Source organism: Phallusia mammillata, chromosome 1, assembly GCF_965637545.1.
Source record: "Phallusia mammillata chromosome 1, kaPhaMamm4.hap1.1, whole genome shotgun sequence".
NCBI classification, from domain to species: Eukaryota; Metazoa; Chordata; class Ascidiacea; order Phlebobranchia; family Ascidiidae; genus Phallusia; species Phallusia mammillata.
The window spans coordinates 20,856,479-21,000,657 of record NC_137252.1 but is presented as its reverse complement, the minus strand read 5'-3'; the positions used below and the strand labels follow the sequence as shown (position 1 = coordinate 21,000,657).

The 144,179-nt window shown below is 37.1% G+C and overlaps 5 protein-coding genes and 1 long non-coding RNA gene across 18 annotated transcripts; 2 read left to right on the top strand and 4 right to left on the bottom strand.

The window, feature by feature from the left end:
* The first annotated feature begins 11,317 nt into the window (after positions 1-11,317).
* On the top strand, positions 11,318-51,277 carry LOC145228579 (nuclear pore complex protein Nup93-like). Of its 4 annotated transcripts, XM_080093976.1 has the most exons (19): positions 11,318-11,542; positions 14,794-14,923; positions 23,408-23,502; positions 24,873-25,058; positions 27,124-27,240; positions 35,005-35,123; positions 35,468-35,570; positions 36,968-37,108; positions 38,268-38,388; positions 38,454-38,530; positions 42,549-42,674; positions 43,379-43,548; positions 43,605-43,761; positions 43,866-43,979; positions 44,045-44,142; positions 49,024-49,123; positions 50,484-50,630; positions 50,815-50,921; positions 50,982-51,277. In XM_080093976.1, the coding sequence occupies exons 1-19, from the start codon at positions 11,378-11,380 to the stop codon at positions 51,112-51,114; spliced, it is 2,406 nt and encodes an 801-aa protein (XP_079950102.1). In that variant the 5' UTR covers positions 11,318-11,377; the 3' UTR covers positions 51,115-51,277. The 4 variants fall into 4 exon arrangements, with proteins under 4 accessions (XP_079950102.1, XP_079950833.1, XP_079951498.1 ...); XM_080094707.1 differs by lacking the exon at positions 36,968-37,108; XM_080095372.1 differs by lacking the exons at positions 50,484-50,630; positions 50,815-50,921; positions 50,982-51,277 and adding an exon at positions 47,381-47,424 and having other exon boundaries at positions 49,024-49,088.
* A 3,494-nt stretch (positions 51,278-54,771) lies between these two features.
* Positions 54,772-56,786, bottom strand: LOC145208976 (uncharacterized). Its single transcript, XM_080079226.1, has 3 exons — positions 56,586-56,786; positions 55,304-56,437; positions 54,772-55,251 (listed from the first exon to the last, which is right to left on the bottom strand). Exons 1-3 carry the CDS (start codon positions 56,784-56,786, stop codon positions 54,772-54,774), a joined length of 1,815 nt encoding a protein of 604 aa, XP_079935352.1.
* A 22,943-nt stretch (positions 56,787-79,729) lies between these two features.
* On the top strand, positions 79,730-123,897 carry LOC145212807 (cytoplasmic aconitate hydratase-like). Of its 10 annotated transcripts, XR_013856789.1 has the most exons (22): positions 79,730-79,821; positions 80,417-80,509; positions 86,206-86,374; positions 88,150-88,287; positions 89,483-89,552; positions 91,930-92,113; positions 93,445-93,584; positions 93,769-93,940; positions 94,011-94,111; positions 94,386-94,502; positions 95,188-95,347; positions 95,704-95,839; positions 95,911-95,995; positions 100,461-100,617; positions 100,690-100,814; positions 104,771-104,875; positions 109,977-110,116; positions 118,219-118,366; positions 118,849-118,971; positions 122,038-122,093; positions 122,481-122,633; positions 123,070-123,134. XR_013856789.1 is itself a non-coding variant. In XM_080081065.1 (21 exons), the coding sequence occupies exons 1-21, from the start codon at positions 79,782-79,784 to the stop codon at positions 123,630-123,632; spliced, it is 2,709 nt and encodes a 902-aa protein (XP_079937191.1). In that variant the 5' UTR covers positions 79,730-79,781; the 3' UTR covers positions 123,633-123,897. The 10 variants fall into 10 exon arrangements, 6 of the variants coding, with proteins under 6 accessions (XP_079937191.1, XP_079937201.1, XP_079937208.1 ...); XR_013856794.1 differs by lacking the exon at positions 122,038-122,093; XM_080081065.1 differs by lacking the exons at positions 122,038-122,093; positions 122,481-122,633 and adding an exon at positions 123,513-123,897 and having other exon boundaries at positions 123,070-123,255.
* Positions 123,898-126,070: 2,173 nt separating this feature from the next.
* On the bottom strand, positions 126,071-129,703 carry LOC145208958 (uncharacterized). The gene is made up of 3 exons (XM_080079209.1): positions 129,649-129,703; positions 127,708-127,814; positions 126,071-126,617 (listed from the first exon to the last, which is right to left on the bottom strand). Exons 1-3 carry the CDS (start codon positions 129,701-129,703, stop codon positions 126,396-126,398), a joined length of 384 nt encoding a protein of 127 aa, XP_079935335.1. The 3' UTR covers positions 126,071-126,395.
* A 2,387-nt stretch (positions 129,704-132,090) lies between these two features.
* On the bottom strand, positions 132,091-137,679 carry LOC145233105 (uncharacterized). The gene is made up of 2 exons (XM_080097768.1): positions 132,520-137,679; positions 132,091-132,290 (listed from the first exon to the last, which is right to left on the bottom strand). Exon 1 carries the CDS (start codon positions 137,291-137,293, stop codon positions 132,998-133,000), a length of 4,296 nt encoding a protein of 1,431 aa, XP_079953894.1. The 5' UTR covers positions 137,294-137,679; the 3' UTR covers positions 132,091-132,290; positions 132,520-132,997.
* A 1,961-nt stretch (positions 137,680-139,640) lies between these two features.
* On the bottom strand, positions 139,641-140,627 carry LOC145233115 (uncharacterized). The gene is made up of 2 exons (XR_013861025.1): positions 140,359-140,627; positions 139,641-140,247 (listed from the first exon to the last, which is right to left on the bottom strand). It is a non-coding gene; the product is annotated as an uncharacterized LOC145233115 (long non-coding RNA).
* Between the last annotated feature and the right edge of the window lie 3,552 nt (positions 140,628-144,179).

Genomic DNA, 144,179 nt, shown 5'->3' with positions numbered 1-144,179 from the left:
CCCAAACCCTCAAGCTTTATGACACTGCCAGATTACAATCCAGCCTTTTTCGACAACAAATACACTACAGAGGGATTGGAATCAGATTAAATATTTTTTGTGTGTATACTGTTCTACTTCCACTGTGTATGTTTTGTAATCATTTCTGACACTGCCTGTAACATGATATGCTGCACATTTTAAACTTAAACAACTTTGAGGTTGTTGTTTTTTTATTTTGTGAATGCACCATCTGTTATAATGGTGATCATCTGACAAAAAATACAGGATATCTGTATAAACTTGGCTGGTGTATTTGTTGCCTTCAGTCCTGTTTCGCAAGAATTTAAGTGATAACTGGTGTACAGGTGTGTTTTTGCAGAAAATTGCTTATTAAGTAGAATAAAAACAATATTTCATGATTCTGACTGAAATAGTACATAAATAGGCAACTCATTTGGGTAGTTAAACTTATCCACCCTAACTGCTATGATGTCTTAAATGCATTTATATGCACATGTATCTCTTTGAGATATGAGATTTTTATTAAGAGTTTTAGTTTGAGAATTCACAACATTAGAAAAAAATTATTCAACACATGTTGGTTGCAAACAGAAAAAGGGTAGATTAAATGAGCTAATTGTGAGCTTACTAGATTTATGGTTTGTAACATAGAAGGAAAATAATGTTGAACCTACTACAAAAAAACTTTTAAACAGCCATATTTTAGCTCCAAGACTTTGCTGACAATCAAAAACAGCAGTTTGGATCAGCACAAGATGATGCTAAATAAAGTATCACATCGTCTTGTGTGAAGAAAATAGCCATTCTTGTTGGATTTGTGTCTTAAATATTAATAAATGCATGTAAACTACTTATATTGCACAATAAAACATTTAGTACCACTTAATAATGATTTATTTCAACATTAACTGAATAATGTATTCCCAGCACACCTACACTAATACACATCACAATCAATCTACGCATATTTATTGGTTATTACACACTGTAATACATGCGTCCTATTAATCTACAAATCATATCTGCAAAAATCGCTACACAAATGCCTAAAATAAAAATTATCGTCATTTTTCCACTCTCTCCCCATTGCCCGCAATGCATTTTTGGGGCTTCCTTTTGCAGCCGCCATTACGCTTCAATTTGCATGGTGTTAGTAGCTCTACCTCAATTTGCTTCAAAAATCACCCAACCGTTCAACGGAGTAGCGCAATCCAGTGTTTATAGAGATCAGTGGTTATTACACACTGGAAGACATGCGTCCTATTAAACTACTGATCATATCTGAAAACATCGCTATAAAAATGACTAAAACAAAATTTATCGACATTTTTCCACTCTCTCCCCATTGCCCGCAATGCATTTTTGGGGCTTCCTTTTGCAGCCGCCATTACGCTTCAATTTGCTTCAACCGTGACGGCCAATAGCGCAATCAAGGGTTTATAGCAGGGGTCTCCAACTCAACGGTTGTCCCGGGCCAATTTTCAAATTTTCTATAGGCCGCGGGCCACGTGCAGTCACCAAACACCAATCATAGAAAAATATGTGGTTACACTACTGTGGAATTAACACTCCACGCCAGATGTTTCCAAACTAGATAGTTCATGGTTCCTTAGTGGCTAACGGCGTTATTTTCGTTGACCTCCAAGATCTCATGATTTCACAATTTTACTTGCGTGTTCATCTAGGCCAGGGGTTCCCAACCTTTTTACGATCCCGTACCACCTGGACGCTCTGCACTGCCACGCGTACCACCATAGAGCACTAATGTGCTCTACAGTGCTCTATGGTACCACTTCTTGCAGAACAACTAATTTGTTTGAATCATATTTCATTCAACGCTATCTTAAGCACCAAAACAGTAGATATATCTATCAAGAGCAATCATTTGACATAATTAACGCCCACTGTGCCGCAGCGTTGTTCGGCTTTTCATAGCAAGTAGCAACTATGCTTTTTGTTGAGAATTGACATGACCTGTATTTTGAAGATCGTAATGATACGAAACAACAGGAATAGTTACGTAACAATGACAATAGGCTTGGGGACTGTTTTTTTTGCAAACAAAACCAGACAAACAAAATATAAAGTTGCAAATTGAGGTTTTTGTGTACAAAACAGAAGCTACTCGCGTACCACCTGAAAACCCTTCGCGTACCACTAGTGGTACGCGTACCACCGGTTGGGAACCCCTGATCTAGGCTCTTTTATTTCATAAAAATCAACAAAGAAAGCAATTGTTTGCGCATAACTCAATATCTTAATTTTGTCTGGGATGTCCCAACCCGCTCTTAGATCATTGATATGCGTAACCCATTGATACTATTTAGGTAAAATAAATCCTAAAGCTGTATTGGTAAAAGTTTAAATTACTTTTTAGCAGCTTAAGCTGTCTTATTGGTTTTAGCATTGAATTCATCGTGGACCGCGGAAAATTACGAAACGTCTGTTATGTAAATGAAATGGTTTGGAAACCACTGGCCTATAGGCATCTGAAAAAATCAATGCGGCCAACATAAGTGTCAACAAAATGTTGGTTGGCCTTCACGAACTTAAAAGTTCCTTATCTCTAAGCTAAACAAAAATGGTGGACACAAAAAACTTAACGGATTTTAACTTCACGCTTTGATGATTAGAATAAGATTGCATTATTTCATCACAATAATAATACTGTATCCAGGGAGTCGAACCGGAACTGAACCCGAACCCGCGAACCGGTTTGAGCGGTTAATTTCATTAAACCCGAACCGAACCCGAACCGCTAATTACGATTTTCTAAAAACCCGAACCGGAGTTGAACCCTATATTTTGTTTGGCGTTGGACCCGAACCGGAACTGAACCAGTAAAAAATGCAGTATGTTTTATATTTTGTGATTTTTTTCAAAACAGCGCACTTGAAGATACGCGAGATAGCACTTATTGGGCGTGTCAAAAATAACAGTGCACGATCAAAAATCTTGTGGGGTTTGGTAAGGCCAGGAAGATGATTGGTAGAATTAAATTGAAACGAATGAAAATTTGAACCGGTTTAAAAACCGCAAACCGGTTCGGACCGGACAATTTGCCCAAACCGGAACCAAACCCGAACCCGAAAATACACATTTTTAAAAACCGGAACCGAACCCGAACCCTTAAAAACAAAACGAAGTGAACCCGAACCGAACCTGAACCCGTATGACAAGCGGTTCGACTCCCTGACTGTATCACATAGGTTAAATTTGGTATTTTTAACTTAGTAATATATAATTTTGAATTGTGAAATACTTGAAGGGTGAATAAAAACACATCCTTTAAATTTTACAAGATATTAATTTATTTTTTCATCTGCTAATAACGCCGCGGGCCACGGAAAATTGCCTGGCGGGCCATATGTGGCCCGCGGGTCGCGTGTTGGAGACCCCTGGTTTATAGAGATCAGTGATAGCGACGCGTTTTAGCGTTCGACGGCAAGCGACGGGGTATTCACACCAGACAGCGACTTGCCGTGACGGCGTGATTCTACCGGAGTCGAACCGCTTGTCATATGGGTTCAGGTTCGGTTCGGATTCACTTGGTTTTGTTTTTTAAGGGTTCGGGTTCGGTTCCGGTTTTTAAAAATGTATATTTTCGGGTTCGGGTTTTGTTCCGGTTTTGGCAAATTATCCGGTCCGAACCGGTTTTCGGTTTTTAAACCGGTTCAAATTTTATTCGTTTCAATGTAATTCTACCCAACATCAACCTGGCCTTATCAAACTCCAAAAAAATTTTGCCCGTGCACTGTTATTTTTGACACGCCCTATAAGTTAAAAAATCACAAAAATATAAACAGACTGCATTATTTACTGGTTCGGTTCCGGTTCGGATCCAACGCCAAACAAAATATGGGGTTCAACTCCGGTTCGGGTTTTTATAAAATCGTAATTAGCGATTTGGGTTCGGTTCGGGTTTAATGAAATTAACCGCTCAAACCGGTTCGCGGATTCGGTTCCGGTTCGACTCCCTGGTTACAACACAGCCAACGCGGTGCTTTGGCACTTGCATTGAACTATTTTCTGTATAGTGACGTCATAAAGCATTTGTTTTGTATTGTAATGGTAATAATGGAACACAAAATAAGTTTAAATTAAATGGTTTAACTGTTTTATTACTTTCAGGTGTTTCAATTTTGTACCATCATCATTTCGCCGAAATCCAAAATGAAAAAACAAAATAAAATTTTACGCATGACCGCGTGCTGTTTCAGAAACATTTTTATTTTACTTTATACATAATTTTTTTCAATTTTGAGCAAATCGCTATTACAGACGTTCACCTGATATATTGGTCCCAAATATAGTTGTGACGTCATTAGCGTGATTGTAGCACATAATGGTTGGGTGGAAATCAATGCAAGCTTGCTGCAATGTTCAAAATTTCGAATCAAATAAAAAAACATTCCGCGCATAATATTTTTCTATAAATTGGCACAGAGGTAGGCTACCTTAGAGCAAGCAGTTTAAAGGTATAGCGCGATCTTTTTGGTTTCAATCACTATTTGCCAACGAAATGACTTTAACCGACACCAGTTTACAAACGGCAACCCAAACATAAATGCGTATATGTACAGGATTGTTTAAACAAAAGCTACTATGACGCCATTGGCATTATTGTAGGACATAATAGCAAGGTAAAAATCAATGCATTCTTACAGTTATGTTCAAAATTCCGAATCTATAATAAAAATACATTTAACAAAAATGTCGTTCAACTGGTGTTAATGTTAAACAAAAATACTAGTTGTTTCTATCCATAACTTGTATTTTCGCTGACGTTTCGTCCACCAGAACGGTAGGACTTCTTCAGAGCAATGAATGACGAATGCAAGCAACAAGCTAAAGGCGCAAGAACAGCGTGATACCATGAAAAATAATTATATTATAACAAAGGCCATCCGAAAAGAGTAGCGTCCGTTGCAAAACGATGAAGCGGCACTAATGTCCGAAATTTGATGGATTGGTCGGGCGTCTTGGGTGGATTCCTTTTCAAACCGTTGGTACATCGAGCTGTCCCCTAGGAGCGATTGAGCCTAAGTTCGTAATGTAGGCTAGTCTATCCAAATCTGATGTGGCCATATTCTTTTTTGATGGTACCGATATCGACTGCCTTGACATACCTTCTGACCGCTGTTAGACTCGCTTCATTATAATCTCTTCTGATAATAGAAAATGCTGTACAGGCGTTTTCGTCCACCAGGTTGCATATTTAACAAAAATGTCGTTCAACTGGTGTTGATGTTAAACAAAAATACTAGTTGTTTCTATCCATAACTTGTATTTTCGCTGATGTTTCGTCCACCAGAACGGTAGGACTTCTTCAGAGCAATGAATGACGAATGCAAGCAACAAGCTAAAGGCGCAAGAACAGCGTGATACCATGAAAAATAATTATATTATAACAAAGGCCATCCGAAAGGTTTGAAAAGGAATCCACCCAAGACGCCCGACCAATCCATCAAATTTCGGACATCAGTGCCGCTTCATCGTTTTGCAACGGACGCTACTCTTTCCGGATGGCCTTTGTTATAATATAATTATTTTTTGTTATAATATAATTCATGCGTAAAATTTTATTTTGTTTTTTCATTTTGGATTTCGGCGAAATGATGATGGTAATTTTGTTATGGCTAATAAACAATTATTTTTTAATGTTTATCGAGGGCCCTCGCGACCCCCAGTAAAGTGGCATACGACCCATCGCATGAAAACCACCGCGCCACAGCGTTTATACAGCAAAGTAAGGGCTTAAAAACAAAAACTTGGTCTTGAAATGTACTGCATTCGTCAGCGAAAGAAAGTTTTGTATGTAGCAGCGACTTCGTTACGTGAAATTTAAGCAAAAATAACACAGTAAAGTGCTGCTGATGTTTGGTCGAAGCCAACTGAACAGGTTATCTGCTAAAAAATCCTTTTTGTTAACGATATATTTATATAGTGAGTCAAGTCGAGTCTTTTCACAGCTGAGACTTAAGTCAAGTCAAGCTATTGCAAACGGGACGTTTACAAGACGGTTTATCTGCATTGACGGTAATTTTTACATAGCATAAGCGTATAGACCGATTGACAAAATGCTTATACGAAGGCAGAACAGCAAAGTAAACTTCTTTACACACACACAACTGTCGCTTTTTGAACTTTAGATATGGACCAAAGAAGTACCTCAGTTAGTACCAATCAAATTAAATACGTGTAACAAATTCCATCATAACGTCCAGGAAACTCACCAGCACTATGCAGTTAGCACAAATGTCAGCTTAACACATACTACGTTTCCATGCGAGTTTGGGCCAAGTATTTGGGCTATGTCACCATATTTGGAAGTGAAAAACATGACGCAGCAAAATTACTAGGCCCAAATCGAAATTTTTTGGGCCATCTAATTCAGGTGGTTTAAACTCAGATTAGGCCATGTATGTTTTTGTGGTGAATCGTTTCGGAGGTTGAAGTAAAACAATGTAGCAGAGCTTATTTTGGAACAAAGAAGTACTTTCGCCAACAGAAGTACCGTATTTGCTCGATTGTAAGCCGCGGCTTATATTGTTTTTTTAGCTGCCGTTTGTGCGGCTTATAATCGAGGGCGTCTTATATTTTAATTTTATACCGAAATCATTTCTACACTCCAACATTTTAAATTATTTGGGGTTCAAAACATGTATGCGTGTACAGATTATACTTCGATATACGTTCTGTCGGGTACAGTTATCAACGTAACTAACAGATATGGGCAAATAGTCATACCATATAACTACAGAAAGATGTATTAGGAAACAATCGTATCTAAAATTCCAGCGTGCGGCTTACATTATTTTTTTAACACCTCAACATGCGGCTTAAAATCGAGGGCGGCTTACAATCGAGCAAATACGGTATATGGCTAGCATTCAGTATAGTGAATTGATAGGTATTACAGTAGATATATGCATATAAATATGCAGAGAATTGAATAATACGTTGTGTAACCTGTACGCCATGAATTATCTAAGGACAAGATTCAGCACTACAGAATCAAATTTCGTTTCTGCTGGCAATGCCAGGAAAAGCTGACCATACTTAATTTTATAAGATACAGGTGAGTTAAAATACTCAAAACATTTTATGAACTACACTTTAAATCTTGGTTACTGAGTGATATAAGTTCCAGCGCTTTTGCTAGTTTAACATACGTAGTTTGCATAAAATGCCCTAGCAGGAAACATGAAACAGCTGCATAATGCAAATCTGAAGCAGCCTAATCTGAAACAGTCAATTGGTTTTGTTGCAATACCTGATTGTTATTGTGTGTTTTTTTTTGTATAGGGTCATGTTTTGACTAAAGGAACAGCCATTTCTCCAATGATTTGGGTGATGCCGACTCAGTCTACTCAATGCGTCCTTTACAAGACCATACTCAGAATCAATAACAGAGTAGTACTTATAATTATCATGGAAAATACTTCTGCAAGGTTGTGATGATATGAATTTTGCAAATTGTGTTTTTGTGGCATGTACATCATCTGTCTATTTTACTTGTCCTGGTGCATCAACTATTGCTGACTACTTTATTGAAAACTTTTTTTAGAGGTTCAACTGCATTCTGTGCATTGACTGTGTAAGAAAATCAGGAATAGTAGTTTAAAAATTGTACACATTTTTGTATTTCATATTAAAAACAAACAAGATAGAGTCACATTATTAAAACAATCACCCCATCTGCGTACATAAACAGAATCATTAACTGGTTTGCTGAAAAAAGCTGGAGTTCTTGCAAGTGATTGAGTAGTTCTTGGTTGCCAAACCTAAAAGCAACAATTAATTTAGCAAATATCTGTTAAATGCAACAGCAGTTAGATTGTTGCCTTTGTTGAACAAGAAAAGAATGTGTAGAAGCACACACAAATGATCAAACACAACTAAAACATTATAACTCTGTCAGGTTAAAAAAATCTCCTAATACATCAAGCTAATTTCTTAGTTGTAGCGGCCGTAATTTATTCAAAAATCTGTGCAGCCTGGATCTGCACCGACCGCCGCACTAGAGGGTTTCCTAATTTGTCTTGAACGCAACACTGTCTGCCTGATGGTACAAATTTCTCCTTGTTGCACAACAGCATTGGTTCTCTGTTAAACGAACAGAAACGTGTCACAATCGGCAATAATACGCACATTCAATATGGCCGATAAACTTACACAAAGAAATATGTTACGTTAAGAAAGTCAATACTTCTCAAATTATACACAAACAGTATTACGACATTTAACTAACACAAGTTACACATTCAAATTACGTACCAACTTGTTAGGAATCCAGGACTGAATTATAGGCACTTTGACGAACTAAGACGTTTCAGCATTTTAATAACTTTAGCTTTCATGTTTTTATAGCTTATTCAAATAGACACTAATGTTAGAACAAAACATTTCCAAAACCTAATTGGATCAACTATAAACTGCGACAACTAAAACTGCTGCTTACAGCACAGAAAGAAACTGTAAAACGTGGTCAGCACAAGATTGTAAGTTACGTTTGGAGATCTCTAACCAATCATGGCAGGTGCCTTGTTACGTCATAGTCAATGAAGTCAGATCACTGACATGAACTAAAAACAGGGAAAGAAAGCACATACAAGTAATTTCTCGCTGTAACATTAGTGTTAGACCTACTCATCTTAAATAACAGTGTCAACTGTCTATCTGTAACAGCTAATTTTCGTAACTTTTTTCATATCCTACTTCACTCAAGTCAGCTTTAGATGTAGAAGTTAATTTGCATCACAGTTTTGTAGTTTTTATTACTTTCCAATCCAAGGCTAGTTTACAGTGTTTTGTTTTGGCCTTGAACCGTGCGAGCCAGGCAACAGATCGTTGTAACACGTTACGCTTGACTGCGTTGGCGACACGGAAACACGACCAAGTTTTGGCGCTAAATTCAAAACATGGACAAAAAGTCAAAACATGGACAAAAAATCAAAAAAACAAAAAGCCCAAACGCGACATGGAAACATAGCAACAATGTCCGATGCTTGTCCCAATTGCAAGTTGAACAATTCACACAATAACTGTTGCCACTAACATTACAAATACAAAAAAGAGCTGTAACTAGGAACAGCAACAATTATGAAACTTGTTTCATAGCCATAGTGAGTTGCATTACTAACAAATTAAACTTTACATTTGGCAATCAGCATCAACATGTTTTTGTTTAAAACAATACTATTAGCACATACACATTTGACCCAGTAATTTCAACCTAATAACTATGTGCCCCCTGGACTCTCATGGGCCCCGGTGCAGCGCACCGGCTGCACCCTCCTCTTGTGGGGCCTGTCGGTACGTGTTTTAAAAAATGTTGCGGTGTAGGCCTACACATGCTCAAAACATCCCGGTAAATTATGGTACCTAAATTTAGGTTTTCAAATGAACAAAAAGAAAAAAAACAGTCGAGTAAGGTTATAATTGGTGGGTAAACTTCGAAACATATCGGTTAATTTTTGCGGAATGCCTTTTGGGGTTTCAGTGCTGAGCTTGGGATCTTGGGAAAAACTTTTTAAACCTTGGGATTTTTTGAAATTATCCGTTTAAGATACAATTAATACTATTGTTGCGAACAAAAATTATCCTTTTGCAAAAATCATCTTTTTATGTGTGTAACAGTGCTTCGTCAATTTTGTGTTCGAAGCCGTGTAAGTTGATTGAAATTCCCTGTCAAAACTAGTGAGTCAGGCCAGTATTACAGGCTTTTCGATGTATCATGTGCCAGTAAAAAATGTACAAAAAAATATTTTTTCGTTTGTATTGTTCTGGTATTGCTTGGCGTCTTTTCAAAGGTACGTGATGGCTGGGACCGGAGTAACTATAAAGATTATGTTGCCTGTGTATATTTGCCATTTTTTGGTTATCTTGGGATTTTTGGACAAACCTTGGGATTTTTGGTTAGGGAAACTTGGGATATCTTAAAATTCTCAGTGGCAGCTTTGACGCAGTCGTGTTAAAACCTCGCTTGTTAGGGAATTACCATCCTTTCCCGCCGTTCTGCTTGAGTTTCAGTTCAGTGACTTCAGTCTCAAGGAGATTTCATTTCGGCAATTCTGAATCTCTGATTTCTGCGGGACCCTAAGCTGATGGTCTTTCCACAATATTATAATATGTCGCAATATACAGTTAAATTTATTTTATGTTTTTTATTAACATATTTCCTATTCTGAAAAAACGTCACCATTCACCAATTTCCGCAAGCAATATTGGGGGCTAATTTGTTTGCTACTTTGCTGTTTGCAAAAACAATCTTGTTGGTAAATGTCAGATAAAGATTAGTTGGTAACAATTATATAATCTTAATATGTGTTTACTGTTTGTTGTTAAAAAAATTGTGACCCATTACTTGCAGCTTTTAACCTTTAAACAGTTTTGTAGCATTTATTTTAGGTAAGATTTGTACCATTATACCTTATTAAAATAGATTGTACGGTATTTCTGTTGGGTGCTACAAGGACAAACTTTGTGTGCATTCCTAATAAACTGGCAAAAAAGTGACTGTGGGTCGTGTATAATAGATATAACACAACCAAACATGACTACTGGCTGGAAAAGTGGTTTTGCGACAACGCATTTTAAAAATCGTTCTTTCGGGAGAAAAGCAAGAAACTAAGTGACCAGTGCACTTTATGGGCAAATTTAAATAGAAAGTAAACTTGGTCAGAGGTGTCGCATGTACTTTTAGATTTTGAAACATGATGTAATTTTCACAAAACATATTATTTATTTCCAGAGAATTTAGACTTGATCATTTTCATACATTTTATTATCCTATTCTAAAAGTTGTTAGAGCAACTCTTTCTGAAGTAGTAAGAACAAAATCTTTTAATTTCATATTTTGTTTTTAACAATTCTTCCAGAATATAACTTATAATTGGCCTGCACAACAAAACAAACAATATTTGTATTCAACTTAAAACATCACAAACCTAAAATAGTTTATCTTTGATGTCAACTTGTGCCAAACACAAAATTTTACTGTACTAATATATACTGTACTATATTGAGTGATTGAAACCAATGACAAAATAAATCCAAAATTAAAACTAGTGCCTTTCTTAGAAATAAGGACAATTCAATTTTCTGAGGTGCCTTTCATTAAATCAGGGAGGGCACTATGGTACTGTGCATAATTGGGTAATTTTAGTCTTAATCAAGGTGTAAATCTAATCAGACGCTGATTGTAAAACAGGACTGACTATGGTATGTTTTTCGGTTTGGCACCCTGATCTATGATACTCATTAAAGTACAAGAGTGGTTGTGGCAATTTATGTGCATTATGTGTGTGTTTCATAAAACATGTTGTTGCATTAGGTACAAGCTCAGCATTTTTATCTAGCGGTATGCAGTATGGCACAAGTAGGATTTAGTGATTTGCTGCAGCGAGCTGAAGAATTATCATCTGGATTAGAGACAAATTTAGAACTTCCTCATGTGCAAAGAAGTTTTCAGCAATTATTAGATGCTGGACAAAAACTGTGTTCGAAAACAACACAACAACAAGATGATATGCAGGTTGGTGTGCATGAAAACATCTTATTTTCCAAAACTTTGGTCATCACTAGTTTAAACCAAACATTTAATAATATCTGTCTTATAAATCAAAGTTTGTGGGTCTAGTTTTAGATGTACAGTGGGTGTCTGTATCATAATGTCATTTAATAGGGATGTTCCAAGTAGAATATCGAATCCTTTGGGTTCAAATCCATTTTTGCTGTTTAAATCGGGTAATTGGAACCGATATAAATGTGTGCTGTCGCCGTTGGTAAAAATGTAAACACATGCGTTACGTTTTAACGTCGATGCCCAGTCATTGTACCGGTTGCAAAAGACGGCAAGTGACTCGTCGACGGTTGTGCATTGGAGGCAGAATTAACGATTAGCGCACTTGTTACGCATCTGATCACGTCATAACGTTTATGCCATTAAACGGCATACCGGCGACTTTTTGCGACGTCTTTCCAGCATCTAATTGTTTTCCGACTTTGACAACAACGAACGTTTAACGCAGGGGTGCAAAATTTTTTTCGGAATCTGGTAGCGTGCAAAAAATTTTAGTAGCGCATACAGTTTTGTGTATGTGTCTTTTTCCACCTAATGCACGACCATTTCGCCACTAATAGCTGTATCGCAGGTTCCTATTTTACAAACGCCCACCAAATGTCTCAAATTGTTTATAATCTAGTGATTTAAAGAATTTTGATTTATTTCACATTATCCCATTTGCTTGGATCTGAAATGTCCAATCTATAGATTGAACTGAACAGCTTAATGATTTGTTTTAATTGTTAATGACGCCATTATCTAAATTGTGAAGTTGTTTGTTGCCTGACATTTGGCATTGTTTGCACACAATAGCGTACAAACTGTGCTTTGATAACATCACGGCATAACCTATTGACATAGGTTTTGGAATTGGGTCTTGCCCGTTATCCAGTTTTTAACCCGACGCCTGACGAATCATCGTTAAAATTGCTGATTCGGCAAATCGGTCTTTTGGCTCGTCTTACATGTTCTCAGATACAAACAGCAAACGTCCAAACCTGACGAAGAGATTGCGTTACAATGGCAACTGAGTCAAAAGTCCGTGTGAAGTGACTGTTTGCAAACTTAGTTGCCCAAATAGCAGACTAAAGCACGTTTTACTCGTTTATAAATGTATCGTTATTTGTTCCGATGCCACACATAGCATCAGGTAATACTGTATTAACGGGCCAACCCTAAATACAACAACATGTATTGATTTACGTTATACGACGCATCAAACGAAGATTTGAAGAATTAATTAAAAAAATATAGACCACCTTTAATTGTGACTACAAACTGTGGTCACGCACAGAAGTTTATTGCCACCATACAAATCAAATTACCTCAGCATGCTTACAGCATAGTTACTTCTACTGAAGGCAATAAAAATCAGTGAATAAAATTGTTATGATTATTTTTTTAACCTTATGCTAATTTTTCTGGCTTTGTGGATTTTAGGGCATTTAGTTTCAATGCAGTTGTGCAAAGCTTTTCCCAGTGTTTTTCTTTGTTTTGGTTGGTTCTTTTTTTTACATTATGAATGAAGAATATGTTTTATAATGTATTAAACTAGTCTACTTTAGTTGTTGTCAAGATTAATGATTGTACAGCCAAAAATAACATAAGAATTGGATTCGATATTCTAGATTAGAAACAATTATTCTAGAATACCTAGCTATTCTACTTTGAACATCCCTACATGTTAATTTGCATAAATTTACCAAAAAATTGAAATAAACAGGCAAAATTGCCATTTGTTACTTACGGGTCACCTTCCCTCAAGGAGACCCATATTGTTTCTAACTTTTTTCTGTCTAATTTGTTCCAACCATTTAGCCAAGAAAAAGTACTTCAAAGTTTATCCCTGGGGACTCAGCAGTTTACCAACAGGCCTTTGAAACATTAAACTTTGAAAACCACTATACTTAAAGTACAGGATTTAGGAGTTTCTTAAAAGATAAAAGATTGTGCTGACATTTTAAATGGTTGTTTTATAGGGTGTTCCTTTTACCTGTGTTTTTTTTCTTTTGTCTGTCTAGCGCTGGTTTGTTATACGCATTTGGTCAAGAAAGAGTGCTTCAAATTTATTCACATTTGGACAGATGTTAGTTTTTAATCCAAATTTTATTCTCCTTTAAGTTTGACCCGGAATGACCCAGCGGTTCACCCACAAGCCCCCCAAGTGTAAAATTTTTAAAATTTGTACTGACTAAAGTACATCATCTAACTTTCGTAGACCGTGGCCCCCTAAAAGTAACTTTTGGGCCTTGTGGCCCCCTTCAAGTAACCTTGTAGGACCTGTGGCCCCCTTAAAAATGTAAATGGCAATCTCATTTTGGAATTCGGCACTAATTTCGGCTTTAAACAAGTTGAATAGAGTAAATGAGAATCCTCATTCGTGATAAACCTCGACAAGTAGTGTTTGAAATAGTCGATTAATTAGGCATGCGAGTGCGACTTAATGACTTTTTAAATTATAGTGTTTGCAAAACAAGTATAAGGGCTTTTTGGGAAATTTTGGGTTTAAAAACTGACCTTGGACGACAATTTTAAGGTAAATTAAACAGGATAAAATTAAAAGTATTTTTTCCGTTTTTACTGTTTTTGTAATTACATGACAATAATGATGCAAAAAAGAATACAGACGAAACTTTTTTAAAGTTGGGTTAATGCATTCTAATAATTTGTTCTTAAGAATCTAAAAATAACCACAACATTTGTTTACTGTAAATCCGCACAAACACGGGGGGGGGGGGAACCCATTCATTTTTTTTTTACAAAAACAATGATATGTGTAGATCAAATGAGGTGTATAGTAAATTGGTAAACAGGATATGGAAGTATATTAGAAATCCACCTTTCTAGTTTAAAATTTAGCCTGATCACCATGGTTAATTGTTTGCTTTTACAGCACATAGTACGTGCACTGGGTTGCAGGCATGTTGGTTTATTGCAGAGCAGGAGGTTCTTTTGTTGAGTTATGCACTCGTTAAGCGATAGTTAGGTTGTTGATGAAGAATAAAGAATAAAATGTAAAGTACATGTTCCCGAAAACCCTCACTAAGTGGTCAATAATTGGACATTGACAGCTTGGCCATTGCATGACAACAGGGTATTGTTGTTAAATTAGATAGAGGCTATATGTATATATAATGGAAATGTATAGAAAAGCCACCTTTCTAGTTTACACCTTCCGCCACTAAAATAAAACATTGTTTTTGTTTTCACACTGTTTTTAGATTAAAGCTTCCCTTCTACTCTGCACAGAAGGCAAAGATGTTCCAAGAATTTCAGACAAGTTAAAATCTCTTGCCTCAACGACTAACAACTTGGACCAGTTGCAAACTCGATATGAAACTGACATTGAAGGTAATAATTATTTGTACCCTTTCCCAGGCCTAGAAAAAATGCAAATTTTTCAGGAAACCACCAAAATTTCCCACCATTTTTCGGTAAATCCCCCAAGCTGTAATACGCAACAGGAATACTAAAGTAACGCAGCTTATTTCATTATTTCACTAATGCAGCTTATCGCGCCATTGCTATACTTGTGAAACAAATGCGTATTGTTGTGCTCGTGCACACACACACACACACGCAATGCGAACAAAGACACTCAACACCTTGTGTGTTGACCTATGTGTCGCAGCGTTTTAGTTGCGTCACATTTCGTTGCATCGCCGGATGTAACCAGTAGTAAAAACTGGCGCTGTTGCGTTATTCCACCGCAAAACTTATTTTCGACTTTTGTGTTTGCTTTTACAGAAAGAGCTAAAAATTACCCGTGAGTGTGACCGATTTCCCGGGATGGAGCATCCCCATTTCCCCACTTTTTCCCGCCATGCCCTTTCCTGAAAAAGCATAATTATTATTTTTTGTCTGTCTAAAAGGTTTGTTAGACATCCAATTGACAATTTGATTTTAGCAAAAGCTTTGAAATTTTCAGATTATGCCCTGCTAGCTAGCTTACACCACAAAACTGCATAACCATAAACATCTTTTTTTTTTGCCATTGGTTTATGTAAATACAGTTTGGTACTTTGAATTGATGGCACTAAGCAAGAAATTGCAACCGGCGATGTTGGTTAATGTTTTTGGGTATGCCACATTAGTGACACCTGAAAATAGTCAATATCTTTCATGTCGCTATATATGATAAGACTATGTTATAGATGTAGTTTATGAGCTTCACACAATGTGTGTCTATAGCAAAGCCCTTATTCCTAATGTTGCTGATAAATTGGATCCTGTGCAACAGCTTTATCATGCTTTTTACCTTGCTTTAAATCAGGGTTGCATAAACCAGTAGCTGCACTAAAATACATGGACTGGCGGTCTTAACATAAATCCGCCATTTGAGTAGCCCTCTCCTAGACAGTTACGACTGAATGCCTGTCTGTTCTGCCCATTCTTTGGATCAAATTAGAAATTAATCTTGGCTCTTTATGCACCATTATACATGAGACAAACCTATTTCTTTACATTACTAATTTACAATTAAATACAAGAACGCATTTGGCGGCCAATGATGAAATAAGGATATGCAATATGGTTGTCTTAGCAAAAAAGGTTGTGCACCCCTGCTATAAATGTTTAAAAACAAAAGCTGCTCCAGTATTATTATGGGTTTTACTCAAATTGTTTTTCTTTTTTTTTCTTTTCTTTTTTTTCTTCCCAAAGTTTGTCCGACTCATTTTTCCATCAAATGTTTGATGGATTTGGATGAAATTCACACAGATGGTAGATACAGTTATGTACAGTGTTTTTTTAAGGTGTTTTCAAATTTCTCCAGCGGTTTTCCAAAATTTTGGAAAAAGCAAATATGGCTATTTTTTGGTATTTAAATGAAACACTTGCGGTCTCTTAAAACTACTTAGCGGTCACCCAAATCAAACCTTAAAAAACCCTGGTTATGTAGATGTGCAACCCACTTTGTTTTTGTTGATAACCCCAGTATTTACCACGCTAACCCCCTAAAATGGGTTATTTTCTTCCCAAAGTTTGTCCGACTTGTTTTTCCATCAAATGTTTGATGGATTTGGTTGAAATTTACACAGATGGTAGATATAGTTATGTAGACGTGCATTCCACTTTGTTTGTCCTTATAACCCCAGTATTTACTCCGCTAGCCCCCTAAAATGGGTGAGTTTGTAAACAGTGTCGGAATTGACTGAAATTTGGATAGCTTGTAGAGTATGCCATTTATAGGTGTCGATTGTTGTGTTCAACCCTGTAGCTCCAACATTTACCCCCATACTAGCCGCCAAAATGTAAAACGTATTTGTATGTTACTGGGCACCACAAACGAAAGATTTATGTGGTGCAATAATCTTACAACCAGCTGTATGTTACTCATGTTTGTAGGTTGCTTGGTGGACATGTTTGCACCATGGCAGTTAGGGGTTTGTTAAGAGCCTTATGACGCAACGGTTGTTGCTAGAAACACCTCTAGTGCAGGGGTGCAAAAATGCGGTCGCACGGTTGCGCCGCATGACCAATAAACTTGCGTGCGCGACCGCAGTTTGTAGTCACAATTAAAGGTGGTCTATATTTTTTTAATTAATTCTCAGAAAAAGTACTGATGAAGTGGCACAATTAGCAGAAAAATAGAGAGTAGGCAACGATCTACCAATATTGTTTTCGCGAAAAACACACTTGAGAATTACGTGAGTCGCTTATTTTATGAGGCACTATCGCGATGCTACGGTAACTGTGTAAAAGGTGCAATCACTAAATGACATGACGTGAATGTCATCAGTTGAAGTAGTGATTTCCGCACACGTTTTTACAACCTAAAAAGAACATTTACTTTTCACTCTAATAATAAGCATTCTTACACATTGGGGGCGAATGTGATGCTAATCGTCGTAGGTATGGTGCAATCGCACACGTGTCTCAAAAAGAATTTGCAAAGCACATGCACTCAACAACACGTCACTCACGCTGCACAAACATTTTCAACGGATTGTAGCTATTAGATTTGAAGCGACGCAATATTTTGGCAAAAAAAGTTTGCAACAAAAATAAGCTGAGGTCATAATTTCAAATCTTCGTATGATGCGTCGTATAACACAAATCAATACATGTTGTTGTATTTAGGGTTAGCCCGATAATACAGTATTACCTGATGCTATTTGTGGCATCGCTACTCATCCGATACTTAGGTGGCATCAGAACAAATACCGATACATTTATAAACGAGTAAAACATGCTTTAGTCTGCCAATTCTGCATATAATTTTGCAAAGTCACTTCACACGAACTTTTGACTCAGTTGCCATTGTAACGCAATTTCTGCGTCAGGTTTAAAAATTTGCTGTTTGTATCTGAGAACATGTAAGACGAGCCGAAAAAACGATTTGCCGAATCAGCAATTTTAACGACGATTCGTCAGGCGTCGGGTTAAAAACTGGATATCGGGCAAACCCCAATTCCAAAACTTATGCCAATAGGCTATGCCACGATGTTATCGAAGCACAGTGCCCCACAACCTGCCGCCGTATGCGTACTCAGATACGAATTAGTGTGGCCGCGAAACTGTATATGGAAGTATATGTGTTGGCAGTAATGCGTTGATTTAAACTTAATTTTAGGCTATAAAACTGGTATAAATAGATTTTTCGGGGCTACTAGGGAGATCTCGGTAGCAATACGCGACAGACTTTTTGTACGCTATTGTGTGCCAACAATGCCAAATGCCAGGCAACAAACAACTTAACAATTTAGATTGTGGCATCATTAACTATTGAAACAAATCATTAAGCTTTTCAGTTCAATCTATGGATTAGGCATAAACTTTCAGGTGCAAGCAAATGGGATATTGTGAAATAAAACAAAATTCTTTAAATCACTAGATTATAAACAATTTGAGACATTTGGTGGGCGTTTGTAAAATAGGAACCTGCGATACGGATATTAGTGGCGAAATGGTTGTGCATTAGGTGGAAAAAGTCACATACACAAAAAGATATGCGCTACTAAAATTTTTTGCGCGCTACCAGATTCCGAAAAAAATTTTGCACCCCTGCTCTAGTGGTCAAAATTTTAAACATTGGCTAATTGGCCTCAAAATTTGCAGTACTATTGATTGAGTCATTGTGGTTTCATATTTTTGAAATTTGTGTGTTGAACCCCATTATTGACCCTACTAGCCCCGTAAAATGGGTCAGTTTTTTTAACAGTGTCGGAATTGGCTGAAATTTGGACAGCTTGTAGAATTTACCATTCATAGGAGCTGATTGTTGTGTTTAACCTTGTAGCCCCCTAAAATGGGTGAGTTTATTAAACAGTGTCGGAATTGGCTAAAATTTGTATGATATGCCATTTGTATGTTTCGATTAATGTGTTTTACCTTATAGCCCAAACGTTTACTCCACTAGCCCACTAAAATGGGTTAATTTTCTTAATAACGTTTAATTGAATGAAGTTTGGAGAGCTTGTAGAATTTGCCATTTATGAATGTTGATTGTTGTGTTTTACCCTATAGCTCCAACCTTTACACCACCAGCCCACTAAAATAAGTGAATTTTTAAAAAACGTCGGAATTAACCGAAATTTGCAAAGTTTATTGAACATACTATTTTTTAAGTTCTGAATTGTTGTGTTTTGTCCTGTAGCACCACAGTTTAACCAACTGGCCCCTAAAATGGGTGACTCTTTTAACAATGTTCAAATTGAATGAAAATTGGACAGCTTGTAGAATTTTCTATTCATAGGTGTCTGTTTTACCCCATTATGCCACTATCTAATCCTTCTTTTCCTGTAAAAAGAACATTAAATAGGACATACTTCAAACAATATCCGCATTAAATAGGACATACTTCAAACAATATCTGGGGTGAATCTGATTTGTATAGTTTTTACTCTACATAGTATTATTATTTATGCCCAGTGCTGATCGCTGTGTTTTACCTTACAACACCCAACTTTCTCATGGTTATCTCTTGAAATGCATTATTTTCTACTTTGCATGTGTGGGGACCCATGAGTTTCTGCCTGCAGAATCGACTAATGTTATAAAAGATGGCAGCTAATATGGGCCCCAATATAAAACATGCATAGGAAATATATTAATGTTTTAAAATAGGTTATAGTGTTATTGGTTTACAATACTGGTTTACAATACTGGTTTACAATCAAGGTAGCTCACAGGAGGTTTTTGCGCCAAAATGTACCATGTCAAATATACTTTTGATATAGAGTACTGATTACTTAGGTATGTCAACACACGCCTGTACGCACCTCGCAGCACGCACAAGCTACTGTGGAGTTGTTTTTGCCTTTTATATTCATTTTTGTTGGTTGCCACAATAATCCACATATTTTGGACGCATAACTGATCTGATTATCCGGATATTGGGGTTGACCTGATAGCATGGAACCGGTATCTTAAAACTAGGTGCAACATGTGGATCACTTTTTCAGAAAGCCACTTTGATCTTTTGTGGTTTACACTGTTCTCATTAAAAACTAACAATCAAGTTTGGTCACATAAAACCTTTGTGAAAAATATTGTTGGCAACAACTTGTCAATTTTGTATTCTCAAAAAGAAAAAAAATTGAAGCCAGGAAACAAAACCATTTCCAGATTTAATGCGATTTTCAGGATGCTATGGAAACAGTGCGTTGTTTACTATTTGTTTTAATGGCAGTAACTTTGAGTTTGCCGGGGGTAGAAAATTTTTAATTAGTTTTCCAGACAACAATAAGCATAAAAATGATTTGCTAGTTTATAATTTTTAGTGTAATGCAGAGCGGGAGGTCTCTGCTTCAGGCATGAACAGATATTTTACTAGGCAGTCTTCTTGGTGAAAGGTGAAAAACTAGACTTATTCCAAATGCCGCAATAAATGGTCAGTATTTGGCCGCTTGGCTGCCATATGATGAGACGGTCAACTACGTATTGCAAAATACGGATAGAAATAATTTGTCACAGCATGGATTCTTTATTTTTGACAGTTAAACTCGAGAAACAATACAGACGAATCCAGTTAATCGCATCATCCGTTTAATTGCATCACAACTAAAAATCCCAAACCATCGCCCATCGTTTGTTAAAGAAATCGTCCGGTTAATCACATACAGGTTTATCGCATAAACTGGTTAATCACATCAGTTTTGAACGAACTATGTGATTAACCAGATTGATGATCTCTATGTGAAAGTCACACAGACCAAGTTTTTCAAATGGAAAACTGCGATTTGATAGTGAAATCAACTGATCTGTGCGCAACCTTAATTGGGCCATCCTTTTTCCACTTTCAGTGCGGTTGACGTAAATCTACGTCAAAAGACGTTTTGCGCGGAGTGCGGCTTGACGTTAATTAACGTCAAAAAATTTTGATCAAAAATGCGGCTGCCCGTTAATGTACGTCAAGACCAAACAGCCCACGCTTTAAATGCGTGATCGGCGCGTGTTTAGGGCGACGCTTGTTAAACTTGATTATGTGAATGGAGTGTTGTTTCATAACAATGTAACAAAGCCGACTTTTCTAACGAATGCTTGAGAGAGTTATATTGTATAATCAGTGGCAAAAGTTTAAAGTAATTATTGTCCATAAGTTTTAGCAGTAAATTATAGTACATAAGACTTTATTGTGCAAGTTGTAACGTTACTTTGATTGTAATTCGTTTTGATGGTGTTGAGGCCTTGCAGCATACAAAGACAATGCAATTGTGCGCAATAATTAAACAAAAACCCGCACTGAACGCATATTTGGGTGATTGCTAGCCACACTGAAAGTGTTAATATTGTGCATGTCTAATTGCCTGCCCTGAAGCAACAGTTTGATAGTCAAATTGACTTTTGTTGGTCTGTCAATTAAAGAAATGCCAATCTTAACTATGCATTATTATTTTTAGATAACTATCAGAATAAAGCCGCTCTTGAATAAATTACATGCAAATATTCCCGGAACCCCACCCATTTTGAAAAGTTATTAGGAGATTAAATAGTCGTTCTCTTTACCGCCACGTGCAATAATCTTTTTTGTTGCCTTATCTAATCGCCAATGGTGATATAACAAGCGTTTCAATGAAGAGTTTAATGTGTTAGGCATTTATTCCTCTAGTAGTTGTTGCTTGTTTCAGTTATTGAAGCAACGATAGAACGTTGATCATGTGACAATCACGCTAATCTTGCAGTTGCAGTTTTGCTGAATAATCTATTTAACCTGCGGCCTGTGGGCCAAATGCGGCCCTTGATTGAAGGTTGTGCGGCCCTTGATTGAAGGTTGTGCAGCCCACAGAGATGCTTGAATTTGAAATGTACTGACAAACGAGTCCAATTATTACATATTTTTAAACAGATTAATGCGACAGATGCTATTTTTTTGCGACCAGGCAATATGTGGCTAGAATCGAATGCAAATGTTGCTTGTAGTTAAGTATATCTGGTAAGCAACGAAGTAAAATCACCTTTTGGTATACACAGGTGCGGCCCGCAATGTAATTTTGACTATAGTATTTGGCCCCACAGTAACAAAGGTTGCCCACCCCTGCTTTAAAGGTTTTGCTAAAATCAATTAATTATTCTTTTTGTCAATTGGATTGTAGTTTTGTAGTAAGTTTGACCAGGTTTCGGTCTTGTACTTTCAGGTTTGGGTATGCTTTCATACTTGCCGCTTAATGTGGCGTTTGTTTTGAACCAGAAACCAAAATGGGCAAGAAACAACAGGCCATTTGATGTGTATATTAAGCGAGAGGCCTAGCAATTTATAAGGGAAACTTTCAAAAGAAGAACTAAAACGTCATCGACAGTCGTTCAGGAAGTTCCCAAATTTAAATGTTTGGGCCCCCTTCCAAAATTTCAGGATACCCCTCATGGCTACGATGCGATGTCACACATCTTTCAAAATAGATTTGGTTGCAAGAGGAAGCACAAATCAAGCGAACTGGTGGCATGTGTGCCAATTAAAGAGTGTGTTTGTTGCTACTGTTTCTTCAACACACTGTGGCAATTGCACCATAGCCATGACGAGATAATCTAGTTTTGACAGAAGAGTACTTTTTTCTTTTCTGGGCAATAAAATACTGCTCCGTAGCCGTAGTTAGGCGTCACTGCAACTTTGTTTTAGCTGGGGAAGTTATAATGAGCACTTATGCTAAAGACATGTATATATTGTTTACATAGCAACCGGATTATCACATAATCCAGTTAATCGCATCAAATGTCTTGGCACACCAATGATGCGATTAACCGGATTTGTCTGTACTTGGATTATGTATGAGTTAGGTAATATATTGTTGTTGAACAATAAAAGTGCTACCGAAAAACTGGGTTAAAATGTACATAAATGGTCATCAGCTTTCCTGCGGGAGAGGCTACTGCATGTTAACGCTATACATTTGCTAAACAAAGTTGTATGAAGAACAAGTTGTTATGGTCCCCTTCTTTCTTTGAAGTTGGATTAATGCTTTTTATTAATTTGTCCTCAAGAATCTAAAAAAACGCAACATTTGTTTACTGTAAATCTGCACAAACACGCGTGTGGGGACCCATTTGTTTTTGCTTGCAAAAACAATCATGTGTGTGCATCAAATGATGTGTATAGTAAATTGGTAAATGGGATATAGAATGTATATAAAATGGAAGTATATCTGAAAGCCACCCTCTAATTGTAAATACCTTTGCTACAAAATGGCTTATTTATTTGTCAGTGTGTTTGAGGAGCTTAGATAACAAATAGATTTGCATACACATGTCTACATGGACGCATTTATTCCTGCTGGATTACATTGTTAAACACTGGTTAAAGATAGAGACCAGATTCAGTATGTAGACATTAATTACATGGGATGTAGTATGTGCCATTAAACAAGGAAGCCATCTTTCTAGTTATTTTTATGTTGGAAGGTTTTCTTCAAGCAGAACATGAGAGTGCTATTCTGGGTGCTGTTGAGCAGGAAAAGTCAAACTGTTTAAAAGATATGGATCAGCGTCATTGGAAGGTAAGATTAAATAGGCGACAGTTGCTATTGTACATATTCATTCACTGTTTCTTCTTGCATATTTATTCATGCATTTTTGCAGCTGGGTTGTAATTATGGGTCTCCTTCCCCGAAGTGTTGCACATCGCATTGCACAAAGGTAGTCACAGACAGTGGTATATCCAAGGAGGGGTTCAGACCAAGTCATTACAAGAGGATGAAGCTACACGGCTTTAAGATAACAACCCCCTCCCCGCCCCTTCTCCTTTTAAAAGTTGTCTGTAGATTAAATATGTCCAAAATGGTACATTTACTGCTGCATGATCACAGGGAGTTGTTATCTCAAAGCCGTGCAGCTTCATCCTCTTGAATTGACTTGTTATCTAATCGCCATTTGTGTCCTAATAAAGAATTTTATGCGCTAAAAATTGGAAAGTTTGTTTTCTGTTAGGACGCTGATTGCAATTTCTTGCAGAATTTGTAACTTACATGGGCCAATTTATGCCTTCTACAGTTACCAACTTCATTGCATTCTTGACATTTCCCAACTTAATAGTAGGATTGCTGTTTCAGAAAGGTGTTCAGTCCTTTAGATGTTGTTCCCCATTTTTTTTAATCGATGATAGTGATTACCTGACAGTCACGCTTATCTTGCAGCTGCAGTTTTTCTGAGAAAGCTAGATAGCAACGGCAAAATCAGGAAAATACAAAGCTGTGGCTAAAACCAATTATTCTTTCTGTCAATTGGGTAAAAGTAGAAGCTAGTGCCCTCGCCTTAGCAGCCCTGAACTGGAGAAATTGCCAAAGTTTAAGTTGGACTTGTTGAGATCATGTACTGTTTATACAGTTTCCATAGTTGGTCGTTATATTGGGTATTTGGAACCGATTTAAATGTGTGCTTTGACCGTTTGTAAATATAAAAACGCACACATTTTTATTTGCATCAATGCCTGGTCTTTTTACACATCGTATAATACGGCACAGAGCATGTTGGTTTTAAGTCAGTAGGCACTATAGCAATACCAAAATGGTGGCGCTGCATTGGAATCATGCTTAACGATTAGCATGTGACCCTTGTTTGGAGCTTTGACGCTTAACATGCATTCTTATCATCTGCAGTTTGAAACATGCTGCTGTCGTTTAATTGTTTTTTGACTTTGACAATGATAAAACAATCAACGGTGTTGCATTAGGCAGCAATTATAAGCTTTTCCAAACTGTTGATTGTCTGTAAATATCCTCCAAAAAATGTAAAGCCAAGTGCAAAAACATGTGACTATTAGGACATTTCTATACGCCAGACAAACATGACTAAACTTTTAAATGGTCATGGTATTTGTATTGGTAACAAAGTAAAAAGCCACTTGTTTAAATTCAGATTTACCTTGCAGGGAATTGTGACCTCTTGGGAAAAAGAAAAAGAAAACATACTCAAAAGTCTGATAGGTAGTGATGGAAATCTACAGTTCATTCGTGACACACCTGTAAGCAAAGGATCAGAAATGTTTGGAAATATTGCCAACAAAAAAGGCCTGCCTTCCTCAATGAAACCATGGGAACTTGCATATTCAGAAAAGGTAGTTAAAGAGGTTATTGCCTCTAATTGCACACAGTATTTGCCAGTAAATCATACTTTAACTGCTTTTTGCCCGATTCATAATATTTATGGTTCCTCACTGATGAAGACACATTTTGATTTCATTTTAATTTACTTTTCTGCAGGTCATCTTCCCTCTTTTGCCATAATTGTATTATAGATCACAATACACTTTAACAGCTGGTAGATATAGTCAGGTAGATGTATATTCCTGATTATAAATACATGAGAACTTTAATTAAAATTATGTTTCATTTTTAACTGAACTAATTATAAATATGAATGCTTGACTTGCTTCTTTTGAATAATGCGCTGCTACTATTTTCCTCTCATGATTACAAATACCGATTTAAATGGTATTCCAATTGTTTGCATCTACGGATGTTCAAAGTAGAATATCGAATCCTTTGCGGTTTATATCGGGCAATTGGAACGGATATAAATGTGTGCTCTCATCATTGGTAAAAACGTAAACCGGTGCATCCGATTGGGGCATTGTACATTGTGCAAATCATGGCAAAGGACTCATGTGTGTCATGTCACTAGGCGCTATAACAAAAAAAAATATATGTGTACACTGTCAGTCAGACAGAAGTCTCAACTCTCAAGGGAGTAATTCACTGGTTTACAATTAAGGCGGGTGAATGCAGAGAGAGTGCTCAGCTTGACGTTCGGACAGACGTTTTTGAGACAGTCATTTGGTGATTAGAAATCAGCCGTTTTTGTGCAGCTATGTCGTTTTGTTCAGTTATCACACACATTTTCAGATTTGGAAAATTGTGTTTAAAAACTGACGTTGAACGACAAAACTTTTAAAGTTGGGTTAATGCTTTATGAAAGTATTTCCTTAAGAATCTAAAAATAACCAGGACGTTTGTTTTCCGTAAATCCGCGCAAACGCGCGTGTGGGGACCCATTCGTTTTTGCTTGCAAAAACAATCTTATGTGTAGATCAAATGATGTGCATAGTAAATTGATAACTATCATAGAGTATATAAAATGGAAGTATATTAGAAAGCCACCTTTCTAGTTCTACTTTAACATCCCCACTTGCATCTTCCATCAAACGAAAAAGTTGCACATACACAACTGAATATAACTGAAACTATAAATTGGAATTGTTGAATCTCAAAAACCAGTAGGGTAGATAAGATTACAAAGACATGTCTTTTGTACTGGTCGTGGTATATTTGGAACTTGTTTTGAATATGAATACCTAATTCACTTTATTGGATTACAACAGTGGTTCTCAACCTTTTTTACTTTGCGACCCCCTTTTGAGATTTTCTAACACAACGCGACCCCCTTACAAACATACAGAAAAGTTTGTGCGCCGAGTTTGCAAAATGCAAGGTGGCAAATGTAAAATATGACATCATTGGTTTAGCAAGATATAAAAAATATTTCGTCAAATTGTTGCTGCTTTATATCACCTTAGATAACCATTTATTACAACAATGGCCAAACATTCACTGGCAGACAATTGTGTGTTTGGCGTCATAAACAAAAGCACTAAGCAAAACAGGTTGCAGTTTTAAGTCACGTTTAGTGGTTAGTTTGCCAGTAAGCTTGTTTAAAAGCAAAGTCAATCCTAATTTTTTTTCAGATTTGACGATATTATCGCTACAAACAAACCAAAATAACCACGGTGGCCCCCACCGTGCTTTAGAAACCCAAGGTGGCGGCGCCGCCCTGCCACCGCCTACTCGGCGCCTATGAGCTGTGATCATCATAAATTTGCTATTAATAGCACTGTAACAGTTCGACTTTTTGCTCTGCAGCAAAATACACTATTTCGTGTATATTCCATAAAACAAATTTATAAAAGTATTTAATCGCAAATGCTGTTTTGCCAATTCTTAACTTATTCTTTTTGTACTTATTTTCTTTTGTAATTGCACAATGAATCTTGACTATCACATTATACAGTAGCTAAATGTTAGTTCAAAAAGAAAACAGAATAACATGACTGAGTACACAAAATGTTTGAAACGATTAAGTAGGCATCTGCACTAAGTAGTTTTTTTTTAACATATTTTTTCTAGGTAATGGCATACATTGATGAACTATTATCTTCCAAATCAACACTACCATTGGGAAAACATTGCGAAAATGGTGCTGTGAAGATGAAAACAACGGAAATCACTTCAATGTGGAAAATGGTAAGATAAAAAGAAGTTTTGGTTGCAATAAATTTTAAAAAGATAACTTGCATTAACAGTATAGAACCTGTTATAGTTTGGTGCATTACTTTTCTCCAGAATTTATTCATCTGCTTTTTTACAACCAGTTTCTTTTGTGTAGCCCCACTTTACCACACTGTATGTATCTGTGGGTTCCTGTTTCAAATGCCATTACTTTTTCTATAATGCATTTTTCCCATTTGGATAATAATGAATGTATTAAACTTTTTAAGTCTCTATACCAGCAAGTGATTATCCTTACAACAATATATGCAGGGTTGCCATACTGTCCTTATTTCTAAGATTTGTCCTTATTTTGAAGGACAATGTCTTAGAAAAATGTATTGTCCTTATTTCTAAGAAATGTCCTTCTTTTTGACTTACGTCCTTATTTTGTCTTATTTTTTAACAAACACAAGTCAAATCCCTGCTACAAGTAAAAGTAAACCTAGACCTATGCTGTTGTGAGATGCACGAAGTATTTTTAACAAACAAGGAGTTGGTGGAACAGGTTGTTTCTGGTAAAAATTCGCATGTGATATGTCATGGTTCGTATCAATGCAAAGATTTGTCCAAAAATGTTTGTTTCGTTTGGTAAGAAAATCTAATTTTTTAGGCTGTCCTTATTTAATGGTTCACGTCGATAGCAACCCTGAATATATGTTTAAACATGTAGTCTGAATGCGTAATACACTATACCAGTAGTTCTCGAACTGTGCGTCGCGACGCCCTGGTGCATCGTTTCAATTTTCCAAGGGCGTCACAGAATAGTTCAGTTTCGGGGCTTTTGTTGTTGTATCAATAAACACAACTTTAATAATTAATAAGTTTCCTCGTTTACTTTTATTTGCTGGAAGTCCAGAAAACTTTTCCAGAGGCGTCGCAATAAAAAAGTTTGAGGACCACTGCACTATACCATCTGATGATTAACTAGTTTCTCACTTTATGCAGAGCAGGTGGCAAAAAGAGTTTCGTGCATTAATCTGTATTTTACTGGTCAGTCTTTACTGGGTTTTGTTCTGTTGTTATTACTTTGTGTCAGTAATTATGGGTCCCCTTCCCTGAAGGGGACGCATCTTGATTTCACTCTGTTTTTTTTCTGTTTTTTTTTCTCCGGTGAAGTTTGTCCATGCACTTTTGTCCTGAAATCTTTGGTGGATTTGGATGAAATTTTCACAGATGGTAGATATGGTTATGTAGATGTGCCATTTGTTTTGTTTGACTCGATAGCCCCAGTATTTACCCCGTTAGCCCCCTAAAATGGGTGAAATTTTAACCAATGTCCGAATTTGATGAAATTTGGACAGTTTGTTCATTTTGCCATTTCAAGGCGTAGATTGTTGTGTTTCACCCTGTAGCCCCAATATTTACCCCACTAGCCCCCTAAAATGGTGACTTTTTTAAATAATGTCCGAATTAGATGAAATTTGGACAGTTTGTTCCTTTTGCCATAGTTAGCTGTCTATAGTTGTGTTTCACCCTGCTGCCCCAATATTTACCCCACTAGCCCCCTATAATGGGTAAATTTTTTAAATAATGTCCGAATTAGATGAAATTTGGACAATTTGTTCATTTTGCCATAAAAAGCTGTCGATAATTGTGTTTCACCCTGTAGCCCCAATATTTACCCCACTAGCCCCCTAAAATGGGTGATGTTTTTTAAACAATGCCCGACTTGGATGAAATGTGGACAGTGTTCATTTTGCCATTTATGGGTGTTGATTATTGAGTTCCATCATGTAGCCCCAATAACCCCTAAAATTGGCAAATTTGGCAAACAATTGCCGAATTAAATGTAACTTGTGCCTCATACAGCATGATTATTTTTGCACTTTTTTGGCCCTGTTTAAACTCATAGCACCAAAATTTATTATAGTTATTTCATGAAGTGCATTATTTACAACTTTGCATGTGTGGGGGACCCATGAGTTTCTGCTTGCAGAAACAACTAAGCTTATAAAATACAGTGGCTGATATGGGACCCATTACAAAATAATTGAAGGATATATATACCTGTTAAGAAATAGGTCACAGTGTATGTGCAATGGCAATATGTGCTAAGCCACCCTTCTAGTTCAGTTGTTGTTTTTGTTCTTATTTTTTTACTTTTTCATGTCCAACGCTGGTTTGTTCCAAGCGTTTGGTCAGGAATAGTGCATTATATTAAAATTTATACACATGTTAGTTGGTTATCCAAAGGTAATCCTCCTAAGGTTTGAACCCAGACAACCCAGTGGTTTACCAACAGATCATTAAAATGTTAAATTTAAAAACGGCTTACTTACTAAAGTACATGACCAAGGAATTTTATACTTTGTGGGTTGATGCATTGTAAAGTGTTTCAATAAAAGAACTTTTAGTTGGACTTACCCATTTTGACTTACTCATTATGTATCCCCTTCCCTGAAGGGGACACATCTTGATTTCACTTTTTTTTATTTCTTTATTTTATTTTATTTATTTCTTTTTTTTTCTCCGGTGAAGTTTGTCCATGCACTTTTGGCATGAAATCTTTGATAGATTTGGATGAAACTTTTACAGGTGATAGATATGGTCATGTAGATGTGCCCTTTTGTTCGTGCGACTCGATAGCCCCAGTGGTTACCCCGCTAGCCCCAAAAATCTAAAACGGTTTGTGTGTTGCTGCACACCACAAACGAAAGATTTCTGTGGTGGAATAGTGTGATAAAGGCAACTGAACATATGGTGCTTGTGCATGGCTTAGTGGACGTTTTTGCAGATGCCAGTTGTAGGGGTGTTAACAGCCTTGTGATGTCAGAAGCCTTAACGAATGTTCCTAATAGCACCTCTAGTGGTCCGAATTTTAAACATTAGCCGATTTAGATAAAATTTTACATTAATGTTGAGTGGGTCATTGTGGTTTCATATTTTATACTTCTGGGTGTAAAACCCCATCAGATGCCCCACTAACCCCCTAAACCGGGTGAATTTTTTTAAACAAGTGCAGAATAAACTAGATGTAGAAATTGTCATTTATAGTTGTCAATTGTTGTGTTTAACCCTGTACACCCAATATTCACCCTCTAGCCCCCTAAAATGGGTGAGTTATTTAAACAGTGTCGGATTTGGCTGAAATTTGTATAGCTTTTGATTACGTGTGGTTGGACGTGAATAAATGTAAAAGGAAGGGTTTGCTGCCAATCAGAGTACACAAGCGTTAGTTGTTAAAGGAACTTCCATAGTCAGTCCCAAACTTTTGCGTACCCGTGAAAACGGGAACGTGACAACTATGTGACTCTAAGTTTGTACTGTCCACAGAAGCAATATGTCATGGCAAAATGTATGAAAAAGGGCACTTACTTTGTTCAGCAAAACACAAAATATCCACATGAGTCCAGCGGGTCTGTTTATTGCCAACCAACAGCCATACCTTGCTGCAACACCAGTGGAAGCTGGTTTGGTTGAGATTAAATGTCCAAACTATGGCTGCCGTATGTAGCAAAAAAAATTGTGAATGGGTCATTGGTTTAAGTAATAAAATACTATATGTTTTGTTGATAACATGAAAATACATTATCATGTACTTTTAGGGCTCTTGATTTCTGTAAAATCTTTTTTGCCCACCTTTATTGTTTTGTTGCCATTTGGTAAAATGATGTAAGAAACAAACCACAAAAATGGTTTGTTGGTAATCATAATTACCGTCAAAAATACACACACCTAAATGAAATAAAAACATGGATCTTTTAATGCAACAGCAAGATAGTCCTATAGACCAGTGATTTTCAACCGTTGTTCCGTGAAAGACCGTCAGGTGTTCAGCGAAACTTTTGTTGGTTTGAATATGGGATTCTTATGTTTTAGACTTCTGTGGTTTGACTAGTGTTTCATGTCGAACATCGGTCTAAAATCACTGGTTTAACACAATGGGCGGAAATGGTATTTCTTTTATGAAAGTATTTATCCGCCACCACCAGTTTAAATGTGCTATAGTGATTGGCTTCATTTATTGTTGTGTAATAATAAGACTCGTGGTCTAATAGCTGAATCGAGGGTAAATTGCTGACGGTTAATGCAATTTAGCTTTGGGTGACCTTTAAGAATAATATAACATTAAACCTTTCTCAGCCGAAACAAGATCCAAAATTGTTTGCGCGGAAAACGGAACAGCCAGTGCTAGGGAGTATTGTAGTTAGGTACAAATACTAGTTTTAATGTTACGTTTTCATAAAACCTTTCCCCAACTTTAATAGCGCTATATGATCGTTTTCATCGGTATCGGTGATTACGTGATGTGCGATTTAGCGGTTTCCGCGATTTAGCAATTTAGTGTCAGAGCCTAGTTGTTTCATTGCATCAAAATTTCGTTTGGTGTTCCGCAAAATTATTTTAATGCATAAAGTGTTCCGTGACTCAAAAAAGGTTGAAAAACACTGCTATAGACAACCCACAAACAAAACACTGCCAAAACCTAACTGACACACACACAAAAATGTAACACTTATCTCTAACAATACATTGCCTAAAATTTGTCAACATAAAACAAACAAAAATAATTTTATTTGACAGGCACAGCATGATGAGGCATATATTGCTTTAATATCTTGTATGTTTTAGCAGGTCCTATGACTATATCTCAACATGGATCCTTATCAAAGGATGCAAACAAATCTTGCACTCTGATTCCTCTATCTGCCATTATGCTGTCTTTGGGTTAAAAAAACTCTGAGGCATTTTAGTATAGTACAGAATCTTCGGTAATTTGCCAATCACTTGCACATCCTTCATAACAATTACTTAGAAAAGTCATTAGCCCTTTTAGGGAAATTCCAACCAAAATGTATGTTGAAAATGTGGCATTTTGAGCCTCCACATTTGTTGGTTTTTCGATTTCTGTGGCATCTAAAAAAACTCTGGTAGTAGGAAACCCCTGTTTAAGTTTACCAGGCATTGATTGATCAACGTGCTGGCCATGTATTGATAAATTTCAGCTCTATTTCACCCTCCATTTCTCATACGGTAGACTATTAAGTGGAAATTTATGGCCACCTTTATTTTCCAGGCAATTTGGCACACAACAGCATTGTGGCATTGTATCAGCAATATGATTAATTTCTTAAACTTTTCTTTCAAATGTTCGACTTCATCAGACAACAGAAGCGCTGCAATACAAATCCACCGCTTACAATAACTGTTGCTTGGTGACATCGTGTGGTCATTTAATATTTTATTTAACTACCCCATTGTTGTGTTTTGCCCTGTAGCACCACAATTTAGCCAACTGGCCCCGAAAATGAGTGACTCTTAACAATGTACAAATTGAATGAAAATTGGACATCATGTAGAATTTGCTATTCACAGGTGTCTATTTTTGTTTTATACCATTATTTACTCCTTTTTTTCAAAAAAGAACATTAAAAATAGTACATACTTTAGACCAGTGGTTCTTAACCTTTTTTCCTTGCTGCACCCCTTTCAAATCACCAACCAATTTTCGCACCCCCTTGCAAATCACTAACCAATTTTCGCTCCCCCTTCTGTAATTGCTTAAATAGAATAGACCTAACCAACCTTAATGATTCAGCATCCCCACACCCCCTAGGAACAGTTCTCGCACCCCTTGGGGGTGCGTGCACCCCAGGTTAAGAACCCCTGCTTTAGACAATATTCGGGGTGAATATGAAGGACGTTTACATTCATGCAGGCCAACCAACATTTTATTGACACTCATGTAGGCGGCATAGACTGTTTCAGATGCCTTGTTTGCTAACCGTTTCATTTAATATTTCGAGTAGTACTCATGGTTCAAGATGAATACAATACTAAAGCCAGTTAAACAGTTCAGGAAAATAACCTTAAGCTGCTAAATAGTATTTTCACTTTTCCCACTGCAGCTTTTATGATTCATTTCAACTAAACGTTATTTAAGTGTTTACACATATCAATGATCTAAGAGTGGTTTGTGACATCACAGACAAAACTAAGATATGCCACCGGGCTATTTATGGGTCCCCTTCCCTGAAGGGGGCACATAATGTTTTTATATAAGCTATTGCTGCCAGGCATGGTATCAAGTTTAAAGAGCTCTTCTGGCAAATGTGATTTTATTCCGACGTTTCGACGTCCTATACAGGTCGTCTTCATCAGGGTAAATAACACTGAATGCGACTAGTACAGTACACGATAAACAAAGGAAAAAAGAATCGAACGCAAGCACGTCACAACGCAACGAAAACACCGCGTGATAACAAATGATTGGCCCTCTAATCTTTAAGCAGGTGCCTGTAGCACGCTGGAAGCATCACGTCTGTTTTGATGTTCATTGTGTTGCCAGAAGAGCTCTTTAAACTTAAAATATTGTTTTTGTCAAGATTCTTTTTTTCCATCTAACGCGGATTTGTTCCCACGTTTTGGTCAAGATATATGTTTTTACATGCCGTCTTTTGTCAAATTTGTGCTCGCTCAGTGCACAGCTGACTCAATGGGAGTGATTGATGATAGTGGCGCATGGAAAAAAAAGTCTCTGCTTCATGCATGAACGCAGTCGTCACTTGAATATTTTCTCACTGGTTGGAATTAAGATGTTACGATGTTAGTTATATTGCGCTGTAAACGTTAATGTAGGTCAACTTATTTGTGTATGCTATGTGCGGATTAAAAATCATAATTCAACAAACAAAGGACTAATAAGGAAAAAAATGTTGAAATTTTGTTAAAAGTTGAAATAGTGGGACTTATCCATTTTCCATCTCGTGAAAACAACGCGCAACACCATGTCGAAAAAAGCCCAATTGGGCGTGAAAAGCGCAAACCTGCCCACTGAAAAGCGAATATCTCGGCCTCGCGCATAACTGGATGTGCTATCAGGCAGTCTTTTTGCACTGTGCAATTAAGATATGTTTGTAGATCATTTAAAAACGTTAGTTATGGAATTGTTGTATCACACAGTTTTGCGTCTTATGGCGGTTAACGACAGGCCCCTCCTGCAGTGATCGGCGCCATATCTTTATCTAACAACATTCGCATGCCATGAGACAATGATCGCTGACGGAAATAAAACCGTGAAAAATCGACTCTAACCTCTGTTGTGTGGAGCTTTGCATTGACTGCAGCCACGGGAAAGAATGTTGCCCCTATATAACATTTGATGAAATAATGAATGGTGCGCAAATATGGCACAGTTTCTGTAAAATGGAATATATAGAAAAACCACTATTCCAGTTTAACAATGATTGTGCCCTATTTTTACTGTTACCAAATCGCATATGCACATGTGTGGGGACCCATTAGATTATGCTTGGAGAAACAATTATGTTATAAAGTGCCAGGAAAAAGATAGGGACCCAATGAAATGTAGGTGCCAAATATATATCCATTATAAATATAGTAAATGGTATATGTGATACATCGTTAAATATGATGTAGTATAAATCAACTGGCAATATATAGGAAAACCACTATTCTAGTTTCTTCCTTGAATAGACCTGTAATGTTAGTTCTTTGTATCACACTGACTGAGGTTACATGTAGGCCCTGTAGGGGGTGGCGGACGTTACATATAATTTGCGCCATACAGTTATTCAATTGCATATACATGTCTTTGGGGACCTCTTCACTTTTGCAAGGCAAAATCAATAACATAAGTAGGTCAGATGGTGTATAGAGTAAATTGTTCCCTAGGAAATAGAATATATAAGTTGGCAATAAAAAGGAAAATCACCTTTCTAGGTTTATTTCAAAATCTATTTTGACCAATATGACATATATATATATCTTGTTTAGGTCAACCACATAATCGTTTCCCAAAATCAAAATTTATTCAGTGGTCAACGGGATCCCAAGCTTCTGTTGCAACATGCACAACAATACCTTGAGCAAACCTACAGAGAATACATGCTAAGGTAAAGGTAGTTATGGGACCCTGGAAAGTAAAAAATATGGTGTTAGGCAAAACGAGTGATTGTTTTTGTGGTAACTTTTAATTTTGACACATAACAAACTTGTCAAATAATTACTTACAGGAATTTGGTGTATTTGTTTTTCTTTACTACTTAACTTAAACATGGCCGTGATGTTAAAGAAGCGTGGCCGAAAAACACTTTTTGCTCTTCAGTTATAAGTCTAAAAATGAAATGCAATTGTCAAAATCAAAGGGAATTTGAAAAATGTGGACATAACAATATTAATGTAAGTCGCACATGGTATTCATAGCTTCGAATGAAAACATATGGTTATTGTTTTTTAGTTCAGTGTACTCCCTGGCCCAATCAGCAGAGCTTGGTGGTGCACCAAGTACATTGAACTTGGTCAAAAGCTTTTTGAAGATTTCACCTGTGTCTACTAATCAGGTATTTAACAATTTAATATTTAACATTTGATTTTAAAGCCAACAAATTAATTTTTATGACTGCTTATCTTTGACACTACCGGAACAGATACCATGTACTCCTGGCTGTTGTCTTATAGTCATGGTGTTTCTCTGTATTTGTTTCCTATTTTGGGCAAATTAAAAAAAACACATTTTTGGTCATTTTAGGCACCAAGCAAGCATTATAGTAGCTGGTAAAATGCAACAACTTGTTAAGCTTGTAAGCTTGTCAGTCTTAGACAAGAACTTAGATAACATACTAGTGTATTGTGTCAAAGCAAACCAATGCAATGAAAATAGTTAGTAATTGGCAGGTAAGCATTTTGCATGTTTTATATGGATGAAAAGAGGTACAATAAATGCCACCTGGCATACTACTAATTGCCTTTGTATTTCAAATCACCATCCAGTGATCTTAAGTAGATTAATTTTGTTTCTTGGATCAGTTTCAGTAGTATATTTGTTTAGTTGATCTTCTTGGAACATGTGACAATGTGTATTGCAACTGCACCAAAAAAGTTTGATAAATTGGTTATGCCAGTGTCACTCAACCAGCATGTTGAACATCAGGCACAAGAATAGAAAGTATATGCCATAAGCATTTTTTTTAGTAGATATTTTATTGAAACATTATTTTCTTGAATTACATGGACAATGGTGCCAAGTATGCAGCGATGAACTGGCTGTTTTGGGGTGCCGTAATACTGTCATGGTTAAATCACAAAATGCATAATTGATTTGGTATCTATGGGAACCATTAAGTTTTGGCATGCAGAAACAAAAGAAAAATGTTAATACATTTTTATTATGAATGATCCATGTAAAATACAAATATTGATTACATAAACTTTTCAAAATAGGACAAAAACATGTTGGAAAAATAAAAATGTGAGAAAGCATCTCTATTAATGCAGATGGTCATCATACCTATATTATTTTGACTATTAAAGGCCAAAAAAATTACTTGAAAATTTTTTTTTCCAAATAATTTTTTGAAAAATTTTCTTGTTTAAATCAGTTTCAATCATCCCATATTTTAATTGATTAAAATAATAAAAATAGCAACTTGATCTATTTGGTTGAGCAAAACTTTTCGTATGTTGTATTAGGTCAAGAAAATAATGAGGAGTCAAGTTTATTGTTTGTTTTTGATTGTGAATGTATCTGGTGTATTTATTGGCGAATGTGAAAAAGCATTGGCGAATGTGAAAATTATTTCCTGGGGCCTTGTGCATGAAAAATAACAAATGAAAAAAATACAAATGCAATGAGTACATTGAATGTATATTTGTAGTACTAGTTGCAGGTGGAATACATGCGAAAAATACTTGTAGGTCATGGTTGTGACAGGATTAGAGCTACACTTTTATTTTTTAGATTTGTGATGGTGAGCAAATCAATGGATCATCAGTTTGGGCAATTATATTTTACTGCTTGCGTTGTGGAGATTTGAACACAGCAGGAAAAGTTGCTAAAACTTTTGAATATATTTGTCCTGACTTTAATATATGGATTAATGTGAGTTGTCAAACATTAAAAAACTTTTACGAACCAAATTAAGTACAATGCTGTTTCTTGAAGAAATTGGAATTAGCATCCCAGAAATGGGCTACAAGCAACCTGTTTTACCATGTTTTAACTGGTTTAATTATGGGACCCCTTCCCTGAAGGGGACACATATTGTTTTTGTCTGTATTTTTTTTACTTTTTTCTGTCTAACGCTGGTTTGTTATACACGTTTGGATGATTAGAAATCAGCTGTTTTTTGTGCAGCAATGCTGTGTCGTTTAATTAGGTTATCATGCGCATTTTCAGTTTTTGCGAAGGTTTCACACCTAAGACCTAATTTCAACTCGACAACGTTATTTGGTTTCATTTATGTCGGGCAAAACGTTGTTGATCAACATAAAGGGGGAAAATGAACTTCACTTTTTCGAACGCCGCGATAAATGGTCTTTAAATTCTCGTTGTCAGCTTGGCTGCCGCATAACCACGGGTCACTAAAGGTCAACTTGTAGGCATTACAACACAGTTAACAATTTTTTATCATAACCTAGCTGTATTTTTGACAAATCAATTTAAATAAAATACTTAATAAATTAGGCAAAACGGTATTGTTGAACACTAAGGACTGCATGGCATGCTGTTAAAAACAGTGTCAAAAGGTCATTAAACGGTCGTTTTTGCGAAACAAAGTAAAATGAAAGACAAGTTGTTATGTATACCTTTGTAGCAAACGACTTTTTAATTTATAGTGTCTAATATAACAGTTAAGGCTTTCTAGGAAAATTAGTGTTTAAAAACTGACCTTGAACGACAATATCAAGGTCAAAGCAAGAGATTAAATTCAAAGTATTTTTCCCGTTCTTTTTTCACCGATTTTTTGTAATTGTATGACAATAATGACGCAAAAAGAATACAGACAAAAATTTTTAAAGTTGAGTTAATGCTTTGTGAAAAATTTGTCCTTAAGAATCTAAAAATAACTGCAACATTTGATTACCGTAAATCCACACAAACATGCGTGTGGGGACCCATTCGTTTTTGCTTGCAAAAACAATCATATGTGTAGATTAAATGCTGTGTATAGTGGTAAACTTGGTAAATAGGATATAGAATATATAAAATGGAAGTATATCAAAAAGTCACTTTTCTAGTTTTTTATTGGTGTTTTTAGGAATATATTGTAGGTGGTCAAAAACTTTCTTTATCTACACGGACTACAATGAAACTTCATTTTAAAAGAACTGTACGGACAAGTTCAGACATATACAAGATAGCTGTATACTGCATTATTGGTGAGCTGTTTTGTAACAAAGTATTTATTTTAAATATTTAATTTCACTTACAACAAAATATTTAGGTAAGTTTAGTTTCATGGATGAACACAAAGAGATTGTCAAGAAAACAGAAGATTACTTGTGGTTTAAACTTTGTCAGGTATGATGTATTTACTGTTGATCAGGACCTTCTAATCGTTTTACCTAGTGAACCTATGAGTCCCCTTTCTAAAACTTTTTGAAGTTTTAAAGGGGATTATTAGCATTTTCGAATGTGACATATATAAACGTGCAAGAGAAAGTTGGAGCTGGGTAAATAAAGTTAAAAGTTTAAGACACATTTGATTGGTCGGTAAAAAATATAGTCTAACTTTTTTGCCTAGGTCTTATGGCCCACTTGCAAACAGCTCTATGACCCAGTAGGCTATTGCCAATAGGTAGAAAAACATTGCCTCAGACCCAAATACTGTACAGCCTGGAGATATGTTCCAAAACTATTAGTTGTGCAGTAGAAGACATGGCTGGGGTAGACTGGAAGCAAAGCTTTCTACATCAAGCAGAAGCCCATGTTATATTTATATTGGTGCATAGTCAGTCATACTGCTGAAAGTGATATATGAGATAGCTGTATTTGCAGTTTGTTGCCACGCTTGTAACTGGAGGGTTGGTGGCAAACAAATGAAGCTCGAAAAAATTATTGTTCTACTGTTAAATGTGTATATTCTTAGGAGATTTTCTTTGATGCCCAAAGCATGTGCTTAATTTACCTTTGGTCAATGGAAAACTGTGATTTTGCACATAAAACTAAACAAATACTGCTGGGTCACAACTGTTTGTGTTCATTTGCTAATTCTTGTGTGTAGACTTCTTACATATTGATTTTACTCGATTTTTTCCCCCAAAAGTTTGGCCGACTTGTTTTGCCATGAAATGTTTAATGAATTGGGCTGAAACAGAAGAATTTTGTAACAATGTTTAAATTAAATTAAATTTGGACAGCTTGTAGAGTTTGCTATTCATAGGTGTTGATTGTTGTATTTATGGGTCCCCTTTCCTGAAAGGGACACATATTGTTTTGTCTATATATATTTTTTTTAATATTTTGTCTATATTAATTTGTTCCCATGTTTTGGTCAAGAAAGAATGTTTCAAACTTTTTCAAATTTACACACATTACAGATATTGGTCTAAAGATGGTCCATGTGAATTTTGACCCTGTTAGATCCCTCGGTTCACCCACAGCCCCCCAAAACATGAAATTTTTAAAACGGCTATCCTTACTAAAGCAGATAATTGTGGAGTTTCATACTTTTTTTATTGGTACATTGCAGCGTAATTTAAAGTATTTTGTAACTTGAAGTTGTATCCATCCATTTTTACCCCTTTACCCCCAAATATTTGTTTGTTTGTTCACATGTTAATGAGGTCAGAAATACAAGACCTGCTGACATTTTAAACAGCTGTGGATAGGGTGCTCCTTGTTGTCTGTTAAAAATTTCAGTGCAACAGCAATTACTCTTACAGCCCCAAATGTGTTTTTACATGCTGTCTTTTGTCAAAAAGCGCATGGAAAAAATGCCTCTGCTTCACGCATGAACGCAGTCGTCACTTGACCATTTTCTCACTGGTTGGAATTAAGATGTTACGATGTTAGTTATATTGCGCTGTAAACGTTAATGTAGGTCAACTTATTCGTGCTTCGAAACGCACAGCGACAACGCAGCACGATTTAATACACCTATGTAATGTGACTTCTCAAACTGAAAGCGTTAATAAAACTGTTTCAGAACAGGTTTTGGACATAAAAAGCCCAGCTAAGCAATCGTATTGATGATATGTAGAAACTTAACAGCGCCAGGGAATGCTATGTGCGGATTAAAAATCATAATTATGGGCCCCCTTCCCTGAAGGGGACACATATTGATTTTACTCAAATTGTTTTTGTTTTTTTTCTTTGTTTTTCTTCTTTTTTTTTCTTCCCAAAGTTTGTCCGACTCGTTTTTCCATCAAATGTTTGATGGATTTGGCTGAAATTTACACAGATGGTAGATATAGTTATGTAGATGTGCATCCCACTTTGTTTTTTGTTTATAACCCCAGTATTTACCCCGCTAGCCCCCTAAAATGGGTTATTTTCTTCCCAAAGTTTGTCGGACTCGTTTTTCCATCAAATGTTTGATGGATTTGGATGAAATTTACACAGATGGTAGATATAGTTATGTAGATGTGCATCCCACTTTGTTTTTGTTGATAACCCCAGTATTTACTCCGCTCGCCCCCTAAAATGGGTATTTTTTCCCCAAAGTTTGTCCGACTCGTTTTTCTATCAAATGTTTGATGGATGTCGCTGAAACTTATACAGATGGTAGATAAAGTTATGTAGATGTGCATCCCACTTTGTTTGTCTAAATAACCCTAGTATTTACCCCGCTAGCCCCCTAAAATGGGTGAGTATGTAAACAGTGTCAGAGTTGGCTGAAATTTGGATAGCTTGTAGAGTATGCCATTTATAGTTGTCGATTGTTGTGTTCAACCCTGTAGCCCTAACATTTACCCCACAAGCCCCCAAAGTGTAAAACGTATTTGCATTTTACTGGACACCACAAATGAAAGATTTCTGTTGCTGAATAGTGTTACAAGGGCAAGCAGTTTTATGTTACTCGTTTGTGACTTTGTGGATTGCTTGGTGAACGCTTTTGCGCCATGGCAGTTAGGGGGTTGTTGCCCTATGATGGCCCTATGACGTCAGAAACATTAATGGTTGTTGCTCAAAACACCTCTAGTGGTCGACATTTTAAACATTGGCGGATTTGGTTGAAATTTTGCAGTACTATTGATTGAGTCATTGAGGTTTCCTATTTTTTTAGTTTGTGTGTCGGACCCCATTAGAAACCCTACTAGCCCCCTAAAATGTGTCAGTTTTTTAAACAGTGTCGGGATTGGATAAAATTTGGGTAGTATGTGGACTATGCTATTTGTAGGTTTCAATTGATGTGTTTTACCTTGTAGTCCAACATTTACTCAACTAGCCCCCTAAAATAAATAAACTTTTAAAAAACGTCCTAATTATATAAAATTTTGCAAAGTTTATCAAACATACTAAGTCCTCAAATGTTATGTTTTGCCCTGTAGCACCACAACTTAACCAACTAATTCCTAAAATGGGTGACCCTTTTCACAATGTTCGGACAGCTTGTAGAATTTGCTATTTATTTTTTGTTTTACCCCATTTTGCCACTACTTACTCCTTCGTTTCTTTGAAAAGGAACGTTAAATAGGACATACTTCAAACAATATCTGTGGTGAATCTAAATTTCTATAGTTTGTCCTCTACATAGTATTATTATTTAAGCCCAGTGCCGATCACTGCGTTTTACCTTACAACACTAAACGTTAACATGGTTATCTCTTGAAATGCATTATCTACAACTTTGCATGTGTGGGGACCCATGAGTTTCTGCTTGCAGAAACAACTAAGGTTATAAAAGACAGTAGATGGTATGGAACCCAATATAAAATAAGCATAGGAAATATATCAATGTTTTAAAATAGGTTATAGTGTATATGCAAGGGCAATATATGCTAAGCCACCCTTCTAGTTCTATTCCAGTTTAACAATGATTGTGCCCTATTTTTACTGTTACCAAATCGCATATGCATATGTGTGGGGACCCATTAGATAATGCTTGCAGAAACAATTATGTTATAAAGTGCCACGAAAAAGATAGGGACCCAATGAAATGTAGTTGTCAAATATATATCCATTATAAATATAGTAAATGGTATATGTGATACATCGTTAAATATGATGTAGAATATAAAAACTGGCAATATATAGGAAAACCACTATTCTAGTTTGCTCTGTTTTGCCACTGTTTACCCTTTTTGTTCTTACATAGGACAAACTTCTAAACATAGGACAAACTTCAAACAGTGTGTGAATTGAACCAGATTTGCCACCCTTCTAGTTACAAATTTGTGTTGCGAGATTGACATTTTAGTAATGAAAGTAAGAAAAACTGCAACCAATGCCTTTGAAGTTGTGAATACATTAACCTGTTAATGGAATTTGCTCAAAAAGTCCCCGTAAGCATAACTTTACTTTCACCCATAAAAGAATTAAAATGACTATTTTATTTTAGTATTAAGTATATCTAATTTATTCTTTTTATTTCAAGGTTAATATTGAAATTACATCTGAATCATCGGATGATCTTTCATTAAAACAACTACAGAATTTAGTATCTGTCGTTTATGGAGAAGGTCATTTCCATGCAAACGACAATCCATTGCTGTACTTTCAAGTAAATAGTTAATTGTTAAGTCAGTGGTTCTCAAACTTTTTTTTGTTGCGGCACATTTGGAAAAGTTTTCTGGACTTGCGACGCACCAGAAAATAAAAGTTAAGGAGGAATTTAAAACCAAGTTTAATGTCTGCCAAGCGTCGCCCCAGACACACACCGATCACTCACTAGCTGCATGGGCTGTTTAGTTTTTACATACATTAACAGGCAAATACTTTTGACATAAATTACGTCAATCTGCACTCTACGCAAAACATCTTTGGACGTAGATATACGTCAACCGCACTGAAAGTGTTACTGAGTTCAGCCACCAAACGGAACTATTCTGCGTCACAACGCACAGTTTGGAAACTACTGTGTTAAGTGATAAACGCTACAGATAGCTGATTTTTAAACAGATACACATTGAAAAGTACCAAAAATCAAACTAATGTTGTATTTGATTGGTGAGTGGACGATGATGCTTATTGGGGACTGTTGTGTATGTTGTAAACATTGACTACGAGTTTTTGAATTTTTGGAAAAAGAATTCAAGAGTCTGAAGCCTTTGGAAAATACCATTAAAAAATATCACTTTTCATAAAAATAGTTTGTTATGAAACCATTGGGCATAAAAGCATATTTGTTCTCATGCATGTTTTAAAAGTTCTTGTCCAGGACAAAAGGATTTGATAACAGTTATTAAATGAATGTTATTTTTTTAGGTTTTGTTTCTTACATGTCAGTTTGAAGCAGCAATAGAATTTCTTTCAAGGTTTGATTCCCTACTTCCTCATGCTGTACATATTGCTCTAGTATTGCATGAAAACAATCAACTTTATACTTCTGGTGCCCAAGCCACACTACTCACAGAAATCAATGATGCAAATTCTTTGTAAGTACAGGTTAAAAATAATTCTTGCAAAAATTAAATACCAAAATATTTTTTAGATCATCCATATGCATATTGAACATTGCTCAACTTGTCATGCTTTACACACAACGATTTGAATTGTCCAATCCATCAATTGCTATGAATTACTTTTATTTCTTGCGAGATGTCCAACATGAAGGCCAATCATTGTTTGAAAAATGTCTTTGTGAGCTTGTGAGTTGTGGGGTTTTAGTATGTTTATTACTGAATAGTGGTTAAACTAAACATTTGTTAAATATAAAATACAAGTGTCACCTTTCTCTATGAATAATTTGTAGATACAGGAGACAGGCGAGTATGAAATGCTACTTGGACGACTCAATTCGGATGGAAGTCGAAAGTATGGGTTAGTTGACAAATACTGTTCTGACCCAAAAGAGCTTATCACCAAGGTTTTTTTTAGCTGTAACTGGCAGTCACAGGCAGTGTTGCAATGTTAAAAACCTCTGCTATTTAGGTTGCAACAGTTACAGAAAAAAAGGGTCTTTATGAAGATGCTGTGTTACTTTATGATCTTTCGGGAAATTCAGACAAGGTTTTGCAACTTCTCAACAGGTTTTAACTCACACTTTTTATGTTTTCAATTTTTGCTTTTTGAGGTGAATCGCATCCAGGGTCAAACTGGAAGATCAATTTGGCATAACTAACTAACATTTGTGTAAATTTTAAGTTTCCAAAATCTGCAAGAAAATGCTTGTGCACTAGTTTACCTTACAAAGTTCAATAGTAGTAATTGATAGGTACTGGGTGCTTTATGAAAGATCGCTGCACTACACATAAACACACCTGTAAATTGAAAATCATATTACTGTTTGAAATCAATTATGTTGTAGGTTGCTGTGAAAAGGGGAACTGACAGCTTTGTTTTGTAGTTGGTTTTGATGCTGTAGCGACATCATCAGGGCTATGGTCTGGTTGCCCAACAAGTCAAAAACTGTGGCATGCCGTAAAAATTAAAGCTCCCAGTAAAGTTAGAACATATGACCTGTGACACACCCCAAAGTTGAAACACATGCTTAGAAGTCAGGACACAAAAACCGTAGCACTGCTTATTTTGACCATTGAACTGAGTGCCACACAGACATAGCCTTACTTGTCTTTTTGACAGTATTAAAGCAAAAACTGCCTTTGTGATTTACAATACATTCCAAAAAACTATTTTTGAGCAATGTTTCGGATAAAGTAGTCCATACTTGAAAATAGGGCAGTGGTGCAAAATTGAATTATTTTTGAGGAAGTAGTCAATTCTTGATAATAAGTTGGGTAATGATCAAGAATTAAAGAAGAAGATTAATGACCTGTCTTTGTGCAAGCCATTACAATCAAGTGAAGAGCAGTTTCGGCAATATTGTAATCATTATGGGTCCCCTTCCCTGAAGGGGACACATATTGTTTTTGTCCGTATTTTTTTTTTCTTTTTTTCCGTCTAACGCGGATTTGTTCCCACGTTTTGGTCAAGAAAGAATGGTTCGAACTTTTTTAAATTTACACACATTACAGATATTGGTCAAAAGATGGTCTATGTGAATTTTGACCCCGTTTGATCCCCCGGTTCACCCACAGGCCCCCGAAACGTAAAATTTTTAACGCTGGTTTGTAATGCTCGTTTGGTAAAGAAAAGGTGCTTTAAAGTTATTTAAATTTGGGCATATGTTAGTTATTAATCCAAACTTGATCCTCCAGAAGTTTAACCACAAATCACCCAGCGATTAACCCACAGGCCCCCGAAACGTAAAATTTTTAACGCTGGTTTTTATCGCTCGTGTGGTAAAGAAGGAGTGCTACAAATTTATTCAAATTTGGACATATGTTAGTTATCAATCTGAACTTGATCCTCTAGAAGTTTGACCCCGAATTACCCAGCGGTTCACCCACAGGCCCCCGAAACGTAAATGTGTCTAACGCTCGTTTGGTCAAGAAAGACACTGTAGGCAGAAGTACCAAGAGAGTAACTCACTGGTTTACGATAGCGGGAGGGCTCAGCTTGACGTCGGACAGACGTTTTACGAGACGTCGTTTCAGTGATTAGAAATCAGCTGTTTTGCACAGCAATGCTATGTCGTTTTATTAAGTTATCACTCACATTTTTGGTTTTGGCGAAGGTTGACGTGATTTAAACCTAATAACCGTGCTTCGGTTTTGTATATGTCAAGCAAAACTTTGTTAATCAAAGTAAACATGAAAAAATGAACTTGACTTTTTTGCAAAATAAATGTTTTTTTAAATGCTCGTTGTCAGGTTGGCCGCCGCATGATCACGGGTTACTTAAGGTCAACTAGTAGGTATTACAAACACTGTTCAGAACTTTCTTTCGTCATAAGTTAGCGTTTTTTTTTTACAATCAATTTAGGAGTCAATGCTCAAGACATGTAAAAATTAGGCTTAACGGTATTGTTGAACACTCAGGACGGCGTGCTATTGAAAACGGTGTCAAAAGGTCAAACAGTCGTTTGGCGTGTGCACCCTGAGAGGTTACTACAGGTCAATGGTACTTGTTTTGCGAAACAAAGTTAAACGAAAAACAATTTGTTATGTATACACTTGTAGCAAATTGCTTTTTAATTTAAAGTGTCTGTAACACAACTGTTACAGCTTTCTAAAAAAATTGTGTTCAAAACCCGACCTTGGACGACAATATCTGAGTCAAAGCAAGAGATTAAATTAAAGTATTTGTTACGTTTTTTTTATGTTTTTGTAATAAAATGACAATAATAGTGCAAAAAGGATATGAACAATTTTTTTATTGTTGGGTTAAGGCTTTCTAAAAATTTGTCCTTAAGAATCTAAAAATCACCGCAACATTTGTTTACTGTCAATCCGCACAAACACGTGTGTGGGGACCCATTTGTTTTTGTGTACAAAAACAATCATATGTGTAGATCAAATGATGTGTATAGTAAATTGGTAAATATCACATAGAATATATAAAATGGAAGTATATCAGAAAGCCAGTCTTCTAGTTTTTTTTAATGCTGCACACTTGCTACTTTGCTGATGATCCATAACAGTAAATATTACGATGATTTTCCAGTTGGGCACTGGCATCACCAGTATGAATTCAACCTACATATAGTGAGCAAAGGTTTAAATTATGAATCAATTAAAAGATGTTTGTAATTTAAACGCTGATTAACAAGTGTTTTAAGTTGTAGGACATTGGAAAGAAATTCATATAAGCATACTCATCTTCACTGACTTTTTATGAGTCCCCTTTCATGAAGGGGACACATAATGTTTTTGTCTGTATTCTTTTTTCTGCCTAACGCTGGTTTGTGATGCTTGTTTGGTTAAGAAAAAATGCTTGAAATTTATTCAAATTTACACAGATGTTAGTTGTTTATCCATACTTGATCCTCCTGAAGTTTGACCCTGCATGTCACAAGGGTTCACCCACAGGCCCCCTAAATGTTTGAAACTGCTGTATTGACTAAAGTACATTATCAAGGAGTTTCATGGTTTGTTGTTTGGTGCAATGTAAGGTATTCTAAATAATTTTATACCCTTAAAATGGTTTTACCCATTTTCACCTATTTAACCCCGAAATATTTGTTTCTGTCTAACGCTGGTTTGAGATCACTGCTTGATGCAAGGACAGGCGTTTTTCAGTTTTGTTGCAAATGTTGTTGATTAACAGGAAGGTAAAAAACTAGACATTTTCCAAAGACAAGTTAGCCGCCTTATGACAACTGAACAGCCATTTTCCAATGCAAATACTTTGAATTTGGGTTGATGCTTTCTACTTGTTTGTCGTTATAAAAAGAAATCATAAAATTGAAACGTTTTTTTTAAACAGCTGTACTGACGATCTAGGAGTTTCATGCCTTGTTGCAATATAAGGTATTCTAAAGAATTTTGTAACTTTAAATTTGATTCACCATTTTTTTACCCATAAAGATTGAAATATTTCGGACTTAAAATATTAAGATAAATTTGCTGCAAAATATCGTCCTAATTTTTCAGTGTCTGTAATACTGTCTAGGTCAGGGGTGGCCAAACTGCGGCTCTTTGAGCCTTTGGTTGCGGCTCTTTAATGTTGCACAAATATTCTGCATATTGCCCAGTTGTTTAATCTGATTATAAAACAATGCATTCTATCACGTATTAACAATAGACTGACTGTTTGTAATAATCATGGTAGGTCCCGAAAAAAATATTATTGTACAAAAGCGTGTTGGCTTGTGCATTGTAGTCAAAAATATTTAGACTCACAGTATCACCACACAACTATAATCATTGTTTTATAGAGCGTACACTTCATTGTGAGTGAATAAATTCGTTTTTGATTTTTTGTGTTGCAGCTCTTTTCAAAAATAAGTTTTGTGATATGCGGCTCAAGCATGAAGCAGGTCTGGCCACCCCTGGTCTAGGTTTTCTAGAAATTTTTTTAAATGTTTCAAAACTGGCCTTGCACAGCTATATCAAGGGCAAACCTAGACATTAAATTCTCAGATTGAGAGAGTTTTTTGTGTTCTTATTTTACTATGTTGTTGTAAATATATGACAATACAATGTAAACAGAATATGAACAAAACCTTTTCAAGTTTAGGTTGATGCTTCTATTATTTTGTTGTTCTAAAAAGTATCTAAAAGTAAAGAATTTGCACAAACACATGTGTGGGGACCCATTTCTTTTTGCTTGCAAAAACAATCATGTGTGTAGATCAAATGGTGTTTATATTAAATCGATAAATAGGGTACACAATATATAAATTGGAAATATATGGGAAAGCCACCTTTTTAGTTCAACTTAAAACTGTTCTTACCAATTAGCATCAACAACTGTTTTTGTTTCCCTATTCTTTCTGCTTGCAAAAACAATTATGTTGTTAAAATTGTAATTGTAGATTATTAGCAAATGGGAAAGCCACCTTCATAGTTATGGTGAATCAATGTCCGAATTGGAAAAAATTTAGACAGATTACAGAATACACCATTTTGAGGTGTCGAATAATGTGTTTTACCCTGTAGCCCCACCATTTACTCTACTAAGCCATAAACAGGTAAAGTTTGTAAAACGATAAAATTTGGAGTTTTTAGAACATGCTATTTTTTGGTGTCAGTTGTTAAGTTTTACCCTCTAGACCTGCTTTTATCCCACTAACCCCTAAAACAGGTGACTTTTTAAACAATAGCTGAATTGAATAATATTTGGATAGCAAAATATTGATTGCCATGTTTCAAGCATTGCTCCAAACATAATGATGGCTATCTCAGAAGATACATTATTTACACTTTTGAAACCTATGATTTTTTGCTTGAAGAAACAAACAAAGGCAATGAAAACATTGGCTACGATAGGGCCCATTATAAAATGAGTACAGCGTATATATACATGTTTTAAAATATATACCAGTGTATGTGCAGTGGCAGTATGTGTCAAGCCACCCTTCTAGTTTTATTGAACAGTATGTAATTAAACCTTTTTATCATTTTTAGACTGCTTTGTGTTGCTGTCAGCAAAACTGATGAATTTCACCCTGAACGAGCAAGAGTGAAAAAACTTTCTCTAGACATTGCTGAAAGATATCGCATGCAGGCAATATATAACTCTTAATGCCTTCTCAAACTTTTTGTTGGATTAGTTACATATTTGTTTAAAGCTTGTCTTTGAGAATTGGTTGTTATTATGGATCACATTTTTATTTTACTCGATTTGTGTTTTTTTTCTTCACTGAAGATCACCTGACCCCTTTTGTCATGAAATGTTTGGTGGATATGGAAGAAACTTTCAAAGTAGAACTGGTCATGTAGACTTGCCATTTGTTTTGTCCGACTTAATAGCCCCAACACTTATTACACCAGCCCCTTTGAATGGGTGGATCATTTAAACAATATTCGAATTGAATGAAATTTAAACAGTTTATAGTACATGCTGTTTTTAATCGTCAGTTGTTGTGTTTTAACCTGGTGCTCAAACATTTACCCCACCAGTCCTTTAAATTGCGTAAATGTTTAAAACAATGTCTAAATTGAATGAATTTTGGAAAGTTCAGAGAACATCCTTTTTTTGGTGTTGTTGTGTTTGAACCTGTAGCTCCTTTATTTACCCCACTGGCTCCTAAAATGGGTAATTTTTTTTAACTATGTCCGAATTATATGAATTTGGAATTTAAAATACCCTATAGTCAGTGGTGGGATTCAGCCGGTTCGCACCGGTTCTATAGAAACGTCTAACGAAATTTTATGAGATCAGCGAATCGGTTAGCATTACTGGTTACTGTCAATGGACTTTTTGTAACAGAACCGGCTGAAAACTATGACTTTGTTTTGTGATAGAATTGGCTGACAAAAAATCTGAATCCCACCACTGCCTATAGTCACAATCTTTTTCATTTAAAATAGAACAGGAAACAATACAAACTTTCAACAAATCACAGAACGCCGCGACCATTATAGGCGTTATCCCAATTCAGCATTCACCACCATATGACAAGACGTAGGGTAGAAAATGGTGGGATTCGAACCCACGACAGGAGTCTTTCCGGGACTCGCTTGCCTTATATGCTGCACATGTCACATGCCAAATGTGGCACGCAGAGCATTTAAAAGTGGCACACGGGCTTTTGTAAACATTACAAATTAGGTCATGCAATTATTTTTTCCTTTGGTTGTTCATGGCCTGTATTCCCACTTAAGTAAAGATCAATTATCGTGCAGTAATAAAGTTACACAACCCACTAATAGAATTAAAAAATAAGCCCCGTTGCAAATTATTTGTATTTTTGTCGCATAAACAGAATAGATAGTTTCTGGAGTACCATAAACAGGTTTACTCACATTTGACGATATTTTTTTTCCTAAACATTTAATAGGGTTCTACATATTGGTCAAATATTCAGATTAAGCCCGGGAACCCTGTTGATATATCTGCTTTAACTTGCCATTACATTTTACAGAACACAGTAACTGCTGCTTCACTTCAATCAACTTTTCATTTGCTGTTGGATTTAATAGCATTTTTTGATCTGTACCATGCTGACCAACACGAGCAAGCATTCGATGTTTTGTCCCAGTTACAACTTCTTCCTACAGATACCGAACAAGTAAAGACAATTATTTTACCCAATTTTGAATTTTGTTAAATATTTAGATTGATCTAAATCAGGTTGACTTTAAAACAAATAAAAATATGACAAATCCACTGTGGGCATCTAACATGATAGACATTAATATTGGTTTTACCCAGTGAGGTGAAAATAAATAAATAACGGTATGTTCCTATTCTAGGTTTCTGAATTTGCACAGGCGTTTAAAATGCATTCGGATGAAATTCGACAAAATGTGGCTCCACTTCTTTTGGCCTCTATGAATCTGTTGACCAAGAAATCTACAAAGTATGTTTTACTAAAGTTGTGTGTAGCAGCAAATTTTGTACTGTATTTTTGTGTTTAAAGGTCCTCTAAAACTGAAAGAACCCAGTTGAAGAAAACAGCTCGTGCTTTAATTATTTTTGCTGGAATGCTGCCATATCATTTGCCGGCTGACACAACTTCATTGTTAGTGAAACTAGAAGTACAATTAAAATAGTTTTCTCTTCAAGATATGTATATACTTGCAGTTCGTATCATTGTCCAAGGTTAACTTTTCAAATCCAAACAAAAAGTGTTCTTATTGTGCTCTGTAAATTGGTTTTTTCATGTTCCTGTGCATAAGTATAACAGTATCAAAATAAAAAAATCACAGTAGATCAGTTATGTATGATTTATCCATTGGGAAATGTATTTTTTTTATAAAATATGATATTAGCTCGGCTGTGTACAACCTGCATCTGTAAGTAGGGGGGCACAAGCTGTGTTCCTGGGGGAGGGCACTGGTGTAGGTTCACAAGAAACACCCAGTAAAAGTAATTTTCTTTTTACCTTTATTCCCAAATTTAATCGACTATTTCACACACTATTTGTCTATATTGAGGTTTATCACGATTGCGGATTCTTGTTTCTTCAACCTGTTTAAAACCGAAATTAGTGCCGAATTCCAACATGAGATTGCCATTTACATTTTTAATGGGGCTACAGGGTTACTTGAAGGGGGGCACGAGGCCAAAAAGTTACTTTTAGGGGTCCACGGTCCACGAAAGGTTGAAATCCACTGGTCTAAAATAAGGTCACCAGGCGTATGAAATTTCCCGGACGTGTCCGGAATTTGGGCGTGAAATATGTGTCCGGAATTAATTTTCACATGCAGATGCCTGATATTTTACTGTCTAGTGGCCTAACCTACAGTAGTTTTCAATTCTTTTTATGGGGACTTGAAGGTTTATATTGTAACTGCTGATTGTGATTCACGATCCAGCCTACCTTCGTTCATGCGAAATAACGCATCTCAACTACTAAAATGACTGGATCTTGTAAGTGTAAGTAATGATATCTTATTTAAAATGGCGCTGTTTGGGTTGGTAACGTGTAATAACATGCCATATGACGTATAAATGGAAAACCTAGTTCAAAATTTACAAAAATATGAAAGTGGATAGTTTGAATCATAATCATAAATTCTCTTAAGTTTGTGAATGTGTAAGTTTAAACGGAAGCAAACGGTAAAAATTGACGCGATTGTTGTTGAGGTACTTGGACAGTCAGATTGTATAGCTTTAGCCTACCTACAACGAAGTCGATAACACAGCCGCGTACAGCAGACTGGAAAAATAGCTTCCGGTCAGCGCTGCCAAAGAGAATTTCAACAAAACCCAAGAATTTAAATAAAAACCCAAGATTGAAAAATGTGGTTAGAAATGCAATGATTAGGAAATTTAATCGTTTCATTGATAAACTTTTGAGTTTTATCACTTTACTGTCCGGAAATGCAACTTTACAAACTGGTAGGAAATGGTCAATGCAAGCAAAGGGAATATTATAAAAAATGAAATATGCAGCAATCGCCAGTTCACTCTTGGCTGTTTAATGATTGTCATCTGTTTTCCTTTTCATAAAATTAGTAATGTCTACAGAAGAAGCAGCTTTAAAACTTCTTCGATGGTTAGCAGAGTTTTTATGTTTAACGAGCATTATTGATTTATTTGCAGTTTAATATGGGGTATCAGTTTTTTTTATAATAAAATGTTAACTTTATGCAACGATTGCTTTCACTGTATACTTATCTAGAAAGAATTAAGGTCTGGATAGGAGAGAAAATTAAGGAGATGATAAAATGGCCTAAACAGTGCAACTACCCGGAAAACTTTTATCGTTAAAATAGTTAAATATATTTATTTCATCAATAGGACTGAAAACCCAAGAATTGCTATAATTTTCAAAATAAAACCCAAGACGTCTAGTAAAAACCCACGCTTTGGCAGCCCTGCTTCCGGTACGTCAAAGAAAATACGCCGCTCTCGCGAAATTAGGGCCAAGTTCATCCTGACCAATCATTACGGGGATTACGCCCTTCTATGGGAGTTCCCCTCAGGCACTGGTATATATACCGTGAGGTCGGTAAAACAAGTAATTCTTAAGATAACTGTAACGATCGCTAGGTGCGCAGCCTGGCCCTGCGCCGTTCGTCACACTAGGTAACCCTTTTTGTAAAACGCGCCCGTCCTACAGCCTGTCCTCCAAGACGACCCACTCTTGCACATGCAACGAATGTTCTTGTTATAAAGGCAACGCTGACGACAACGTCAATAGCAACGGCAACGGTTTTTCTGTAACCACAAATAACATACATAAGCCAGACGTACACATTATGACGTCATAGTGATAATGCCTTTACAACAAATTAAGCAGTTTTAACAGTACACACAGGTTTCAAATTAAATCTACATCAATCGATCATATTTTACATTAAAATTACTTCCAAATTACATGTAATAAGTACAGTTACGGTTAGAATACACATTAACACAAGTTAACAACAAATCAAATAAGAACATAAAACATACCAACTGTTGGGTAACCAGGGCTTTACTAGCACGCGGCTAGAGGTTCCACAACTGACAATTCAGCATTTTAGCTATTGCTCTTAACATTTACAGTTTCACTACAAACAAAATAGAACACAAGAAATTAGGATAAATTCACTTAAATTGACTGCAAACCTAGCAACTAGCGCCGTTCACAAAAACGTGGCGTTCAAAGCACATGCTCTCTCGCGGATGAATATTTCAATACGTCACGAACAAAGGAGAACTTAAATCACCCAAGCGGAACAATTAATTCTCGCTGTAACATACCCCTTTGTCTTCCTTCACAAATACTCCGGGTGGCAAGATATCATGTCGCCCAATCAAAAGCAGGTGGTTCGGTGTCAGAGGCTCTCTGTCGGCAGGATCAAGACTGATGGGAGTCAAGGGCCTCGAGTTTAGGATGAACTCGACCTCAACAAGCAGCGTACTCAGCGTCTCGTCAGAAGGCACTTGCTGTCCCAACAATACATTCAAAATCTTGCGCACCGAACGAATTAGACGTTCCCAGACCAGAGTTGCAAGTCGGGCCGGGTTTTTCGGGCCGGGTTCGGGCCGGGTTCGGGCCGGGTTCGGGCCGGGTTCGGGCTTAGGTATTTGTCAGAAAACGGGCTCAAAACGGGCCTGACTTTACCTTCCGTTTCCGCCATTTTTTAGCAACAATTCTCTGGCTTTGACCTAATGCCCACCCTACTCTAAAACGTATTGTTTACCCCATTGTCTACTATTGTTCATTGTGTTTGTTATCTTTTCTCTGTTTTTCTTTCTCATACTTTGTCGCAAGGCTTTCGTGGATAAGCCTGTCAATCCAAATTTCGGGCCTAAACGGGCTTTTCAAAAACGTTTCGGGTTCGGGCCGGGCAGGGCTTCGGGCTTATACTTTCGGGTTCGGGCCGGGTTCGGGCTCAGATTTCGGGCCCGCTTGCAACTCTGTCCCAGACGCCACCCATGTGACTGGCAGCAGGTGGGTTAAATGACCAGTCGACGCCCCACTGGCGAAGACGTTCTTCGTAATCCACACCCACAGACGAAAACGGTGGCTCACCCGGAGTCGTGCGCTCAACAGGTAAGTCGGCCATCATTTGTTTCGAGACTGAAGCATTTCTTTTTCGACAAAACACACAGTTTCCAAGGATTCTTCTTACCGCTACACCACCTCGCACAATCCAATATCTTTGACGAACAATTGCCCAAGTGTGCGACATTCCGGAATGGCAAACATTAGCGTGTGTGTCGCGAATGATCAAAGTAGTAATGTGATGTGCTTTTGGGAGAATCATCGGGTGTTAAATTTCAAAGGGAATCGGTGCCCTTTCCAGAGGGCCACCCACTCGCAACACACCATCATTCAAAACAGGATTGAGTCTATGAAGAGCCTTTGATGGCAGTTTCTTCATGACTTTCTTCTTCCCGATGCGATCTAAGTCTTCACACTTACACAAGGCGTCTATTTCTTCAGAAAACTGTCTTCCTTGAACATATTTGACAATCGCTAGCTCAGTCCTTTCAAGATCAGCGACAGTCAGTCTTTTGGATAGCTGTGGGTTCTTCTGAGAACGCAGATAGTCAACGAATCGCTGGAGCCAGGCAACTGCCTTCTTTAATTTCTTCCATGAAGAATAGCGACAAATTAAATCATCAAACAAACACTGCTCCTCTGTAACATGTACAACCAACATTTGCTTCGGTTTCATGTTTAAATATTCCACGGGAACATCTTTGGTATTCACGGGATTCGTAGGTAGGTCAGTGACGTTCATCGCTGCCTAAAAACGAAGGTCCGGTGAACCAACGCTTGTTTTGGAGAAAATACTTTACAGTACACCCACGAGATGCGTCATCAGCTGGGTTCAGTGCAGTAGGAACATGCTTCCACTGCGACGCGTCGGATCCTTCCTCAACTTTCGCCAGTCGGTTGGCAAAAAAGGTACAAAAACGCTTATTTACGTTGTAGATGGATTGCAGAACTGCAGTTGAATCGGTCCAAAACACGGATCGTCCGATATCCAAGTCAAGTTCCTGCCTTAAAACTTGGTCCATCTTGACAGCAAGAGTAGCTGCGGTCAATTCCAATCTGGGAATGGACACCATTTTCAAAGGCGCTAGACGGGCCTTTCCAGTAACAAAGGAACAATGCACATTGCCTCGTTCATCCACTGTTCGCAAGTATGCGACAGTTCCGTATCCACAGGAAGACGCATCTGCAAAGTGATGCAGCTCGTGCGTCTTAACTTCGCGTCCAGTAGTCTGAAAACACCTTTTAATCTTAATTACCGATAGATCTGGAAGCTCAGAAGTCCTTGCGTTCCATCTCTTTTCTATGTCAGGTGGTACTTCCTGATCCCAGTCATACTTTTCTTTGCAAAGCTCTTGCAACAGCTTTCGCGCATGCAGTATTACAGGTGCAACGAAACCCAAAGGATCGAACAAGGAGCTGACCACGGAAAGTATTCCTCTCCTCGTTACAGGCTTCTTTTTGACTTTTACGTCAAATTCAAACAAGTCGGAGCGAAAATTCCACAACACTCCCAGCACACGTTCCATGTTCTTCGCATCAACATTTAATACAATCGACTGTACGGATCTATTTTCTGTTGAGACTGACGACAACACACGCTCGCTGTTGCTCACCCATTTTCTGAGCCGAAATCCTCCGAGCTGCAACAATTCACGCAACTCGCCAGCCAATTTGATTGCAGCGTCTTCGTTCCTTACCGACTTCAAACAATCATCCACGTAGAAGTTTTGTTTCACGGTCAAAACCGCTTCAGAACTGAATTTCTCCTGGTTATCTTCGGCAGTTTTTTGCAAACAGTGCCCAGCACAGCAAGGAGTGGAGGCTGCACCAAATATGTGTACCAGCATCTGGTAATCAACGGGTTCACGTGACAATTCGCCTTCAGGCCACCAAACGAATCTTAGTGCGGATGTATCGATCGGATCAACCTTTACCTAGTGAAACATCGCTTCTACATCGGCGACAAACGCAACTGGTTCCTGGCGAAATCGGACAAGCGTCCCAAAAAGACTGTTGAGTAAATCTGGGCCTGTCAAAAGCTGGTCATTCATATCTGGCGGCGCAGTCAAAGACGACCCTCACCTTTCCTGGTTTCTGCGGGTGTACAACCGGGTGATGCGGCAGGTACCAAACAGCGCCATCTTCCGGCTCCTTGTCGTCGCCCTTTAAACGTCTGGCATACCCTTCGTTTAAGTAGGTATCCAACGTTTGTTTGTACTTCTCATACAGCTGCGAATCAGTTTCCAATCGCCGTTTCAAGCATGACAAACGCTTTATTGCCATAGCACGGTTATTTGGCAATTTGAAGCACCTGGTCTCCATGGCAATCGCAGTTTCCGTGTCCGTCATGACACTTCACCGAGCTTTCCATCTGTTTCAATGCGTATCTGTCTTCTTTCGACAGTGTCGTACCGGGTGACAACGCGGTTTGGCCAAAGTCGCTTTCCCACATGCATTTTATCTGTTGGTGCAACGTTTCGTCCTGCGAGGTTACAAAATTCACCCGTATCTGTGAACTTCTTGAACCATTACCATCACAAGGACCTACAAGCGACCAACCGAGCATAGAACGCACGGCACTTGGCTCCTTTCTTCCGCCTCTTCGTTCATTATTTATCCAGAACACCTCGGGAACGTTCGCTCCAATCAGCAACATGACTTCCCCATTGGGCAAGACAGGAAACTCTAAATTACGCAAGTGAGGCCATCGCCAAAGCGACCCTTCCGGTATTCTGTTCGGGGAGACTGGCAAACTGTCCACGCTCAAAACGTCGTTTAATCGTACGGATTGCTTCCCGTCGAGCGACGCCACCGTTAAATCGACGGCCAAACCCTCTCTTCTCTGTAACCTATCACTGACAGTGGTCAAGGAGTACGTTGTCTTTCTCCCCCCCGACGTCCAGCTGCTCGACCAGTCGTTTGTCACACAAGGTTGTAGTCGATCCTTGGTCCAAAAAGGCGTAAGTTTCCAGCTTTCTACCATTACTGGCCGTAACCTTTACCGGCACTATGTTAAGGTACACACTCTCTGCATGAGTGCTCATGCAAGTTCAGGTGACAGTTGCATTTGATGATGTGAGTTTCTCTTCTGAGGCCTGCGTAGACACTTCGCGTACGGGTGCAGTTGAAGAAGTCTTCCATTCTGTCCAGTGCGGAAGGTTGTGATGCTTTCCACGGCATCCGCCGATGGTGCAAGAGCTTGGTAAACTACATGTTCTTGCTATATGACCCTTTACGAAACAATTGTCACACAGTCGAACGTGACGCAGAAACCTTCTTCGCTCGACAAAGGTTTTCCGTTTGAACACGTCGCAATTCCCAAGGTCGTGCGATTTCATACACAAGGGACATCGCTGCTTCTGGGGACCTCTCGGTTCAGACTTGCGCTCGTTTCCCGCAGCAACCGATGTAGCATGAGCGGATGCTCTTGTCCTCGTCGTAGGAGATTTGCTTTGGTTTTCTGCGTATCTCTGTCCTTCCGAGGACCCAACACTCGACCAAACATAGTGGTTCCAATGTACGCCTCCTTCTTAACGAATTCAACAAGGTGACAGAAACGAGGCTCCTCCCCATTCCTTTCAATTTTAGCTGCATGTCTTCTCCATTAACTTTGCAGTGCAAACGGCAACCGCTTTATTATATTCAGCATATTAACAATAACTTTTGGATAGGTTGGAGCCAAAGAAAACCTGCGTCAGTTTAAACTACGCTCGAAATATGACAAAAGTGTTTGTACTGATCGCCCTAGGGCCTAGGCTAAGGGTTTACGGTAGTGATGTACCGAATCGGCGAAATTTCGATTCGGCCGAAACCGAATATTCGGCAGTTTTGCCGAATAAATTCGGCCGAATCAGCCGAATCTGTTGTGACGTCACGCGAAGTCGTACTCAACGCGTTTGACATGAAAACATAAGTTCATCTACCAGTCTATTAGTGCAGAATGGTTGTGTTTCGTACTTATTTTAGTTCTGTGGGGTTTGACATTGCTTCAAGCATGATTGCCAACCTGCCAATGAATTACGGATTTTTTGTCTGCAGTGGAAAAAAACGATAATGTGGTACAGTCAAACTTCGATACTATGCCACCTTGCTTATTTGAGGTGATGGTGTTCACCTGGACGTAGTGGTGGTGGAAATTTTACCTGGATATGGTGGTGGAGGCTTTTTCGCAATAAAATGGGTAGAGTTGATCGGGATTTTTTATTTCATACAGACGTCGGCCTGGGTTTTTATGCATTTCTGCTGTGGTGCAAGTATATCCTTGTGATTTGCTGGTAAAAAACCTGTGTTGTAAAGGTGACGTAGCGGGCGTTGGAGAAATGTTGATGCGTGTGAAAGTGAACGATTGCTGGTACTTTCCCTTGTAACCGTGGGCGGCTAGTTAGTTTACATGCGTTGCTGCTGTTTTGAAATCTTGTCAAACACAGTCTTTGACAGATAAGCTGATAAAGCAGCAGCTTTCTGCTGTGGTGAAAACCTATCAAACACAGTCTCTTGGGGAAAGCTTAGTAGCAGCTTAGTAGAGAAGAGTTTCTCGGTGTTGATGGTAAACTATGACTATACGTCAAAATTGAATGACTGCGGTTATGCGCCGCGCTTAGAGTTAAAACGAGAAGCGTTGAAAGCGCCGTCAACCTTGAAGCGAAAAAAGACGCATGAATAAGCGCCGTTATCTGCAAAGGAAACGGTAAATAGAAAACACAAGCTTTGTAGACTACTCCCACAAATATTACAACTTAATTTCAGTCACCCTTTAAAAGACATTTTTTAACACACCTTCTAAAATTGACTAATAATTTTTTTGAAGAAAAAGCATGTTTTCCAAACTCTTTAAAAAAGTAAACAAAGAATGAAGCAATGGTTTAAAACATCAATCCTCTGAAATATTAACACAAACTATAAAATCTCTTTCTAAGAAATAGTAGTTACTGCCACCTTTTAAAAAACATAGCCTACACGCTGGAAGTGCTTGAAAATTTATTGGTTTAAAATCAGGTCATTAAACATGTTCTTATTTTAAGCATCCTTGACTAAAATAAAAAATGAAATGACTTAAATGACTAAAAAAATGACTAAAATAGAATTTTTCTTTAAACGCCAAACCAAATTGGCCTAAACTTTATTTTGTAAGAAATAGCATATCTTGAAAACAACTAAAGGGAAAAGTTTAAAAAGCTACAATATGCCTTTAAAAAACAACCTCACAACTTAAAATTTTCTACTCTTGAAAAGCACCGTTAGCCTTGAAGCGAAAAAGGAGGTGTGAATAAGCACCGTTATCTGTAGAAGCTCTGTAAACACTTTTATTTTAAGTTACCTTTAAAAAATATTTGTAAACGCCGAACCTTCTACAATTAAGTGAGCAATAAAATCTTTTTTGAAGGAATAGCATCTTCTACAAAGTAGGCTACCCAAAAAATTAAAACAGACAAAAGAAATGGTTTCAAAACACAAATCCGCTCATATAATAATACCAAACTATAAAATTTCTTCCTAAGAAAAACTATTTTCTACAACCTTTTCAGAAAAAATACAAAATACACATTGGAAGTGATCTGAAATTATTGGCTTAAAATCAGTTAAATCATTAATAAAGTCCTTATATTAAGCAGCGACTTAAATAGAGCTTTCTTTTAAACGTCAAACTAACAACATGCTTTTAAAATCTCCAACCTTACGAAAATAAAATATAAAATCCTTATCTAAGAAACAGCATTTTGTACAAATTACTCAGACATAAAAATACGTTTTGATGACTGGTGCTTCAAAATAAATTCTTACCGAACTAAGAAATTTAAAATCTCCTTATTTTATAAACAAGCTGGATAAGAAACATTAAAATGGCCGTTTTGCAATAGCCCACTACAAGAACTGGGTAAAGTTTTATGCTTCCAAACAGCACCATAAAAGCATTGTCTATAGTTCCTCTGCAAAACGTTCAAGCCCATTACGCAGGGGTTAACTGGTAACTTGTTTTGACTTGTTTTTTGTGCTGCTAAGTAGAAAATAGTAGCCAATGATTTGGTTCTCACAAAGACCGCCATACCATACATTTGCTTTTTGTCTGGTTGACCTAATCTAAGAAAAATGAACTTGCTGGTTTTTATGGACAGGTGTGGGAAACACAACAGCTTTGTTTGTCCAAAAAGTATCAACCAAAAGTCGTAACAATAACTTTATTACTGTACAAAAATTTGTCGTTAACAAAAAAAAATCAATCAATTACCGACAAGACATATACTACCAGTTACCAATAAAAGGACCCGACAGGGGTTAGGATTTTGCTGCCCTGTGTTTAGTAGCCTATACCTTAAGAAACCCCGAAAAAAAATCTTGTTCTTGCGAAAACAACTCAACGTTGTTGAGATGAATGTGAATCAAACATAGTTAAGGATAAAGTCAAAACTAAGGCATAGATTTAATTTCTTACGTGATTTGGTCACTTCACAATCGTTTTATACCTCTTCATGCAAATTCTTTGAAAGACAGTTTGATATGACCATTAACTTGTTTGATATGACGGGGGAAAATCAACAAACTTTAAGTCAATTGTCAATTGGCGAAGTGTTCGCATGTCAAAAATGAAAAAAATATATGTGTCTTTTTGCGCGAGAAACATTTTGCTTTGTGAAAAAAAAAGGTTTTCTTCGCTTGTCGTTCATGTCAAAGCTTTTCTTCCCACTATCGGTATTCGATTGTCACGCATAAGTCGGTGTAACTGTAGCTGATTTATTGAAGTTTTCCCAATTCGAATCGCCCTTTGATTTTAAATCCTATTTTGGTCATGTAAACCTTTCGCCCAATGCGGTGAAAACCACAATGAAAGCTGAACATATTCCGTGAGTGTATCTCTCTGTTGTAACCTGCCAAATCATTGTTCTCCAAAGTGTCGGTCATAACGGGAGATCCTATTTGATTAAATTGTTTAATTTCTGCTCTTTACCAATATGCAGAACCCTCTGTCATTGTCCATGAACGCTTATTTTGCGATGTAATCGAAAGCTTTTGGCACGCTACTGGACGCTTCATGCCAACACTAGGAGTGTAGAGACATCGCAAAGCATCCCGCTTCATTGCTCCAATGCGACGTTGTCAAGTATTTGGCGGTTTTGCCTTTGCTCAGGGTTAGCGGTGGCAAGTACGACATCAACATGTCCAAACGGTGGTTGATACCTGTTTTATTGACGAAGGGGAAAATTGACTTTGTTGTGATAAAAGATATAATGATCTGTGCATCAAAACAGCTTTGCGCGCAATATCTCATTCGCCACGTTTTCGCACGCCTTCAACTGTTCGACCGAAAAGGCGTTGGTTTTGATCTATCTACACTATATGAAACGCTTCTTTCACCTATGACTGTCTTTCACAGTTCGTTTACTCCAGTGGTCCCCAAACTCTTTTATTTTTTGTCATAACGGCTTCTTCGCAATTTTCTCGAGCACTCGCGGTCCTAACTAAAAATGTTTATGAAACTACATACAGCGAAAACAAACAAAACTTAGCAAAAAAAAAAACTTGTAGTTGACACCTTCAAGTTTGTTCATTTTTTGTAAAAGCATTTCCACAACAACTTGCTGTCACCTCTGTTGTTACTTGAAGATCTGATATTACATAAGATTTCCCGAAATTTATCTAGCGGGTGGAAGAAAATGTTCTGAACAATTAACCAAAGAAAATATGTGATGTTTTATGTTTATATTTTAGACACTTTCAGGTAGATCTCATATTCGTTTAGTTGCTTGTTTTACAATCCGTCGGCCGCTGAACTTACTCAACTCGCAACATGTCAGCTTTCGCTGCGCAATTGTTTCTTAGATTTGTAAAAATAATAGTGAGAAGAACTGTTATTTTGCTGTAGTTTTGTGGGAAAACTTGTGATTTTTCCCTGTGTTGTTTACGAAGTCACCTTCTTAATCCATTCTATTTCTTTACTTACCAACACGAACGTTAAAAAGCCTCGTCAGAAGATACCCGCATACTTTGAAAGCTTGTTCATAACGTCCACAAGATAAATTGGCAAATTGTAAAGGAAAAATTTGAAACAAGGAGAATATTGGTTAAACTTTATCGAAAGGGCATTATGGCTAGATTGAACGTTAGCTGTTTGTGTGGGCCATACGGTTAAATCATAGCGATTGTTTGTTTCTTAGTTTGAGATATATTTCCCTGTTACACCTCCTTGCAACTTAAATCTTTGTTTGCCACTTTGCTTTTTTGAGGGTAAGATTGGTTGTCAATTTCTTTTTGTAAAAATAATTTTTGTGTGTAAAAACACCATACACGGACTTGAGTAATTTAATCAAAATCATATCTCCCAGAGAACTTGTGTATAAAGAATAGCTTGATTCACATCCCGCACTGATCATGTCACCAGTGATTGTTGAAAGGTCTGCTTCATGTATTCTTTAAACACAAGTTCTCTGGCAGTTATGTTTTCGATTAAGTTTTGTACTTGGTATGACAAAATTCGTTGCATAAGCACCCCGCCTCCGTTATTCACCTAGCCTAAACCCACATATTTTTTGTCGTGTACAATCAAAGCTTATAAAATCCACGTCGACAAACATAAAGTAGGCTAAACAAACAAAAAATGACTCAACAACCAAACGTGCAACTCTAAAGTCTTTCCTGTGAGACCGGAAGACAAAAATAACTGAAAGAACGGAAGTATTTTATCAAATTTGTCGCAAACGCATTACGCTCAACACCCAAAGCCGAATGCCTTGGAAATGTATCGGTTAAATTCGGTCTGGTGTCATTTTGGCAAAATGAAGATCTGTGTAAGCTTGCGTTTGTTGTTTTTCCTAAATACGCGTATGTCTTAGCTAAAACATACCAAAAACTAGTTTATCTAAAACCCGAGAAGTACGGTCACTGCAGAGTGGAGATTGTGTACAAGGCCACCTTCGTCGTGTTATTACCGTTCGCATCAAATTCATGACAAAAGACGTTGCAGCGGATGGGATCGTGCTAAAGTTGAAATGCTAAACCGTATTCGCACCCGAAGCTTACCTACGTCAGGGTATCCAACGTCTACACGATTTATAATCCCGGAGAGAGCTTCATTAATCAGAGTTGTAAGTCGTGTCGGGATTTTCCAGCCGGTTCGCGCTTGGGTTTCTTCAAAATACGGGCTTGATTCGGGCCTGACTTTATCTTTTGTGCCAGCGTTTTTGTTGAAAAAAAAAAATTAGCTAAGTTGCTAGTTGCTGGACCTGACCTAATGTCAAACAGATCTTAACGCCGTTTTCAAGACCAAATTACTACTTTGTTTGTTATCTTAGTCTTTCCTGAAGCTTAGATGTATAGGCCAGCCAATTAAACTTTCGGATCTAAATGGATAAAATCGTAAACGCAAGACGTTGTAAAGGTTTGGTGCTAAAGTACGATCAAAGGACCAAGCGGAACTGAAACAACTGAACACCACTGAAGACAAATTCAAAAATTGACCTCAAACGTTTCATAGCCGAAATTTTTTATTTTCTTTCACTTTTTATTTTTCTCTAATTTTCTCCATGTTTCTGTCCGTTCCTGATTGTGTACGACGTTGTGGTTGTTGCCTCTGTTGTCGCTGTGGATTATTACACGTGATTCGGGAAGTGTGATTTATGTGGGAAAGAGGGGCGTGTCTCCATGTGACAAACCCTTTTGTGAGGCTCAGCCTTGCAGGTCGGCCGTTCAGAGTTTACAGTGTTTTTACACACAAAAATTATTTTTACAAAAAGAAATTGACAACCAATCTTACCCTCAAAAAAGCAAAGCGGCAAACAAAGATTTAAGTTGCAAGGAGGTGCAACAGGGAAATATATCTCAAACTAAGAAACAAACAATCGCTATTATTTAACCGTGTGGCCCACACAAACAGTTAACGTTCAATCTAGCCATAATGCCCTTTCGATAAAGTTTAACCAATATTCTCCTTGTTTCAAATTTTTCCTTTACAATTTGCCAATTTATCTTGTGGACGTTATGAACAAGCTTTCAAAGTATGCGGGTATCTTCTGACGAGGCTTTTTAACGTTCGTGTTGGTAAGTGAAGAAATAAAATGGATTAAGTAGGTGACTTCGTAAACAACACAGGGAAAAATCACAAGTTTTCCCACAAAACTACAGCAAAATAACAGTTCTTCTCACTATTATTATTACAAATCTAAGAAACAATTGCGCAGCGAAAGCTGACATGTTGCGATTTGAGTAAGTTCAGCGGCCGACGGATTGTAAAACAAGCAACTAAACGAATATGAGATCTACCTGAAAGTGTCTAAAATATAAACATAAAACATCACATATTTTCTTTGGTTAATTGTTCAGAACACTTTCTTCCACCCGCTAGATAAATTTCGGAAATTCTTATGTAATATCAGATCTTCAAGTAACAACAGAGGTGATTGTTTGCGCACGATTTTATTATTGTTTTAGTTTTGTCTTTGACTAAAAACCAGTGATGTACCGAATCGGCTGAATTTCGATTCGGCCGAAACCGAATATTCGGCGGTTTTGCCGAATAAATTCGGCCGAATCAACCGAATCATTTATGACGTCACGCGAAGTCGTAGGCTACGCTTTTGACATGAAAACATAAGTTTAGCTACCAGGCAATTAGTGCAGAATAGTTTGTTTCGTCCTCATTTTAGTTCTGTGTGGTTTAACATTGCCTCAAGCATAATTTGCAGCCCGACAATGAATGACTGATTAGTTGCCTGCAGTGGAAAAAGCGATAATGTGTCAAAAAATACAATAATTTACAGGATTTTCGTTGGTACAAAGCAGAAAAGACACGCTTAACGCCTTAAATGAGTGTTCGTAAAAGATTCGGTTTCGGCCGAATCGCAACAAATTATTCGGCCGAAACCGAATCTTTGCAAAAGCGGCCGATTCGGCCGAATAAATTCGGCACACCGAATTTTCGGTACATCTCTACTAAAAACTACGAAGTAATCTAATAAAAGTAAACGCAATTCATCCTGCATGTTGTTGTGGAAATACTTTTACAAGAAATGAACAAACTTGAAGGTGTCAACTACAAGTTTTTTTTTGCTAAGTTTTGTTTGTTTTCGCTGTATGTAGTTTCATAAACATTTTTAGTTGGGACCGCGAGTGCTCGAGAAAATTGCGAAGAAACCGTTATGACAAAAAATAAAAGAGTTTGGGGACCACTGGAGTAAACGAACTGTGAAAGACAGTCATAGGCGAAAGACGCGTTTCATTCAGTGTAGATAGATCAGTCACACACTTTTAAGAAAAAAACAACGCTTTTTCGTTCGAACAGTTGAAGGCGTGCGAAAACGCGGCGAATGAGATATTGCGCGCAAAGCTGTTTTGATGCACAGATCATTATATCTTTATCACAACAAAGTCAATTTTCCCCTTCGTCAATAAAACAGGTATCAACCACCGTTTGGACATGTTGATGTCGTACTTGCCACCGTTAACCCTGAGCAAAGGCAAAACCGCCAAATACTTGACAACGTCGCAATGGAGCAATGAAGCGGGATGCTTTGCGATGTCTCTACACTCCTAGTGTTGGCATGAAGCGTCCAGTAGCGTGCCAAAAGCTTTCGACTACATCGCAAAATAAGCGTTCATGAACAATGACAGAGGGTTCTGCATATTGGTAAAGAGCAGAAATTAAACAATTTAATCAAATAGGATCTCCCGTTATGACCGACACTTTGGAGAACAATGATTTGGCAGGTTACAACAGAGAGATACACTCACGGAATTATGTTCAGCTTTTATTGTGGTTTTCACCGCATTGGGCGAAAGGTTTACATGACCAAAATAGGATTTAAAATCAAAGGGCGATTCGAATTGGGAAAACTTCAATAAATCAGCTACAGTTACACCGACTTATGCGTGACAATCGAATACCGATAGTGGGAAGAAAAGCTTTGACATGAACGACAAGCGAAGAAAACCTTTTTTTCACAAAGCAAAATGTTTCTCGCGCAAAAAGACACATATATTTTTTTCATTTTTGACATGCGAACACTTCGCCAATGGACAATTGACTTAAAGTTTGTTGATTTTCCCCCGTCATATCAAACAAGTTAATCGTCATATCAATCATATCAAATCAAGAATTTGCATGAAGAGGTATAAAACGATTGTGAAGTGACCAAATCACGTAAGAAATTAAATCTATGCCTTAGTTTTGACTTTATCCTTAAACTTTAACGTAACGATCCTAGTTGATGTGTGGTGCATTGAAAAGGACAATAAAAGATGCAGGGTACATGTTTCGGTTGTATGTCGGTGCGAAAAACACACCCGTGCATGGATTGCTTGCTTGTGGAACCAAATAACTATGTTTGATTCACATTCATCTCAACAACGTTGAGTTGTTTTCGCAAGAACAAGATTTTTTTCGCGGTTTCTCAAGGTATACTAAACACAGGGCAGCAAAATCCTAACACCTGTCGGGTCCTTTTATTGGTAACTGGTAAGATAGTATATGTCTTGTCGGTAATTGATTGATTTTTTTTTGTTAACGACAAAATTTTTGCACAATAATAAAGTTATTGTTACGACTTTTGGTTGATACTTTTTGAACAAACAAAGCTGTTGTGTTTCCCACACCTGTCCATAAAAACCAGCAAGTTCATTTTTCTTAGATTAGGTCAACCAGACAAAAAGCAAATGTATGGTATGGCGGTCTTTGTGAGAACCAAATCATTGGCTACTATTTTCTACTTAGCAGCACAAAAAACAAGTCAAAACAAGTTACCAGTTAACCCCTGCGTAATGGGCTTGAACGTTTTGCAGAGGAACTATAGACAATGCTTTTATGGTGCTGTTTGGAAGCATAAAACGTTACCCAGTTCTTGTAGTGGGCTATTGCAAAACGGCCATTTTAATGTTTCTTATCCAGCTTGTTTATAAAATAAGGAGATTTTTAATTTCTTAGTTCGGTAAGAATTTATTTTGAAGCACCAGTCACCAAAACGTATTTTTATGTCTGAGTAATTTGTACAAAATGCTGTTTCTTAGATAAGGATTTTATATTTTATTTTCGTAAGGTTGGAGATTTTAAAAGTATGTTTGACGTTTAAAAGAAAGCTCTATTTAAGTCGCTGCTTAATATAAGGACTTTATTAATGATTTACCTGATTTTAAGTCAATCATTTCAGAGCACTTCCAATGTGGAAGTTTTTGTATTTTTTCTGAAAAGGTTGTAGAAAATAGTTTTTCTTAGGAAGAAATTTTATAGTTTGGTATAATAATACCAAATATATGAGCGGATTTGTGTTTTGAAACCATTTCTTTTGTCTGTTTTAATTTTTTGGGTACTTTGTAGAAGATGCTATTCCTTAAAAAAGAAGATTTTATTGCTCACTTGTAGAAGGTTCGGCGTTTACAAATATTTTTAAAAGGTAACTTAAAGTAAAAGTGTTTACAGAGCTTCTACAGATAACGGTGCTTATTCACACCTCCTTTTCCGCTTCAAGGCTAACGGTGCTTTTCAAGAGAAGACAATTTTAAGTTGTGAGGTTGTTTTTTAAAGGCATATTGTAGCTTTTTAAACTTTTCCCTTTAGTTGTTTTCAAGATATGCTATTTCTTACAAAATAAAGTTTAGGCCAATTTGGTTTGGCGTTTAAAAGAAAATTCTATTTTAGTCATTTTTTTAAAAGGATGCTTAAAATAAGAACATGTTTAATGACCTGATTTTAAACCAATAAATTTCAAAGCACTTCCAGCGTGTATTTTTTCTAAAAGGTGGCAGTAACTACTATTTCTTAGAAAGAGATTTTATAGGTTGTTGTTATTATTTCAGAGGATTGATGTTTTTGAACCATTGCTTCATTCTTTGTTTACTTTTTTAAGTAGTATGGAAAACATGCTTTTTGTTGAAAAAAAAATTATTAATCAATTTTAGAAGGTGTGTTAAAAAATGTCTTTTAAAGGGTAACTGAAATTAAGTTGTAATATTTGTGGGAGTAGTCTACAAAGCTTGTGTTTTCTATTTACCGTTTTCTTTGCAGATAACGGCGCTTGTTCATGCGTCTTTTTTCGCTTCAAGGTTGACGGCGCTTTCAACGCTTCTCGTTTTAACTCTAAGCGCGGCGCATAACCGCAGCCATTCAATTTTGACGCATAGTCATAGTTTACCATCAACACCGAGAAACTCTTCTCTACTAAGCTGCTACTAAGCTTTCCCCAAGAGACTGTGTTTGGTAGGTTTTCACCACAGCAGAAAGCTGTTGCTTTATCAGCTTATCTGTCAAAGACTGTGTTTGACAAGATTTCAAAACAGCAGCAACGCATGTAAACTAACGAGCCGCCCACGGTTACAAGGGAAAGTACCAGCAATCGTTCACTTTCACACGCATCAACATTTCTCCAACGCCCGCTACGTCACCTTTACAACACAGGTTTTTTACCAGCAAATCACAAGGATATACTTGCACCACAGCAGAAATGCATAAAAACCCAGGCCGACGTCTGTATGAAATAAAAAATCCCGATCAACTCTACCCATTTTATTGCGAAAAAGCCTCCACCACCATATCCAGGTAAAATTTCCACAACCACTACGTCCAGGTAAACACCATCACCTCAACCAGGTGAACTTCCCCCCTCGTCCGCCACCACGTCCTTTCACTGTGCGTACAAAATCGCTTTGTTTCACACGCAAAATGATGTGACCTAATTCTCATGCGACGATATCTCGACGTTCACTGTCCTTCCCAATCTTTTGATACGCTTCACCAACTTAGTGCCTGTAGAGTTTGCATACCAAAAAAAACGCCATTCCTTTAAGATATAATACGCCGCTGCACCACCCGTAAACATCTGACACGCCTCTGCTCCACCCGTAAACATCTGACACGCCGCTCCACCCGTAAAAGCCGACGCACCCCAGCAACATTATATTACTACTCACTTTATTAGCCAAACTGTATTAATTTGGTAGGTAGAATATTTGAATGGCTGTGCGGGACCGTTAGTTCGTGTACCGTAACAAATAACTGGAAACTTCATTTCCCGTCCAGTTATTGGAGAAAAGAAGTAAGTTTCAAAAACAACATTACCTGACTGTAAAATGATGTGTTGTATAATTTCATTAACAAATATTTACAAAAGTATTATATGGTGCTCCATGAAATCAAAACAAACTACTGGCGATTGTGATGTTTGCCGTAACCATAGGCACCTATTGCCTATTCAGGGTTTTCTATTTTTACTCGAACATTTACTTGGCGAATAAAAATCCACTTAGTTACTGAACAGGGCCTGTTTTGCCACAAACTAACAGAATTTGACATTGTCCAGATTTTTCATAACGTAGTCATTAGGGTTTCAAGATCGGGATTATACAATTAGTTAAAAGTAAAGTCCTTCAACATTATTGGCGATGCAATTTACCAGACAGCATTAGTTTGACTTGGATTCTTACAATAGCTTAGAAGTGTTTTTCCACTTTCATGCACTTTCCCTCACTGTCGTAAGCTGGTTTCCACTTTTTAAATAACAATATTAAACATTTAAAACTATTTAACTTCAATGGTACACTCGCTGTATGTCACTCCTGACACAAACATTCGGATTCCCTTCTTATTTTTTAATGTCTAGTTGTCAAAGAGTATAGAGACTGCTATTGTATTGGTTGGCTGAGCAGGGGCATTCATGACGTAAGCCAGGGGCGGGCAACTTCTCCAGTCGGCGGGCCTGATATGGGAAAATGAAGTACTTGGCGGGCCGGATTCCTGAATCGATACGTTAATCGCGTATTTATCCAGTGATTTAAAACGGATTTTTGACCACCTCTTAAACCAAATACAATTAAGAACGTCACAATTACAATACAGTCCAAACAATCTAACTGAAAGGTGGGCAACCTTTTTGCTTGCGCGGGCCAAAATGTTGTGATATATTGTGGAGCCGGGCCGCAGCGATAGTCATGCATTAACATAGCAGTGCTAGGCAAAGTCAAATACACAATGATTTTGTCTTTGTACGCAACAAACATATTCTTCGTAACAAACTAAAAACTGTCAACGTTTAATGTAACAACTCTTTGGTACAAAAATGGCATATAACACACACATTCCGTCCGGCCGTTGAAACTAAAATACCAGTCACGGGCCGCTCAAAAGTTGCTAAAGCATTTTCGTTGAAATATGCTCTGGAAAAGTCTGGAGTTACTTACGCCGTGTGTTTGATTGGGCGATTTTCGGCACTCATTGAACCGTTGGCGCGGAAACTTCAGGCTGTCGGAGTATGTGTGTCAGATGTGAAAAACTTGATCACTTCTCTTCAGAACGTTCTATCGCAAAACCGCATAAACTCGGACACTGCGTTGGATATTTACAAAGAAGCTTGCGAAGTATTAAATGTACAACAGCTGACTACACCCAGAATAGCTTTGAAACAAGTTTATCGCGACAACGTCAACGCAGAATCTGGACCGCAGTATTTTCATCGTGCAGTGTATATTCCTTACATCGAAGGTCTGAGTAATTCGCTTCACGAACGATTTAGTGACAATTCCTCATTTTTTAATTTGCTATCGATCATTCCACCCAACAAACCAACCAAGTTAGATGAGATTGAGCGCTTGTATTGTTTAGATAACCTTGAGAGCGAAGTTATTCTGTGAAGATCTTCTCTAAGCTCTAAAAACTCAAACCCGAATGTTTTCATGAACTTCTTCTGAGCGCAAACGACTATCCAAGCGTTCGCAACTTAGTCCAGATCATAATGGCGTTGCCGGCAACAACTGTTGAAGCTGAACGTTCTTTTTCGTGTATGAAGCGGGTCAAGACATGGTTGCGCTCAACGATGACTTCCGATCGCCTTTCAGATATATGTGTGCTACATTGTCATCATGAAAGAATCAGCGAGGAGAAGATCAGATCACGAAAGCTGTGCTAAATTGCGCGGACAACATTTTTTTGCGCGGATTACAAGGGGAAATCCAAAATATTGCGCGGAGGATAAATCCTCCGCGCAGGCCATTCTTTCCAATCTGGATGTCATATGGTGTGCTAGTGCTATGTTTTGTGAATGTGGTATTTTTTAAAACAAAAATGATGGAAAGGTAGTGTTGAGAACTGTTGAGTATCTGTGTTACATATGGCAAAATACAAAACATAAAGATTAAATACTATAGATAACAAGGTTGCAGCAAAATAAATAAAGTGTATCTCAAAGCATTATTTTAACATATATTTACGTACAGGCAGGCATTTTGATACATAAAGTTATCATATCAACGCCATGCACAAGCTAATGAAACACTTCCGATCGCCTTTCAGATATATGTGAGTTACATTGTCATCATGAAAGAATCAGCGAGGAGAAGATCAATCAGATTGTGACAAATATGGCTGGTATAGTAGGCGAAGAATGGACTTTTAATCATAACGTTGTGTGCAGCTAAAGCAATGATGATAACTTTTTTTGTGTAATTTGCCTCAAAAACATTGCTGGGTGAATTGTTCGCTATCATGTTTGTGGGCACAACTATGTCGCTTTTTGTTCTCGTTGGATGTTCTTTAACTTGTTAAAAGTCACAAAATATTTGCCCCCCCCCAAATTTTCCGCTGCCTACGCCACTGGGTGTGTGTCATGGTTTTTGTGTTCTGCTATTCCAAATATGTCATGCAGGAATAAGCAACAACAAGAAATACTCAGTTTTAGTTTTGACTGCTACTAAAGAAAATCAGCTTTGTTACTGTGGAGTCAAATGCCTCACTGAAATTCAGGTAATATCAAATGCCAAACAAACAATTACAGAAGCAACAGGAATTTTAAAATACCTCAGTGATGACAATTTCATCTTGTGTATAGATATAATGGACATGTAGATGTACTGTGTTTCTCTAAACCAGGGGTCACCAAACTTTTTTCACTGCGGGCAGGATGCGTGCTAATAGTGTTTCACGCGGGCCGCATGGTTTACATGCCCTGGCGCCGTCTTTCCAAACTTAGCCCGCAAGGCGTTTTTAGGTGCGCCAAGATATGGTCGTTCTACAATCCCATTCAAAAAGTAGTCATGCGACTGTTGAACTGTGTAATTAGTCTCATCTTACGAGCAATGCATGTATATTACGCCACAAGTGACAAAAGAAGGCACTTGTTTGGGCACAATTAACACTTGTAGTCTTCTCTGTGACGTAACAAACTGGCTTTGAATCAATCCTGGGCGTTATAATCCTATGAAACTCGGTAATATCAATTCTGAATATCCCCACAGAAAAAAATTTGTAAGGAGTAGATTAACGTTTAATGTTACAAAGGTAATAATGCAATTTGGCAACCTAAAAAATGTGGTCGAGCGCCGGATGAAATGACCTCGCGGGCCGTAGTTTGGTGACCCCCTGCTCTGAACAGTAGCTGCTAAAGTGCTTCACAGGAAATGGTTCTTAAAAATGAACATTCTACAGAGGAGATAGTAGTGACCACATTTCCTATTGATACAAAAGTTACTGAAACTTTTAAAAAGAAAAGCCACTTAGCCAGCAATTTCTATAAGTCCCTCAAAGGCAAAACAGTTCTTTTCAACACTGAAAAGGATGCAAACTTTTCTAAGGAACACCATTATTACCAAAAGACTTGCACTTGCAGTGCTAGCACTAAATAAAAAAAAAGCAGTTTCTTAATTGTCATTTGGAAATCAAGGAAGAAGCTATTAATTATTTTGCCCAAACTATAACTTTATGATCCATTCTGGTCGTCAAAAGGAAGCACAAGGTTTAATGATATGTTTTAAACTTAAGTGAGAGTGTTGTAAATTTCAAAGCTTTTGAAGAGTTTTGCACTTCAAAAAAAGGAATTATTAGCTATTTGCCACCAAATAAAGCAGCAAGTATAGCATTTAAAAAAGTTAAAAACAATTAATAGTCTGTACACAAAAATTAAGAAAAGATGTTTAAATAAACAAGTTCTGACACAAATGTAATATGGTTGTTAAATTTGTCAGTTATGATACCAATAAAAAGCTTTATGGCTAGTTTGTTTGTGTGGCAATAATCTGTGGAGTGTCACAGAATATGTTGAAAACGCTGACTGTGACTATAAGTTACTTAAATTGAAACATGGCCATAGCAAGTGTGTTAGTTAAGCCTCTTTACATGGAGCGTTTAAGCGTATTCGATACGCATTTCTCTCGTTTTCGAAAAAGAAAAAAGGCAAAGCGTATTAGACTTCTCCAATTCTCGATGCGCTCGGCACAGGTGGTTTGAATTACGTCAACTTGAAACCATATGTTGTTTGTTTAATTTGGTGCCGAAAATAATGGGGAAATTTGTAGCTAATACTGAACGAACGTTCCATACACCAAGTTACATATTTAATCGAGTTTTTCGTCCAACTGGTGCAAATTTATACAAATTAGTCGTTTTTTTACACATATAACCCACAACACACTCTAATGAAACAAATTTATTAGATTTGTACAGTCACATAAAGAATTTTTTTAATGTGCTACATGGCCTGGAAATGTAATACAGTTGTAGTACGTACAACTTAGAAATCAGAACCTTTTACTATTGGACAATGAAGTCAGAGTGATCTATACACTTTGAATATTTCTTCCAACTATTCCTGAGGGTTTAACTGTTCACAATGTGATAGACGTTACATGGTGTCAGAAGATTCGTATACTTTAGGATGGATCAGTTCAGGCCACCCACTTTGATGCGCTTTACATCAGGAAATACAGCTGATAACTGGCGAAAATGGGAAATGTGCTTTCGAACATATTATACCGCCGCGGAATTAAGTTCCAAACCGGGCAAGACGCAGGTTGCAATTCTTCTACATTGTGCAGGGCAGGAGGCTCAAGATATATTTTCTAATTTTGTTTTCACCAATGAAGATGATGACAAAGATGATAACTATGAGAATGTATTACGGAAGTTCCGTCAGTACTGTTGACCTCGAAGAAACTGTGTATTTGAGACATACAAGTTTTGGCAAAGAGACCAACATGACGGTGAGTCTTTTGATCAATGGGTCACTGATCTCAGAATTTTGTTGAATGGTTGTGAATATGGTGAACACAAAGACAGACACCTAAGGGACAAGATTGTGTTTGGTATCCATGATGGTAGTGTTAGAGAAAGATTGCTGCGAGAAGCTGATCTGACACTGGCCAAAGCTTTACACATTTGTCAAGCTGCAGAAGCCAGCAAGGCACAAATAAAGCTGATGAAGGACAAGTCCAAACCGGAAGTCAACACCATTCACACTAAGAAGACTCACAATAGGTTCACCAGAAAGCCACAGAAACCAGTACAATACAATGCTCCAATGTGCAAGTATTGTGGAAAGCGTCACCAAGAAGGAAAATGTCCAGCATATGGTAAAACCTGTCATAATTGTGGTGTACGTAATCATTTTGCAATTGTATGCAAGAAAGTGTCCACAAGTACTGTGCATGACATTGCTGCAAGCTCTGCTGATGAGCAAGTGAACAGATTCTTGTCAATTTCAGCAATCGAACATTTTGAGGGCAAGCAAACAAAGATGAAAGTAACTTTATCTGTTGTAAATCAGAAGTCCCAACATTCTACAGTGCAGTTCAAACTGGACACAGGTTCTCAAGCCAATGTGTTGCCATTGCATGTTTTCAAGAAAGTAGGTCAAGCACCACTTGGAAAATGCGCCACTGTTCTTCGTCCGTTTGCAAGTAGAGCCATAAAACCGCTTGGCACTACCGAGCTTGTAGTCCATAACAAAGGTCGTTCATCGAGTCTTTTGTTCTATGTGACAGATGCTGCTGAAATGCCAATTTTAGGAGAGACTGCCTGTGATGAACTGAATTTGGTAAAACGATTTTTTTCCACATCTCAGCCATTGACACTGGCAACAGTAAAGTCTGAGTATCATGATGTATTTAATGGCACAGGTGCATACAAGAAAGAATACCATATTCAAATAAAGCCAGATGCTGGTGGAGTTATACAACATCCTCGCAAAATTCCATATGCAGTAAGAGACAAATTGAAAGACTGTCTAGACAAGCTGTCTGAGCAGGGGATTGTTGCTGATGTGGATGAACCAACAGATTGGGTTAGCAATCTAGTAATTGTTGAAAAGAAAAATGGTGATTTACGTATTTGCCTTGATCCAAAACCACTGAATGCAGTAATCCTGCGCGAACGCTCCACGATTCCCACTCCAGCTGATTGTCTCTTCCAGTAACAAATCATTTGCCATGCGGTGTTAGTTTTAAATGGAGCTAGGGTGTTCCAGAAAGAATGGACAGATTTTAGTCGAATTAAGTGATGAACCTGTAAGCCTTGTTTGTTGCAAACATGTAGCAGCAAAGAAAAAATCAAATCTGGAGCGATGAAATATAAAATCACTTGTATGCTTAGGGTATTATTACACGGAATTTGAAAGTAAAAAATATTTGGCCCGCCCGAAAATGTTGTGCAATTCATGCGGCCCGCAGTACTAAGTAGGTTCCCCACCCCTGGTTTAAAGGTTCGATATGTACCAGGGAAGTACATGTATCTAGCAGATACATTGTCAAGAGCCTATCTAGAGAAAGAAGAATCAGACAACAACCTGAATGATGATATAGAACAGGTGATTCATACTCTCATTGCAAGTGTAACCTCTTCAAAGTATGAAGAAATCCAGTGTGCTACAGAAGCAGATACATCTTCGCAAAAAGTGCAGTACTATTGTCAAAATGGATGGCCACGTTCAAGACAGAATGTTGAGATTAGTGCTCGCAGTTACTGGAATATTCGAGATGTTCTACACACAGCTGATGGAATTGTATTTGCAGATGACAGAATAGTCATACCTGAAGTACTTCGACCATACATGCTGAAACTCATTCATGAGAGTCACCTGGGCATAACCAAATGCAAAGCACAAGCAAGAGAAATTCTGTATTGGCCAAGAATGTCCCAAGACATAGAGGACATGGTTTCAAAATGTACCACTTGTTGTAAGTACCAGAGAAATCAACAGCGAGAGCCGATGATGTGCCATGAAATTCCAGATGGACTTTTTCAGAAAATTGGTATGGACATCATGACTTTTGAGAACAAGGACTACTTAGTTATTGTTGACTACCATTCTAAGTACCCAGAAATGGTTCCACTTGTTGACAAAACTGCAAAGACTGTTATTGAAGAAACAAAATGCATTTGTGCAAGACATGGTATACCCAGAGAAATTGTAAGTGACAATATGCCTTTTCGTAGCAAGGAGTTTTTACAATTTACAAAGAATTGGGGAATCACAGCTACGACATCAAGTCCTACTTATCCACAATCGAATGGTCAAGCAGAGAGAACTGTGCAAACTCTAAAGAATCTATTAAAGAAGGCCAGCAGTGAAGGAAATGATCCTTACTTGGCACTGCTAGAGTATCGCAATACTCCAGTTACCGGTCTGAAATACTCACCTGCACAGATTTTGATGAGCAGAAGACTAAGAAGCAAGATTCCAGTTGCCAAACATTTACTTCAACCTTATGTTGTTGATGTTTCCAGAGATTTGGCTCGTCGTCAAGAGCTTCAGAAGAGCTACTATGACCGAGGAACCAAACCCTTAACTCATTTAAAAAAGGGGGATGTGGTCCGATACCAGAAAGGAAAGCAATGGAATAAAGCTATCGTTGGAAGCCAAAGCAATTATCCACGCTCTTATTTTATTCGCAATGTGCACGGTAATTTGCGTCGCAATCGTAGGCAACTCAACAAAACCCGTGAAATGCCTACTATGTATTATGATCATTACACAGATTACATACCAAGCACCACATACACAAACAGAACCAATACCAATGATCGTTGTGTTTCGTCACACAGTAACTCAACTGTAAATGCCAATTGTGCAACTAACAACACAACACGTACTACACGATATGGCCGTAGAGTCGTGATGCCCGCAAAGTTTCGTGATTTTGTTCGTGTGTCTCCTTGATTTTCTTGCCGATTGATATGTTGTGAATAAGGGTCGCAGTGTTTTCTTTAGAAGAAGAGGGGTGTGATAGTTGCATGTAAATACTGCCTCAAGTGGTCACGTGTTATGTTTGCCATCATTTTGTATTCGTTATCATTCTAAATATACAGCCCACGCGGTCCAGACGTTACACACAATAAACAAATTCATACATTTGGTATGTTTAAACTCGACCCAAACAACTGCTGCACACAAATTAATTCAGATTTTTTTGGAAGAATAGACTAAAAGTCTAAAAATTCTTTAAAATTAACAATTATCCGGCCTTATGTTTGTATATCACTTTACAATGTCGTTTTTGCGCAAAGCTAAAAACCTTGAATGCGATTCGGTTCGGCAACCATGTCCAACTGAAATACTTCGACCTTTTTCGACTCATTTAACTAATTAACAATTTTCTTCTATGTATTATTGTTGTGTTTTGCCGTATTTACAGCCGCTTCGTTTCGAGTCTGTGTCACGTGTGTTTTTGTGCCACATTATTATTGCATGTTATTGAGTTTGCTCCGTCGCTGTGCAAGTTAACAAATTTTTTTCCTAATGATACCGTCTGCTGTTTACACTCGTGTACATTATTGTGTATCAAAAATTACGTCACAATGGAGTTGCTAATTAAGATTTGTATTACTTGTTTTTCTACACAAAACAATGGCTAGAAATGTGGCTTTTCTATATATTGCCAATATTTGTTCAATGAAGGGTAAAATTTTGAGCAGCACCCCCAGAAATTTTAGGCACGAGCCGCCACTGCTCGCACTTTTAAGGAGGCGCTTCAAAATTGCATGTGGTCAATCATGCATGTAGTAGTCACATGACTCTTGCCGATGGTTGAGGTAGATACTCATACTTGAACACCAAAAACTAGCGGCACTTGAGTCCCGTTCACTTGAGGTCAAATGTCGAATAGTTTATAATAATTTAATTTTTTATCTTTTTTTTCTGCAGACTCGTAGAAATGCGAGCGGTTAGGGCTATTCGGGTCAGGCGAAGGTTTAAAATCATAAATAACGTTAAAAACAAGCATTTTTTAAACATTTGACCTGACGTTACCTTCTTGACCTCAAGTGAACCGGACTCCAGTGCCGCAAGTTTTTGGTGTTAAAGTATCTACCGATTGTTGAACCATCGTATGAGTATACTATGGTTAAACTTGTCTTTCAAAGCATGGTTTGTTTTTGCATGCGTGCTACTGCTTTGTCAGTTTGTTTGGTCTTGGGGTTCACAACACTGCCTGCGGACCCTACACCCGGTGGATACAAATGTGCAGGATCGCTTGGATCACCTTTATATCGCGTGGTGCACCTTTATTCGGGCTCCTCTAAAATACGCAATCTACGCAATCTGTACGCAATCTACTTATAAAACGTATGCAACCTTTAAAAAATGTTGACGGTTAGGGCTTTTAGGGTCTGGGTGATGGTTTTTAATAAAATTAACACTATAATTTAGTTTTAGATGTCCAGTTTGGGCTTAATATTCTCATATGTGTTGAGAGTGGTACTAAACACTGTATGGTACCGCATGTTAACACTTGTAGAGAAAATTAGACCTGAAAGGCATCTGAAATTAAATTATAAAGTTAATTGTATCACAAACCCTCACCCTGACCCTAATAGCACTAACCGTCAACATCTTAGTTAGTTTTTGTTAGTAGATTGCGTATAGCTTGCGTAGATTGCGTTTTTTAGAGTGGCCCCCTTTATTCAGCTTGGTTCAGCTTTACATCGCTCGTGGCACATTAATATTACTTAATGCACCTGTATAATGCTAGGTGCACCTTTACCTACAAATGAGCACCAAATCGATATAAAGTAGCACCAAGCGATATTAAGGTGCACCAAGCGATCCTGTATGTTTTGGATGCACCCCCTGGTTGAAAAAACGGTTTAAAAAGCGCCCTGCATAAATTTTAGTAGAACTGTGTTCAGTTTAGGACAACTAGCATGGCTTTAACTTTAAAATTCATAAATTTATGCCTCATGTGTCGCTTATAGCACAATTAAAATCTAAACCGGAATTCTCAGACAAGCAACTTACTAAAGTATATCTGAAGATGTATCTCATGTCAAAATGTTGCACTGTGCATAAGTTTCAGACTACTGGTCCGAACATATAAGATAAGCAGTCTACAGTCCCTGCTTTTTTAAGTTTGTTTATTATGATGATTGTTTGGTTAAATAAAGGAGCTGGGAAAAAAAAACCTCTACATAAGATTTAATTTAGAGTTGTATTAATACCTATGTCAAATACATAAACTTTTCTAAAAAACATTTTTGTAATATTGCAAGCAGCTAGCAGCATTTTTGAACTAGAGTAGTTTAAAATTGTACATAAAGTAGAAACTATGGAAAATCAACTCAAGGAACCGAATTTCATTTTAACTGGTAGGTACAGTGCAAATATGTATATTACTGTTTTTCTCACTCAATCTATGTTCTCCATCTTTAAAAAAAATATATTCGACTGTGCGACTTTCACATTGAAGTTAAGATTGGTTATTTTAGTATATTGTACAAAATGGGTATAATTGCCCGGATTTTTTTCTTAACAAATTTTTTTGCTTATGCAATAACTAGGATAAAATTAACCAATTTTGCCTGTCCCATTATCACTGAATTAATTTTTAATCTTGGCAAGTTTGCGAAAAGCAAACATTTGTTAGAAGGCTATTGTGAAGAACAGAGAAGTGTGTGAAAAACCTCCCTTCTTAACTAAGATGTTGTTTATTTTAATTATTTGCATGCTTACATAAAATATTTTTTCTCATTTAAGTTTGTGGTTTAAAGTAAAAGTTCCTAATTGATTGTATTTTATTCTTGACTGCAAAAAAGAAAAGAAAGCATATTTTTGCTTCATCATTAATTGCATGTGGTTATCTGGCTTGATTTGTATCAGTAAATCTTCCCTCTTATTTCTTTAAATTTAAGTTTTTTTTGTAGAAAGTACCCAATTCATAATGGCTTTGCAAATTTATTTTAGATTTACAGACTAAATCAATATGCCATATGAAGACATCTGGAAAGAGTTACAAGTACATTGACATAACAAAAGCAATAAATAAGGAGGATTTAGGTAGGAATAGCCATATAAATACAAGAATAATTTTTTTTTGATAAAGGAAAAATGAAAAAAAAAATTATTGGCAAAGAAACAGTTAAACAGAAACCATTCTCTGTGATGTTTTTAAGTGAATATATATAGTCAAGTGGGGTAAAAAAAACAAATTTTTGAAACTTTGTTGCCAAACTTTATTGTTCTTTTTTAACCCGAAAAAGGTACAAAAAAAACAATGTCGGGGTAAAAAAAAAACAAGTGGACATTAGGACCATTTGAAAACAAATTAAGTGGCAGTTGGAACTTCAATTTAATTATATGAACTTAATAAACCATCTTAAAGTCAAAGATAAGACAGAAATTTCATTAATAACTCTGTTACAATAAATAAACCAAAAAAACACAAGCCACATAAAATTCTTTGTTTCCGAAATTTTGCAATACAAACTTACAGCAGTTAGTAAACTGTTTGTAAATTAATTAAATATTTTCAAATTGGTGCTAAGACTTTCCATGGCTTTGTACCTTATTGCACTGCATTTATTGCCTTTGATTTGGTCTTTTTTTTTCATTTACCAGTCTTTTGTTGATATGCAACTAGGTTTAAATAGAGCTCACCCACTTGCTGACCGGTCATCACTGGCGTAGAGTACCCCCGCACCCCCGGCCTTAACCTTTGTATAACGTCAAAATCGCATTTTTGTTCAAGTTACGTCGGTTAATTAAAACGTGTTTCCGGCTAAACAAATGCGCTTGCATTCACGCCATTGATCGAACAGACGTTGGTTGAATTGTAATTGTTTGGCAATAAATAGGCATTTTAATGCAACATTAACATGACTTCTAGACTAACGTTTTAGTATTATTTGTCGCAATACTCCCTGCAATAAAAATAGTTAACATATTGATTTTTAGGACGAGTTTAATGTCTGTTTGCAAAGCTCTTTAACGGCCTAAACTTGATCCAAGGTGACCTAAGTTTAAGCGTCAACAATACATAGTCGGCTATATTTAAAACGTGAATTGCTTTACTTTTATTTCCCGCCGTAACACGTTACTTTAAACTTAATCGTTGTTAAAATAGTTGATTCGGCAAATCGTCCTCTCGTTACATCAGACGTTATTAGACACACAGCAAACGTTCCAATCGAACACAGAGATATTGCGCCAAGTGACTATTTGCCAATTAATGTAATAGAAACTACATGCTAAAGCACGTAAAAGGTGTCGTTATTTGGTCTTATACGGGTACAGATACTGTACATGGTATATTCATCGTTTTTGGAAGATCAAACGGCGCACCCCCGGTATTTTTTAAAACTCTACGCCTATGCCGGTCATGTAACCTAAAACCTTATTGAAATAAAGTTTAATTTTCTACCCCAAACTGATTGTTTTACCACATAATGATTTAATAACCTCTTGTTCTTACTTTGTAGCATTTTTCTTTAGGCCTGGACCCCAATTTGTACTTTTAGCCATGCAGGTATGCTTTTTGGTAAAAAATTCTCCAAAACTGGGCCCCCAAATCAATTTTATACAACTTTGGTTTAAGTACATGTTTTATGGGCTTTCTTTTTTATTTTCTAAACTTCCAGGTGACAAATAAAAATGTTTGGGCAAACAAAATTTTTGGGGTGTAAAAAATACATAGTTTTTTATTACCCCATTCCTATGGGACCGTTTGGGGTAAAAATGAACAACAAGATATCTGAAAAAATTTAGAAGCTAGCCATCTAGAGTCTTTTTTGTTTAATAGGTCATAGTTATGACACAACACAGAGCAAAGGTCATTGACACCAAACTTGTAATAAAAAATCTGCAGGAAAGTTTCTAAAGGTTGTTGAAGACTTTTTAAGATACAAATTTAACTACTGTTGTTTCAACCTGCAGAACATTGCCTAGAAACAAAATCTGAGAATGGTTTATGGCTTATTTTTTAGGCAGAGAATAAATACATCCTATGAAATTTTTGGTTTAGCTGTGAGGGTATTGTTTTTTTTTACCCCAACTTCAGCAAAATTTTTTTTTACCCCATTTGACTATACTCAAAAAGTTTGAATCCTTTTTTGAACAATGGGTTTGAAAATGTTGTGTTGTGGGATCCCTGTCTTGAAGGGGACACATTTTGATTTTACTTGATTTGTTTTGTTTTTTCTTCCCAAAGTTTTGTCCAATTTGGATAAAACTTTCACAGATGGTAGATATAGTTATGTATATGTGTCATCTGTTTCTTGATAACCCCAGTATTTACCCTACCAGCCCTTAGAAATGTAAAATGTTTTTTATGTTGCTGGCAAGCAAAAGTTTTTTTCGGTGAATAGTGTTATAGAGGTAACCAGACATATGTTGGTTATGTTTGTAGATTGCTTGGTGACTGTATTTTGGGCGGGTTGTCAATGGCTTTATGACATCAGAAGCATTAATGGTTTTTGCTCAAAACACCTCTAGTGGTCAAAAATGCACCATTGTCCGATTAGGATCAAATTTGACAGGACTGTTTATTGGGTCATTAAGGTTTCATATTTTATTAGTATGGGTGTAGAACCCCATCAGTTACCACCAGGGGCGTATCCAGAAATTTTTAAAGGGGGGGTGGGGGCAACAATTTTTTTTGGGGAAATCCCTAATGACGTCATTATGACGTCACACGTGGTTCAAAATGATGCGTTATGCGGCAAAGCACTTTTTTCCAAAATTGGCGGTTTCTCTACCCATCTAATTGACAGGAAGAGCAGGTAATTTTAGCGAAAGCTTTGTAGTTTTCTGATTTTGCCGCTGCTTTATAGCTTACTCAGCCAAACTGCAGCTGCAAAATAAGCGTGACTGTCAATCAAAATCGTTGCTTAAAAAAACAGGGTCCAATTTCTAAAGAACTAAATCTCTTGCTGAAGCGGTAATCCTACTGTTAAGTTGCGCAAAGTCACGAATCCACTAAAGGTGGTAACTGCAAAAGGCATAAATTGTGCCTGGCAAGTAACAAATTACCCTAATAACATAACTCGATTTACATCGATCTAATGTTTTTGACAAACTATTACGTGTTTGGCGGATCAAAGCAACACAACATTACACGTTTTTAACACTTTTACATTGTTCAAATGCAAAAACAGGTTGATATGTTGCACTTAGTGCAGTTACCACTTTGCAAGAAACTGCTACCAGCGTCCTAGCCGGAATGTAACTTTCCGATTGTTAGCGCATAAACCTCCTTATTATGGGTCCCCTTCGCTGAAGGGGACACATATTGTTTTTGTCCGTATTTTTTTTTTTCTATCTAACGCTGGCTTGTGAGACGCGTTTGGTCAAGAAAGCGTGCTTTAAATTTATTCAAATTTGGACAGATGTTAGTTATTAATCCGAGTTTGGTCCCCGTGAAATTTGACCCCGAATGACCCAGCGGTTCACCCACAGACCCCCAAAACGTAAAATTTGTAAACGCTGGTTTGGTCAAGAAAGCGTGCTTCAAATTTATTTAAATTTGGACAGATGTTAGTTATTAATCCGAGTTTGGTCCCCGTAAAATTTGACCCCGAATGACCCAGCGGTTCACCAACAGACCCTCAAAACGTAAAATTTTTAAACGCTGGTTTGTAACGCTGGTTTGGTCAAGAAAGAGTGCTTTAAATTGATTCAAATTTGGACATGTGTTAGTTATGGGTCCCCTTCCCTGAAGGGGACACATATTGTTTTTGTCTATATTTTTTTTTTCTTTTTTTCTTTTTTTCTTTTTTTCTTTTTTTCTTTTTTAGAATGTAAAAATCACCGCAACATTTGTTTACTGTAAATCCGCACAAACGCGCGTGTGGGGACCCATCAGTTTTTGTTTACAAAAACAATCATATGTGTAGATCAAATGATGTGTATAGTTAATTGGTAAATATCGTATAGAATATGTAAAATGGAGGTATATCAGAAAGCCACTCTTCTAGTTATTAATCTGATCTTGATCCTCCAGAAGTTTGACCCCGAATGACCCAGCGGTACACCCACAGGCCCCCGAAACGTAAATGTGTCTAATGCTCGTATGGTCAAGAAAGACACTGTAGGCAGAAGTCCCAAGAGAGTACATTTACGAATAATAGGGCAGAGCGGGACGGCTCAGCTTGACGTCGGACAGACGTTTTACTAGACGTCGTTTAGGTGATTAGAAATCAGCTGTTTTTGCACAGCAATGCGATTTCGTTTTATTAAGTTATCACTCACATTTTCAGTTTTGGCAAAGGTTTCACACATCGGTTTCGTATATGTCAAGCAAAACTTTGTTAATCAAACTAAATTTGAAAAAATAAACTTGACTTTTTTGCAAGATAAATATTTTTAAATGCTCGTTGTCAGGTTGGCCGCTGCATGATCGCGGGTTACTTAAGGTCAATTAGTAGGTATTACTAACACAGTTCAGAACTTTCTTTCGTCATAACGTAGCGTTTTTTTTTTTTTTAATCAAATACTCAAGGCATGTATAAATTAGGTCAAACGGTGTTGTTGAACACTAAGGACGGCGTGCTATTGAAAACGGTGTCAAAAGGTCAAACAGTCGTTTGGTGTGTGCACCCTAAAAGGTTACTACAGGTCAATGGTACTCGTTTTGCTAAACAAAGTTAAATGAAAAACAATTTGTTATGTATACACTTGCAGCAAATCGCTTTTTAATTTAAAGTGTCTGTAACACAACTGCTACAGCTTTCTAGAAAAAATTTGTGTTTAAAACCCGACCATGGACGACAATATCTGGGTCAAAGCAAGAGATTAAATTGAAAGTATTTGTTTCGTTCGTTTTTAATGTTTTTGTAATTATACGACAATAATAGTGCAAAAAAAATACAAACAAAATTTTTTATTGTTGGGTTAATGCTTTCTAAAAATTTGTTCTTAAGAATTTAAAAATCACCGCAACATTTGTTTACCTGAAATCCGCACAAACACGCGTGTTGGGACCCATTAGTTTTTGTGTACAAAAACAATCATACGTGTAGATCAAATGATGTGTATAGTAAATGGGTAAATATTGTATAGAATATATAAAATGGAAATATATCAGAAAGCCACCATTCTAGTTAAACCCTTGTTACGTCACAATTGGCGATTAGATAACAAGCGAATACAAGAGATTGAAGGCTCGCGTCTTTGAGATAACGACTCCCTGTTATCACACAGTGGAACGATTCTGGCCTATTGAATTTACGCACAACTTTTTGAAAAGGGGGGGTCCCGACCCCCCACCCCCCACCTGGATATGCCACTGGTTACCACACTTGCCCCCTTGAATGGGTGAGGTTTTTGAACAGTGTCATAATTGGCTGAAATTTGAATAGCATGTGGAATATGCCATTTATTTGTGTTAATTGTTGTGTTCAACCCTGCACCGGGTTTGCAAAGTTTGCACAACGTAATCTGGCTCCAACGTTTTGACTCAAAGACAATTCCCAATCAATGCAATGTAATGATGTTGCCGGCATTGTTGGAACATTTGTTTAGGACCTGCACTGAAGTAAATACTTTATTTTTCACACATCTGTAAAGACCAAAGCTTGGGACGAACTTGACTGTAAAGTAGATATAGACTGATAAGTTTTTTTAAGGCTGATATTAATCATCCTTTTATTTGTGCCCCCGAAAAACAAGAACTAATAATTAGTGTTAAGGAGGGCACCTCCCCAAAAGTTTAGGACCCTTGCTTTACATTGTCACTTAAATATTGTTTTAATTTTTAGACAGCCTTCCTTTCTCAATTCGCATTTTGCTGGAATCTTTAATTCGAAACTGTGATAACTTTCACATTACCACTGAAGATATTGAAAACACAATACAATGGAAAAAAACATCAATGACGGATGTGGAAATAAAATTTAAGCCAGCAAGGGTTGTTTTGCAAGATTTCACGTATGGGGCATGGCGTTTTTTTACTTTTTGCAATTAGGCAGTTTTAGACAGTAACAAATTCAATACAAAACTTGTGCCAACTTTTTTTGCACTTGCATGTCAGCCAAAATTATGCATGATTATGTGTTGCAATTATAATGTGTTTCTGTGTAAAAGGAAGTTTATATTTTTTCCTTCTACTGTCAAACCTGCGGTTTCACATTTAACACAGGCTTTCACAAAAAAATTAGATGCATGATAGATTAAATCAGGACCGTATCCACAGATTTATATTATCTTGGTGTCATTCTTGGATGTCATTTCTTCTGCTTTAAAGTTTTCTTATGAATCAAAAACATTCAACCATTTTTGTAATCTTTAAAATTGTTGCAAAATCTGTGTGATTACTTTGGGATTTAGGGCTTAGAAATAAACAATTCATTTTACCCCTCATTACATCACAATTATCGATTAGATAGGCCATTCAACAAGATTAGGGGCACCTGGTTTAGGATTATGCCTTCCTGTCACCGCACTGCTGTAAATGAGATGTTTTGGACCAATAAAATCTTTGTCAAGTGTTTTAAAAAATGAGGGGAAGACCTGGAGAGCCCAAACCATTCTGTCACTGGGTTAGTTTTTTTTTAATGAACAAAATTAATGCCACTTACAATTTCAAACTAGGGTTGAGATTTTAGGACTAAGTTGGAAAATTACCGGATCTCAATTCCCCGAGTTTTCATTTTCCAATTCCGGGTTTGTGCGGGATTAAAATGCTAAGCTAATAAATATATTGAAAGCAGGTAAAAAAAAATGCCTTCACAGCTAAACCAAAAAAATTCTCTTAATCGTTTTTATTTTATGTAATCTGATTATTCCGTATCTGTACAATAAGCCATAAACTATTTTCAGATTTTGTTTCAAGGCAATGTTCTGCTGGTTGAAACAACTGTAGGTGAATTCGTTTTCTAAAAAGTCTTGGACAGCCTTCAGAAACGTTCCTGCAGATTTTATGCTACAAGCTTCATGTCAATAATCTTGTTTTTGTGTTGTGTCATAACAATGGCCTATTGAACAAAAAAGACTTCACTTTGCTAGATATCCTGTTGTTCGTTTTTACCCGAAACGGTTGTACAGAAATGATTTTAATACCCCTGAGTTTTGTTTGTCACATGGAAGTTTAGTAAGCCTATGACAAAATTTACAGAACTGCAGTTGGGGCAGAGCTCTTCAACCTTTTCTGTGACACGAAACCATTCGGGTATTTTGTGAAAGTTAGCTAAACCTCTCTGGGCAAAAAATACAATTCTAATAATAACAACTTTCTAAACACAATTTCTAACAATTCTAATAGTTGGTTTATGGTCGGTACAATATGGCTGCGCTTTAATGCATGACCACATGTGCAACTGGGCTATGTTCCCGCTGGAATAGAGCTTTAGCGTTTTTTTTTAATTTGTATCACAATGATGGGGATTACATATATTAGGTGGCGGATGTTACATATAATTTTTGCCAACATGGGCAGAGACAGTCATGCAGTGGCTTCCGCCATGGTCATGAGGGAAAGGGAGGGGATGATTGATGGTTTATCGAGCCAGCTCTGCATGCTATGGAAAACACATTTGTTTTTGCAAGGCATTGTTTACCACCAGGTTATGTAAAACATTATTCGTTCCGGACACAATACAAAAAAGAAATATAGGGAACATATAAATGTTTCACAATAGGCCATTGTGTATGTGCAATGGATATGTGTGCTAAGTCACTCTTGTAGCAATCTAATCTTTTACCAGGGGTGTTCCTGCAATTGTTGATTTTGCTGGTATGAGAGACGCTGTTGCTAAGTTGGGTGGAAATCCAAGTATCATAAACCCAGTCTGCCCTGTAGATTTGGTCATTGATCACTCAGTTCAAGTTGATTTTGCAAGAAGGTTTGTTGTTAAACTGAAATTTATACCCACTAGTTATGGGTCCCCTTCCCTCAAGGGGACATATATTGATTTTGCCCAAATTTGTTTTTGTTTTTTGTCTTATTTTTTCTTCCCAAAGTTTGTCTGGCTTGTTTTGCCATCAAATGTTTGATGGAGTTGGATAAAACTTACACAGATGGTAGATAAAGTTATGTAGATGTGCATCCCACTTTGTTTTTGTTGATAACCCCAGTATTTACCCTGCTAGCCCCCTAAAATGGGTTATTTTCTTGCCAAAGTTTGTCCCACTCGTTTTTCCATCAAATGTTTAAGGGATGTGGCTGATACTTATACAGATGGTAGATATAGTTATGTAGATGTGCGTCCCACTTTGTTTGTCCAGATAACCCCAGTATTTACCCAGCTAGCACCCTAAAATGGGTAAGTTTGTAAACAATGTCGGAATTGGCTGAATTCGGATAGCTTGTAGAGTATGACATTTAAAGGTGTCGATTGTTGTGTTCAACCCTGTAGCCCCAACATTTACCCCACAAGCCCACAAAGTATAAAATGTATTTGTATGTTACTGGGCACCACAAGCGAAAAAATTCTGTGGCGTAAAATGTTACAAGGGCAACCAGTTTTATGTTACTCATTGGTGGGTTGCTTGGTGGACGTTTTTGCGCCATGGCAGTTAGGGGGTTATTAACAGCCCTATGACGTCAGAAGCATTAATGGTTGTTGCTCAAAACACCTCTAGTGGTCGAAATTTTACACATTGGTAGATTGGGCTGAAACTTTGCAGTACTATTGATTGAGTCATTGAGGTTTCATATTTTTTTAGTTTAGTGTCAAACCCCGTTAGTTACTCTACTAGCCCCCTAAAACGGGTAAGTTTATAAAACAGTGTCAGAATTGGCTAAAATTTGGGTAGCATGTGGACTATGGTTATCTCTTGAAATGCACTATTTTGAACTTAACATGTGTGGGGACCCATGAGTTTCTGCCTGCAACTAAGGTTATAAAAGACGATGGCTAATATGGGACCCAATACAAAATAAGCATAGGAAATATATTAATGTTTTAAAATAGGTTATAGTGTAAATGCAACGATAAAATGTGCTAACCCCCCCTTGTAGTTTCTACTTTGGTATGTGCTTCAAAGAACATGTTTCAGTCTATGCAAAAATATGATGTTTTATTGTTTTTGTGTCAGTAAGGATGCTGCTACAAAAAATCTTCAACGAGAGTTCGAGCGAAACAACGAGAGATTTGCTTTTTTAAAGGTAACATTATTGGTCCTCTATTGCAGGGGTCCGCAAATAGTGGGTCGCGACCCAAATTTGAGTCGCGAGACGTTCCAGTCTGGGTCGCAAAATATTTTAAATTTCCTAAATATAAGCATCACATCTACAGTATTAATGAATTTGAGCTTTTTTCAATCTTTCAATCATTATTGCATTGTTATGTATGACTGCGTAACTGTGACATACAGTCTATGTAACAATGCAAAAAGTTAAGCACGCCTATGCAAACATGTTTTTTCTGATTAGCTGTGTTCTCAACACAGAGCCCTCAGTTCTCATTTGTTAGAATAAATACATTCGGTTACCTACTGTTTTATGTGAAAATAGCAACTGACAACAGCATAATAGCAGTCTTAATATTTAGTTGATTAGTATTTTCCACAGACTTGATGCTTGGGTCGCGAGAATTTAGAATAATTTTGCAAAATGCTTGGGTCGCGAGAATTTAGAGAAATTTTTTTAGGGTCGCGCCAAAAAGTATTTGCTGACCCCTGCTCTATTGGACAAAATCAGGGAGTCGAACCAGAACTGAACCCGAACCCGCGAACCGGTTTGAGCGGTTAATTTCATTAAACCCGAACCGAACCCGAACCGCTAATTACGATTTTCTAAAAACCCGAACCGGAGTTGAACCCTATGTTTTGTTTGGCGTTGGACCCGAACCGGAACTGAACCAGTAAAAAATGCAGTCTGTTTTATATTTTGCGTTTTTTTCAAAATAGCGTACTTAAGAATACGCGAGATAACACTTATAGGGCGTGTCAAAAATAACAAAATGTGGTCAAAACGGTCAAAAATCTTGTGGGGTTTGATAAGAGCGGGGAAGTTGATACGTAGAATTAAATTGAAACGAATGAAAGTTTGAACCGGTTTAAAAACCGCAAACCGGTTCGGACCGGATAATTTGCCCAAACCGGAACAAAACCCGAACCCGAAAATACACATTTTTAAAAACCTGAACCGAACCCGAACCCTTAAAAACAAAACGAAGTGAACGCGAACCGAACCTGAACCCGTATGACAAGCGGTTCGACTCCCTGGACAAAATTTTACAGGACTGTTGATTGGGTCATTGTGGTTTCATATTTTACTTCTTTGGGTGTAAAAGCCAATTATTTAACAGTGTTGGAATTGAATGAAATGAATTTTTGTAGAATTGTAAAATTTGGGTCAATTGTTGTGTTTTACTTGTAAAATTTCCCACACAAATATGCTAGACTGCATGAAACTGAATACATAATTCGCATGTCAAACTGCCACTAAATTGTCCCGTTGCCTATTTCGTTTTCTGGTTTACAACGAGCGCTTCGTCCAAATTGTCAGAGACAGAAAGAGCAAATAGTTTTAGCAAAAGCTTCATAGTTTTCTGATTTCGCCGCTGCTATCTAGCTTACTCAGCAAAACTACAGCTGCAAGATAAGCGTGACTATCAGGTAATCAAAATCGTTGCTTAAAAAACGGGTAGCAATTTCTGAAGAGCTGAATGCCTTTCAATGTTACGAATGCACTAAAGTTGGTAACTGTAGAAGGCATAAATTGTGCCAAGTCACAAATTCCATGTACCCTAATAACGTAACTCGATTAACATCGATCTAATGTTTGTGACAAACTATTACATGTTTGGCGGGTCGAAACAATACAACACTAAACGTTTTAACTATTTTTTTCTTATTTGACATTGTTAAAATGCAAAAACAGTTTGATATGTTGCATTAAGTGCAGTTAACACTAAGCAAAAAATTGCAAACAGCATCCTATAGCCGGAACGTAACAACTTTCCAATTGTTAGTGCATAAAACTCTTGTTAAACCCTTGTTACATCACAATTGGCGATTAGATAACAAGCCAATACAAGAGATTAAAGGCTCACGACTTTAAAATAACGACTCCGTGTTATCATGTAGCGGTAAACGGAACGACTTGGGCCTATTAAATTAACACCCCCAACCCCCTGGATACACCACTGGTTCTGCCTGCAGAACTATGCGTATAAAAGACGGTGGCCAATTTATGACCTATTTTAAATTAGGTGTAGGTACTATATTAATGTTTCAAAATAGGTTATGATGTATATGCAAGGGCAAAATGTGCTAAGCCACCCTTCTAGTTTTCTTTAAGTTTCCAATATTTACTCATGGTTAACTTTTTTTGTACTTTTTGGGGATTAAAAAGTTTTATTTGGTCAACCCTGGGGATGTTTGTAGTAGAATAACTGGGTGTTCTAGAATAAAGGTTTTGAACACAGGATTTCAAATCTAAATTTTTTGTTGTGTTGTGTTGCACAATATTAAATCTGGATGACAATAAAATTAAATCAGTTTTGTACACTATGAAACCTATCTATTATCTTTAATAGTGGGGAGCACATGCTTTTGACAATCTTTGTATTGTACCACCTGGATCAGGAATTGTTCACCAGGTGAATTTGGAGTATTTGGCAAGAGTTGTGTTTGATGATGGAGATTGGCTTTATCCTGACAGTTTGGTTGGAACTGATTCTCACACAACTATGATTAATGGCTTGGGAATACTCGGTTGGGGTGGGTAAAGACTATTATTATGGGTCCCCTTCCCTGAAGGGGACACATATTGATTTTACTCAAATTGTTTGTTTGTTTTTCTTGTTTTTTCTTTTTTTTCTCCCCAAAGTTTGTCCGACTCGTTTTTCCATCAAATGTTTGATGGATTTGGCTGAAATTTACACAGATGGTAGATGTAGTTATGTAGATGTGCATCCCACTTTGTTTTTGTTGATAACCCCAGTATTTACCCCGCTGGCCCCCTAAAATGTTTTTTTCCCCGAAGTTTGTCCGACTCGTTTTTCCATCAAATGTTTGATGGATTTGGCTGAAATTTACACAGATGGTAGATGTAGTTATGTAGATGTGCATCCCACTTTGTTTTTGTTGATAACCCCAGTATTTACCCCGCTAGCCCCCTAAAATGGGTATTTTTCCCCAAAGTTTGTCTGACTCGTTTTGCCATCAAATGTTTGATGGATGTGGCTGAAACTTATACAGATGGTAGATATAGTTATGTAGATGTGCATCCCACTTTGTTTGTCCGGATAAACCTAGTATTTACCCCACTACCCCCCTAAAAGGGGTGAATTTGTAAACAATGTCAGAATTGGCTAAAATTTGGATAGCTTGTATATGCCATTTAAAGGTGTCGATTGTTCTGTTCAACCCCATAGCCCTAACATTTACCCCACAAGCCCACAAAGTGTAAAACGTATTTGTATGTTATTGGGCACCACAAACAAAAGATTTCTGTGGCACAATAATGTTACAAGGGCAACCAGTTGTATGTTACTCGTTTGTGACTTTGTGGGTTGCTTGGTGGACGTTTTTGCGCCATGGCAGTTAGGGGATTGTTAACAGCCCTATGATGTAAGAAACATTAACGGTTGTTGCTCAAAACACCTCTAGTGGTCGAACCTTGAATAGTTATCCTACTAGCCCCCTAAAATGAGTTTTTGAATTTACATAGTTTGTACTCCATATAGCATATATATTTAAATATGCACAGTACCAATCACTGTGTTTGTCTTAACAATACCAAACTTACTCATTGTTATCTATTGAAATGCATTATCTCCAACTTTCCATGTGTGGGGACCCATGAGTTTTTGCTCGCAGAAACAACCAAGGTTATAAAAGACAGTGGATGATATGGGACCCAGTGTAAAATATGTAAATGAAGTATATTAATCTTTTAAAATAGGGTATAGTGTATGTGCAAGGGCAATATGTGCTAAGCCACCCTTCTAGTTTTGTTTGTATTTCCATAAAAACACGTTTTACTTTTTTTTCAATGTCATACATGTATAATTTGCACTAATGACTTGCAAGTGTTAATCTATTTCCAGGAGTTGGTGGAATTGAAGCTGAGGCAGTTATGCTTGGTCAGGCAATTTCAATGATTTTACCCAAAGTAGTTGGATACAAACTAACTGGTGAAATCAACCCACTAGCGACAAGTACAGATGTTGTGTTAACTGTAACAAAGGTAATGAATGGCATGAATTCATACCCAGGTTTAAGCTCCCCTTGATAGTGTTTCCCCTTTAAACTGTTTTGTTGCCAGTTTTTATAGATGCCTATCACAGAATAAAAAACAAGACCGTTAATTGTTTGGAAAAATAGCAATTACTCTTTCTGCCTAACTACTTTTAACCATCATTGGATTTCAGCATCTGCGCCAAATTGGAGTAGTTGGAAAATTTGTTGAGTTTTTTGGGTCGGGTGTGACCAAATTGTCCATTGCAGATCGGGCTACCATATCAAACATGTGTCCAGAATATGGGGCAACTGTTGGTTTTTTTCCTGTGGACAAAATCAGTTTAGACTATCTTAGACAAACAGGTAGGGAACCAGTTGCACAGAGCATTAGTAAATAAAATTATATTGCTTTTAAATGCATTATCTGTTTTAGCCAGAGACAAAGAGAAAATTGAAAACGTTGAAAATTACTTGCAAGCAGTTAAAATGTTCAGAGACTACAGTGATGCAAATCAAGACCCCAAGTTTACTGAAGTATGACAAAAATGGTTGTGTTTTTATGGATTCCCTTCCCTGAAGGGCGTTGGTTATAATAGGCTTGTTCCTATTTGTTGTTTAATCTGTCTTTTTTACCCGACTTCTAAAGATAAATTCTTACCAAGTATTTACACAAGTTTATAATATCTTAAAGTTATTGGTTAGTGAATAAAGTGTTACATGCATGTTTGTGTGTCACTTTGTGACTACAATAAAAAATAAATCAGGTATAAGATTTTTCATCTCTCAAAACATGTCACATCATATGCAGGTATTTGAACTTGATTTGGGAACGATTGTACCTTCACTTAGTGGACCAAAAAGGCCCCATGACAGAGTTGCTGTGTCTGATATGAAACATGACTTTGAGGCGTGTCTGACAAACAAGGTAGAAATGAATTTATAGATTACCGTATATACTCGCAGATAGGTCGCAACTTTTTCCTTATAATTTTTTTTTAAATATAGTGCGACCAATTCGCTCGACATAAGTGCAAATCGCCACCAAGTCTGAACAAATTTGAAAGTTTTCGGCAAGTACTGCTAATAAGCCCATTTTCAGGACCTTACGTTTTCGACCTAATTTGCTTGGGTCGGCTTATTAGGAGGATATAACGTATTTATTTCAGTATAGCGCGCAAAATTTTACACTAATTTTCTATAAAAAATTAAGAGTGGGTGTTATAGACGCGAGTTGTAGTGGAAATGTGCTATTGCCACTGTGGTTCTATCGAATACGGGTGCATGCGCTCGTGCACGCACATACCAATGCGAGGCAGTTTCATGAGCGCAACCGCTCAGCGTACGTTGGATTTTTCCGCTTTGTTGAGAAAAAATGTAAACATATTTTGATTATATTAAGCCCTCCAAAAAAAAATAGGAAGTTATCTATGCAAAAAAAGCTAGGGAAAGGGCCTTTTAAATCCCTAGATGTTCAGTGTGACTTATGTGCGAGTCAACTCTAAATTATACTTTTTTAACACAAAATTAATAGTGCGCCCTAACGGTGGCGCGACTTATCAGCAAGTATATACGGTAGTGTTGGAAATATTAACATGTTGAATGTAATTAAGGTTTCCTTCAAAGGATTTGGCTTACCAAAGGAGAAATGTAAAACAAGTGTTCAATTTGTTTATGATGGAGAATTGTATAACCTAAAACATGGGAGTGTGGTAATTGCTGCCATCACTTCATGCACAAACACAAGCAATCCAACTGTTATGCTTGGTGCAGGTATGTTATAAAGTAGATTTTAATATGATTTTAACCACTAGACTTTCACGGATCACTGTTTATTGTTAAAAATGAGTGATTGTAAAACCCTGTTCAGAATGATTTTAAGATTAAAATATCAGGATTTGTTTTTGCAAAATTATTTTAGTGTTTTTTTTAATGTTGTGGTGTGATGAATGATAGTAAACTCCTTACCAAACACTGGCCAACAGAATTTAAAAAAACAACAACAACAACATTGTAGTGCAGTGTTGTTCAATCTGAGGCAATAAGGAGCTGTTGACAATGTTGCATGACAGATAAAATAAAACATATCCCTTCCACGTTGAGTTCGTTTACAAACGGGGCTTGTTTAGGACTACTTGCAAGAAATGCAGTGTATGCTGGTCTTAATGTCAATCCTTACATCAAAACAAGTCTTTCTCCAGGGAGTGGTGTGGTGACATATTATCTCAGGGAAAGTGGTGTTTTAGCATTTTTACAAAAGTTGGGGTATGTATACATAAGTTGCCCAATCACTTGCATATTAAATAACTAGTAAATTGAAATAATAAAAATTTTAGATTTGACATTGTAGGATATGGTTGTATGACTTGTATTGGAAATAGTGGGCCTCTACCAGAAAAAGTGGATGAAGCAATTGTGCAGGTAACAATGTGATAGTTTTGCTGTTAAACCAAGGGTTCAATCAACTTTTTGTGTAACACAAAGCACAATTCAAAAACATACAGATAATCTTGTTATGGATCATCTTTCCTGAACGGTTATTGTTTTTGTCAGTTCTTTTTCTGTGTAATGCTGGTTTCTTCAAACCAAATGATCCATATATTGATCCTAGACTTATCTTGGAATATTCAGGTTTCGGTTTACCGGTCCATTTAGGCCAAAATACAAGCCCTAATGTGCTGAATTTTTAAACAATTGTTTAGTAGGGTGCTCCTTGTTATGGGTCCCCTTCCCTGAAGGGGCACATATTGTTTTTGTCTATATTTTTTCTCCCGTCTAACGTGGATTTGTTCCCATGTTTTGGTCAAGAAAGAATGGTTCAAACTTTTTCAAATTTATACACATTATAGATATTGGTCTAAAGATGATGGATGTGAATTTTGACCCTGTTTGATGCCTCGGTTCACCCACAGCCCCCCAAAACGTGAAATTTTTAAACAGCTACCGTATTTTACGGACCATAAACGCACCCGATTATAAGGCGCACTGTCAATAAATTGCTTTGATTAGTTTTTTGTTCATACATAAGGCGCACCGGGCTATAGAACGCAACGTATTTTAAGGAGTATGGGTTATAAAAGTTTACTTGTTACGTAATAAATGTACGCAAGTCACAATAGTGCAATGAGCAAAAGAAAAAATGAGTCTAGTGAATATCACAGTTGCTAGCTGCTTTTACCGTAGTTTGTTGTGTAAGACTGTGGTTTATTTATATAATAATAGTATCGGTACTGGAGTGTAGGCAATAAAGCACTACATGATCCATACATTAGGCGCACAATCAATTTATGAGGAAAAAAAAGGATTTAAATTGCGCCTTATGGTCCGTAAAATACGGTATACTTGCTAAAGCAGGTGATTCTGGAGTTTCATGCTTTTTTGATTGGTACATTGCAGCATATTTTAAAGTATTTTGTAACATGAAGTTGTATATATCCATTTTCACCCCTTTACCCCCAAATATTTGTTTGTTTGTTCACATGTTAATGAGGTCAGAAATACAAGACTTAATTTGCTGAAATTTTAAACAGCTGTGTATAGGGTGCTCCTTGTTGGCTGGTAAAAATTTCAGTGCAATCGGCTCTATAATTAACTCTTACAGCCCTAAATATGTTTTTACATGCTGTCTTTTGTTAAATTTGTGCTCGCTCAGTGCACAGCTGACGCAATGGGAGTGATTGACGATAGTGGCGCATGAAAAAAATGCCTCTGCTTCACACATGAATGCAGTCGTCACTTGACCATTTTCTCACTGGTTGGAATTAAGATGTTACGATGTTAGTTATATTGCGCTGTAAACGTTAATGTAGGTCAACTTATTCATGTTTCGAAACGCAGAGCAACAACACAGCACAATTTGTGACACCTGTGTAACGTGACTTCTCAAACTGAAAGTGTTAATAAAACTGTTTCAGAACAGGTTTTAGACATAAAAAGCCCAGCTAAGCAATTGTATTGTTGGTATGTAGAAACTTAACGGCGCCAGGGAACGCTATGTGTGGATTAAAAATCATAATTCAACAAACAAAGGGCTATTAAGGAAAAAAAATGTTGAAACTTTGTTAAAAGTTTAAATAGTTGGACCCATCCATTTTCCACCTCGTGAAAACAATGCACAACTCCAAGTCGAAAAAAACCAATTGGGCGCGAAAAGTGCAAACCTGCCCAATGAAAAGCGAATATCTCGGCCTCGCGCATAACTGGACGTGCTATCAGGGAGTCTTTTTGCACTGTGCAATTATGATATGTTTGTAGATCATTTAAAAACGTTAGTTATGGAATTGTTGTATCACACAGTTTTGTGTCTTATGGCAGTTAACGACAGGCCCCTCCTGCCGCGAGCGGCGCCATATCTTTATCTAACAACATTCGCATGCGGCGAGACAATGATCGCTGACGGAAATGAAACCGTGAAAAATTGACGCTTCTTTTATGAAGTAAGGGAAACGTGGTAATGCTGTAACGGTTGTCAATAAACACACAAGGGCAAAGTGAAGACAGTGTTCATAAAAGCCCTATTCGATGTTTGACTGGATTTAATTTTTGCGCTGTATTATGTGTAATGTGTGACGGTTGAAAACACTGATTGTGCCCTATTTTTACTGTTACCAAATTGCATGTGCACATGTGTGGGGACCCATTAGATTATGCTTGCAGAAACAATTATGTTATAAAGTGCCAGGAAAAAGATAGGGACCCAATGAAATGTAGGTGCCAAATATATATCCATTATAAATATAGTAAATGGTATATGTGATACATTGTTAAATAAGATGTAGTGCAGGGGTCACCAACCTTTTGAAACCCGAGGCTAAAGATAACCAAATAGCTGGAGGGCTATCAGTTCAAAACATAAGTAAATCATGTAAAAGCATATGAGCCAATAAATGATAAGCTGCAGACAGTGCACACTGTTCGACCTATTGTAGCAATGTGTTCATAGAAATTGGTATGTGGCATTGTTCGAATTCACATGTCATGATTTTCATTCAAACAAAAACAGAGCCCAATTTATTTAAAAACATTATTACTATTCCTGCTAAAAATGAACCTGTGCGGTCCTGGACATTCCTACACTAGGTCGCGACGGGGTTAGTTCCATTGGGTTGTCGTTACAGTACCAGTCGCCGCAGCTTTGTCATCATTTTATGCTTAATATTTGTGTCGTTTCAAAAAAGCACTGCTGTCAAACTTTGCACTCGTTTTAGTAACTCACACTTTGACTTGGACATCTATCATGCACTTGCCCCTTACTCAAACGCAACTTTTAATTTTGAATGCTTTGTGGGCCAAACAAAAACTCATGGAGCGCCACATGTGGCCCGTGTGTTGGAAACCCCTGATCTACAACATTTTAGCGTACGGCATTCCAAGTACCACTTTGTTCACTAACTGCCATTTATTTCTGCACAAATGACGTAACAGTCGAATGTCATGATTGTTGCACAATGCTTTGTTAAGTAGTAATTGCCCATGGTTAGATAAATGTCTTACATTACTTTTAATAGATCCCTCAATAAGGCACAACATTTTGTGTAAACTAGAGGGGCAACTGGCTATTTCTAGAACCAGTCCGCCTGGTCGCCCGTTGGTTCATCTCCAGTCGCCTGCAGGCATAGGGTTGGTGACCCCTGATGTAGTATATATAAACTGGCAATATATAGGAAAACCACTATTCTAGTTTGTTGATAAAGTGGAGTGATTTACTTTGCAGTTTAATGCATAGTAGGAGGTTGTATCGTTAAGTGATAAGTTAGGTTTTGTTTAAGCCTGCCAAAACGTTGTTGATGAACATAAAGGTTAAAAGATCATGTCTCTGAAAAACACATAACATGGGCAAGAACAATTTGCTAAAGATTTCTTTTGCAGGTTTGGCAGTATTTTTTCCAGTTTTTGTTATTACTTATTGAATAACCTTATGATGATCTAAGAAGAATGTAAAGGTTAAATTTTTTTTGCTTATTTGTCCTTCACCATCTAAAAATAATCGCACCATTTTATACCGTAACCAGTTTGCATAAACATGTGTGTGGGGACACATACGTTTTTGCTTGAAAAACCATCATTTTGTTGGTCAAACAGTGTGTATAGTAAATCGTTAGATAGGAAAATGAGAATATCAAAAGGAAATATAGGAAAGCTACCTTTATAGATTTTGATCAGAGATGTGCCGAATATTCGGTTTGCCGAATTTATTCGGCCGAATCGGTCATTTTTGCAAAGATTCGGTTTCGGCCGAATAATTTGTTCCGATTCGGTCAAAACCGAATCTTTTACGAACACAAATTTAAAGCATTAAACGTGTCTTTTCTGATTATTAAGGTACCACGCAATCTTTCAAAAGCCCAAACATAACGAAAATTGTGTCAATTTTATCTTTTTCAACACATTATCGTTTTTCCCACTGCAGTCAAAAATTAGTAATTCATTGGCAGGTTGCCAATCATGCTTGAGGCAATTTTAAAACCCACAGAACTGAAATGAGGACAAAACACAACTATTCTGCACTAGTTGCATGGTAGATAAACATTTTTTTCTTGTCAAACGCAGACTGTACGAAGTCGCGTGATGTCATAAATGATTCGGTTGATTCGGACAAATTTATTGGGCAAAACCGGTGAATATTCGGTTACGGTCGAATCGAAATTTAGTCGATTCGGTACAACACTAATTTTGATAAACAATTATTTTATCCAATTATCAAAAATTATTTTATCCAAAATTGTTATTCTATCCAATAGCAATTATCCACTGAGTATGTCCGAAGAATTTCTGCAGACTTCAATTTGAAGTTTTCAATGTTAATTTTTGGGTTTTAGCATTTGGTAGCTAAAAATGTATTGCTTTGACACATTTACATTAATGCATGTAATGTATGTTTTTTTAGGGTGATCTAGTAACATGTGGTGTTCTCTCCGGAAACCGCAACTTTGAGGGCAGAATCCATCAGTCAACCAGAGCAAATTATCTTGCTTCACCCATGCTGGTTGTTGCTTATGCTTTAGCTGGAACTGTTCTTATTGATTTTGAAAAAGAACCATTAGGTAGGGGGCATTTTTACTCCTAACCTTTTTGTAGCAAATTATACATTTCTTTCAACTCACTTAATGAATTAGGCTTTGGACAAAATGGAAAGCCTGTTTACTTGCGTGATGTTTGGCCGTCTCGCCTAGATATTCAAGAAATGGAAAAACAATGTGTCCTTCCTCGCATGTTTAAAGAGGTTTATAGCAAAATTGAGGTACTTGATTGTGATCAGACTTAACCAATGTGTTTTTAGCTTTTGCTACAACTTAAAATGTGTTAACTGTAGAGTGGCTAAAACACAAGAATTGTTTAAATGTAGAATGTCAAGTTGTTATAAATCTGGACAACAATGAAACCAGACATGTTTGTTATGGGCCTCTTTTCCTGAAGTTTTTTTTCTGACTATTGCTGATTCTTGCACCCGTTTTCAAAATATAATGCTTCAAAGTTTTTTTTAAATTAAAAGTTGTCCCAAAGTTTGACCCTGTGCAGTGGTTTTCACCCTGTGGTACATCCCACTAAAAGTATGCAGGAGCTTTCCAAATGTTGCTAAAGTAGTTATCTGAAATTCTACCATACTCGATTTAAGTCAGATGAAGATTCTGAACAAATGAAGTAGGCAAAATATTTTTGCAAGTGGTATCGGGTTCAAACTGATCAGCCCTGGTATTGGGTGAAACTGGACCCATAGACATTGTTTTGTAATGACCACCTTGCTGCTTTCAGAAATATGCCCATAAAGTCTAGAACAGTGTTTCTCAACCTTTTTTCTTGTACCGCCCCTTTTACGTGTTCGTAATTTACAAACGCCCCCCTCAAAACTGACAAAAATCAAAACGATTTTATTTCACAAACAATATCCATTCGATAATTGAGAGCCAAATGTTTAACAAGCTATGTTTTAGCACTTAATCATAAATATTCCAATGGTTAATTCTACATGATACCACACAGTGCTCATTGCTTTTAGCTTGGTACACGTGACGGGCCAAAACTGCATGCAATTGTTTTGTTTGGTCGAGCACCGAGCATCTCATGTTAACGCTCGGTGTATTGTGACGTCAGAAACGTTTTCAATTCCATGTTTTTACTTGCCCCCTTTTTAGCCCCCAGGGCCGTATTTAAGATGTATAGGTCCTTTCTGCATAACATGTAAGGAAAGCCAACGCCAAGTGAAACACCATATTTTTTATATCTAATAAACGGCAATTGAGAGTATTAACACTATTTGACGTTTTTGAAAACAGTCACTTTTATTCTTGGGGACGCTACTTCTGTGCGTCAGCAGTAAACAAATCACACGTTCAACTGTGATGTCACAAAAACCGTTTATGACTTGCCTATTACATTATTGTTTACTAAGCAAGTAATCAATTCGTAGTACGATTTTGTAGTGATTGTCTAGCGCAGGCATCACCGAACCTTATTCACTGCGGGCCGGATAACATTAGAAATATCTTGCGAGGGCCACATAGGTAAACAAGCCCTAACGTGCGTCTATCTTCATTATAATCAGATCGTGCTACTATCAAATTGTTTTGAAAATTATAGAATCTCTTCTGCAGGCAAAACTCATTTATTCTATCACAATTAACAATAGAAGGCCGTTTGTTTGCGCACAATAATGAAGGCATTGATAGTTTTAGTTTGGTCTGTAATAAAACAAACAACTTTTGGATCAATGTGTGCGTTCTGTAAAACTAGGTGAACTTAGTCCTACATGTTGTTGCCGAAATACTTTTCGAGTAAATTAACCTTTAACGTTTAACTCAAGCTTTAATTTTTCCAAGATATATACTAGGACCAAACACTCTCGCAGGCCGGATGAAATGACGTCGTAGTTTGGTGACCCCTGGTCTAATGGCTCAGTTAATGCGGCCGAGCATTTTGCGATGTGCAATGCTCGGTACCAAGAACTCGGATTCTAGCTCGGTTCGGCTAGGCACAAGGCAAATTTTGCTATTAAAGCGCAGATGAGCCCCGACAACTGACGCATTGTGATTTCTATAAAATGCATTGTGATATCACCATCAAAAACACGCAGCAAACAAAGTACACAATACAGTAAATACTTTATCAAATCTACTTTTACTGGTCGCAGATGGAAGAGATATGAAAAAAATGACTTTGACGTTTTGTTTCGTTTTACCTGCTCTATCGTTTCCCAGCGCCCCCCAAGCGCCCAGTTATTCTCCAGCGCCCCCCAATCGCCCAGTTATTCTCCAGCGCCCCCTTAGTGAGGGCAAATGCCCCCAGGGGGGCGCTGGCGCCCCCGTTGAGAACTACTGGTCTAGAAGAATCAGCACATATCTTGTTCCTCATTCCAATGTTCAAACCACTGACCTAGCAGTTCACCAGGCCCCAAAAATGCAAAATGTTAAAACAATTATACTTACTTAGGTACATTACATGGTAGATTTATACTTTATTGGTTGATTGCAAAGCATCATTTAATCCGTTTTGTAACTTATAGTTAGATTTACTCTTTTTTAAACTTTTCTGCCCCGAATATCCTTATTCATGCAATCCCTTATATAAGTCAGAAATACTCCTAATAAGCTCAAGCCCAGGGAATTTAAGACAAGTTTAACGCTGAGCAGAAAGTCCTCTGCTTCACTCATAAATATGCAGGTTACTGGTTTACGTTTGCAGTGAATAGAAATTAGCTGTTTTTGCGCATCAATTACCATAGCATGCACATTTGTAGTTTTGGCAAAGGGTCTATGGCTTATTGTTTGGATGTGATATAAACTCTTCAAGCTGCCTTTGCTTTGTACAGGCCAGGCAAAGGGGGTTGTTAAAACATAATGGTCAAAAGTGAACTAGCTGGTCATTATACTGTCTTTGTCAGCTGTTTCACCACACACCTGAAAACGTCTTCAAAATGTCATTAAATGGTCATTGAAGGTCAAGTATGCATATTGCAAAAGTTAGGAACAATTTGTTATATCTTCGTTATAACATGACTTCTCAATCGGTTGGTGTTCTATCACTATCTAGCATTTCTTCAGAAGTTTTAACAGGTTTAAAAAGTATTTTAGTGTTCTTTTTTACTACTTTTTGTTAAATGTAGCATTATAAAAAATAAAAATAAAGAATATGGCAAGAACTTTTAAAGTTTGCGTTAAAAAAATCACATTTATACTGTTGCCAATTTGAAGATTAGTAATAGAATGTTTTTGTGCCATGTGAATTTTCATAAAGTGATGAGAATTACTGTTTAGCATAAGGTTGTAGATCATATTGTTATGTAATGATTTTACTCTTGTTTTTTTAATCTTTTCCCTCCTGGAGTGTGTCTTTGACCAAATTAGATGAAAATTCTGTAGATATAGTCATGCAACTGGTAGATAGAGTCATGCAACTGGTAGATAGAGTCATGTCTTGTGTTTTGTTTTACCTGATAGCCCAAATCATTACTCCGCTTGCCCCCCAAATGTAAACATATGTTACTTGTGTTTGTGATTTATTTTCATTCAATGGTGCAACTTTTGCAGATGGCAGTTAGGGCGGTGTAAACATCCTTATGATGTCAGGAGCATAAACAGATTAACTGTTGTTGCTTCAAACACCCCTAGTGGTCAAATATTTTAAAAGTGGTTGATTGAGACACAACTTTGCAGGACTGTAGTTTGAGTCATTGTGGTTTAGTATTTTATGATTGTGGGTACAGAACCCCATCAGTTATGCCACTACCCCCCTAAAATGGGTAAATTTTTTAAGCAATGTCTGAATTGGGTGAAATTTGGTTGTTCAAGTCGCACAAACAATCATCCCCTTCTTCACCTTTTTACTAGTGATGTACCGAATCGTCGAAATTTTGATTCGGCCGAAACCGAATATTCGGTGGTTTTGCCGAATAAATTCGGCGGAATCAACCGAATCATTTATGACGTCATGCGATACGCTACGCGTTTGACATGAAAACATAAGTTTAGCTAACAGGCAATTAGTGCAGAACAGAAATCCAGTAGTTCATAGGGTGTCCCTTGCTTGTTGTTAAAAATTTGAATGCCTTTCAATAAAGTGCTCTGTGATATAAATAAGTTGTATTTAAGTTACCATAAGAAAGTAATGGCAAAATTTGTAGAATAAGTTGTTTTACAGCACTTTAGTACTACTTTGAGTACTGGTGCTGTCAAAAGTCTTTTGAGTTTGCTTTATTTGCAGAATGGAAATTCAAACTGGAATGCTCTTTATTGTCCAACAAGTATGTTGTATGATTGGAATCCTTCATCCACCTACATAAAATCACCACCATTTTTTAAATCATTGGTAAGTCGTTAAAGGTCCCCCTCTTTTTAACTCATTTTTTTTCTTTTTTCTCAGGGGAAGTTTGAACATGCACTTTTGGCACGAATTTTTTTGGTGGATCAGGTTAATGCTACTGGTGTTTACGGTGTCCTTGCACAAAATGTTGGCTGCTGCAATTAGGCAGCCTTATGACATCATAAGCGTTAAAGGTTGTTGCTTAAAACACCCTTTGATGGTCAAAATTTCAAAGAATGGCTGAGCAGGACAAAATTTTACAGGAATGTTGGTTGGGACTTTGTACTTTTATATTTTGTTTAGTTTGGGTATAGAATCCCATTATTTACCCCACAAGTCCCCTAAAACAGATGATTCAGTTTAATGCACGCAGCATCATATCTGAGCTGAGACGATTCCTGGCACTTGATTTTATGAAACTCATGTGTGTAAACAAAGATTCGCATAAATGTGTGGAACCGAACAGCGTCAACAAAGGTACAACAAATCGTTTCAAGTTCTACGTTTAAATAAACATATCTGTTACCTCACAATTGACTCAACAATCTGTATATTGAGACAATAGGCAGTCTGGCAAAGGACTTAAAGTTTTTAAAACTGTTGCGTTGGTTTTTAATCTTGGAAATCTGGTAACCCTACCTATAGCAATCAGTATAAATTTTTGAAACTACAATTGGGTCACTGGAATTCACGTGGTGGGTCACTTTGTGACCCGCGGGTCAGTGGTTCGCCATCCCTGTCATAGATGTTAGATCGCAGGTAATCAAACTATGCTGTTTAGGTTCACGTAATTGGTAACATGCCAATGCCTGGCATAATTTATGTCTTCTTTTTCCTGACCTTGCGCAACTTAACGGGTGGATCACCGATTCAGAAAGGCATTTATTTCTCTATTAGTTGTTGCTCGCAAAAAATTTTGAAGCAACGACCGCATGTTGATCATGCGACAGTCACACTAATCTTACAGCTGCAGTTTTGCTGGGTAAGCTAGAAAGTAGCGCCACAATCTGAGTCTTTAAAGGTTTTGCTAAAATCAATTATTCTTTGTGTCAATTGGATAACGGGTTATATTAATAACTGATGCTGCTCAGGTTTCGGTCTTGTACTTCAGATTTGGCCATGCTTAAAATTCAACCAGCACTTTGCCCCTTAATGCGTCATTTTGAACCAGAAAACGAAATAGGCAAGAAACAACAAGCCATATGACGTGTATATTAAGCGAGAGGCCTGACACATTATAAGGGGAACTTCCCAAAGCGTCATAGATTGTCATTGGAAGTTTCCAAATTAAAATGTTGGGATATGCCCCTTAGATGCGACGTAACACGTCTTAAAAATGAAACCTGACCTGCAAGAGAAAGCACAAATTAATGCTGCTCTGTAGCCATAGTTGAGGGTCACTGCAACTTTGTTTCAGCTGGGGAAGTGAAAATGAACACTTATGCTAACGGCGTGTATTGTTTACATAGCAACCAGATCATCGCATAATCCGGTTAATCACATCATTGATTTGCCAAGACATTCACCTGTACTTTGCATCACTCAACAAGTGTAGTTGATATATGTATGTTTTAAAATAAGCCATGGTGTATATTCACTGGCAATATGTGTTCACTGGCACCCTTCTGGTTATTAATAGGTCTCCTTCCCTGAAGGCATAAGTGTCGATTTTTTAGCATATATTTTCTTATGTGGGGTGGCAAACTTGGAGAAGCCAACTAGTTTGTTAGGGAATCTAACCATGTTAGGTTACATGTTTGGTTCATGGCTTATTATGGGTCCCCTTCCCTGAAGGGGACACATATTGTTTTTGTCTATATTTTTTTCTTTTTTTCCATCTAACGCGGATTTGTTCCCACGTTTTGGTCAAGAAAAAATGGTTCAAACTTTTTCAAATTTACAGACATTTTAGATATTGGTCTAAAGATGGTCCATGTGAATTTTGACCCTGTTGGATCCCTCGGTTCACCCACAGCCCCCCAAAACTTGAAAAAACGGCTATACTTGCTAAAGTACTTCATTTAGGAGTTATATGCTTTGTTGTTTGGTGCAATATAAGGTATTTCAAAGAATTTTGTACCTTAAAATTTTTTTTACCCATTTTCACCCCTTAAACCCCAAAATATTCGTTTCTGTCTAACACTGGTGTGTTAAATGCGTTTGGTCAAGAAAGAGTGCTTTAAATTTATTTAAATTTGCACAGATGTTAGTTATTGTTCCGAATTTGATCCTCCTGAAGTTTGACCCCAAACGACCCAGCGGTTCACCCACAGGCCCCCAAAACGAAAACAATTTAAAACGGCTGTAGTGACCCAAGTACATAATCTGAGGGTTTCATGCTTTGTTGGTTGGTGCAATGTAAGCTATTCTAAAGAATTTTGTAACTTTTTATTGGATTTACCCGTTCTTACCCCTTAAACCCCAAAATAATAAGTTTTAGGCCAGAAATACAACCCCTAATGTGCTGAAATGTTAAACAATTGTTTGCAGTAGATTATTCATTTAGTATTTAAAAATTTGCCTTAGTCGGCCAAATAGTTACTTTTACAGCCAATAATATGTGTACACTTGTTTACGATTAAGGCGGGTGAATGCAGCATGAGTGCTCAGCTTGACGTCCGGACCGACGTTTTACGAGACAGTCGTGTTGGTGATTAGAAATCAGCTGTTTTTCTGCAGCTATGCTATCTCGTATTATTAAGTTATCAAGCACATTTTTAGTTTTGGAAAATTGTGTTTAAAAACTGACCTTGAACGAGAATATCAAGGTCAAGGCATGAGATTAAATTGAAAGTATTTTTCCTGTTCTTATTTACTGTTTTTTTGTAATTATATGACAATAATGATGCAAAAAGAATACGGACAAAACTTTTAAAGTTGGGTTAAGGCTAAAGTTGGTTAAATTTTTCCTTAAGAATCTAAAAATAACCAGGATTTTTGTTTACCATAAATCCGCACAAACACGTGTGTGGGGACCCATTCGTTTTTACTTGCAAAAACAATCATATGTGTAGATCAAATGATGTGTATAGTAAATTGGTAAATATCTAACAATGATTGTGCCCTATTTTTACTGTTACCAAATCGCATATGCATATGTGTGGGGACCCATTAGATTATGCTTGCAGAAACAATTAGGTTATAAAGTGCCAGGAAAAGATAGGGACCCAATGAAATGTAGGTACCAAATATATATCCATTATAAATATAGTAAATGGTACATGTGATACATCGTTAAATAGGATGTAGTATATATAAACTGGCAATATATAGGAAACCCACTATTCTAGTTTAAACTGAGGTTGATCCTTCCAATGTTTGCCCTGTATACCCAACAGGTCCCAAAAATGTGAAATTGATGTGGTCCAAAGTTTTATATTTTGTTGGTTGGGCATTGTAAGAAAGTTTAAATCATTTGTAAGTTTTGGTTGGAATCATTTCTGACTCCTTTGACCCCACATATAAATTTTTAGGTTTACCAATCCTTTAGGTTGGAAATGCTACCCTCAATGTGCAGAACTTTTAAACAGTTGTTTGTAGGTTGTACCTTGCATGTTGTTTAAATTTGGCCTTGTCCGCTAAATCACCTTGACCGCCCAAAATGTCTGTCAAAGCACTATAGTTCCCGTGCCAGACAGTCATTAGCAATTTGTGAAACACTGTACAAAACCAAATGTGGTTTACTTTCTACTAATTTGTCTAAAAAATATTTGCACCATATTAATACTGTTACCAATTTGCACATACACATGTCAGTACCAATTCATTTTTGCTTGCAAAAACAATCATTATGGGTCCCCTTCCCTGAAGGGGACACATTGATTTTACTCGAATTGTTTGTTTGTTTTTTCTTGTCTTTTTTTCCTTGTTTTTTTCTTCCCAAAGTTTGTCCGACTCGTTTTTCCATCAAATGTTTGATGGATTGGGCTGAAATTTACACATATGGTAGATATAGTTATGTAGATGTGCATCCCACTTTGTTTTTGTTGATAACCCCAGTATTTACCCCGCTGGCCCCCTAAAATGGGTGTTTTTACCCAAAGTTTGTCCGACTCGTTTCTCCATCAAATGTTTGATGGATTTGGCTGAAATTTACACAGATGGTAGATATATTCATGTAGATGTGCATCCCACTTTGTTTTTGTTGATAACCCCAGTATTTACCCTGCTAGCCCCCTAAAATGGGTGAGTTTTTAAACAGTGTCAGAATTGGCTGAAATTTGGATTTCTTGTATAGTATGCCATTTATAGGTGTCGATTGTTGTGTTCAACCCTGTAGTCCTAACATTTACCCCACAAGCCCACAAAGTGTAAAACGTATTTGTATGTTACTGGGCACCACAAACGAAAGATTTCTTTGGAGCAATAGTGTTACAAGGGCAACCAGTTGTGTTGCTCGTTGGTGGGTTGCTTGGTGGTCGTTTTTGCGCCATGGCAGTTAGGGGCTTGTTAACAGCCCTATGACGTCAGAAACAGTAACGGTTGTTGCTCAAAACACCTCTAGTGGTCAAAATTTTAAACATTGGCGGATTGGGCTGAAATTTTGCAGTACTATTGATTGGGTCATTGTGGTTTTTATATATTTTTTAGTTTGTGTGTCGAACCCAATTAGTTGCCCTACTAGCCCCCTAAAATGGGTCAGTTTTTTTAAACGTTAAATAGGACATACTTCAAACAATATCTGGGGTGAATCTAATTTTATAGTTTGTATTCTACATAGTATTATTATTTAAGCCCAGTGCCGATCACTGTGTTTTACCTTACAACACCCGACTTTCTCATGGTTATCTCTTGAATTGCATTATTTTCAACTTTGCATGTGTGGGGACCCATGAGTTTTTGCCTGCAGAAACGACTTAAAGTTATAAAAGACGATGGCTAATATGGGACCCAATACAAAATAAGCATAGGAAATATATTCATGTTTTAAAATAGGTTATAGTGTATATGCAAGGGCAATATGTGCTAAGCCACCCTTCTAGTTTCAGAAGGTAAAATGGTGTAAATTGTAAATTGTTAAATAGATTTTAGAATATATAAATAGGCAAGTATTGGAAATCCACCTTTGTAGTTAGACTTGATTATTGCTTTTTAACTGTGGTTCTAGATTCAAAAGCAAGAAAAGCAGTCATTAGATGGAATGCATGCATTGCTATTTCTGGGTGATAGCGTTACCACTGACCATATTTCTCCTGCTGGCTCAATCAGTAGATCTTCACCTGCTGCCAGATATCTGGGCCAAAATGGGTGAGAACAACCAAGTAGTGTAGCTAGCGCTAACTCATAAGTTTTGCCAAGTTGTAAGGCCAGTGAAAGAGATTTTGCATTTAACTTTTACAGTCACTCCTAGGTTTAGGGTAAAGTTGGTTAAACAAACTGAATATTTTTCTTCCTTAAGTTCACAATATTATTGTTATCCTTTTATCGCAGTAATTTCCAATCTTTCTGTGGTCGTATACCACTTTAGTTGCGCATCATCCCCATGTACCACCCATGCTTAAAAAGAAGTATTTACAAACAAACAACCGTTACATTCTGAATCTAAAAATGTAGTACAACGAACAGCTGAGGGCACTAATGCACAACCTTTTTTGTAAATCATCTTTTAGCTTCGACATTGTAGAAAAATATTTTAAAACTTAATACATTCAATGTGCTTTTTGCACATAATTTCCTGAAAACTAGTTTAATGGTGAGCACATAATCGCTTTTGTTTTAGTTGTGACAAAACAATTCAATACAAATATTTTGTTACAAAAAAGTTACTGGCTTCCTAATTTTGCACTAGCATAGCAAGTGATATGCAACTCACTGTTTGGTGTAACTAATGTTTTATGTCAAACTATAAATTCAAATACCATGTGTATATTTAAACGGCTGTACTATAAATTTTAAACATACATGACCCAGGTTTTTTATGGGTCCCCTTCCCTGAAGGGGACACATATTGATTTTACTCAAATTGTTTTGTTTTTTTTTCTTTTTTTTTCTTCCTTTTTTTTTCTCCCCAAAGTTTGTCCGACTCGTTTTTCCATCAAATGTTTGATGGATTTGGCTGAAATTTACACAGATGGTAGATATAGTTATGTAGGTGTGCATCCCACTTTGTTTTTGTTGATAACCCCAGTATTTACCCCGCTAGCCCCCTAAAATGGGTATTTTTTCCCCGAAGTTTGTCCGACTCGTTTTTCCATCAAATGTTTGATGGATTTGGCTGAAATTTACACAAATGGGAGATATAGTTATGTAGATGTGCATCCCACTTTGTTTTGGTTGATAACCCCAGTATTTACCCCGCTAGCCCCCTAAAATGGGTATTTTTTCCCCGAAGTTTGTCCGACTCGTTTTTCCATCAAATGTTTGATGGATTTGGCTGAAATTTACACAAATGGGAGATATAGTTATGTAGATGTGCATCCCACTTTGTTTTTGTTGATAACCCCAGTATTTACCCCGCTCGCCCCCTAAAATGGGTGTTTTTACCCAAAGTTTGTCCGACTCGTTTTTCCATCAAATGTTTGATGGATTTGGCTGAAATTTACACAGATGGTAGATATATTCATGTAGATGTGTATCCCACTTTGTTTTTGTTGATAACCCCAGTATTTACCCCACTAGCCCCCTAAAATGGGTGAGTTTTTAAACAGTGTCAGAATTGGCTGAAATTTGGATTTCTTGTATAGTATGCCATTTATAGGTGTCAATTGTTGTGTTCAACCCTGTAGTCCTAACATTTACCCCACAAGCCCCTAAAGTGTAAAACGTATTTGTATGGTACTGGGCACCACAAACGAAAGATTTCTTTGGAGCAATAGTGTTACAAGGGCAACCAGTTGTTTGTTGCTCGTTGGTGGGCTTCTTGGTGGTCGTTTTTGCGCCATGGCAGTTAGGGGCTTGTTAACAGCCTTATGACGTCAGAAACAGTAACGGTTGTGGCTCAAAACACCTCTAGTGGTCGAAATTTTAAACATTGGCGGATTGGGCTGAAATTTTGCAGTACTATTGATTGAGTCATTGTGGTTTTTATATATTTTTTAGTTTGTGTGTCGAACCCAATTAGTTGCCCTACTAGCACCCTAAAATGGGTCAGTTTTTTTAAAACGTTAAATAGGACATACTTTAACCAATAGCTGGGGTGAATCTAATTTTATAGTTTGTATTCTACATAGTATTATTATTTAAGCCCAGTGCCGATCACTGTGTTTTACCTTACAACACCCGACTTTTGCATGGTTATCTCTTGAAATGCATTATCTACAACTTTGCATGTGTGGGGACCCATGAGTTTTTGCCTGCAGAAACGACTAAAGTTATAAAAGACGGTGACTAATATGGGACCCAATGCAAAATAAGCATAGGAAATATATTTATGTTTTAAAATAGGTTATAGTGTATATGCAAGGGCAATATGTGCTAAGCCACCCTTCTAGTTTATACTCTAATTTGACCTGTTGATTGTTGTTTGGAGCCCCATCATTTACCGCATTATGCCCCTAAAATAGGTAGATTTGAACAGTTAGAATACACTATTTTAAAGTGTCGATTGTTGTGTGTCATGCTAGCCCCAATTTTTTGCCCCACAGGCGTCTAAAATGAAATTTGTAAACAATATCTGAATTGAATGAAATTTGGACAGCTTACAGAATATGCCATATTGTGGTGTCAATAGTTGTGATTACTTTGTTGTCATTTACCCCATCTGGCCTTTAATTTAGGTAAACTTCAAACATTGTCTACATGGAATGAGATTGGATAGTGTTTATAGCACGAAGTTTGGGACCTATGATTTTGTAACTGCAAAAACAAACAAATGTTATAAAAAATATTGGCTAATTATGGGTCCCTTTCTATAAAGGGGACACATATTGTTTTTGTCCATATTTTTTTTCTTCTGTGTAACACTGGTTTGTTACATGCGTTTGATCAGGAAAGAGTGCTTTAAATTTATTCAAATTTGCACAGTTGTTAGCTATTGATCCAAATTTGATCCTCCTAAAGTTTGCCCCAGAATGACCTAGCGGTTCACCCACAGGACCCCAAAACGTTTTTTTTTTTTTAAATGGCTGTACTGACTAAAGTAAATTATCTAGGAGCTTCATGCTTTGTTGGTTGGTACAATGTAAGGTATTGTAAATAATTTTGTAACTTTTTATTGGAATCACCCATTTTTACCCCTTAAACCCTAAAATAATAAGTTTTAGTTTTACGCCAGAAATTGCCATAGGTTACTCATTTAGTATTTAAAATTTTACCTTAATTGGCCAAACAGTTACTCTTACAGCCCATAATCAGGTAGAAGTCCCAAGGGAGTAATTTACCGGTTTGCGATTGAGGCGGGAGAGCTCTGCTTGCCGTACCGACAGACAATTTATGAGACTGTTTTTGAGCAGCAATGCCATGTTGTTTTATTAAGTTATCACATGCATTTTCTGACAATAAAGATGCAAAAAGAATACAGACAAAACTTTTTGAAAGTTTGGTTAATACTTTCTAATAATTTGTCAGAGTCTAAAAACAACCGCAACATTTGTTTACCGTTAATCCACACAAACACGCGTGTGGGGACCCATTCATTTTTGTTTGCAGAAATAATCATGTGTGTAAATGAAATGATGTGTATAGTAAATTGGTAAATAGGATATAGAAACCACAGTACGTCAGGCCCATAGGATATGGAATATATAAAATGGAAGCATATTAGAAAGCCACCTTCCTAGTTTTACTTGAATAGTTTAACTCGTTTTGACATGAAATGTTGGATTTGGATGAAACTTACACAGATGGCAGAGTTATTTAGATGTGCATTTTGCTTTGTTTGTCTTGATAACCGAAGTATTTACCCATCTACCCCCTAAAATAGGTGAGTTTTTAAACAGCGTAGGAATTCAACCTGTAGCCCCAACATTTACCCCGCAAGCCTTTGTTGCAGGACACCACAAATAAAAAATTTTTGAGACGTGGAAATCATACGACAATATATACCACAAATAAAAGATTTCTTTGGTGCAAATCAATCATTCAATTTTTTTGTTTACAGCGCTTGTAAAATTATATTTATAGGTCCCCACCCCGAAAGGTGACACATATTGATTTTACTTGATTTGTTTGTTTTTTTATTCTTTTTTTTTCATTTTATTTTTTCTTTCCAAAGTTTGTCCAAGTCATTTTGCCATGAAATGTTTGATGGATTTAGATGAAATTTTCACAGATAGTAGATATCTTTATGTAGATTGTTATCTGGTTTGTTTGACTCAATGGTCCCAATATTTGCATGAGATTTGGACAGTTTGTACTTTACATAAAATGTTTATTTAGGAAAAACTAACACTACCAATCACTGTGTTTGACTTATAACACTGTTGCTTATGGTTATCTGTTAACGGTTATAAAAGATTGTGGCTAATATGGGACCCATTATAAATTAAGTGTAGGGTACATATTAACATTTCAAAATAGGTTATAGTTGATATGCAATGGCAAAATGTGCCAATCTACCCTTCTAGTTATATTCTATATCCTATATACCAATTTATTATAGACACCATTTGACCTACACACATGATTTTCCCCACACCTGTGTTAATGTGAATTGGTTACAATATAATAATGGTGCAATTATTTTCGATTCTTAAGGACAAAAAAGCATCAACCAAAACTTAGAAAGGTTTTGTCCATATTCTTTTTACATCATTATATTGTCATATATTTACAGAAGTAGTGAAAAAGAATGGTAAAATACTTCTAATCTTCTGCAAATTTAATCTCTTATAGTTTTGACCTTGATATTGCTGTCCAAGTCCAGTTTTAAGGGAGTAATTCACTGGTTTACAATTATGGCGATTTAATGCATAGCAGGAACAGACGTTTTTTTTAGGCAGTCTTTTTGATGATTAAACACCAGCGCCATATTTTCAGTTTTAGCAAAGGTTTTATATCTTAGAAGTGAATAAAACGATACAGTGGTTTTGTACATGTTGACGTTGGTTTTGTACATGTTGACATATTGTCAAACATTGTTGATTAACATGAAGGTAAAAAAAACTACGTTTTCCAAAGATGCAATAAAAAGTCATTAAACGGTCATTGTCAGCTTGGCCACTGCACAACTAGAGGTCACTTAAGGTCAACTTTTTGACACATATACTCCTCAAACAATACATGAGTTAAATATAAATTAGGAAAAACGTTACTGTTGAACACTAACGACTGGGTGCTATTGAAAACTGTGTCACAAGGTCATTAAAAATTGGTTGTTTGGCGATTACACGGCGATAGACTACTGAAAAACTATTTGTTATCAATACCTTTGCTGCAAAATATCTTCCTAATTTGTCAGTGTCTGTAATACTGTTCAGTTTTTCTGATTCAAAATTGGCATAGCACAGCAGCTATGTCGAGGTCAAGCCTAGAGATTAAATTCTCGGATTGGGAGTATTCTCAGATTTTTTTGTGTTTTTTCACTGTGTTTGAAAATATATGACAATACAGTGTAAATGGACAAAACTTTTTGAACTTTGGGTTGCTGCTTTCCGCTAATTTGTCCTTCTCAAAAAGAATTTAAAAATAACAAATTTGAAAACCTTTTTACCTTGACTAATTCGCATAAACAGGTGTGAGATCAAATGGTGTTTAAAGTAAATTGATAAATAGGGTGCACAACATATCAAATGGAAATATATAGAAATGCCACCTTTCTAGTTTATGCATGACTTGTTCTCGAATTTATTCATCAAAAATAATATAGCTACGTTGTAAGGAAAAAGGTTCTTAACTGTGTTTACAATACCTACAAGTCATTATGTGGTGACAAAGCTGACCACGACCTTTAATTGTGGCTTTGGAAACGTCATGTTCTTTTCTTTACTTTTATGTTAACCAACAACGTTTTGCCTGATATATAACAAAGCAAAGTATTGTTTATCACGATTAAATCATGTCTGAGGTATCAAACCTTCGCCAAAACTAAAAATGTTTATGTCAACATTATAAAATGTGTAGCATCAGTGCACAAAAACAGCTCTTTTCTTATCCCCGAAAAGACAGGCTAGTAAAACGTCTATTCATTCTTGTAAAACGTCTGTCAAGAAGAGACCACCCACTCTGCATTAAACCGCCCTAATTGCAAACCAGTGATTTCTCACTTGGGACTTCTATCTGTGGGTGAACTGCTGTGTCATTCGGGGTCATTGAGAGGATCAACTTTGGATAAATAACTGACAACTGTGTAAAATGGAATAAATTTGATGCACTCTTTCTTGACCAAACACGAAAAAATCTGAACACAAACCTAGCCTATTCTGAAAAGGGAAATGAGCTAATTAAAAATCACTGCCAAAAAACTGCAGCTAAGATACAAGAAAAATTGTTCAATACATTTGTCTAAACCAGGGTTATTCAACGTGGGCGATATCGCCCCCCAGGGGGCGATTTCGTCTACCGAGGGGGCGATGGTGAAAATTTGGGAAGTTGGGGGGCGATTTGACTTCAAAAGGGGGCGATTTCAACATTACTAATTGTATAAGTATGTACAAGAACTGTGAGACTCGGCTAACTTTAACGCACAAGCAGATATAATTCGTCTTGCAAACAAACACCAGGGACAAGGTACACATCAGCATAAACATGCTGCTAACTGAATACATTGTGATTACTGGGGATTGTTTATACTTTTTTTGATTTTGAAAGCAAGGTTGGGCACAGACTTGGACAACTAGATAATTCTAGTTGTCTAATTCGGCAAATTAGAGCAAAATGGCGGTAATTCTAATTCTAATCTAATGTAGAAATATCAAGTAAGCTCTAATTTTAATTCTAATCTAATTTACAGTTTTCCCCAAATCGTTAGTTTGTCCAACGGAAGTTTTAGGCAAGTGATATAAGCATGTCTTTGATGTCCAAACCCACATCACCAATAAGACCAAACCACATGACTAAAAAGTGTTTCAATTATACTTGATACTGTGACGAACAGTACTTACGCACTGTATTACTACCTCATGGGCTGTTGCGTGGCGATAAAAGGGAATACAGGTTGTCGGTCAGTTGAAGTAGGCTATGCATAAAAGTTCACTAACTTAGCATCATCCGATTATGAAAACCAGTGTTCTACGGTCATTAGTATTTTAAGTTTTTAAGTAGTGAGAGCTTCGGCTAAAAAGATTTAATTTTGGACTGAAGTGTTAAAGATGGCTGTATTTTTTTTCAGAAGGTCTTTTAGTAGCTCAGGGAAGCGAGAATGACAGATAATCCTGTCATACGATACAAAAGTAGGTTACAGTTTTAGCTCAGGATACACAAAAGGTATCCACTATACAGGGTGTAAAAATTAGGACATTTTAATGTCAACAAAGTATGCAATAAAAAAAGACAGCTGTAACGCTTTGCCTTTTTAAAACTCTATGTGTCACTATAGGAATCTTTATCTGGCATCCAGTTAAAAGAAACATCAATCACATGGAGGAGAAATTGCGGTAGCTGCGTAAATCGTAAAGGTGCAGTTTTATTGCAACTGTCCACCGACGTCAAAAATCGAGACTCACGAAAATTTCAGGCCAAAGTTTTAGATATTTTTTAAATTGATGCGGCTCGATAACTACTTGACATGACGGCAAAAATCAGGTTCACCTAAACGCTTTTTATTCACGCTGAACTATATAGAGAAACATGCAAATCTCGAGTTCAAATTTAAAATGAACTAAAGTTGGTTGGTATAAATCTAATTCTAGTTTGAATTCTAATTTAATTTCTAGTTTTTAGAAAGTGGTAATTCTAATTCTAATCTAATCAGAAAAAAACTAATGATCTAATTTTAATTCTAATCTAATTTGAAAAAAACGAAAAAAAATCTAGTTGTCCAAGTCTGGTTGGGCATTAGCCACAGGGGACACTTTATGGGGGGGCGATTTTGAGCCAGTGCCTTGGAAAGGGGCGATTACGCCAAAAAGGTTGAAGACCCCTGGTCTAAACAAAAGATACATGAAGTACCTAAAGCAAAACCCAAGCAAGCGCTGCACCTAACCTACAGCTGCCGTAAAATTACTTGGGACCTACCAAAGTTTTACCTGTTTTGAGGTATAAAGTAGGCTACAAGGTGTAAAATGAAAAGTTCACTGACAGTGCACGACAATGCAGTTTGTAAACAATTTTGACTTTGTAAACAATTTTGATAATTTTTGACCTATTCTAAAAAAAATTACAAATTTTTGACTTTTTTTTAAAAGTCAAAAAATTATTGCCCTAATTATGTTACATAAAAATTCGTAACACTTAAAAAAACCATCTTTCTAACATTAGTTATGTAATTCTAACTCTGAAAAAAACATATATGCCTGTTTCATGTTTTAAATTAGGATCAAACCACGGGATTTTAACTCATATGGAAGTCGTCGTGGAAATGATGCAGTTATGTGTAGAGGCACGTTTGCCAACATACGCCTAAAGAACAAACTTATTGGAAGAGAGGCCCCCAAAACCCTGTTTATTCCATCAATGACAGAGGTTGTTGTTTTGCAAAATGCACTTGGAATTGGCAGCTATATAAGCCGTTGTGTAATCTTCTTCAAACAAACTTTTCTTAAGTTTTGAACTAAAAACTAAATTAGCAGAGAATCATCAAGTCCAATCCCCACTTACTGTTTTATTTTGGATTTAAATAGCAAAATGTAAGACATTTTAACCTGTCATAGTGTACAGGTTCCCAGAAATGTGCCATTGTCCAATAATTATAACATTTGGTATTCATTCTCCATGACAAATGATGCATTTATTAAGATGATTAAGTTATTTAACTGTACTATAATAGTGTATGGTATAGGTTTTTGTTGTTGGTTGAAGCCATAACATAAGGAATTACCTGAAATATCATGTAATGACCAAACATCAACTTAAAAATAGCCTATTTACTTAGAGTAAAATGTTGTAAAAATATGTGCTTTATTTGTTGGTTTTAACATACTATGCTATTTATGTTTCATATCCAGATGGATGTGTTTGATGCGGCTATGGCTTATCAGGATTCCAATATTCCGCTTATTATTGTGGCAGGGAAAGATTATGGAAGTGGATCTAGTCGTGATTGGGCTGCCAAAGGACCATGGATGTTGGTATGTTAGTTCAATACCAACAATTCATCAAAACTTTGCGATGAAATTCAGACACAAATTAACTACCATTTAAAACTTGGAACATTCTTTTAAAAATTTTAACAGTTCACTATAGGCCCCCTTCCCTGACCTTCCCATTGTGTTTTTATCCGTTTTCTTTCTTTCTTTTTTCTGTCTAACGCTGGATTGTGCTACGCGTTTGGTCAAAGAGTGCTTCAAACATATTAAAATTTACATACTCCTGAACTTTGACCCTGAATGATCTAGCGGTTCACCCACAGGCCCCCCAAAACATTTTTTGAATGGCTGTACTCTAGGAGTTTCATGCTTTGTTGGTTAGCGTAATGTAAGGTATTGTAAAGAATTTTGTAACTTTTAATTGGATTTGGGGTGAATTAAACTCGATAAACGGTATTTCGCTGTGTAATATGTCAACGATTTTACATCACAACTTAACTTGTTTATGTTTGAAAAACCAGAAAAACAATACATGATTTTTGGTATAAATTAGGCAATATGTTATTGTTGAACACTAAGGACTGCATGCCATTGAAAATTGTGTCAAAGGTCTTTAAAGGTTGTTCGGATTTTGCACGGCTGGTGCTTACTGCAGGTCAATCTACGTTATACCTTTGCTGCTAAATGGCATCTCAATTTTTGGTGTTTCTAATACTTTTAATGTTCTTGATTCGGTGAGAATTGGTAGTATTCTCTTCTGTTCCTTGTCACTGCTTTGTAAATATATGACAATATAATGATTTAGAAAGAATATAAACCTTTAAAGTTTAGTTTGATGCTGTCCAGTAATTTGTCCTTAAGAATCTAAAAATAACATTTTAGTAACGTAATCAATTCCCATAAACACAAGTGTGGGGACCCATTGGTATTTGCATACAAAAACAATGTGTGTAGATTAAATGGTGTGTATCGTAAATCGGTAAATGGGATATAGAATATATAAAATGGAAATATATAGAAAATCCCCCTTTTTATGGGTCCCCTTATTGTTTTTGTTCGTTTTTTTTCTAACGCTGGTTTGTTATACGCATTTGGTCCAGAAAGAGTACTTAAAATCTATTCAAATTTATACAGATGTTAGTTATTTATCCATATTTGATCCTCCTGAAGTTTGACCCTGAATGACCCAAGGGTTCGCCCACAGGCCCCCAAAACGTTAAATTTTTGAAACTACTGTACTGACTAAAGTACTTGATCAAGGAGTTTCATGCTTTGTTGTTGTGTGCAATGTAAGTTATTATGGGTCCCCTTCCCTGAAGGGGACACATATTGCTTTTGTCTATATTTTTTTTCTTTCTAACGCGGATTTGTTCCCATGTTTTGGTCAAGAAAGAATGGTTCAAACTTTTTTAAATTTGCACACATTATAGATATTGGTCTAAAGATGGTCCACGTGAATTTTGACCCCGTTTGATCCCTCGGTTCACCCACAGCCCCCCAAAACGTGAAATTTGTAAAACGGCTATACTTGATAAAGTACTTCATTTAGGATATATATGCTTTGTTGTTTGGTGCAATATAAGGTATTTCAAAGAATTTTGTACCTTAAAAAAAGATTTACCCATTTTCACCCCTTAAACCCCAAAATATTCGTTTCTGTCTAACACTGGTTTGTTAAATACGTTTGGTCAAGAAAGAGTGCTTAAAATGTATTCAAATTTGCACAGATGTTAGTTATTGTTCCGAATTTGATCCTCCTGAAGTTTGACCCCAAACGACCCAGCAGTTCACCCACAGGCCCCCAAAACGAAAACAATTTAAAACGGCTGTACTGACCCAAGTACATAATCTGAGGGTTTCATGCTTTTTTGGTTGGTGCAATGTAAGCTATTCTAAAGAATTTTGTAACTTTTTATTGGATTCACCCATGTTTACCCCTTAAACCCCAAAATAATAAGTTTTAGGCCAGAAATACAAGCCCTAATATGCTGAAATGTTAAACAATTGTTTGCAGTAGGTTATTCGTTTAGTATTTAAAAAATTGCCTTAATCGGCCAAATAGTTACTTTTACAGTCCATAACATGTGTACACTGTCAGTCAGACAGAAGTCTCAAATCTCAAGGTAGTAATTCACTTGTTTACGATTAAGGCGGGTGAATACAGCGGGAGTGCTCAGAATTCACTCGTTTACGATTAAGACGGGTGAATGCAGCGGGAGTGCTCAGCTTGATGTCCGGACGGACGTTTTACGAGACAGTCGTGTTGGTGATTGCGCAGCCATGCTATGTCGTTTTATTAAGTTATCAAGCTCATTTTCAGTTTTGGAAAATTGTGTTTAAAAACTGACCTTGAACGACAATATCAAGGTCAAAGCATGAGATTAAATTGAAAGTACTTTTCCTGTTCTGATTTACTGTTTTTTGTAATTATATGACAATAATGATGCAAAAAGAATACGGACAAAACTTTTAAAGTTGGGTTAAGGCTAAAGTTGGTTAAGTTTTTCCTTAAGAATCTAAAAATAACCAGGATGTTTGTTTACCATAAATCCGCACAAACGCGCGTGTGGGGACCCATTCGTTTTTACTTGCAAAAACAATCATATGTGTAGATCAAATGATGTGTATAGTAAATTGGTAAATATCTAACAATGATTGTGCCCTATTTTTACTGTTACCAAATCGCATATGCATATGTGTGGGGACCCATTAGATTATGCTTGCAGAAACAATCTCTAGTTCTAAAGAATTTTGTACCCTTAGAAAGGATTTACCCAATTTCACCCCTTAACCCCAAGGTATTCGTTTCTGTCTAATGCTGGTTTGTTAAGCGCGTTTGGTCAAGAAAGAGTCTTCAAATTGTTTCAAATTTACACAGATGTTAGTAATTTATCCATATTTAATCCTCCTGAAGTTTGACCCCGAATGACCCAAGGGTTCACCCACAGGCCCCCCAAAACATAATTTTTTTTAAAACGGCTGTACTGACCTAAGTACATGATCTAGGAGTTTCATGCTTTGTTGGTTGGTGCAATGTAAGATATTCTAAATATTTTTCTAACTTTTCATTGGATTCACCCATTTAACCCTGAAACAAATCGTTTTTAGATTTTCCAGTCCCTTAAGTCAGAAATGCTACCGGTACCAGTTATATGTGCTAAAAGGTAAAATTTTAAGAAAAAATGTGTTTGCAGTAAGTTACTCATTTAGTATTAAAAATTTTGGCTCAATGGCCACATGGTTACCATTACAGCCCATAATATGTGTTCACTGGAAAGCCCAAGGAAGTAATTCACTGGTTTACAATTGTGGCGATTAATTGCATAGCGGGAGATCTCTGCTTGACGTATGGACAAGCGTTTTGCGAGGCAGTCTTATTGATGATAGTTCAGCGCAATATTGCTTGTGGTTTTATTAAGTTAACACACATATTTTCAGCTTTAGCTAAAGTTTTGTATCTTAGAAGTGATTAAAGCGATATTTCGTTTTTGTACATTTTAGGCAAACATTGTTGATTAACATGAATGTAAAAAACTACATGTTTTCCAAAGATGCAATAACAAGTCATTAAACAGTCATTGACAAGTTGGCCGCCTTATGATGACTGAAGGTCAACTTGCAGGAAACGCAGAACACAGTTGAGAATGATTTTTTGTCACAACATAGCTTCTTTAATGTTTGCACATATACCCCAGAAACAATACGTAAGTTAAATATAGATTGGAGAAGCGTTATTGTTAATCACTAAGGACTGCATGCTATTAAAACTGTGTCAAAAGATATTTAAACGGTCATTCGGCGACTACACTGCAATAGGCTACTGAAGTACAATTATATGACAATAATGATGCAAAAAGAAAGACGAAACTTTTTTTAAAGTTGGGTTAATGCTTTCTACAAATTTGTCCTTAAGAATCTAAAAATAACCGCAACATTTGTTTTTTTCCTAAATCCACACAAACACAGGTGTGGGGACCCATTCGTTTTTGTTCGCAAAAACAATCATATATGTAGATCAAATGATGTGTATAGTAAATTGTGAAATATCGTATAGAATATATAAAATGGAAGTATATTAGAAAGCCACCTTTCTAGTTTTACTTGCAATTTCTGGAAATAATTGATAAAATTCACTTTCAGGGTGTGAAAGCTGTTTTAGCTGAATCATTTGAGAGAATTCACCGTTCAAATCTAGTGGGAATGGGAATTATTCCTCTTCAGTTTAACAAAGGACAGTCTGCAGAAACATTTGGTTTAAATGGATTTGAGAAATATTCCATTACACTGCCAGATAGAATTGAACCCCACATGCCAGTTTGCGTTCAGGTATATTTGGCACTCTGCTTGGCCTAGACACTGTTACAGTTGAATACCTTATTGTTTTGACTGATCACCAGATGCTGATTATCTTAGCTTATCAGCTGTGGAGATATCAGATGGAGTGTTTTGTTAACCATAAAATAGGACGTAGTATATATATATATATATATATATGTGTGTATGTTTGCAAGTTACATATACATATAACTTGCACATATATTGGTAATCTTACCTCTAATTGTTTATGTTACTTTGATTCACAGACACAATGTGGAAAAGAATTTTATGTGGAACTGCGATTTGACACAGACGTTGAAATTGCTTATTACACACATGGTGGAATTTTAAACTTTACTGTAGCCTCATTGCTAAAATCAAGTTGAAAGTGCAATGTTACTTTTTAAATATGCAGTACTTTGCTTTGTGTAATGTTTTTTTTCTTCCCAAAGAATGTCCGACCCGTTTTTCCATCAAATGTTTGATGGATTTGGATGAAATTTACACAGATGGTAGATATAGGTATGTGGATGTGCATCCCACTTTGTTTTTGTTGATAACCCCAGTGTTTACCCCGCTAGCCACAGTTGTTGTGTATATTTAACCCTCTAGCCCAGGGGCGGGCAACTTCTCCAGTCGGCGGGCCTGATATGGGAAAATGAAGTACTTGGCGGGCCGGATTCCTGAATCGATACATTAATCGCGTATTTATCCAGTGATTTAAAACGGATTTTTGACCACCTAAACCAGTGGTCTTCATCCATTTTAGCGAAATCGCCCCCTTGCTAGGGCACTGGCTCAATATCGCCCCCCATTATATTGTTATTGTTTAAAGTTCTTGACTCTTGAGCATTTGCGTGCAATTAGATTTACCCAGCACCAACGAATGCTTATGTTACCAGTTAAAGCCCAATTTAATTGCTACAACAACACTGAGGGTCAATTTCACGCAATTCTAACACATCCAAGCAAAGTTTGTGACGTCATAGACAAGATAACATCATACGACTATGCGCAAACAATAGCTATTTTTGTTATTTTGATTAAAAGTAATGGGGCATTACTCGGCAGAAGAGAAACCTATACTTTCCACATTAATAACTTACACTAGATTTATCAAATTTAAGGATGATACAAAAACTTCGCAGTTTTTGAAGCGCTAGCAGACCTATAGAAAGTGTAAAAGTGAAACAAGTTTGAGGGAAAGCTCGTTACCGTTATATTAAAAAGGTATAGCCGGTCACCATACATAGCCTTAACAAAGCGTCCCCTGTGGCCAAATAAACAGCTCAACCTTGTTCGCGAGATCACAAAAAGTACAAACAAATCGCCAAAAGCAATTTATTCAAATGGAGGCAAAAGCTCATGCGCCCCATGTGCCTGGTGTTTGTTTGCAAGACAAATAAAATTTGCTCGTAAGTCAGCCTAGTCTCACAATTCTTGTATATGTTTAAACAATCAGTAATTTTGAAATCGCCCCTCTTGGAAGTAAAATCGCCCCCCAATCCCGAAAATGTCACTATCGCCCCCCTTTAAACAATGTATGAATTAAATGAAATTTGGACAGTTTGTAGAGTGTACCATTTGTAGGTGTTGGTTGTTGTGTTAAACTTTGTAGTACCTATCATTTACTCCACTAGACCCCTAGGATATAGGTCGCTACACCTGCAGTCAAGTGCAATTCACCATTAACAGGAGCTGATTGTTGTGTTTTAGCCTATTTTCTCACTATCTAACACTTTTTTCTCAGATAGTCATAAAATAGAAAATCCTTAATAAATGTATGAATGGAATGAATTTGAATAGTCTGTACTCCATACAGCGTATTTATTTAAGCACAGTACCGATCACTGTGTTTGACGTTACAATGCCAAACTTTCTCATTGTTATCTCTTGAAATGCGTTATTTACAACTTTGCATATGTGGGGACCCATGAGTTTCTGCTTGCAGAAACAACTAAGGTTATAAAAGATGGTGGATGATATGGGACCCAATATAAAATAAGTGTCGGATGTAAATATATGTTAAGAAATAGGTCACAGTGTATGTGCAACGGCAATATGTGCTAAGCCACCCTTCTAGTTTTCTGCCTAAAGTTTGTCTCATTTTTCCATCAAATGTTTAATGGACTTGGATGAAATTTACACAGATGGTAGATGTAGTTATGTAGATGTGCATACCACTTCGTTTTTGTTAATAACCCCAGTGTTTATCCCGCTAGCCACCTATAATGGGTGAGTTTGTAAACAATGTCGGAATTGGCTGAAAATTGGATAGCTTGTAGAGTATGACATTTATAGGTGTCGATTGTTGTGTTCAACCCTGTAGCCCCAACATTTACCCCACAAGCCCCCAATGTGTAAAACGTATTTGTTTGTTACTGAGCACCACAAACGAAAAAATTCTGGGGCGCAATAGTCTTACAAGTGCAACCAGTTGTATGTTAGTCGTTGGTAGATTGCTTGGTGGACGTTTTTGTTGGGCAGGAACTTGGCCGAATGGTCTGGCGCGCCATATACAGACATAAAAAAAACTGATCGGGATTCGTCCCCGGGAGAGTCCTGGGATCGAACCCAGTGAAATTTTGCAGTACTATTGATTGAGTCATTGGGGTTTCATATTTTTTTAGTTTAGTGTCAAACCCCATTAGTAACCCTACTAGCCCCCTAAAATGGGTAAGTTTAAGGTTTTTTTACTGTTTATGATGACCGGCCTTCAAAATGTTTAATAGCGTTTATAGGAAGTGTTGGTGTTTATAATACCTATACTTTTTTCCACATTTTGCACTGCACAGCTTTCAACCACACCCCACAGTTATGAACCTGCGGTCATAAAACACAAGTTTAGTTGCACCAAACAAGAAACACAATCATTAATGACATAACACATGGGCAGAAAATATAATTTTGGTGTAGTAAATATGGATATTTAATTCCAAAGCTTTTCTATGCAGAGAATATTTACACTAGTGCACGAATTTATCTTGTGACGAGATACTTGCTTCAAAATATACACCCTAAAACTCTAGCTGTATGCCGTGTTAAACACAAAACTATGTACAGAAAACCAATTGCTGTTTAGTAAATTTTTTGATTTTCAATTGGTAAGTTCAGTGGTTTCCAGTTGGTTTTGGAAAGATTTGTGATTCTTACAAATTTTCCCGCTCGTCAAGATACAGCTCAAACAATCTGGTGTCTACGATTACAACATCAACCAAACTGTAGCTGCCAGTTGCTCCTTTTCCCAATTTGTTGATTTCGTTTTGCTGTTGTTTGAATGTCATAGTGGTGTACACAACTTTCGCAAAGCCTCGAATTAAATTGTCCATTTCTTGTCTAGACAGCATACGATCTTCATTTTTGTCAGCTTGCTGCAGCAAAACATTCACAGCACAGTTTTACCACAAAAATTAAATTTAAAATGTAAAGCGAATTTGTCGTGTGTTAGAGATCTTTTTATAACCCTACACTTATGACCTGTCCCCCAAAATAAGAAACTCAATAAACTTATAGTCCAGGATCTATTGGTTTAGGTATTAATTTCTACAATACAGACGGACGGTATAAATATTAAGATATTGGATAGGTCAGTCGTTCTTAACCTTTTATAGGTCGTGGATCCATACAAGTAACCTTCAGGACATGTGCCCCCCCCCCCCCCCCCACACACATCGGACCCGCCAACTTTGGTTCTAGAGTCGGTAAAGTTTATTAGCAGTTCAGCAAAAAAAATTATGAGTTGCTACGACCAAATCCAAAATAATGAAGTGCCGGACAAACAACTTAGGGGGGGGTGGACAAAAAAAAGGTTAAGAACCGCTGCCGCAGACAAAATGAATCGTCTATGTATAAAAATTTTGAGGAAATTGTTGCCAGGAAGTGGAACTGAACCCGAACCGGTTTGAACGATTATATTCATTAAACCCGAACAGTAAACTACGATTTCCTGTTACTGTTTTTAATAACAATGCCTTTATCAGGAAATGACATGTCAAGCAATAAAGCCTGACTAATAGTCTCAAATAACATGTGAGAAATTGTCAGTGCCAGTTTGGATTTAATTCGATTTCTGTTTGCATTGTAACAACACTTGTATTCAATGTGCACAAATAAGCAGGTGTAGCCTATTCAATTATATTTTATTATCTTGGATTTATTTCGCGAGTAAACCTGCACTGAAGGACTTGTTAAAGAAAGTTAGAACATTAAACATTAATTTTGCCAGATTTTTCTTTGATGTTGATGTGATAACTGTTTGTTCGTTTGGACTGGTATGAGAATACGAAACGCGATATAATCGGCGTTTGGTTTTACTAATACTGATTAATTATTAAACCCATAGAAACTATTGATTGATCAGTAGGCTATAGTGGCAACCTCATGTTTTATTTGTTAAGCTTCTCTTCGAGCCAAGCAGGTATTGAGTATTCCACTTAAATTTAGTTTCTTTTATATTTTTACCGTAAAAATTTCTCCATATGATATTACTGAGCACTCGGCATATTCTTCAATGTTCAAGTCTCCACTTTCATCAGCATCACAAAGCTCAAACTTTCTTCTGTTTTCATCTGAAAAAAATAGGCTACCTTGTTTTGTTGTTGATAGGCTTGGGCTATTTTAAATCAAAATGTAACATCCCTTGAATTTGATATTAGCTTACGCAGGTGTTTCAAAACATTTACTAATAAATAGGGCGATTATTTTTTGACCTATAAAACGAAAAATTTTGACCTACAAATTGACAATTTTGACTTTAAAAAACTTGTTTGACAAAATTTTGACCTATGAAGAATTCAAGTAGTTAAATTACGCATTATTGTCCAAAAAGTTAAAATACGGCTAGGCTCTTCTAACTAGAGCGAAAGAATGTGCAAAAGTGTAACAGAAGGGCTAAAATCTGAACACAGACCTAGCCTATAGCTTATTCTGAAAAGGGAATGAGTGCCAAAAAACTGCAGCTAAGACACAACGAAAGTTATTCAATACATTTGTCTAAACGAAAGATACATGAAGTATTTAAAGCAAAACCGAAGCAAGAGCTGCACCTAACCTGGAGCTGCCGTAAAATGACTTGGGACCTACCAAAATTTTGCACGTTCTGAGGTGTGTTGAGCATCACACCATATCAACCTAATTATTTCACTCACTTGATGGTTTGTGATTCGCAATAATAGGAAATGGCCAATTACAACAGTATAAAGTAGGCTACAAGGTGTAAAATTAATAGTTCACTGGCAGAGCAACCTCTACAACACCACGACAATGCATTTTGTAAACAATTTTGACTTTGTAAACAATTTTGACAATTTTTGACCTATTCTAAAAATTTTGACAAAATTTTGACTTTTTTTGACAAGTCAAAAAATAATCGACCTACTAATAAACAATCAGCATTGAACTAAGGTCCCTGAAGGTATAGGCCCGGAAGGTAATAATTAAGGCCCACTACGTATATTTTATGACATATAAGTAAAAATGTTTCCGTTTTGGTATAATTTTTAGATTTAGGCTATACGAACTTACAATGATTTGAAAAGTTTTAGACCTATAAGTTCTGTGTATTAGTTGCTACGACCAATCCAAATTCGCAAGTGCTTGTTTGCAACTTTTTATTAATTTCAAAACAATTTGGTTACAAAAAATGGAAAGGTTTTGTTTTCGAAATGAAATCTTGTTAAGATATATCAGAAAGGGGTCATTTTAGCTCAACTGGAGCATCATCCAATCTGAAAAAAAGAATTAGCCTACCTCAAATAAATTTTATTAGGGTTTTGTTTGTCAGTCGTTGCTGTCAATAAGGCCAAACAAATTTTTGTTATTTTCCATAGTGTTTTTATAGCAACGGCGACTGGTATACAAAAACTGCCTTTTCGCTTTATTAGAGAGATGAAAGTTCTAATGATAAGTTTGGTTCTATTAGTGATCGACTGTCAAGTGGTTGTTTACTCACTGTTGTTAGTACCTATTCAGGTTAACAGTTATATGTCTTAAAGTTAATAACGTTGCTTGGTTGAACTTGATTAGGACTGAAGCAAAGCATAAAATAGTCTGATTGGTTTCTCCACCTTTTAAAAAAGCATAAAAATGTTGGGCCTAATTAACAGCATAGGTATGTAATAAGGCCCAAAAGTTTTTAATTTTTTTAAACTGCCCTATTACAAAAACAAAACTTGCAAACGCCTTCAAAGTCTGATGGATGCTTACAATTGACCGTTACAACCATCATGCCAAATTTGGCCTGAAACTCTTGAATAGTTTTTTAGTTATGCGCAATAGTTTTTTAAGGGGCCTTGTTACCTGCAGGTAACTTATGATAGACGACGATCTTGAAAGATTAGCCTATACCAGCCTACAATACATTAGCACGAAACTGTGTGATCAAAAAAGGACAGTTAATCTTACTTTCGGGAATATTCAGAAATTCAAGAGCATCTTCAGCCTCGTCATTTTCAAACATTCCGTTATGATTCGTATCAAGAAAGTCAAATGTCCTTTGGACGTATTGGGTAATTTCGCCAGCTATTTCTTTAACTGTGCAAAAAAACTTCTGACATAATAACCTATAGACGTTAAGACGGAAATGATTCAAAATTACCTCGTGAACAATTGAAAATATGTCGATATTGTTCGGTGGTGGTCAATTTTGACGAAGCTAAAAAATGTGCACGAAGCAAAACACTGTTATTTTATGTATTGAAGCCCAATTTTGAAAGCGACACATTTGGTTTTGTTTTAACATTTGCATTTCTATAATCATGACAAATATTTGTAATTCAAACAAACAAATGAAACCCAACGATGGACGTGTAGCTTCCTATTTGTCAAAAACATTTTCAATCGCAGTGGTTTCTGTTGATCGAATGGATTTCCTCTTTGGGCCTTGTGAACACTGTTTTAAAAGCAACACAGTAGGCTATAATTCGAAAGAATGACTTACGTTGGTCACAATTTAAACTTGCTACCAAACCGTCGAGTTTCGAGCCATTGGTTAAATCTGAAACAAAGTTTCTTGTGTGGTTAGGATCTGCGTACTTTTTCAGTTTAGAACAAAACCAATGATTACATGATGAACCATTTATAAAGCGTTGAATGTTATTTGAGATAAGTTTTTCATTGTATTTTCAATTGTCATCAAAGACTTTGATTAACTTGTCAATCGGCACTAACTTTTTGTTGTTTGCGTTATCGTTACTGACCTCCACAAAAAGATAGTACCGCATAAGCAGTAAGCAACTTCACAATAACGTTCGTCGCCATCTCCAGTGCTTTTACTGTCTTCTTTACCTAAGTTATACTTGCCTGTGACTATGGGAGACAAAAGTCGAAGGTTAATTATAAAAATTAAAAAATCTTTGTAATTAGCCTATGGTCCAGAACTATATTTTGGACCTAGTAACAAACACCGAAAGTTCTAATGTCTAGCTCAGTAACTAAATAACCTTTAGACCAGATAAAATTAGTCAAAGCTACCATGGTAAATATAAATAATGAGAAATTACTTCTTAGTCAATAAAGCCAGTAGTTGCTTCAACTCTCCTTTAAAGGTATGTGCATCATGTTAAAAGAAAATCGTGTCACAATGCTTAGGAATGAAGATCGCCCGGGATAAAGCCTACTTATTTAACTTAATTACACGCAAAACATGGTCAAGGTTATGGTCAAAGTTAGGCCTATAGGTAGTCCACTAAAGTTTCACAGATGGCTTAGACATGTATAACTTTGCGAATAGACCGTTGTGAACTAGCTTACAATTCGCAAACAAAATCTGTTACTAAATGATAATAATCAATTTCTGCCTAAAACATGCCTGTTGTTGCACAGACTAACTATGTTTTCTCGTTCACTAAACTTGTTTACCACCACATAGTTCTCAAACATTGCAAAGTTCACCCCCTATCTGAAGTAGCGTTTCAACTGTTTGCTGGACTGAACAAAATTACACATAGCCAACTCAGCGAATTCTTGCACAGGCAACTGCTGTACTTGGGTGTCGAAAAAAACATGGTGACGCAACAGCCTTTGCGACACAGGCTAATTGCGCTACATAATATGCAAACTTACAATTGGAAAACAATCAACTGCTTTGGGAGATGGGTTTCTAAAAATTGGCCTGAAAAAACGTTTTTGGTCAAAAAAAGTTTGTACGTTATCAAAAAATTAACCGTAGTTTTTGTGTCGATTCATGTCAATTGAAGTAATAAATCATCTTTGTGGAGAGATTTATGTAAATTGAAGTAATCAAGCTGGTACGTGATTCACCGTTTACTTAAATTATTTTTTTTAGTGCTGGAAAAAAATACAATGACGCAAATAGAAAATGTTGTGGAAACTGTGTATTTTGAGATAATTAAGCTGGTAAACCCATATCAAAACAAATAAGTTTGGCCTACAAGATATTTTGCTCTTTATGATTGTTTTAAAAAAATGCTTTTCGAACACGAAGTATTTTCTGCATCAACATCGCAAACCTACATAGATTCTGCACAAAGGCACTTCACGGCGTAGGGGAAAGTCGTGTATTTTGGACCCTGCGTGTAATTCGGAATTTGCTTATATTTTGGAATATACGCAAGTTGGCAGAATATCTTTTGTACAGATTGAAAGAAGACTTGATATAAGGCTTAAGGCCCCCTAGCTCCAAACTTAATGCTGTACTTTCCGTTTGTTATAGAAGGAAAAACAAAATTTACAAATATGATAATTTTTTCAAGAATCAAACTTTTTGCGTTTCTTTACTAGGGGAGAGTGGGGTGGGTTGTTACAAAATTTGTTTCGCTGCATTTTTTGGGTTAAATTATTATTCAGATCATCCTGATTTTTTGTATGAAGTTTGATATGCCCTGTAACGACCGCTAGGTGCGCAGCCTGGCCCTGCGCCGTTCGTCACACTAGATAACCCTTTTTGTAAAACGCGCCCGTCCTACAGCCTGTCCTCCAAGACGACCCACTCTTGCATTTGCAACGAATGTTCTTTTTTGGCGATAAAAGGCAACGCTGACAAATAAACCAAGACGACAACGTCAATAGCAACGGCAACGGTTTTTCTGTAACCATAAATAACACACATAAGCCATACGTACACATTATGACGTCATAGCGACCACCACAAATTAATCAGTTTCAACATTACACACAAGGTTTCAAATTAAATCTACATTAATCGGTCATATCTTACATTAAATTACTTCCAGATTACTGGTAGTAAGTCCAGTTACGGTTTTAATACACTTTGACACAAGTTAAACACAAATCAAATAAGAACATAAAACATACCAACTGTTGGGTAACCAGGGCTTTACTAGCACGCGACTAGAGGTTCCACAACTGACAATTCAGCATTTTAGCGATTGCTTTTAACATTTACAGTTTCACTATAAACAAATAGACACAAGAAATTAGGATAAATTCACTTAAATTGACTGCAAACCTAGCAACTAACGCAGCTCACAAAAACGTGGCGTTCAAAGCACATGCTCTGTCGCGGATGAATATTTCAATACGTCACGAATAAACGAGAACTTAAATCACTCAAGCGGAACAATTAATTCTCGCTGTAACATACCCCCCGACGATGTGCGAACCCATGAGAACATCTTTACAACACACAAACAGCGAGAAAGGAAAACTTAACCAACAAACACAACACTTTAAGCCTTCATAATCAAACACAACTTTGCGACCGGTCGTTTGAACGACCCAACGTGCGTTTTAACCAAAGCACTTCGCACAAACCCGGACTTATCCAGGTAGGCTACGTTTCCACGATTCTTCCGGTGAGCCATTTCCCTCGTGGTGCCGAGTTGTCGACCAACAGGACCAGATCACCAGCGTCGAGGTTCTCTTCGGGAAATTGCCATTTCTGACGCGTCTGTAGCGTCAGCAGGTACTCATTTGTCCATCGGACCCAAAACTGGTCGGCCAAGTACTGGACCTGGCGCCAGTGTCGTCGAACGTAGTTGTCTTCCTTCACATATTTGACAATCGCTAGCTCAGCCCTTTCGAGATCAGCGACAGTCAGTCTTTTGGATAGCTGTCGGTTCTTCTGAGAACGCAGATAGTCAATGAATCGCTGGAGCCAAGCAATTCCCTTCTTTAATTTCTTCCATGAAGAATAGCGACAAATTAAATCATCAAACAAACACTGCTCCTCTGCAACGTGCACAGCCAACATTTTCTTCGGTTTCATGTTTAAATATTCCTCGGGAACATCTTTGGTATTCACAGGATTCGTAGGCCAGTGACGTTCATCGCTGCCTAAAAACGAAGGTCCGCTAAACCAACGCTTGTTTTGGAGAAAAGCCTTTACAGTACACCCACGAGATGCGTCATCAGCTGGGTTTAGTGCAGTAGGAACATGCTTCCACTGCGACGCGTCGGATCCTTCCTCAATTTTCGCCAGTCGGTTGGCGAAAAAGGTACAAAAACGCTTATTTACGTTGTAAATGGATTGCAGAACTGCAGTTGAATCGGTCCAAAACACGGATCGTCCGATATCCAAGTCAAGTTCCTGCCTTAAAACTTGGTCCATCTTGACAGCAAGAGTAGCTGCGGTCAATTCCAATCTGGGAATGGACACCATCTTCAAGGGCGCTAGACGGGCCTTTCCAGTAACAAAGGAACAATGCACATTGCCTTGTTCATCCACTGTTCGCAAGTATGCGACTGTTCCGTATCCACAGGAAGACGCATCTGCAAAATGATGCAGCTCGTGCGTCTTGACTTCGAGCCCAGTTGTTTGGAAACACCTTTTAATCTTAATTACCGATAGACCTGGAAGCTCAGAAGTCCATGCGTTCCATCTCTTTTCTATATCCGGTGGAACTTCCTGATCCCAGCCATAATTTTCTTTGCAAAACTCCTGCAAAAGCTTTCGCGCATGTAATACTACAGGCGCAACGAAACCTAAGGGATCGAACAAGGAGCTGACCACGGAAAGTATTCCTCTCCTCGTTACAGGCTTCTTTTTGACCTTTACGTCAAATTCAAACACGTCACAGCGAAAATTCCACAACACTCCAAGCACACGTTCCATGTGCTTTACATCAACATTTAATACAATGGACTGTACAGATCTATCTTCGGTTGGGACTGACGACAACACACGCTCGCTGTTGCTCACCCATTTTCTGAGCCGAAATCCTCCGAGCTGCAACAATTCACGCAACTCGCCGGCCAATTTGATTGCATCGTCTTCGTTCCTTACGGACTTCAAACAATCGTCCACGCAGAAGTTTTGTTTCACTGTCGAAACCGCTTCAGAACTGAATCTCTCCTGGTTGTCTTCGGCAGTTTTCTGCAAACAGTACCCAGCACAGCAAGGAGATGAGGCTGCACCAAATATGTGTACCAGCATCTGGTAATCAACGGGTTCACGCGACAAATCGCCTTCAGGCCACCAAACGAATCTTAGTGCAGATGTATCGATCGGATCAACCTTTACCTGGTGAAACATCGCTTCTACATCGGCGACAAACGCAACCGGTTCCTGGCGAAATCGAACAAGCGTCCCAAAAAGACTGTTGAGTAAATCTGGACCTTGCAAAAGCTGGTCATTCAGCGAAATATTATGATATCTGGCGGCGCAGTCAAAGACGACCCTCACCTTTCCTGGTTTCTGCGGGTGTACAACCGGGTGATGCGACAGGTACCAAACAGCGCCATCATCCGGCTCCTTGTCGTCGCCCTTTAAACGTCTGGCATGTCCCTCGTTCAAGTAGGTATCCAACGTTTGCTTGTACTTCTCATATAGCTGCGAGTCAGTTTCCAATCGCCGTTTCAAGTATGACAAACGTTTCATTGCCATAACACGGTTATTTGGCAAGTTTGGAGCACCTGGTCTCCATGGCAATCGCAGTTGGTAGTGTCCGTCATGACACTTCACTGAGCTTTCCATCTGCTTCAATGCGTATCTGTCTTCTTTCGACAGTGTCGTTCTGGGTGATAACGCGGTTTGGCCAAAGTCGCTTTCCCACATGCATTTTATCTGTTGGTGCAACGTTTCGTCCTGCGAGGTTACAAAATTCACCCGTATCTGTGAACTTCTTGAACCATTACTATGACAAGGACCTACAAGCGACCAACCGAGCATAGAACGCACGGCACTTGGCTCCTTTCTTCCGCCTCTTCGTTCATCATTTATCCAGAACACCTCGGGAACGTTTGCTCCAATGAGCAACATGACTTCCCCATGGGGCAAGACAGGAAAATCTAAATTACGCAAGTGAGGCCACCGCCAAAGCGACCCTTCCGGTATTCTGTTCGGGGAGACTGGCAAACTGTCCACGCTCAAAACGTCGTTTAATCGTACGGATTGCTTCCCGTCAAGCGACGCCACCATTAAATCAACGGCCAAACCTTCTCTTCTCTGTGACCTATCACTGACAGTGGTCAAGGAGTACGTTGTCTTTCTCCCCCCGACGTCTAGCTGCTCGATCAGTCGTTTGTCACACAAGGTTGTAGTCGATCCTTGATCCAAAAAGGCGTAAGTTTCCAGCTTTCTACCATTACTGGCTGTAACCTTTACCGGCACTATGTTAAGGTACACACTCTCTGCATGAGTGCTCATGCAAGTCCAGGTGACAGTTGCATTTGATGATGTGGGTTTCTCTTCTGAGGCCTGCGTAGACGCTTCGCGTACGGGTGCAGTTGAAGAAGTCTTCCATTCTGTCCAGTGCAGAAGATTGTGATGCTTTCCACGGCATCCGCCGATAGTGCAAGAACTTGGTAAACTACATGTTCTTGCTATATGACCCTTTAAAAAACAATTGTCACACAGCCGAACTTGACGCAGAAACTTTCTTCGCTCTACGAAGGTTTTCCGTTTGAACACGTCGCAATCGCCAAGATCGTGCGATTTACTGCACAAGGGACATCCCTGCTTCTGAGGACTTCTCGGTTCAGCCTTACGCTCGTTTCCCGGAGCAACCGATGTCGCATGAGTCGATGCTCTTGACCTCGTCGAAGGAGATTTGCTGCGCCTTTTCTGCGCATCTCTGTCCTTCCGAGGACCCAACACTCGACCAAACATCGTGGTTCCAATGTACGCTTCCTTCTTAACGAATTCAACAAGGTGACAGAAACGAGGCTCTTCCCCATTCCTTTCGATTTTAGCTGCATGTCTTCTCCATTGACTTTGCAGTGCAAACGGCAACCGCTTTATTATATTCAGCATATTTTCAAAATTGTTGATGTCTGCGAAGTATCCCAGATGAGTCAGGGTCACCAGGCACTCTTCTAATGCCTGTGCTAGCTCTATCAATCCGTCAGTATCATCGGATTTCAGATAAGGCCAGTGACTTAGCTTATCCACGTACGCACGTGCGATAATAATAGGACGTCCGTAACGCTCGAATAACAACTCTCGAGCCCTTCGGTAACCTTCCAGGGGGTGAAGGCCAATGCAGAAGGCAATCATTGCATGTGCTTCTTTTCGACAGTATTGGATAAGACAATTAAGCTTCACACTGTCGCTGTCTACACGTCGACCAATATTTTCGTCAAAGCTTATCATGAAACGCGTGTACATTAGCGGGTCACCTTCAAAATATAATAGCTGTGGTCTGGGAAGCTCCATCCCTGCCTTCAAGACTGCAGCAACACGACACAGGTCACTCACCTTCGGCTCATGATTCAGTGCTTCCGTTTTTGGTTTAGGTTCGCAACGCGAGGAGGACGGAATGTCCGTTACCTGCGCTTCTGAACTGCTTCTGTTAATAATGCCGGAGTCTGATGCTTGCTTTTCCTCTTTTACTACTTCGGGTTTGGTCTCAGGTGAGAAGAGGACTGGTAATTCAACTTGCTTCTCTGGCTGAAATCCAGCAAAACATGACCCAGATGAAGATGTCCTTTCCCATAAGTCAGCTTCCACTGTGGCAGTCTTTATCTTATGATCAGCTTCTAGAATTTTTAATTGATTTTCAGAGGATTTAAGTAAACTTTCTGCTTCCATTTTTTTCTGCAAAAGGCTGCTTTCTGCCTCCATTTTTTTCTGCAAAAGGCTATTTTCTGCCTCCATTTTTTTCTGCAAAAGGCTATTTTCTGCTTCCATCTTTTTCTGCAGAAACTCCTTTTCTAGAAGTGCGACTTATTTTTTCACACGCGCCTCAGTACGTCTGCAACTCGACCTCGAACTAGCATATGAACCAGTCTTGCTTCTAGAACCAAAATCGCTGACAGACGGTTCCTTGCTTGAGTGTTCAGGCGGTTTGGAACGCCTTACTTCCTCTAACCCAGGGGTTCTTAACCTGGGGTGCACGCACCCCCAAGGGGTGCGAGAACTGTTCCTAGGGGGTGCGGGGGTGCTGAATCATTAAGGTTGGTTACGTCAATTCTATTTAAGCAATTACAGAAGGGGGAGCGAAAATTGGTTAGTGATTTGTAAGGGGGTGCGAAAATTGGTTGGTGATTTGAAAGGGGTGCAGCAAGGAAAAAAGGTTAAGAAACACTGCCAGGGGTTCTTAACCTGGGGTGCACGCACCCCCAAGGGGTGCGAGAACTGTTCCTAGGGGGTGCGGGGGTGCTGAATCATTAAGGTTGGTTAGGTCAATTCTATTTAAGCAATTACAGAAGGGGGAGCGAAAATTGGTTAGTGATTTGTAAGGGGGTGCGAAAATTGGTTGGTGATTTGAAAGGGGTGCAGCAAGGAAAAAAGGTTAAGAACCACTGCTCTAACCATTCTACTGTGCGCGCATCAAATTCTTGCTTGCCACTTCGCAAACTTGAGAGCGCAGCATTAATTGTCCTTCTTTCCTTTTTCTTTTTTACAAAATCCAGTCGTGTTGTATGTTTGCCAACACATTCGTCGTACAAAACATCAATGGATGAAATCTTCTCCTTTAACTGTTGCACATTCGAGGAATCAATCATAATTTCCTCTGCATCTTGATATGCCAAGTTCAGACGTTTTACCAAATTGACAAGAGTGTGTTGAGATTCAACCATCTTGATAACTTTGCTTATGCACAATTCAAAGTCCAAAGTTGAAACTCCGTTTTCGATCAGTTGAAAAGCCTTTAATGTAACGACCGCTAGGTGCGCAGCCTGGCCCTGCGCCGTTCGTCACACTAGATAACCCTTTTTGTAAAACGCGCCCGTCCTACAGCCTGTCCTCCAAGACGACCCACTCTTGCATTTGCAACGAATGTTCTTTTTTGGCGATAAAAGGCAACGCTGACAAATAAACCAAGACGACAACGTCAATAGCAACGGCAACGGTTTTTCTGTAACCATAAATAACACACATAAGCCATACGTACACATTATGACGTCATAGCGACCACCACAAATTAATCAGTTTCAACAGTACACACAAGGTTTCAAATTAAATCTACATTAATCGGTCATATCTTACATTAAATTACTTCCAGATTACTGGTAGTAAGTCCAGTTACGGTTTTAATACACTTTGACACAAGTTAAACACAAATCAAATAAGAACATAAAACATACCAACTGTTGGGTAACCAGGGCTTTACTAGCACGCGACTAGAGGTTCCACAACTGACAATTCAGCATTTTAGCGATTGCTTTTAACATTTACAGTTTCACTATAAACAAATAGACACAAGAAATTAGGATAAATTCACTTAAATTGACTGCAAACCTAGCAACTAACGCAGCTCACAAAAACGTGGCGTTCAAAGCACATGCTCTGTCGCGGATGAATATTTCAATACGTCACGAACAAACGAGAACTTAAATCACCCAAGCGGAACAATTAATTCTCGTTGTAACATCATAGATAACTTAATTCACCAGATGCGCAACTCGGCGAAATCGCTCAGACAGGTCACGCTTGAATGAACCAGTACACATGGGCTTCTTTACAAGGTAAGCACTTAATGTAAAGCGGCAGGTCCTGAGTTACCGTTGATACACAAAAATAACAATCAAAATGAAACGCGCTTATGACGTCATAACCACCCTCCCGCATTACTTGTTTAAGCTATTTGCAACAAGGTAAATGATGCGGTTTAAATCATTTTTGCTATATATTTGAACATTTTTTAGTGATTGTTTTATGTAAAATATTAGTATTTATAATTAAAACAAGTATAAACCAACGAGATAGTCCTTGTCGGATATTAAAGTGTAAATAATTAGGCTTTTCAGTGTTTGACATCAGACAAAATTATTAAACAATATATTTCCGTTCGAATGTGTGGCAAATATCAATAATTTAATTGATCAAAGGTTTTTTTCTGTACTTAATGGTGACCAATGTGGGCTCTTTAGCTAAAATCAAAATTCCTAATTTTATCCAATGTGGATTTAATTCAGTAAAATTGCACATAACATTTTGTGCATATTGACTGCATAAGATGTGAATATTTGTTATGGCTTGTTTGAGATTTTTACTGGTCACTTTTAACTTGAATAGCAATGTTACATAAAACACTGTTGCATTTTTTTTATTTTGCAGCAAATTAAAATGCAGTACATAGTTGTTAAAAAATGTTACACAAAATTAAATTACAGTATAGAACACAACAGAATCAAACTTGTAAAAGATAAATTAATGTCTTTCATTTTGCAAATAAGAACATTTGTTCTCGTTGAATGAATGCTGGTACCACCACATGCAATGTTAAACTATTTTGCAATTTACTGTTGGCCAAACATAAAGAAAATAATCCAGAAACTTTCAAAGTTGGTTTCAAATTTCCTAATTAATATGATGTCAATCTTATAATAGCAGTAAAATTTGTAGATTGTTTACTTTTAGGCTTTCTCTTAAAGACTTAAATCAATTCAATTCACCATAGTATACATATCATAAAATGTCTAGTTTGGTTGGCTTGAGTTTTTGTGTTTGGGTAAAATAGTGGTAGAGCATATTTGTAGTTCTTGGGTCACATGCAAACAGCAAGCATCCTGGCAATGACAAAAACAAAGGAAACATTTCAAAGTAGAACTGATGCCAAAGACTGCAACGTTTGACTGGAACTGTACTTGTCACACTTGTATCACCGATCCTGTGGTTGGATCAATTTGGAGGTTTATCTGAATTGCAAGAATTTTTCATTTTTAAATTGGGAATTGTTTGTTTAAATGTAACAATTTTGCATTTCAAAACTGTATAATAAACCGATTTAGATGTCCTTTATCACTGACTTTTGGTATTTGGCCAAAAGTGCTTTCCTTGTGGAGATTTGATAAGTTGTGGCAATGACAGTTGGTTGGCATCCAGCAGGTATATGATAGGCCTACCATATTCCCATCCCCCAAAAGAAGGACACAATTTTAAAAAGAACATGAAAAAATACTTTAAGGCTCCCCAAAAATAAAAGCTTCCGAAATTAGACGGTATACAATAGTTTGGATAAAGTTTATAACTATTATCACGCCACAACACTAAAATAAGCTTGCATTTTCAAAAAACGTAAAACCTGTGTTCTTCAAAAAATCAGCTGAAGATGTATATTTGGGTGTTTTCAAAGGTATGATTGTCACATTTGTATTTGGTAAATCAGAAATTCCAGGAGGACATTTGGGCTCTTTTTCTTGTCCTCAGAGGACAACTTGGTTTTTGTTAAAAAAGAGGACGTATGGTAGGCATAACTATATGAGATAATAGATTCATGATAAATAGAAAGTATCTGTTCTCCCTGTAAATCTCACATTTATAGAGCTAAATCAAAGTTAGGTGGTGACATGTATTATTGGAATTAGGATATGACTGGCATGCATAAGCTTTCATGAAATAGGGCTATACACAGATTTACCACAAGTATATAGTGACGTAGTTGGACAGGACACAACAGGTTTGTTTAACAGCAGCACTCCTGCATGTACAGAAAGGTCTTAAAACAAACATTTTTACTTGAAAATAATGCAGTAATCACAAAAATATTACTTGTAACTTACCACTAGCAGGCTACAATTTAAAATTGTAGAATCGACTACTGTAAGCTGTAATTAGGCGTATCACAGCATTTAAAGAAATGGACTGCGATGTTTTAAGCATAAAATTTCGAAAACCACAAGCAAAAAGGATTTGCTGACTTTTTAAAAATAACTTACCAGCCGTTGCAATACATTTACCTCTAATTTGCTACAGCGAATAACCTCGACAGGGGTCACGCACAAAAAGGATGGCATCTTTAAACACACAACTGATAACTTTCGCTCAATAACTAATTTAGGAGTTTAACCGGGCTCAAAAAACACCAGTTTTAGTATTTCGCGCCAAATTCGTTAATTTCTTCTTGACAACGGTAACTCAGGACCTGCCGCTTTACATTAAGTGCTTACCTCTTTACAATGGCGGGTAATGGGTGAAGAGTGAAGATGTTGGCAAAAAAATCGCAATTTCTTGCATTAAACGTCAAATAACTTTGGAATTGAAGTGATAATAAACTTGCAGGTTACGTAAGTGTCATGTATCTCGTGTATTTTATTCGTTTTTAAAAGTTTATTGTGTGTTTTAAAAGGATCACTAACCGTTTTTGTTTGATTGATTTTTTATGTCAAATATACCGTGGACAAGACTAAATTCTCGTATTTGTGATTTAGTTGTATTTCTGTGTAATAGCTAGGTTAGCCACACCGTGCCAGCCAATGGCAACAAATCTTTGTTTAAAATTTGCCATCCTGAATTTCAAAGCAACTCTGATATGAAGAAACATTACAGCAATTTACAAAAATGTGTGCTCTCATTGCGTGACCCAACTTAGGGAGACATAATACATGCTTCATAAAGAAACGTAATATTAATTTCCTTTTAACCCACTTCTGTTGTCAAAATCAAACAGTAATTCCTTTAGAGCATTCTTATGTGAAGATCACATTAAAAAAGCGATCTGCTGATAATTGGTTGCAGAAAAAAGTTAAAAATTGGTGCTTTGCCATCCAAAAAAATTCCTAAACAGCAGTACACAACAAAATTGGTAACATTGCCTATGAACATATAAATGTTTATTACAGCTAAAATCATTTGTTGTGGCCAAGACAAGCAAAAAGGCACCATTTTACAGAAAGGTTCTTTCATAAGTTAAACACCACAGCGTTGAAAGTGTTGAGAAAGCTTTTAAACAATTAGGTCCTCAGCTGAAAGTTAGTACACACTTCTTAAGTTAACAATTCATTTTAAACAACAAGTTGTACAACATTTAGAAAAGTGGCCATTTTATTGAAAAGGCAAATACCTTTTGGTAGAACAATATAAAAATAAAATTGTTAAAGCATACATAAGGTACAGTTATGTTTATTATGAATTAATCTGGGTTTCTGTATGTTATAATTTTTGTGGTAGACTTTGCATCTCAAGCAATGTTGAGGTTAAATGGGCTCCATTTTATGGATGGTGAGTTAAACCACTATCCTTGGGTATTACTCCATTGAGGAAATCAACTTTAAATGCATTTTTAAGTATAACACCTGCTTTTAAAACAAGATAGTTTGATCATTAGGTTTTTATAGTTTTTTTTTGCATCATCACAGGGGAGTTGGATAACTTAAAACTTTGTATGGGAGTAAGCAGGAAAAACAAGAATATTAACAAACATGTCATACAAGCATGGAACACCCTGACAGGCACAATCATAATTCGCTCACCTCATTGCAATGTAGCCAGTAGATATGGCAACACATTTAAAACTAGATCACCTAATCTTCAAACACAGTAACAGAAAAAGGGCCGGTAATGTGTAAAATGTGTGCAAAGTATGGCAAAAAATGGAACGCAACAGAGTGCAGCAAATGAAATCCAGTGCAACTAGTGAAGAAGAATTGGTAACAGTGGATGACCGAATTCATTAGGATATCTTGGTATGCAGATTCAAATGTTTCTCATTTAATTTTGGAACAGTAATGTGTCATTTCCCATCTGCAGGATTTGGTTGAAAGTCAAAAACACTCACTAATGAGTGGCAAGCCTCATTTTTTAAAAATGCAATGTAAAAATGCTTCAAAGACCATTAATCGGAGACGGTACCACCCTGATGTGGTTCATTGGGTAATTGAGTTGTTTACTAGAGCTTCAGCAGCATATAATCATCTCAGAACCAGTGGTGTTCTTATATTGCCATCATCACGTACTTTACAGTAGTACAGGTATAAGTTGCAATTTTACACATAATTTTTTGAACTGACATATCATCACACAATCCTAAAAACACTGTATGGTAGATTGTTAAAAATATTGGCTCTGGTGCATGTGGTATCAATATCAACCAATTGGCAGTCAATGCTCTGTGGATGAAAAGTTAGTTTACAGCAGCAATTTATGCACTTTTTCATGTTTTTTTTTAATTTATTATTTTCATGTAGTCAAGAAAATTGGTATTCTAGGAAGGCCACTTAGTTGGATTTATTGACTACGGGGCCAGAAATGCAGACACCATAATGGCAACCCATATATGTAGTTATGTAGCAAGGTGGTACACATAATGCAAATTGTCCAATTCAGCGAATTCAAAGTCCAAACTTGCTACATAAATAAGGTTAATTGCCATTTTTTTATGATATTATTAAGAAAATTCCAAAAACTAAAACATTTTTATCAAACTAAACGTCGCAGCTCAAAAAAACTATCGACAAGACGACAAAATATGTGTATGTTCTTACCTATGCCCACGAAATGTGTACTTGTTCATTCAAGCGTGCAACGTCTGAAGGAAGGCAAAACCAATATATTCGCATTCATGGTAATTAAATTAGATTTGTTAAAATAAAAATGTTTAAAAAATACATCAACATAACATAACTACACATTAAAAGTTACATCTTGTTCTATGTAGTAATTCACCCGAGAGATTTTTTAAAATATTTAGTCGGCAGACGAGTTGCGCATCTAGTGAATTAAGTTATCTATGGTAACATGCCCCTTAGTCAACTAAACATGTTACCAACAAAATTAATTGCTACTTGTAAAAAAAATTATTTCATGTTTTCTGGTTGATACTCTGTTGTAACAACTCACCCCATGGTGGGGG

Excerpts from the sequence above, each read along its gene's own strand:
- LOC145208976 (XM_080079226.1), bottom strand. The coding sequence starts at position 56,786 with ATGGCAATAAAGCGTTTGTCATGCTTGAAACGGCGATTGGAAACTGAT. Across the intron at positions 56,438-56,585 it reads ACCCGCAGAAACCAGGAAAG|GTAAAGGTTGATCCGATCGA; the intron begins GTGAGGGTCGTC and ends ATGTTTCACTAG. Across the intron at positions 55,252-55,303 it reads ACGCATCTCGTGGGTGTACT|GCAGCGATGAACGTCACTGA; the intron begins GTAAAGTATTTT and ends CTTCGTTTTTAG.
- LOC145228579 (XM_080093976.1), top strand. The coding sequence starts at position 11,378 with ATGGCACAAGTAGGATTTAGTGATTTGCTGCAGCGAGCTGAAGAATTA. Across the intron at positions 25,059-27,123 it reads AACTTGCATATTCAGAAAAG|GTAATGGCATACATTGATGA; the intron begins GTAGTTAAAGAG and ends TATTTTTTCTAG. Across the intron at positions 44,143-49,023 it reads GTTTTGCAACTTCTCAACAG|ACTGCTTTGTGTTGCTGTCA; the intron begins GTTTTAACTCAC and ends TATCATTTTTAG.
- LOC145212807 (XM_080081065.1), top strand. The coding sequence starts at position 79,782 with ATGGAAAATCAACTCAAGGAACCGAATTTCATTTTAACTG. Across the intron at positions 86,375-88,149 it reads GTTGTTTTGCAAGATTTCAC|GGGTGTTCCTGCAATTGTTG; the intron begins GTATGGGGCATG and ends ATCTTTTACCAG. Across the intron at positions 92,114-93,444 it reads CTTGGGAATACTCGGTTGGG|GAGTTGGTGGAATTGAAGCT; the intron begins GTGGGTAAAGAC and ends ATCTATTTCCAG.
- LOC145233105 (XM_080097768.1), bottom strand. The coding sequence starts at position 137,293 with ATGGAAGCAGAAAATAGCCTTTTGCAGAAAAAAATGGAGGCAGAAAAT.
- LOC145208958 (XM_080079209.1), bottom strand. The coding sequence starts at position 129,703 with ATGTTTGAAAATGACGAGGCTGAAGATGCTCTTGAATTTCTGAATATT. Across the intron at positions 127,815-129,648 it reads ATTTCTGAATATTCCCGAAA|ATGAAAACAGAAGAAAGTTT; the intron begins GTAAGATTAACT and ends TATTTTTTTCAG. Across the intron at positions 126,618-127,707 it reads CATATGGAGAAATTTTTACG|CAAGCTGACAAAAATGAAGA; the intron begins GTAAAAATATAA and ends GTTTTGCTGCAG.